The following is a 144,179-nucleotide window of genomic DNA, read 5'->3' as shown; positions in this document are numbered from 1 at the left end:
AATATTGTGTTTACATTAGAAGTTTATTCCACTGTAACTCTGTTACTACATACATCGTCTCAATGCAAATGCTTTGATACAGATTCGGGATGGTGGTCAAATTACATTAGAAACAAGCCTATATTCCATTTTAGACTTTATGTACAGAGTTCAAATTACGACGTGTTGAATTACTTGACATGACTAGAAAAGAAAGTATCTTTACAGTATATTTTGTTGTTATTGAGAGTTATTCTAATAGGATAAACCTGCTGTTTACATACAATGGTCCAGCCTACTGTTTAATCTGTGATCTCTTTTACAAGTGTTTTGTTTTTCTTGTTTGGTAAATAAATAAAGCTTCTTGAATTGAATAAGATTTATGTTGTCGCTCTCTGTTGCTCACTTCTGCACGGCCTCTCATATTGCCTTTTGATGCCAAACCCGGAGTTCAGCAAAGCACGCAAGCTAGCTAAATCTGAGTGAATAAATGTATTAAAGTCTCTGTCACATGGCAGAACAAACAATGCTGACCTTTTGGACTGCGGAAAGGTTGTCTGAATTATCGATCTATGAATCAAGCAGTAGTAGTACAATTGTTTGTCACAAAATTCTACTTTGCCTATTTAATTAAATGTTCATAGATCACTATCAGGAAATGCAATATGTTGTAGTATTGGGCCACTACAGTGGGCAGCTCATCTATAGACCATTATGTAATCAAATACATCTCCAAATACTATCAAAATACAAACAATTCTAAAAACAGGTCATTTCCATTATAGGACCTATATAATTACGTTTCTGCATACATGGAGGAGTCTAACTCTTGGCTTTGGCACTGGTCAGATGCATCTTGGGACTGTTGACGGCCATGTTAATTAAGCCCCAACAGACGGTTGGTGCGGCCAAGCAAAGAAAAACCCTGTGGTGATCCCTCACGCCTCAGCGCACGGCAAAATCACAGGGCGTCACCGCAAGCCGCCATGCAAAATCTGTCACCACACTGTCTGCAGTGCCAGCCTTATCTGGGGGGTAGTGATAGTGCCAATTTGTTTTCAGTCAGTGGCACTTATTTTTCTTGACAGACACACAGCTTTTCATATCTGCCGCATAGAGTATCGGCTGTGGACCGATTCAGTGCTGAACAAATTCAGTCACCGTGGAATTTGGAAGGCTTTGGTACCCTGGGCTAGCTGGAGCAACTCTGCCAGCTGAACCTCACTGTTCCATATGAGTCCAAACTGTACTGTAGGACTTAGGCCTTTAGGTCTTCAGATAGGTGACATTCTTTTATCAATATGTAATATATGTATTTCTCTCAAAATAAAAATCCTTTGCCATTAGAGTGGAGGTTTTAAGGTTTTCAGCATTATTGATTTTCGTGCACAGAAACATAATGAGTTCCTTGAGGCAATATTACATACCTGTTTTAATATTATTAAACCTTATGATATTTAATGCTTACTTTTTGATTATGTTCGATTCATAGACATGCAAACTAATAAGAAACATTAAAAAGATTAGTTAGGTGAGTTAGTATTCGTATAATATTGTTTGGGCACCACTGGAATTCACTCACTTCACTATTTTGAAAGAAACTGCATAGTCCTTCCATACTCTGACTACAATTTTAGAAACTACTGATCCCAAGGCATATTATAAGTTCTGTAGGACGTTCCTGTAGTGCACCCTCTGTATTTATTCACCTTGTCCTTGCTTCCTCTCTCTTCTGGTGGGTGAAGAACACTCTAGTGAGCCCCACAATGCAATTACACTAAAAGGTCCTTCATAGTGAGGGAACAGTCTGCAATCACTTTGAAACAGTGTTGCACACCTACCACTTGTAATGTGAGGGTAATGAGCCCACAGTTAATGAAACACTCATGTAATTACTTAATGGAGGAGGATCGTGGGGAGGCGCAATCTGATGTTTCCCCAAACCTTTCCGGTGCGGTAAGAATATCCAGCAGTTTAGTCAGGAACGAAAGCGCCCCTTATGCATAATGAATGTGTAAAAGGCATCCAGCTTAGAATCAGAAGATTCAATCAAGACAGGGGGACGGATTTCAGGTTCAAAGTTAGTTTGTGGTTTCCTATGATGAGCGTGTTTTTGGTTTTCAAGTTAATTCAAGTTCAACCTTTTATAAGTACACTATGTAGGACAGGACACAGACCATGCCTATGTCCTCTCCTAATTTGAACGATAATGATAACAAACAAACAAAAAAATTATAACAAACCCTACAATTCAATTCAGAGTTTGTAGGTGAATATTGTTGTAGATATGCAGAGTATTTAAGTGGTAAGGTTTGGCTGAAGAGAATATATAAAATGGTGGCAGTGTTGTCTAACAATGAAAGTGAGGCCACGCGACAGATATATAGTGTTTGCCGGAGCTCTTTGATTGACAAGTCCACTTTGCCCCCTCCCACCCCCTACTTCCCATATCACCACAACCTGCCTTCTGTTCTACCAATCCAGCGGTTCCCATGGAAACCAGACCCAAAATAGGACCTAGTGGTAACACCGTCTCCCACTTGCAACCTCTACTATTTATCAGGCATACGGACCGGGGAAGGGAGAAAAGAAAAGACCATGACCAAAAAATAGGACGAGAGTAAATCCATGGGAAAACTGTTAGCATACCTGTAAACATATTTACGTACGCTGATTTTCTCCATTTCAGATATGTTGAGTTTTTGTTTGCTCTGAATAATTTTCCAGTAGCAAGTAGGGCAACGTGGGGTAACTATCCCCCCTAAGAACAATGTCCAATTGCAGACACAAATAAATCATTGCTCCATTGTAGGGGAGGGGGGCAGTTGCCCCCAACACACTCACCTTAACTTTTACTGCTTTATTAAAAACTGATTACAATTTTATCTCTAAACAAGTGGATTATTTGTCTTTAGGCTCACCTAATGGTATATATTCACTACCGGTGAAAAGTTTTTTAGAACACCTACTCATTCAAGGGTTTTTCTTTATTTTTACTATTTTCTACATTGTAGAATAATAGTGAAGACATCAAAACTATAAAATAACACATTTGGAATCATGTAGTAACCAAAAAAGTGTTAAACAAATCAAAATATATTTTATATTTGAGATTCTTCAAATAACCACCCTTTGCCTTGATGACAGCTTTGCACACTCTTGGCATTCTCTCAACCAGCGTCATGAGGAAGTCACCTGGAATGCATTTCAATTAACAGGTGTGCCTTCTTAAAAGGTAATTTGTGGAATTTCTTTCCTTATTAATACGTTTGAGCCAATCAGTTGTGTTGTGACAAGTTAGGAGTGGTATACAGATGACAGCTCTATTTGGTAAAAGACCAAGTCCATATTATGGCAAGAACAGCTCAAATAAGCAAAGAGATCCGACAGTCGATCGTTACTTTAAGACATGAAGGTCAGTCAATACGGAAAATTTCAAGAACTTTGAAAGTTTCTTCAAGTGCAGTCGCAAAAACCAACAAGCGCTATGATGAACTGGCTCTCAGGAGGACCACCACAGGAATGGAAGACCCAGAGTTACCTCTGCTGCAGAGGATAAGTTCATTAGAGTTGCCAGCTTCTGAAATTGCAGCCCAAATAAATGCTTCAACAAAGTTCAAGAAACAGACACATTTCAACATCAACTGTTCAGAGGAGACTGTGTGAATCAGGACTTCATGGTCAAATTGCTGCAAAGAAACCACTGCTAAAGGACACCAATAAGAAGAGACTTGCTTGGGCCAAGAAACACGAGCAATGGACATTAGACCGGTGGAAATGTGTCCTTTGTCTGGAGTCCAAATTGGAGATTTCTGGTTCCAACCATGTTTTTGTGAGACGCGGTGTGGGTGAACGGATGATCTCCGCATGTGTGGTTCCCACTGTAGGAGGAGGTGTGGGGGTTCTTTGCTGGTGACACTGTCTGTGATTTATTTAGAATTCAAGGCACACTTAACCAGCATGGCTACCATAGCATTCTGCAGCGATACGCCATCCCATCTGGTTTGGGCTTAGTGGGACTATCATTTATTTCCCAACAGTACAATGACCCAACACACCTCCAGGCTGTGTAAGGGCTATTTGACCAATAAGGAGAGTGATGGAGTGCTGCATCAGATGACCTGGCCTCCACAATCCCCCAACCACAACCTAATTGAGATGGTTTGGGATTAGTCAGACCGCAGAGTGAAGGAAAAGCAGCCAACAAGTGCTTAGCATATGTGGGAACTCCTTCAAGACTGTTGGAAAAGCATTCCAGGTGAAGCTGGTTGAGAGAATGCCAAGAGAAAAATATATTTTGATTTATTTAACACTTTTCTGGTTACTACATGATTCCATATGTGTTATTTCATAGTTTTGATGTCTTCGCTATTATTCTACAATGTAGAAAATAGTAAAAAATAAGTAGGTGTTCTAAAACTTTTGACCGATGGTGTATATATAAAGTTTATAGATCTAACTTAATTAGTTTATATTTATAACTGTTTCTAAAATGCGAAATATTAGATCAATTTACCTCAGAGTCGTTTTGTTAGAGTGACTTCAAATGTTTAGATGATACAGACAAAATGTTTAGTTGAGCAAGAGTAGTGTTGAATTTTTTGTTGTTGGGGGGCAGTTATGTGGGATTATGACATTGTTTCAGTATCTTACTTTCAACAACCTGACTGGTTGAAACACATACTTGGTTGCACTGACATGAGGGATATGAAAGCATCTAACTGACAGACAACACATGAAGCTCTTTCAAAAATGTTTTTAATTTGTGTCATACAACCTTTTGCTGGTAAACAAGTCAATCATTGCGATATCTTTGTTTCATTAAAGTCAGCCCATTCAAAATCCTACTCTGTGCAATAGCTTAGGGAGTCTGAAAACATTATAATTTCCAATTCATTAAGCCATTGAGATAACGACAGCCAGGCTAATTCAAACAAACCTTCCCTGGACATTTCAACCTTAAAAGCCTTCCCCCAAGTGACCTGTCCTCGAGCCAAACTGGCCTCAAGGCTAATTCTGGCAGCAATCGCTTTAGCACAACATACAAGACTATGAGCTCTAGAATTTCTTCTGCCATTTTTCTCTCCCGTCATTTTTTCTCACATCACAGTTTTTCCAAATTACTGAACCGCCTGCCAGTGTGAACCCTGAATCTAGGTATTGAAAGCCTTTATTTGTCTCAATGATAATCTCTCAGCTACATGGGTCCAACAGGCCATGTAGGTAATGTAGGTAACATAGGATCTGTCTCAAATCTGCTCAGCCACTGAGAACCAGTCAACATGTATGTCGCAATAGTAACACGATAGGTTTCAAGCACTTTTTTTGTCTGGATTCCCCTTGTCATTGTGAAACATTAGACGAGAATGTTTCCTGGACATTGTTCAAAAATGTTTCTGTATAATAAGCATTGTTATTGAATACATTCAAACAATAAATTGTTTGAATGAAAATGTTCTCATTGTCATTGAATTGTGCATAATAAAACCACATGGCCAATGGAGATTCCACCACCTATGTTTATCAAAAACATTATACAAGTCAAGTGCAGTGCAAGGTTGGCAATCTGCTTTTTTATTTTCTTTATTCTGCATGTGTTTGAATCCCAGCTTCATAGTTTGACTTGGTTTGATAGCTGATCAAAAGACTCATCCATCTTGTGTCTACGTAGCTTTGCTCTGAGTCTGGTCATATGACTGGGAAAGGCACCAAAGCCCATGTCATTTGGTTGGTGATACCACACAGACTTGAGTCAAACTTTCTCCGACTCTCTTTTCAAGTCTGTTTTGCCTGTTTGAGGAGAAGTGAACCTGTCATAACCTCATCCCTCATTTCTGAATCAGTGAGATTATCTGTCTGTTGCTGGGCCTTTGACAACACAGGAAGATTTGGGGGTGAAATATAATGCATTTCTTCAATGCCCCAAAAAAGCCTGTACTATACTTGAGTACACTAGTGAACCTGCAACTAAAAAGTTGGGTAATGTCATTGTTTATGGTGCAAAAATATCACTTGTATATGGGAGGGATGGCTTTACAAACCGAGCACCTCATATACTGTTGTGCTCCTTTCCATAATTGGACCGATGTTGATGACATGTTTACTTCCACTCAGCCTGGTCTCATAGATAGATGTACCATAATGTAAATGAGTATGACATGATGCGTTTGGTATGGTTACATAAGACAGACGGACACTTAAGGGGGGGGGGGGGGGGGGGGTGAAAGTAAGGTTGTTGGTGGGTGGGTGGGCATATAATGCGAATGTCTAGCAACCTAAAGGTGACGAGTTCAGATTTCATCATGGACATCTTTAGCATTTTAGCCAATGAGCAACTTTTCAACTATTTACTACTTTTTTATCTACTTTGCAACTACTTAGCATGTTATCTAACCCTTCCCCTAACCCTAACCTTAACCCTTTGAGCTAACCCTAACCCTAAACCTTAACCCTTTAACCTAACTCCTGAACTTAACCCTAACCCCTAGCCTAGCTAACATTAGCCACCTAGCTAGAATTAAGCAATAAGGCACGAGGGGGTGTGGTATATGGCCAATATACCACGGCTATGGGCTGTTCTTATGCACGATGCAACGCGGAGTGCCTGGATACAGCCCTTAGCTGTGGTATATTGGCTATATACCACAAACCCCCGAGGTGCCTTATTGCTATAATAAACTGGTTACCAACGTAATTAGAGCAGTAAAAATACATGTTTTGTCATACCCGTGGTATACGGTCTGATATACCACGGCTTTCAGCCAATCAGAATTCAGGGCTCGAACCACCCATTTTATCATTCGTAGCATAGAATATGAAATGGTTGATAGAAATCCACAAATTAATACATACCATATGATTGTTCGGTTGTTCCACTAAGCAATCTGATCTATAGCCATCATACATACATCAACATCACAGAAATGACAGGGACTCAGGTGTCCAGCCTTCATAATTTTCTCCTTAAACCATCCCATTTCATTTTATAATGCATTGCTGGAAAACTGCTACACACCCACTCCTGGTAAAGAAAAAGTTTCATTCTATTTTTCAATAGCAGAAATGCAACAACTTGCACCTACTTTGTATTCTCATTTTCTTCTACTTAAGAAACTCAAGATTTCCCTTGGTGAGTTTTGCTCTTGACCTTGGAGTTGGATTCATATGAGAATGTGTCCTTATCGGACCGCAGTTCCCGTCTCGACTGTCCTGGCATTCCAGGTCTCCAGGGACACACAAAGGGCTAATTACTTTCTTCCCATCGCCAAAAAACACTACCCTGATGGATCAATGAACTGCTCAACGTATTGCAAGACAATGCCTGCAGTAAGAATTATTTAAAGGAAAACTCCACCCAAAAAATATATTTTGGTATTTGTTTCATTAGTCCATTGTTGATTTTCTGGCCCATCATATGATGCAAAACACAGCATCACGTGATGCAAAGATTTGGGGGTGTAGTTTTCCTTTAAGGGAGATTTGTAAAAAATATATAAATATATTTTGACAGTACCAGTCAAAAGTTTGAACACACCTATTCATTCAATATTTATTCTTTATTTTTTCTATTTTCTACATTGTCGAATAATAGTGAAGACATCAAAACTATGAAATAACACGTATGGAATCATGTAGTAACCAAAAAAGTGTTAAACAAATCAAAATATATTTTATATTTGAGATTCTTTGAAGTAGCCACCCTTTGCTCGATGACAGCTTCACACACTCTTGGCATTCTCTCAACCAGCTTCACCTGGAATGCTTTTCCAACAGTCTTGAAGGAGCTCCCACATATGCTGAGCACTTATTGGCTGCTTTTCCTTCACTCTGCGGTCCAACTCTACCCAAACCATCTCAATTGGGTTGAGGTCGGGTGATTGTGGAGGCCAGGTCATCTGATGCAGCACTCCATCACTCTCTTTCTTGGTCAAATATAGCTTACACAGCCTGGAGGTGTGTTGGGTAATTGTCCTGATGAAAAACAAATGATAGTCCCACTAAGCACAAACCAGATGGGATAGCGTATCGCTGCAGAATGCTGTGGTAGCCATGCTGATTAAGTGTTCCGTGAATTCTAAATAAATCACAGACAGTGTGACCAGCAAAGCACCCCCACACCATCACACCTCCTCCATGTTCATGGTGGGAACCACACATGCGGGTATCATCCGTAACTCTAATGAACTTATCCTCTGCAGCAGAGGTAACTTAGGGTCTTCTTTTCCTTTGGTGGTCCTCATGAGAGCCAGTTTCATCATAGCTCTTGATGGTTTGTGACTGCACTTGAAGAAACTTTCAAAGGTCTTGAAATTTTCCGGATTGACTGACCTTCATGTCTTATAGTAATGATGGACTGTCGTTTCTCTTTGCTTATTTCAGCTGTTCTTGCCATAATATGGACTTGGTCTTTTACCAAATAGGGCTATCTTATTTATAGTCCCCTACCTTGCATAACACAACTGATTGGCTCAAATGCATTAAGAAGGAAAGAAATTCCACAAATTAACTTTTAACAAGGCACACCTGTTAATTGAAATCCATTCCAGGTGACTACCTCATGAAGCTGGTTGAGAGAATGCCAAGAGTTGATGACAGTGCAAACTGTCATCAAGGCAACGGGTGGCTACTTTGAAGAATCTCAAATATGAAATATATATTTAACACTTTTTTGGTAACTACATGATTCCATATGTGTTATTTCATAGTTTTGATGTCTTCACTATTATTCTACAATGTAGAAAATAGTAAAAATAAAGAAAAACTCTGGAATCTGTGTCCAAACTTTTGACTGGTACTGTATATTTATATTTAGTATATTTCTGTTCTATTTCTGTTATTTCTATTCAGATTATCTTCTGCTGCTTATTCTAATCTATAATTATCATTGCCAATAGTTAGAAAGGAGGATACCAGTGATTAGGGCCGGGATGATACCAGTATCACTATACTTGTTAGTATCATGGCAAGGAATCAAAACATGAAGCGGATTTAAATTCTATAGGAAAACAGCCCTAATGTTGGAAACAAGCATCATTATGTTGTCATCCAGAGTCACATGTATTTATTTTCCAAGCTTAGCACACAGTATTTTACATACAGAAGGTTTTTAAAGGACCAAAGAGTTTGGTCTGCTCCCTGTTTTCATTTTTGCCATGAAAGAAATATTGCGATATTGGTATCGTCATGGCCCTACCAGTAATACAGAAATGCCAACTGTCATGCTTAGTCACAGATTTTTTTTTAAAGTAGCCAAGTCATTGGAGGAAGAGTCCAGAGAGGAGTTCATAAGATGGGTTGAGGGGTTGAAGGTGGCGTGGATGAAATCTAAGAATGCTGCTCATCTGTCTTCATCACCTGCTGTCACCGTGGGGCCGAGAAATGCTCTCTCACTCCTTACAGTCTGGCTGACAGTTCGATTTGGTCCCTCTCTCTCCCAATGCCACAAACCATTGGGGAGCTTGCCTCAAGGTACTCTCGGCTCAAGAGGCCCCAGACTGGATCAATAACCGTCATCACTTTACTGAGGCAGTGGACTGAAAAGAGGAACCAAGGGGAAGAGGACTCCTGATCACATTACTACCCCCCCCCCCCCCCTCCCTCCTCCTCCTCCCCTGAGAGGGTAAGGTATTGTTACTGTGGTTGAGTGTCAGCAAAAATACTGATTTCGCCTCAGTCTCTACTATCCAACTCCTCAGGGGAATAAATGGTGTGAAAGCATTCATGACAGTTGAACAAAAGGGCAGCATTTATCCTGTAAAGGCTGGGAAGGGATAGAGAAAAACAAATCTACTCCCACTATCTTGGATAGGCTATATTGTTGGATTAGAGCATATTACAGAGGTGCTCACATGTTACCGACTGATGCTAAGCACCATTCTCTTTCTTGGTCTTAGCCTTGTAGCCAACATATAGAATAAATTATATACTGTATGTATGAGGGTTGGGGTCAATTCCATTTCAATTCAGTCATAGGGCTCTATTTCCAGCTGGTGCTAACATGCTGACCACACCAGTCGTGTCACGTGAGCGTTGCAAAATAAATGTACACATACATGTTATTCAATCATTGCACCCACACTGCTCGCGGCGCCAACGAGCGTCTGTGTTGCCAAGCGCTAAAATAGAAGTCAGTTCTATTTGTGATGCTGAACCCGGTGCCAGTCCTGCCTTTCCCATCTCCTCATTGGTTTATAGAAGCAGATACCCACGTGCCATCTCCCCATTGTTTAAACCCACGTGGTTGATTGAAAGATGAACTGAGGTCGGTAGGGTCGGTTGTGGTAATACTATGAAAGTTAGATGCCAATCACCATATAAAGTCCAAAGAAGAAAAAGCCTGGAAGGAGGAGAGATGACTAGAAACGATTCGGTTGACCGTTTTATGTGTGGATTAATTGTCGGAGTAGAGGACCTTGTCCATTTCAGGTAAAATAACATTTATATCCCAGGACAAATTAGCTAGCAACAGCAAGTTGCTAAATAGGACAAATTAGCTAGCAACTGCAAGATAGTTAGCTAAATTGCCATAAATCTTTAATGGTTTTCAACCTGTCCCAAATTAATGTAATTGGTTCAGAGTTTGTTTCGATATTTCAACCTGCGGTGTCCTGATCACGTTTGGTGTGGGGGGACAAAATCAATTTGCGCACGTTGGCGCGCGTCCGGTCTGGGCGCTGCTCTTGTCAAACTACGCAGCCTATCCATCAGTGCAGCCTATCCAGCAGTGATGCACAGTGCCAATTTGTGCCGATGAACCTCGTGTTTAGAAACATTTTAAAAAACTAATGTTTTTTTTCCCATTTCGTTTCATTAGATTAAAAACCATGCATAATTTCATCTCCCCTTAAAAGGAAGGCTCTTTTTTATCCTGCCCAATGCATTTGCCAAACAGCCAAGTCGATCAATAAAGGGTTTTGCTCGTGAGACTGCCTTGGAATAGGTCTAAATATTCATCACCAAAACTTTATTAAAAGGACACGTTTGGACATTCTTTTAGCCAGCTCCTGTTATTGTTTTTGGATGTGCGTATAGCCCCCATCCATGCACGTGACCATTATGCTCATGGAACGAGTGATGCGATGATGTTGGTGACCCAGTGGCAATTGCTTGTTTTCTGTTTAATTTGATAAAAAACCAAGCCCTCCGTAGCCTACAATAACGAAGGCTGGTTCAACAGCAATGAGTATGTGTGTCTTCTTTTTTTATTAGCCATTAGCTAAGTCAATAAAGGGTTTTTCAATTATCTACTCGTAAGAGTGCCTTATATATTTTGGAGGTTTTTGCCCGCATTATTCAAATGAATCACAATTCCCATACCTGCATAGGCTCCTTCATTTAGCTTGTTCAAGTATTCATCCCAATTTCTAAAGAGCGCCTCTCGTCCGATTAGCCAAAGACGCGCTCCTCCAAACGTATTTAAATTATTCCGTCCTATCATGCCACATCGACGGTAGATTTATATTTCTTATTGAAAACGTGCCTCGCACATACAATGAGCCTGAGTTATTTGTATTTCTGTAGAAGTGTAAATGTTGGCTATGTGATGAGTAAAGACATTAGGCCTAGGCTACATAGCCAGTTAGAACAACGTGAACTGGAAACATGCCAAACATACTGTATTTCGCAAAACTGGATGTATTTTGCTGTTACTATTATTTGATGCAGTATGCTATTTAAACATCATCAATGGTCTAGCACAATAATATTTAATGCCCTCCAGCCGAATTGGAGTTGATAACAATGCAAAGACTCAACAGCATACATAACTTGAGACAACCGCATGCTGTATATACTATGACAGTGATGCGTCATTTTCCAGGAAGTAGCCTTGTCATTTTTTTTTTTTTTGTCGGCTTTTTGAATGGTCTTCAATGGGAAAAAACATAACACAATGGTCTTCAGCGCAAAATCTTAAAAGGCATCTGACAGAAGAAAAGTAATCTACAAACACAAAGGATGTATGGGAAGTTGGGAATCTTGCCCAAATGTTAGAGGGATGCCACAGACTAATCTAGTCAAAGCTTCGTCACTGCTGTTCACTGGTTCCACTTCCACAGACATAAAGGGCTGGACTATGTAAAATACAGTTCCCTGTGCGATCAGCATACTTCGCTCTACAGTCCTCTTAGTGCTTCTACACCTGCATTGCTTGCTGTTTGGGGTTTAAGACTGGGTTTCTGTACAGCACTTTGAGATATCAGCTGATGTAAGAAGGGCTTTATAAATATATTTGATTTGGATTTGATTTGATTTAGTTCCTACCGGTCATAAACCAGGATTACAAAATGAAAGAGAAAAATCTCATTTCCACTATGGTTCAGGATATAAATGCAGCGAAGGCAGTCCACATGTGGTGATGGAAGGAGCTACAGTCCTGGCTACTCTGCAAAATATACAACATACAGTGGCAAGAAAAAGTATGTGAACCCTTTGGAAATACCTGAATCTCTGCATAAATTGGTCATAAAATTTAATCTGATCTACATCTAGGTCACAACAATAGACAAACACTGTCTGCTTAAACTAATAACACAAACAATGATACGTTTGGATGTCTTTATTGAACACACCATGTAAACATTCACAGTGCAGGGTGGGAAAAGTATGTCAACCCTTGATTTAATAACTGGTTGACCATCCTTTGGCAGCAATATTCTCCACCAAACGTTTTCTGTAGTTACGGATCAGACCTGCACAACGGTCAGGAGGAATTTTGGACCATTTCTCTTTACAAAACTGTTTCAGTTCAGTTATATTATTGGGTTGTCTGGTGTGAACCGCTCTCTTGAGGTCATGCCACAGCATCTCAATCGGGTTGAGGTCAGGACTCTGACTGGGCCACTCTAGAAGGCGTATTTTCTTCTGTTGAAGCCATTCTGTTGATTTACTTCTGTGTTTTGGTTCATTGTCCTGTTGCATCACCCAACTTCTGTTGAGCTTCAATTTAGCGGCCAGATAGCCTAACATTGTCATGCAAAATGTCTTGATAAACTTGGGAATTCATTTTTACGCCGATGATAGCAAGCTGTCCAGACCCTGAGGCAGCAAAACAGCCTCAAACCATGATGCTCCCTCCACCATACTTTACAGTTGGGATGATGTTTTGATGTTGGTGTGCTGTGCCTTTTTTTCTCCACACATAGTGTTGTGTGTTCCTTCCAAACAACTCAACTGTAGTTTCATCTGTCCACAGAATATTTTGCCAGTAGCGCTGTGGAACATCAAGGTGCACTTTTGCGAACTCCAGACGTGCATGTTTTTTTGGACAGCAGTGGCTTCTTCCGCGGTGTCCTCCCATGAACACCATTCTTGTTTAGTGTTTTACGTATCGAAGACTCGTCAACAGAGATGTTAGCATATTCCAGAGATTTCTGTAAGTCTTTAGCTGACACTGTAGGATTCTTCTTAACCTCATTGAGCATTCTGCGCTGTGCTCTTGCAGTCATCTTTGCAAGGCGGCCACTCCTAGGTAGAGTAGCAAGAGTGCTGAACTTTCTCCATTTATAGACAATTTGTCTTTCTGTGGACTGATGCACATCAAGGCTTTTAGAGATACTTTTGTAACCCTTTCCAGCTTTATGCAACTCAACAATTCTTAATCTTAGGTCTACTGAGATCTCTTTTGTTTGAGGCATGGTTCACATCAGGCAATGCTTCTTGTGAATAGCAAACTCAAATTTTGTAAGTGGTTTTTATAAGGCAAGGCAACTCTAAACATCTCCAATCTCGTCTCATTGATTAGACTCCAGGTTATCTGACTCCTGACTCCAATTAGCTTTTGGGGAAGTCATTGGCCTTGGGGTTCACATACTTTTTCCAACATGCACTGTGAATGTTTAAATGACGTATTCAATATAGACAAGAAAAATACAATAATTTGAGTGTTGTTAGTTTAAGCACACTATGTCTGTCTATTATTGTGACTTAGATGAAGATCAGATCAAGTTTGATGACCAATTTATGCATACATCCAGGTAATTCCAAAGGGCTCACATACTTTGTCTTGCCACTGTATATGTAATTGTAATTATTATCATAAGCTGTACTTTTTAAAGGAGTTTTGCATAGTATACAGTATCAGTCAAAAGTTTGGACACACCTACTTATTCTAGGGCTTTTCTTTATTTTTACTATTTTCTGCATTGTAGAATAATAGTGAAGACATCAAAACTATGAAATAACACATATGGAATCATGTAGTAACCAAAAAAGTGTTAAACAAATCAAAATATGTTTTATATTTCAGATTCTTCAAAGTAGCCACCCTTTGCCTTGATGACAGCTTTGCACAGTCTTGGTATTCTCTCAACCAGCTTCATGAGGTAGTCACTTGGAATGCATTTCAATTAACAGGTGTGCCTTGTTAAAAGTTAATTTGTGGAATTTCTTTCCTTCTTAATGCATTTGAGCCAAATGAGTTGTGTTGTGACAAGCTAGGGGTGGTATACAGAAGATAGCCCTATTTGGTAAAAGACGAAGTCCATATTATGGCAATACATGAAGGAAATTTCACGAACTTTGAAGGTTTCTTCAAATGCAGTCCCAAAAACCATCAAGCGCTATGATGAAACTGGCTATCATGAGGACAGCCACAGGAAAGGAAGACCCAGAGTTACCTCTGCTGCGTAGGATAAGTTCATTAGAGTCACCAGCCTCAGAAATTGCAGCCCAAATAAATGCTTCGCAGAGTTCAAGTAAAAGATGCATCTCAACATCAACTGTTCAGAGGAGACTGCGTGAATCAGGCCTTCATGGTCGAATTGCTGCAAAGAAAACACTACTAAAGGACACCAATAATAATAAGAGATTTGCTTGGGCCAAGAAACACGAGCAATGGACATTAGACTGGTGGAAATCTGTCCTTTGGTCTGATGAGTCCAAATTTGAGATTTCTGGTTCCAACCGCCGTGTCTTTGTGAGACGCAGAATAGGTGAATGGATGATATCTGCATGTGTGGTTCCCACCGTGAAGCATGGAGGAGGAGGTGTGATGGTGCTTTGCTGGCGACACTGTCTGTGATTTATTTAGAATTCAAGGCACACTTAATCAGCAAGACTACCACAGCATTCTGCAGCGATACACCATCCCATCTGGTTTGTGCTTAGCGGGACTATCATTTGTTTTTAACCCAACACACATCCAGGCTGTGTAAGGGCTATTTTACCAAAAAGGAGAGTGATGGAGTGCTGCATCAGATGACCTAGCCTCCACAATCACCCAACCTCATCCCAATTGAGATGGCTTGGGATGAGTTGGACCACAGATTGAAGGAAAAGCAGACAACAAGTGCTCGGCATATGTGGGACCTCCTTCAAGACTTTTGGAAAAGCATTCCAGGTGAAGCTGATTGAAAGAATGCCAAGTGTACAAAGCTGTCATCAAGGCAAAGGGTGGCTACTTTGAAGAATCTCAAATCTAAAATATATTTTGCTTTGTTTAACACTTTTTTGGTTACTACATGATTCCATACGTGTTATTTCATAGTTTTGATGTCTTCACTATTATTCGCCAATGTAGAAAATAGTAAAAATAAAGAAAAACCTTTGTTGGTGTGTCCAAACCTTTGACTGGTACTGTATGTGTGCAAAGCAGATAGCCTTACAAGGTAAACATAAAGTCTCAACAGTTAAGTTTAGGCATTAATTCTGACTGGATAGGGTTAAAACAGCAAAAACTCTAACGGTTACATGTAGGCATCAATTCCGACTGGTTAAGGTAAGGGTTAAAGTTTTGGATAATATTAAAACAATACTAATTAAAACGAGTGCCTAACACTGGGATTGAACCTGTAATCCTCGGAGCCATAGTGAGCCTACTAGAATTTAAAAAGCGCTCACGTTGCCCTTAGTGAACGGTATTGAAGGCTTCTGCTGTCATCCTGGGGACCTGGACAAACGTCTAATACTGCAGTGAATCTGGTGTGAGCTGGCTGGAACAGCATACTGACAGAGGGTGTACCTGTATCGGTTGTAACTACTGATCATTCGCTATCAATTAGAAAAACAATGTGAGAAGAGTAACCTACTGTTCACCATGAGCTGGATTGCTGGTGTGTTTCAAAGGGTAAGTTTGTAACTATTCCACTAAGGTTAGAGTTGTCATTCACTGTCATATGTTTTTGTTTTTTATGTTTAGGTACAATGTGGACACTTCCTTGACAAATAATATTCTGGCACAGTAAAAGAATGGCAAAAAAATGCAAAGACTGTGGATGAGAAGTGTTAGCATTCACCTTTGGCACTCCCGTGGTACATGTGGGGGAGACATGCAGCAGTGGAGGCTACTGAGGGGAGGACAGCTCATAATAATGGCTGGAACAGAGCAAATGGAATGGCAACAAACACATGTTAAGCATGTGTTAGATTTATTTGATACCACTACACCGCTCCAGCCATTACCACGAGCCGTCCTCCCAATTAAGGTTCCACCAACCTCCTGTGACATACAGGTACATGGACTTGACCCCCCCCCCCCTTTTTGCCCTCAGAACAGCCTCAATTCATTGTGGCATGGACTCCACAAGGTGTCGAAATCATTCCACAGGAATGCTGGTCCAAGTTGACTCCAATGCTTCCAACAGTTGGCTGGACTTCCTTTGGGTGGTGGACTATTCTTGATACACACAGGAAACTGTTGAGTGTGAAAAACCCAGCACCATTGCAGTTCTTGACACACTTCTTGGCACCTACTTCTATACCCCATTAAATCTTTTGACTTGCCCATTCACCCTCTGAATGGCACACATACACATTCCATGTCTCAATTGTCTCAAGGCTTAAAAATCCTTCTTTAACCTGTCTCCTCCCCTTTATCTACAATGATTGAAGTGGATATATCAAGTGACATGAATAAGGGATCATAGCTTTCTGCTGGATTCACCTGGTCAGTAGGTGAGAGTAGGTGTTCTTAATGTTTTGTATACTCAATATATATGAGATTTAGAACGTACTACTATTACTGTCATGCTGTTAAATTTAAAGTTGTATGTTGACATTTGTGTCTTGAAAGGTGGTTTGAAGTTTACACAACTGTCCTAGCCTGGTGAGAGGATAGCATGTTTTGGGGGCATGATCTTTGTGCCTCTTTAGCTTTCTCACCAATCATTATTCATGATAAATTCATGATTATTTGTAATCATGGTAGCATCCACATGAATGTAAAAGTGTTCAGAAACATATTATATTCTTAATTACAACAAAAGTTACTCCAAAATGACACAATACATTATTTACCATACATTTTTATTGAGCACAACACAATCCGAAACACACCCAAAGCAAACTGTAATGGCACCCAACAAATTAGTAGAGTCACAAGCTTGATATAGTCATTGCATGCTAGGAAAATGGGACCAAACACTAAACTTTTTACTAAATTGAATACACTATAAGTAAATTTGTCCAAATACTTATAACACCTTCAAATGGGGGGACTAGATACAGTACATAAAGTGCATTAATTTCTAAACGGATATGTATGAAAATACCCTAAAATAAAAGGCGACATTCTCTATTGTCACCTCATTTAAAAGACCCCTCACATTTGATCTCAAATTCAAAATACTGGCGTATAAAGCCAAATTAAAAGTTTTAGCTTAACTATCCAAATAAATACGTATTCATGGACATTTATGTAGAGGTTGATACATTTTTTGAGGGGGCAAATCAAGTCTGACATTTTATTTGGAGTTGTTGAGAAAACATGTGGTAGCTTCTACAGACAGATTAGCCTAGTATTCTCTTTTCAGAAATAGGCTCTTGCTTTCCAAACTGTACGTTTTTACCGCAATTGCATTTTCAACCCTAGAAATAGAATCCATAGATCGTCCGTGCCCATTCAAGTCAGGAGTTGCAGCCATCTTGAGTGTACCATACGTTTACCAGTCAAATTGCCAGTGTTAGAGGTTCCAACACCCTTCTATGGATTCTATTTCTTTGGCCGCAATGCATAAAACTGCTCAAATCGCGGCTTTCTCGACTATGCAAGACAGGAGTAATTATATAATTTTGTCAAATGTATTTACATTTATCAGAGGGTGCTGCAGCACCTTCAGGACCCCTACTTCCTGCGAATATGGTTGTACCTCTAAAACCATTCATTGTTTTCACTGTAAATATAGAAAACACAGAACAAAACAAAACATTAGTGTGTACTTTTCCATTTGATAAGGGGAAAACAACCTTATTTCACTGTAGGATGGGATCAATTGCAAGGTAGTACAATTGGGTAGTTTGTGTAAACAAAATGTTTAAACAAAACATAACTTACTTCTTCTCCGCTCACCCTCAGAGCTGTGTCTTCTTCTTCTTCTTTGATGGATTTTCCTCTTCGGAGACAGAGGAAGATGATGAGGACGAGTCCCTGCTGCAGTCCCCTGGTTGATTCCCCCTCGCTGCTGGAGTCTCCGCCTGATTCGAGCATGTAGCCTACTGCTGGTCGGACCTTACACACAGACTAACTATTTAAAGCAGCAAATGAAATAAGTAATGTAGCGTTTGAAATCATGATACTCATAACAATACAGTCCACCTTTTAATCTTAGGACAGACTAATTCTCAACCGTAATTTAAATGTAAAAGTTCATTAAAAGATTATGCACCTCTTGGGGAAGCCAGCTGGCTTTGGAGGAAGACCTTGTCTTCCTTCAAGCTGGTTATGGTGTACAGCAGCACTTTGTTCTTGTCTTTTTCTGCCTGGAGCTCAGCTCTCAGCTTTGGATCAGCTGTGATACACATACACATTTTAAGTCAGGACTCCCGCCCATCAGACTGCTTCTCTCTCTCAAATCAAATGGAAGTGAGGCTATTATAGGCTCCCCATGCATTGCATAATCACAACTTGTCCGCTGGGATGTTTTAATGACCATCCCCCACTTTAAAAAGGGTTTTGAATGAAAACGGCAAAATCCCAGTTATTTTTCATGTTTTGCCTACATTTTGACACACTAGCATCAATATAAACAGATTATATTTGTAAAATGTGCAATCAAAATAGTAAAAAAATATATAAGATCCTTTCAAACGATGCTCATGTTTTAATTGCTCACTGCCGACAGACAACTTCTTCCAGGTCGGATCACAACTTCCAAGTTATTTCCCTCCATCAAATTGACCATGCTGAATACAGCAGTAACTATAAAGTACCATTGGCTAATAGGCAATGTAATTACTAATATTCTTTATATTCACTGCAGTAACTCACAAAAAAAAGAACATTCAAATAAATAAATCATACTCTTGTTAAAACATTGTTTTGTCACCTAGCTAAATTCTCCGGCCATCATAGTATCATCTTAAAATCATTAATGAAATGAGTTCCCATCAGAGCCATCATTTATTGATAGAGTTGGGACATTGTGGCTTCTGCATTATGATACATTTACATGACACCACAACATTCTATTGCAGCCTAAATATATGGCTCTGGTTCTCATGATCTGGCTTACCCCCTTCTATTACTCATTAAACTGAAAATAAAGTTATTTGATTTTGAACATATAGGCTTCAATTAATTCTACAGCAATTTACCTAAGACTTACCACTCGTGCTATCAACAGGCTTGTCATCTTTTTGCCGTTTTCCGCTGCCTCTGGTGTTCATCGTGTCTGAAAAAAGAAAAAATGACATTACATTATTACTGTTATTAATAGAGACATTATTTTGAACTAGATGTAATTCAGTCTGGTAGCTGTTACTTACCTTGCTTGTTGGTAAGTTGGTAATTTCTTGTTAATTTGTTAGTCAAAGATGATCTATACACCTCTCAGGTAATGTCTAATTTGCCTCATTTTGCCTCGATTCTATAATTTCAAGTTTTGACTTTGTTCAATCATAAGCATGCATGCTTTTGCAGAATATTTAATGCAATCCTCTCATTGGGCATCTCCCTCCCTCTCCCCCTCTCTCTCTCCCTCCCTCACCGTCTCCCTCTGTCACGGTCTCTGTGCTGTGTGGAACTTCTAGGTCGCTGCTGCTTCTTGGCTGGGGGAACGAAGAGGTTCTGGAGTCGGCTGTACTGGCCCTCCGTAGGAACCCCTGGGTCCCTACTTGGCTCTCTTCAACAGGGGCATCTTCACTGGACAGGGAGATTAGCTTGGGGCATTTGTTTGGCATGTTAAGCTTCACAACATCATAAAAACACAAACTATCATCATGGAATGACAAATATATAATTGAAAAAGACATCCACCATACTCTCTTAGAAAAAAGGGCTCCAAAAGTGTTCTTTGGCCTTCCACATATGATAACCTTTTTTGGTTCCAGATAGAACCCTTTTGGGTTCCATGTAGAACCCTCGGTGGAAAGGGTTTTACATAGAACCAAAAGAGTTCTACCTGGAACCAAAAAGGGTTTTTCAAAGGGTTCTCCTATGGGGACAGCCAAAGCAACCTTCTAGGTTCTAGATAGCACCTTTTTTTCTAAGTGTGTATGAATAAGAAGGGAGGGGTGAGATGACTTCTACTCTGGCTATGTTCCCATTCTCTTTCTTTTTCCTGAAGTGTGCACTCGTTCACTCCCCCTTATGCATTTAAAAGTTTGGATTGGTGCAAGCATGACTGGAAGGAGTTTCCCACCATATTCCTCACACCAGTCCATTCCTTTTAAATACATGAGTGGGAGTACACACTTTAGGAGAAGGGATGAAAATTGAAATACAGCCAGAGTGTAAAGCGTAACACCCTGACTACACCGCTCGTGTCACGTACACAGGCATTGCAAAATAAATTTAGAAATCTATATTATTCAATTATTGCACCCACACTGCTTGCGCTCGTCAACGAAGTCAGTTCTATTTGTGACGCAGATCGCGCTGCAAGTCCTCCCTCTCCCATCTCCTCATTGGTTTATAGAAGCAGATACTCACGGGCCATCTCCTCATTGGTTATACCCACGTGGGTGATTGAAAGACGAACTGTGTTGTTAGCAACAGCAAGCTAGCAACAGCAAGCTAGCTAAATAGGACAAATTAGCTAGCAAGTGCAAGCTAGCTAGCTAAATTGCCATAAATGTTTAATGCTTTTCGACCTGTCGCCAAATTAATGTAATTGCTTCAGAGTTTGTTTTGATATTTTAATCTGCGTGTCGTGATCGCGTTTGGTGTGGGGGGACAAAATAAATGTATGCACGATGGCGCACACACGCAGCCGGTTTGGGTTCCGTGTAAAGCAAAAGGTTTCGTAGAGTAACACTCATGCATTTATGTGGATTCTTTTTAAAGACTGTATTGCAGATGAATAGCTGAAGGCGGTCTGAGGAGAAGCCTGGTCTGTGCACTAACACTGTATCCTGGGAGAAGAGAGAGGGTTTCAAGTCACACTAATGTACAGTAGTGCATACACTTATGTAGAATATACACTAATATTCACACTAACATGCTGGCCACACCGCTTGCGTCGCACGCACGAGCGTTGCAAAATCAATTTTAACCAAGGCACATTTCACTCTGCGGTCCAACTCATCCCAAACCATCTCAATTGGGTTGATGTCAGGTGATTGTGGAGGCCAGGTAATTTGATACAGCACTCCATCACTCTCCTTGGTCAAATAGCCCTTACACAGCCTGGAGGTGTGTTTTGGGTCATGATCCTGTTGAAAAACAAATGATAGTCCCACTAAGCGCAAACCAGATGGGATGGCGTATCGCTGCAGAATGCTGTGGTAGCCATGCTGGTTAAATGTGCCTTGAATTCTAAATAAATCACAGACAGTGTCACCAGCAAAGCACCCCCACACCATCACACCTCCTCCTCCATGCTTCACGGTAGGAACCACACATGCAGAGATAATCTGTTCACCTACTCTGCGTCTCACAAAGACACAGCGATTTGAACCAAAAATCTCAAATTTGGACTCATCAGACCAAAGGACAGATTTCCACCGGTCTAATGTCCATTGCTCGTGTTTCTTGGCCCAAGCAAGTCTCTTCTTATTGGTGTCCTTTAGTAGTGTTTTCTTTGCAGCAATTCGACCATGAAGGCATTTATTTGTCCTGCAATTTCTGAGGCTGGTAACTTTAATGAACTTATCCTCTGCAGCAGAGGTAACTTTGGGTCTTCCTTTCCTGTGGCGGTTCTCATGAGAGCCAGTTTCATCATAGCGCTTGATGGTTTTTGCAGATTGACTGACCTTCATGTCTTAAAGTAATGATGGACTGTCGTTTCTCCTTGCTTATTTGAGATGTTCTTGCCATAATATGGACTTAGTCTTTTACCAAAAAGGGCTATCTTCTGTATACCACCCCTACCTTGTCACAACACAACTGATTTGGCTCAAACACATTAAGGAGGAAAGAACATTAACTTTTAACAAGGCACACCTGCTAATTGGAATGCATTCCAGGTGACTACCTCATGAAGCTGGTTGAGAGAATGCCAAGAGGCAAAGGGTGGCTACTTTGAAGAATCTCAAATAGAAAATATTTTTGGATTTGTTGCACACTTTTGTGGTTACTACATGATTTCATATGTGTTATTATATAGTTGTGATGTCTTCACTTTTATTCTACAATGTAGAAAATAGTAAAAAATAAAGAAAAACCCTGGAATGAGCAGGTGACCGATGGCTTTGTCCATTCATATACAGTCATTGGAATAAGATTATATGGACAGGGGGATCTGACTCTAAATCTGCACTGTTCTGCACGTAATACATACGGCCCCTGGACTGGGGGCCGTATGTATTACGGCCCCCAGTTATATTATATTATTATAACAGACAAGTGGTGATGAAGTATCTCAGGGAAGATAAGAGAAATGCAGTAGGGTTAGTGTATAGCGCATGTACCAATGGTAGGGGACCAAGTTCAAGTCAACTCCACTACAGTTTTGACATACAAAATGATACGTGATGAAAATATGTTAACACAATCATCAAAGTAACTGTCAGGTGAAAATCAAAATTTTAAAAGTGCATATTCTGTAAACTCATACCCAAATAATGTTGTTGACACATACTATACTCATATTTGAGGCCAAAGCATAAGTTAGAGGAAAAAAACACCTTTAACTTGTATCTCAAACAGACCGTTTCAGAAATGCTTGCTATTCCTTCATAGAACATCAGATCATGTTGGCTCATTGGCTGAGCTGGCAAATGACAGGTATATGATCACACCATTCTGCTGTTGTGTTACGCCCACACCATTCCAAAACAGAAAAGCTGCTTTTTAACATAATAAACCATTTTAGAAGGAAAACTATTGCACTTAATTGTAATTTATAGGTCATTTTTCATAGAAATCTGAAAACACTGTATTGTTACTTAAAAAATGTATGGCACTTCTCAGCGACATTTCCATCCCATAAAATATTATCTATAGGTCCTGGTCAAAAGTTGTGCAATATATAGGGAATAGGTGCCATTTGGGATGCAACCACTCTCCCTCACCAGGCAGTCTCTCTTGATGGTCTCCCTCGCCCGGCAGTCTCTCTTGATGGTCTCCCTCACCAGGCAGTCTCTCTTGATGGTCTCCCTCGCCCGGCAGTCTCTCTTGATGGTCTCCCTCGCCCGGCAGCCTCTCTTGATGGTCTCCCTCGCCCGGCAGCCTCTCTTGATGGTCTCGCTCGCCAGGCAGCCTCTCTTGATGGTCTCCCTCGCCCGGCAGTCTCTCTTGATGGTCTCACTTGCCCGGCAGTCTCTCTTCTTGGTCTCCCTCACCAGGCAGCCTCTCTTCTTGGTCTCCCTCGCCCGGCAGTCTCTCTTGATGGTCTCCCTCGCCCGGCAGCCTCTCTTGATGGTCTCCCTCACCAGGCAGCCTCTCTTCTTGGTCCTCCTCGGCAGGCACTTTCTCTTGATGGACTTGCTCGCCACTTGATGGACTTGCTCGCCAGGCAGCCTCTCTTCTTGGCCTCCCTCACTAGGCAGTCTCTCTTGATGGTCTTGCTCAGGGCATTGTAGTTGTCTGACTCCAGCAGCAGTCCATCAGGCAGGTCCTGGATGAAGTCCAGGTCTTTGAAGGTGGGCACGGCCTTGTCCCGCTCCTTAGCTGAGGCCCGTCTCTTATAGGTAGAGCCCTTCAGGTCGTACTTGAAGTGCATGCACGCAGAGGCACGTTGTTCATGACAGTGATGTAGATGTTCTTGCCCCCCGCCTGGACGCAGTACAGGCCATAGAACTTAGACAAGGTTCTCTTGTTCTGGTGTAGGTTCTAGAGAGGAGGAGAGGTGAAACGAGAGAAGGTGTAAGTATATCAATCAAATCCACTTTAGAACTTGTCTATTAGTGTAGAACAAAACATAGAGAATAAACCAGGAAGACATTGAGGCCAAAGCTTGAATTGAGTAACGAGATTAACTTGGTAACTCAAAACACAAAACATAGGATCAAAAACATGCACACACTAGCCCACAAACTCTCTCTCTCGTACCATGAAGTAGCCAGGCAGTAGTTATTGTAAGAACTCAGCCTCTTTGTGATGCACAGTCTTAATGAGGAACTGATCATCGCTGGAGACAGAACTGAGATCCACTGGGTTCAGAGTTGGACAGCTCAATCAGTTCCTCATCACACAGAGAGTACTGAAACCAAAACAGTGATTAATTACACAGTATTTAAATAGACCATTCCACCACCTGCATTCACATTCCCATCAATGATTTCTCCGTTGATATAATTTATACTCCACTGTTTTACTGTATTTGGAAAAAGCCACAGGATGATTTTTCAATACCGTCAATACTATTTCTTTGATGTTTTTCAATACATTTTGAATATTGTAGCTACTTTAAGCTAATACCTGCAGTCAACTTGAGCAATACGTTAGGAGATAAAGCAGATTGTTTTCTTGTAACGATTGTCATTGGGAGAAGGAGAAGAGGACCAAGGTGCAGCGTGATAAGTGTCCATATTAACTTTTAATAAATACTAACACTTGAACAAAAACAACAAAGTGACAAACGAAGAGTTCTGCAAGGTGCAACCAACACTAAACAGAAAATAACTACCCACAAACACAGGTGGGAACAGGCTACCTAAGTATGGTTCTCAATCAGAGACAACGATTGACAGCTGCCTCTGATTGGGAACCATACCAGGCCAAACACATAGAAATACAAAACATAGAATGCCCACCCCAACTCACGCCCTCTTCATTTCAACTGTCACATTATTTGACATTATGAAGCTTACAGTAGTTCCCCAGAACAGCTGAGCCAGTCAGGTGTTTGTTTGTAAATGGCACAATGGGAGAAAGCGAGCTGGTGAGTCCATGGCGTTCTATATCTATCAGCGAGTCTCTGTTGTGCAGTGCACATGAGGTGATGAAATTTCGCAATTCACTACTAAATGTTTGCCATCAGATATCTTATAAAGGCTTTCTGCCAGAAGTCAAAAAGCTCTGGATGAGTAATCTGTACAGCTGCCATTTTTTCCCTGTGCCTCCTACTAGCGTTTTTTTTTCTTTCCCATCTGCTCCATGTATACATTCCAGAAAAGAATCCATCAAAATGTTGTTCCTTTGCACAATTTCTCTCGTTCACTTCCGCTTGTAAATGTGCACACTCAGTGAAAATGACATTCGGTAGCTACTAGTTATGCTTGTATAACTTCATGAGCAGGATTGGCCTGTCATTGCTATTAGTTTATGTTCATTTTCGCTCATTAGCATTTAACTAACAGCGTCCATGTGATTTTGTTATTAGTTTGTGCTAATTTTGTTAGCATTCTGGTAATAGAGGCCCAATGGGCTTTTCTTGTATTTTTAGAGCCCCCTTATGCGGGTAGTACCGTAAATCCCGGAATGAGAGAAAGACAGTATGACATGAACATCTGGATACCGGCCAAGCCCACATTCTACACTTGTTCAGAATGCAATATTGACATAAAAACATAATAGAAACCCATACAAGTTTGCTTCTGAGAATATCTCCCACTCCCTCTATACCTCCCTCTCCATCAATGAACCAACCAACCACACACGCACGCACGCACGCACGCACGCACACACACGCACCTGGGGAAAGAGATGCTCTCCACATCTTCAAAGTCCTTGAATAGTACATCTCTCTTTTGCCTCTGGCACAGGCTGCCTAATGTGTGGATGATGCCCAACTGGATGGCACCTTTCAGGGCAGATGAGGTGGTCTGGAGGAGGGCAGAGCAGAGAAATAGAGCGAGATGGAGGAGGTGAATACAGAGTAAAGATAAATAAAGAGAAAGTATTCAGCAAGTGCAAAATATAGTAATACCCAATCTAAAAGATGAATAACAATGGATCAAAGGGTACAGAGAATGTGCAAACAGGCAGTTAAAATAAATTAAATTAAACAAGGAGAATTTATATGTACATATGTGAGGGATAAAATGTTGAGTGCAAGAAGATGTACAGTGCATATTTCATTACAAAATCACATTTGGCCAACATTTGGCCTCCCACAATGAATACAAAATTGTTTGTCGAATTTGGCCCACTGTTGGTCCACACAGGACTGGCCGAGGACTGGCCGAGGCAAAGCCAGCAGTGCCAAACAATTCCTGCAAGTGGCCCGGAATCGTCTGCTATCTGGACAGGTTGAGCATATGTATATATTAAATGGATACTTCAGGAATTATCTACTTCCCCAGTCAGATAAACTTGGGGATACCATCTTTATGTCTCTGTGTCCAATATGAAGGAAGTTAGAGGTAGTTTTGCGAGCCAATGCTAACTAGTGTTAGCGAAATGACAAAGTCTATGGGTATCTACTAGAATACCAGCAGAATACCATAGACTTCTACTAGAATACCATAGACTTCCAGTCATCGGGCTGACGTTAGTTAGCATTGGCTCATTAAATTAAATGTAACTTCCTTCATACTGGACATAGAGACATAAAAATGGTATCCACAAGTTCATCTAACTCTGGAGAAGTAGATAAAAGGCCTCATTGTCAAAATCCTGAAGTATCCCTTTAAACTCAGAGGAGGAGTGCTCTGAGTATGAAGGGCATGTCTGGGGTGCACACCCTATCAAATCGTAGCAAAATGCAACAGAAAACAAATGTTTTAATTCAACAAATTCAGGTAGGTCTCTCCCTGTTCCGTCCCACTTGGTTCCTAGTGAACCAAGATCAAATCACATAAACATTCCTGTCAGAATGCTCTTGTTTGTACAACAAGTCTCTCTTAGGTTTAGGTCACACATGCTAAGGAAAACCCAAAGACACTTGGGAGTTGAAATAGAACACATTTTTGATTTGCAGGACGGGGAATTGCATTGAATGAAATTATTATTTTGAATGATCTATACCCTCTAATAATGTGATTGGATATCTGTGAAAGGCTATCTGCAGGTGCTGACTATTCGTGAAGCACTAGTTTCCCTGCGTGAAGTGAAGGGTAGGCTACTCAATCACCAATTTTGAAGTCTGTGTAAAAAGAGGGAACAGGTTAAAGCCATCAAATTATACAAATTCTCCCTATAAGATCAGGTGAGATTTGGTTAATAATGTGATTGGTTACCTGCATGTTTAACACTGCCAGGTCTCTCACCAGAATCCTCCCAGTACGGATGAGGTAGTTGACTGGTTTAGGCTTGGAGAAGAGGGAATATATTTACAGACATTTTCATCATGTTGTTTTATAGAAAACTAGTGACTTGATGTTAATGTTTAATATCCTCTAAAGACTAAAGAGTATCAGAATGGATAGACTCATGGAGATAGGAACACACGAGGGTCCAGACCAAGGGATTAAAGCCAGACAGGTCCACTGCCCAACCTCCTCATCCACATACTAAGGAACAAGACACGATCAAATTAAGAGTCAGTTTGAATGATAGATTGTTATTGAACCAATCCTGCTAATGAAGCAGTATTATTATAGCATTGGTGCCAGTCTGTTTCAGCTCTCTGCCATCTCCTTATAGGATTGCCATGCCAATATCATATTGCCACGATTAAATTGGCAAGAGCAGAACAGACTGGTACCCAGACTATTAATAGGCCCTTTCTTACCTGAACAATGTGATGTCTTCCTGGTCCAGGGTGGGCTCATGATCTTTATGAATAAAACTATTTCAAGGATTATTTTCTTTAAGTAAACAGGTTGGTTTCAAAGCGCAAGTTTGTTTTTTGTTATTAATAGCATTTGGGCTACATTGAACAAAGTATCACATCTCCTCTGGGCTTGCTAGGAATCATATCTATTCTACGTCCCAAATGACACCCTATTCCCTATATAGTGCACAAAGCCTTGGTCAAAAGTAGTGTACTAAATAGGGAATAGGGTGTCATTTGGGATGAACTAAGTGTCCGTCCAGACTTAATATGTAATACTGCTGTCTGGACATTTTAAACTCTATAAACTTACTGTCCTCAACCTTGACACGGGCCACACTCCAAATCAAATCAAATCAAATGTATTTGTCACATACACATGGTTAGCAGATGTTAATGCGAGTGTAGCGAAATTCTTGTGCTTCTAGTTCCGACCATGCAGTAATATCTAATAAGTAATATAACCTAACAATTTCACAACAACTACCTTATACACACAAGTGTAAAGGAATGAATACGAATATGTACATAAAAATATATGAATGAGTGATGCCCAAACGGCATAGGCAAGATGCAGTAGATGGTATAGAGTACAGTATATACATATGAGATGAGTAATGTAGGGTATGAAAACATTATATAAAGTGGCATTGTTTAAAGTGGCTAGTGATACATTACATTACATCAAGATGGCAAGATGCAGTAGATGGTATAGAGTACAGTATATACATATGAGATGAGTAATGTAGCATTATAAGTAGCACTATATAAAGTGGCGAGTGATAAATTGATTACATACATTTTTCCATTATTAAAGTGGCTAGATTTGAGTCAGTATGTTGGCAGCAGCCACTCAATGTTAGTGGTGGCTGTTTAACAGTCTGATGGCCTTGAGATAGAAGCTGTTTTTCAGTCTCTCGGTCCCTGCTTTGATGCACCTGTACTGGCCTCATCTTCTGGATGATAGCGGAGTGAACAGGCAGTGGCTCGGGTGGTTGTTGTCCTTGATGATCTTTTTGGCCTTCCTGTGACATCGGGTGGTGTAGGTGTCCTGGAGGGCAGGTAGTTTGCACCCGGTGATGCGTTGTGCAGACCTCACTACCCTCTGGAGAGCCTTACGGTTATGGGCGGAGCAGCTGCCGTACCAGGCGGTGATACAGCCCGACAGGATGCACTCGATTGTGCATCTGTAGAAGTTTGTGAGTGTTTTTGGTGACAAGCCGAATTTCTTCAGCCTCCTGAGGTTGAAGAGGCGCTGCTGCGCCTTCTTCACCACGCTGTCTGTGTGGGTGGACCATTTTAATTTGTCCGTGATGTGTACGCCGAGGAACTTAAAACTTTCCACCCTCTCCACTACTGTCCCATCAATGTAGATAGGGGGCTGCTCCCTCTGCTGTTTCCTGAAGTCCACAATCATCTCCTTTGTTTTGTTGACATTGAGTGTGAGGTTATTTTCCTGACACCACACTCTGATGGCCCTCACCTCCTCCCTGTAGGCCGTCTCGTCGTTGTTGGTAATCAAGCCTACCACTGTAATGTCGTCTGCAAACTTGATGATTGAGTTGGAGGCGTGCATGGCCACGCAGTTGTGGGTGAACAGGAGAGGGCTGAGAACGCACCTTTGTGGGGACCCAGTGTTGAGGATCAGCAGGGTGGAGATGTTGTTACCTACACTCACCACCTGGGGGCGGCCCGTCAGGAAGTCCAGGACCCAGTTGCAGTCATAGTCATTTAGCTCAGTTACCTTAGCTTTCTTGGGAACAGGAACAATGTTCCCTCTTGAAGCATGAACAAAATACTGCATAGTTTCCTAGGAACGCGAAGCGAGGCGGCCATCTCTGTCGGCGCCGGAAGATCAATCCCCAAGGTGGCCTGTGGATCCTCGCCAACGCCGTGATATTTCCAATACAAGTAGACAGCTGAACCATTCGCAAGCATCAGACAAGCTGCACACAGAAGCGTCCGCTTGCAGATCAATCTCAGCGGGCTCGCTGTCAAAAAACTACTGAACATACCCCTACTCATTATCGCCCCTAATACTGCAGTAATTTTGACACTTATTTCTTAGAACTACAGGATTTTATAGGGAACCAACGTTATGCCTAATTATTCCATACGTTGTGGTTTGCTGTCACAATGGGATGAAAATATTTACCAAACTGATTCAAAAACACTAAACAGGGAGAGCACGTGATGCCGCGGAGCTGAGCAGACGTTGACAAACCGAGCTCTTCAAAGTTATTCTATTATTACCTAAATAACAACGTTGAAACAATATTCTAACATCGGCTGATACATTTTCAAGTACTTACCTTCCCAAAGAGCCATGGACCTCCGACCGAGAGGCAAGAAGGACGACCAAAACGTGGTTGATTCCCAAGATAACGATAACGCTACAGCTAGCAAGATTAGCATTAGCCCTCATAACTCAAACGACAGTTCCAGACTGTTGCTCTCGGCCTCTTGCGAGCCTGCCGACATGCTGGCTACTCTCCTCCGGGAAATTCAGGATGGTAACAAAGGCCTTTCTATGAAAATCGATAAGAAAACGGCTGAACTCCATTTTTCCATTGACGACCTGAAATCCTCCATGAATGATCTCCTTTTGAGAACGACTGAGGCAGAGTTGCGCATTAGCACAGTTGAAGACACCATCGCTCGACATGACCAGGTCTTGATACAACTGCAAAAGGACAATGCCTACCTAAAAAACAAGGTAGATCAGATGGAGAACCAGAGCAGACGTAGTAATATCCGTGTGGTGGGATTGAAAGAGGACAGCGAGGGCCGTGACCCGGTCCGTTTCTTCACTCAATGGATCCCGGATGTCCTAGGCACAATCAACTTCACCAAGCCACTGGAAATCGAACGCGCCCACAGAACATCAGCGCCGAAACCCCGGCCAGATGAGCCCCCACGGGCCGTCCTGATCAGGTTCCTCCGTTTCCAAGACAGAGAGAAGGTACTGCAACTCGCAAGAGCCAAAGGGGACATAACCATTGATGGCAAGAGGGTCAGCCTTTTCCCGGATATGAGCGCGGATCTCGCAAGACGTCGCAAGCAGTTCAGACCTGCCGCCAAAGCACTGAAGGAGAAGAACATCATCGGCTACCTCATCCACCCTGCGCGGATGAAAGTTCAGTACAAAGGCCGAAGCCATCTCTTCAACACACCGGGAGAAGTGTACACTTTTCTCAAAGAACTGAGCAACGTCTGAGCCAGGACGGTCTCTTTGGGGGATAAGATGCAGTTTGTTTGTTTTCTCTTATCCGGACTGAACCGCTGATATCCTCCGGTCGCTATAATTGATTTGTACATTTTCAACTAACCGTACCTTTCCGGGGTGAGTTCTATTACATTTACAGGAGAGTATATTTTGGTTTAGTCCATATCGCTGGGCGAAGCAATAAGTGGGTTTAGGCCCACTGCTTTCCCCCTCATTTATGTTATTCTTTCGAAAAGAGACTCAAGCAGCCCTTACCGTGGGCAGTAAATTTTCAGCCATAAATGTCTATTCACAACGTTTGTTTTCAATTTAGAGAGCTCGCAGGTTTTAGTTTACGCCAAGGTTTAGCTAGTAAGAGCAAGATGGAAAGCGAGCAGCAACGTATCTCTACAAGTGTATTCATGTTTGATTGTTGGGATTGTGGTTTTAGTCTAACAATCGGGGTGGGTGGGTTTCTTTATTTTTTTCCCCTTTTTTCTATGTTTATTGTTTCCTCCCTAAAGAGACACATAGGTCACTTCTGTGTTAAAACCAAAGTTGAAACATTTCCTAACTATCTACATATGATAGATTTCCATTCAGTTACATACTTGAAACCCAACTATGCTTAATCCACTAAAATATGTCACATTCAACGTAAAAGGTCTTAACAGCCCGATTAAAAGGAAGAGAGTCTATACATACCTTAAGAAATTAAAGGCTGACATTGTGTTTTTACAAGAAACACATCTCACAGCCAGTGAACACAAGAAATTGAAGAGGGAATGGGTAGGACAAGTTGTTGCGTCCTCTTTTAACTCCAAAGCAAGAGGAACTGCAATTTTGATAAGTAGACACATCCCCTTCTGCGTCAACAACACCATCTCTGATCCCTCTGGCAGGTTTGTTTTGGTGCAGGGGCATATGTTTTCAGAGTCTTGGACCCTATTGAATATCTATGCTCCTAACTTCGATGACCATATGTTTATTCAGAATGTCTTCCTTCAGGTTGCTCAAGCACCACCAGGATGGTTACTGGTTGGAGGAGATTTTAATTTTTGTTTAGATACAGTTCTTGATAGGTCCTCTGATAAACCCTCACTTCTTACCAAAGCCAGCAAGCTCACCATGTCATTCATGAAAGATCTCAATTTACTAGACATCTGGAGACAGTTGCACCCACAGGATAGGGACTACTCTTTTTATTCACACCCACACAAGACACACACACGCATAGATAACTTTTTAATATCGACACAACTGTTTCATAGAGTGTTAGATGTCGATTATCTCCCCAGATTGCTTAGTGACCATTCTCCCCTGGTATTATCAATCTCCATTCCTACCAAGGTAAATGGAGCGTATAGATGGAGACTAAATTCTACACTCCTAAAGCAACCTGAATTTTGTGCATTCATCAAAGAGCAGATCAATATTTTCACTTTGACAAACAAACCCTCCGCTCCTGACAGTTTCATTCTTTGGGACACATTGAAGGCCTATCTGAGGGGACAGATCATTTCCTATACTAAAGGGCTGAAGAGAAAACACGGTGCGGAACTGAGTGCCCTTGAATCTGAAATCTCAGAGCTAGAGAAAACCTACCAAAGAGGCCCGACTAAAGATCTATACAGGCTTTTGGTAAATAAAAAACTGAAATATAATATTCTGAACACATATCAAGCTGAGAGGGCCATCACTAAATCAAAACAGCGTTATTACGAGCTTGGAGAGAAAGCTCACAAAGTATTGGCATGGCAACTGAAAGCAGAGGAAAGTAAGAGGACAATTAATGCTATAGAAACTCTTACTAATGAGATATCTTTCGACCCTACTGAAATTAATAATACTTTTAAGAAATACTATGAAGACCTCTACACTTCCCAATCAAGCGATGATCTATCAGAGATCGACTCCTTTCTCGCCTCTCTCAACCTCCCATGCCTGTCAGGGGAAGACAGCGAGCGCCTGAGTGAACACTTCTCAGTTCCTGAATTGTTGGAGGCCATTAAATCCTTACCTTCTAATAAATCTCCTGGGGAGGATGGCTTCCCTCCAGAGTTCTATAAAGAATTTAGGGAGCTGTTGGTCCCCTACCTTATGGAGGTACTTAAAAAAGCCAGGGAAGACAACTACTTTCCAGAGTCTTTCTCTCAAGCAGTAATTACTGTAATCCACAAGAAAGGGAAAAATCCACTAAAGTGTGCCTCATATAGACCAATCTCTCTCCTTAACACAGATTGTAAACTGGTCACCAAGATGCTATCTAAGAGACTGGAGTCATGTCTTCCCCTGTTGGTCAACCCAGATCAGACTGGCTTCATAATTAATAGATTGTCCTCCAATAATCTCAGAAGGTTCTTTGATATAATTCACCTTGCTAACAAAAACAAAATACCTAGTGTCGCAGTCTCCCTCGATGCTGAAAAGGCCTTTGATAGGGTTGAATGGCCATACCTCTTCCGCGTCTTGGAAAAGTTTGGTTTAGGCACCGTGTTTGTAAATTTGATAAAATCACTCTACAAATCTCCTAAAGCTAGGATTGCTACCAACGGGATTACTTCCTCCTCTTTCCCTCTCTATAGGGGGAACAGACAAGGTTGCCCAATTAGCCCCCACCTCTTTGCCCTCGCCATCGAACCGTTGGCTGAGGCTATTAGAACGTGCCCTGACATACATGGCTTTGAGGTGGGCCCCCATACCCATAAATTATCACTCTTTGCGGACGACCTTATCTTATTTCTAACAAACCCAGAACACTCCCTCTCTCACTTGCAGATCCTACTACAGTGTTATAGTTCTTTCTCTGGATATAAGGTCAATTTAGATAAAAGCGAAATCTTACCGTTGTCTGTCTTTGACCATCATACCATCAAGCACAAGTTTCCTTTTAGATGGTCGCCTATGGGCTTCACATATTTGGGCATAATGGTGGATGGTAACCTGAACAACCTCTATAAACTCAATCTGGCCAGTTTGTTACAAAAGGTGGAGGGTGACCTTTGTAAATGGATGGACTTACCTCTCACTCTACTGGGTAGAGTCAATGTAATTAAAATGAATGTCCTGCCCAGATGTCTATATCTGTTTCAATCTCTCCCTATCCCTGTCCCCGCAGCATTCTTTTCCTCTCTCGACAAGATGACCAGACGGTTTATCTGGCACGGCAAAACCCCTAGGGTTGGCCTGGATAAACTGACCCTGGATTACAGTCAAGGAGGCTTAAACCTCCCCAATTTTAGAATGTACTACTGGGCAGCACAGTCTAGGTTTCTGGCTCAGAGGTTTGATAAGGCTCCCTCTCCCTCATGGTTGAACATTGAAAAGCTTGAGGTAAACGATGACACTGGGGCAGAATTGTTTTACAAATGGGACAGAAAATCTATAAAAACCATCACAGACAACCCTTTAATCATACATTCAGTCCTGACATGGTGCAAACTGCAAGAGCTGTTCGGACGAGGGGGATTCCTTTCCCCTAAAACCCCTTTATGGAACAATAGATTGATTCCTATGTTTTTCCAGAATAGTAACTTTAGACCATGGTCCGATAAGGGGATCACTCTTCTGGAACATTGTTACGAGGAGGGAGTTCTTATGTCTTTTGATCAGCTGAAACAGAAATACCACTTGCCTAACAGGGACTTCTTTAGCTACCTACAACTACGAAACGTTATTAGGGTGTCTCTCAAGGGACAATGGAACCTACCTAAGATGTCACCTATTGAACAACTCTGCCACGCAGACCAACCACTGTTCAAGACCATTTCCCGTGTTTACGATGCTCTTATGTCAGGACTAACACTGCCTGGGCTAGATAAACCCCGACTTAGATGGGAAAAAGATCTGGGTATTGATCTTGAGGAGGGTCTATGGAGTGACCTATGCAGGAATGGTGTTACATCCACACTGAACTCCAGATACAGACTGATCCAGTTTAATTTCCTCCATCAGCTCTATATCACGCCATCTAGACTGCACAAGTTCAACCCTGATATCTCCTCCCTATGTTTTAGATGTGGCTCAGATGAAGGAACATTCCTCCATTCCACTTGGCAGTGTTCAAAACTACACGGTTTCTGGCAGGGGGTATGCGACACCATATCCTCAATTCATGGGGTTGCATTCCCTTTAGACCCGGAGGTCTGTCTACTGGGCAACTTTACTAACACCAATCTTAGGCAAAGCCATACTATAAAGCTAACAGAAATATTGCTAGCGATTGCCAAGAAATGTATTGCCTTGAAATGGAAATTGGATTCCCCCCTGCCAGTTGCAATGTGGCTATCAGAAGTTAATAGTTGTATCCCACTGGAGAAAATCACTTACCGCTTGAGGAATAAGTTAAACACATTCTACAGAATTTGGCAACCTTTTATTGACTATATGGAGAATCTCCCCCCACATCACATTGAATGAATCTCTATATTATCCTTATATAATGTTTCACACGTAATGTATAATATGTAGCCTACGGCAGGTGACCATATGATCCAAGGTCTCATTATAATCTTTTTTTATTGTATGTTTGTTTGTATATATAATTATAATTTGTTTGATTTTTACTTTCTTTGTTACGCTCATCTGTTACTGTCACTTTGTCCTATTGTTGTCTAATATCTTTTCACGTTTGTCTTGAATGTTGTTAATTGGAAAATGCAAAAAAAATATATAAAAAAAAAAAAAAAAACACTAAACAGTGACGTCAATTAAATTGAATTTCGGGCGTGATAGTTTATACAATTGTGAACTATGAAGCATGGTTGAGAGAATGGTAGCCTAACAGCAGAGACCTAACTATTTGTGGAACAATCTTTAAAATTCTTAAATGTGACCTTTTGGTGCCTCTAGACCTAGGGCAATTCAGAAAGCTGATGGAGGACCTTAACCGATTGTTAAAAAAAAAAAAATGATGACTGTGTTTTCTTTCTTCTTGCATTTTGTGTGTGCATTTCTGTAATTCAGGGCTCATCTGTAAAAGAGACATTGTGCTCAGTATGACTCCCTGATAAATATAAAGGTTAAATCTGGCTCAAATCAACAAAGATATTTTACTTTACCCAGAGGCCAAATCTGAAGGGACTGGTACAGAATGCATACAGATTACATCACATACATAATTATATACGAACTGACTAAATCGATTTATCAATAAATTCAGGAACCCGCTCATTTGAGGGTGCTTGATGTCTTCTGTATCATACTATCACGTTTCAAGTAAGACCCAGATGCAGACAGTGTCAAAGTAACAAAAGTAATCCAGATAGGGTGCAAACAGGAGACAAAGGGCTGTAAGACATGGGTTTAATTCTCGAAACATGAAAAGTGGGATGTATACGGAGGGTACGAGGCAACAGAAGACGAACAGCAGAGGGGCTAATGACCTTGGAGATGGGGAAAGGGACGATAAACCGGGGGAAGAGTTTGCGGGATTCCACCCGGAGGAGCAGATCCCAGGTGGACAGCCATACCTTCTGCCCGAGACGATACCGGGGAGTCGTGGTCCTGTGGCGATCCACTTGTCGTCGATACCTGGAGGTGGTATTGAGAAGGGCTGACCGGGCTCTCTTCCAGGTACGACGACAGCAGCGGACAAACATCTGGGCCAAAGGTATGCCGACGTCTTCCTCCTGCTCAGGGAAGAGCGGGGGCTGATACCCCAGGGAACACTCAAAGGGCAATAGACCCGTGGCAGAGCAAGGAAGGGTGTTGCGGGCGTATTCGACCCATACTAGGTACTGGCTCCAGGGGGTGGGGTTGGCGGAGACCAGGCAGCACAGAGTCGTCTCCAGGTCTTGGTTGGCTTGCTCCGACTGGCCGTTGGACTGGGGGTGGAACCCGGAGGACAGGATGGCCGACGACCCAATGAGTGTGCAGAACGCCTTCCAGAACTGTGACGACAACTGAGGACCCCGGTTGGAGACCATGTCCACTGGCAGTCCATGGATCCGGAAGACGTGCTACACCATGAGCTGGGCCGTCTCTTTGGCTGAGGGTAGCTTGGGGAGAGAAATGAAGGCGGCTTTGGAAAATCGATCCACTACAGTCAGGATGGCGGTGTTGCAATCAGGCAAGGGGAGACCCGTGACAAAGTAGAGACCAGAACCGGTGAGGGACAGGCAGAGGTTGAAGGAGACCAGCTGGAGCTTGCCGGGGAGTCTTGTTCTGTGCACAGATCGTGCATGCGGCGACGAACGCGGAGATGTCAGGAACCATGGTAGGCCACAAAAAGCGTTGTCGCACAAAGGCCAGGGTCCGCCGGGAGCCCGGGTGGCAGGCAAGACTGGAGGAGTGGGCCCACTCCAGGACCGAGAAGCGGACCGCGTCAGGAACGAACATCCGGTTATCTGGGCCCCCCGGGGTTTGGCTGAGATCGCTGCGCCTCACGAACATGCTTCCCTATACCTCAGGTGAGATATTCCAGGTTCTTGTGGTCGGTCCACACAACGAACGGATTGTTCGCCCCCTTCCAGCCAGTGCCTCCACTCCAACGCCATCTTCACCGTGAGAAGCTCACGATTCCCCACGTCTTAGTTCCTCTCCGTGGCATTGGGGCGGTGGGAGAAGAAGGCGCAGGGATGTAACTTGAGGTCCAGGGCAGAACGCTGGGACAGGATAACCCTCACTCTGACACAAACTGGTGGAACGGGTCAGGATGAACCAAGATGGGAGCTGTGGTGAAGCAGTATTTGAGATCCCGGAACGCCCGGTCAGCAGCTGGGGACTACGTGAACAGAACCTTGGGAGAGGTGAGTGCAGACAGGGAGGAAGCCAGGGTGCTGTAACCCCGGTTAAAGCGCCAATAAAAGTTGCCAAATACCCGGAAACATTGCAGCTACACCCTGGACGTAGGCTGGGACTAATCCACCACCGCTCTCACCTTTCCGGGATCCATCTGTACACTCCCTGCAGCGATGATGTAACCCAGAATGGGGATGGCGGAATTATGGAATTTGCACTTCTCCGCTTTTACAAAAAGCTGGTTCTCCAGGAGGCTTTGGAGAACCTGTCAGATGTGGAGAACGTGTTCTTGGGCGGAACGAGAGAAGACGAGGATGTCATCAAGGTAGACGGAGACAAACCGGTTCAACATGTCGCAGAGAACATCATTAACCAGAGCCTGGAATACAGCGGGGGCATTGGTAAGACCAAATGGCATGACCAGATACTTTTAGTGACCGCTGGCCGTGTTGAATGCAGTCTTCCACACGTCCCCTTCCTGTATCCGCACCAGGTGGTAGGCGTTCCGTAGGTCCAGCTTAGAGAACACGGTGGCCCCCTGGAATGGCTCGAAGGCCGAGGAGATGAGGGGTACCGGTTCTTCACTGATGTCGTTGAGACCCCGGTAGTCGATGCACAGGCGCAGGGTTTTGACAAAGAACCCTGCGCCGGCGGGGAGATCAGTTATGATCTCATGCAACATATTTTGTGACTGGCATCAGATGATGAGTTCAAGGATATTATTTGAGAGAACAGTTCCCTTCACTTTGCCTCGTAGGCAAGCACCAAATAGTTTTTCACAGTGGTCTATGGGAAAAATAAGGTGAAGACATCTCAGATAATTTGTACACTCGTGATTTTTTTGGCAGTTTTGTACGCAGTACACTATCTAGAACCCAAAAGGGTTCTTTGGCTGTCCCCATACGAGAACCCTTTGAAGATACCTTTTTGGTTGCATGTAGAACTCTTTTGGTTCCAAGTGAACCCTTTTGGGATCCATGTAGGACCTTTTCCACAAAGGGTCCTACATGGAATCCAAAAAGGTTCTCCTTGGAACAAAAAAGGGTTCCCTCATATGCGGAGAGCCGAAAAACCATTTTGGAACCCTTTTTTCTAAGAGTGTAGGCTATCCATCTCTCATACACTCTTACTTATGGACTACAAGAAAATAGATGTGAGAACACAACACACTGTGATCCAAGATTATTTACAGACATGTTCATTCACATAGTCATACATTACTTTATACCTAGATTGACCTGTGGCTAGAAAAAGTTTTGATTATCTGGAGGTCACAAGAAAAAGTAGAACTTCTGGGAACCACCATAGTACAGCTGAACAGCACAACTACATTGGTATACCACTGCATAATGTCTATGTAGATGAAGATTACTCTATTGTCCATTGTCACAGAGAAATACAGTGAGACCAAAAGTATTGGGACAAATTCACTTATTTGTGTATTATGATAGTCAAAAGTTTAGAATTTGGTCCCATATTCCTAGCAAGATATGACTACAACAAGCTTGTGACTCTACACACTTGTTGGATGCATTTGCTGTTTGTTTTGGTTGTGTTTCAGATTATTTTGTGCCAAATAAAAATGAATGGTAAATAACATATTGTGTCATTTTAAGAACAGATAATAATAAGAATAGAAGACGTTTCTGGTCGTCGAACATCTCATTCCAAAATCATGGGAATTCAAGGTGCTATTAGGAGCAACATGAAGTCACATTAAATCCCTCACGTAGTCTCTTTGGGAGCGATCCAAACATGTTCGAATCAATTTCAACTTAATGTGCGGATAATAGGAGAATGAGCGATGCACAAGAGGAACACAATTATTTACTCCTCTTCATTATCCAATGATGCCATTTCTGTGCTGTAGCCCCTTAGGGAGAACATTTACATGAAGCCCAAGAGCCACGGAGGGAAATAAGTCCAACTCCTTCACGCGGGAATCATTTCATTTAGAAGATTTTGAAGTGAGGGTGAGATAGGGGGAAAAAAACATGTGGACTTCTATATAGTTATGAAGGAGCTCTGCAACAACGTTCAATGGAGGTCCTGGAGAAAGCATCCATTGGTAGGGTCATGGGTTACGGCATTATTCACCATCTAGCTGTGTGTATGCACACATTATGCAGATAGTTTTCTCAACCTTTTAAAGGTAAACTCTACTTTTGGTATTTGTTTCATTAGTTCATTGTTTATATAGTGCCAAAATGTTTTGCATGTTTAGAAGTTTAAGATATCCAACTTTCCAAATACAGCCGGTATGATGCATTTTGCATCATATGATTCAAAACGCATCACACCGACAGTATTTCTGTATTTTGAAATGTATATATCTTGACAACATTTTTGGGACTATATCAACAATGGACTAATGAAACAAATACCAAAATATCATTTTTGGGTGGAATTTTCCTTTAACACAGATGTGAACAGGGGTTACAGCAGCAGGCAGGAATGACCTACTACAATTGAAGCATCTATTACACAGGTTATTGTAGAGCAACCCACATGGTGTTACAAAAAAAAGCAGTTCTCATAAAAGAGTTAGCATTTATTTGATGCTTAAAAATAGTCCATACACTTCTCTTGAAATAGAAAAACAATTATACAAAACCATCCTACATTAATAATTACACAACTCCATTATTGTGGCAAGATCATCTTCCTTATCTTCTCAAAATTGTCAAGAGGAAAGTCACTAATAGTGTTCTGTTTATTTCAAAATGGGGTCTGCTGTGATGTCTGTTATCACAAAAACACTGCTATACTGTATCCCAATAGAGAGATCTAGTAAGAATTCTGGATCAGGTATATTCTATTATAATATGCTTTGGTGAGATGCTTTAAGATAAAAGTCAGATGATTAAACATTTTGAGGCTTCACAAGAGGTAACTTCACTGCAGTGCCATGAGCAGCAGTGTAACATTGCAAATCCAAAACAGCCGTTAAAGTGTAGTGCCACCTGCTGGTCAACATATGGAACAATGCATAAAACAGAGGAAATTGTACTGAGCCACGAGTTCTCCATCTCTGAGAAGACTGAGGTTATCCAACACACACACGGTAAAGCACGTGGCAGATACCGGTTCTAACATTTTAATGACAGTTTTCATCGTTTTTTAATCGAAGCAATCAAAGTACACACAGTCATTCATGGCTCGGTCAAGTAGCCGCAACTGTGAGAGCAGTAGCGAAACGACAGGTAAAGCTACAACAGTCAAATCATGGTAAATATGATTATTTCATCAAATTGGTGCATACTAAACATGTTCAACTATACAATCTGGCAAAGAGATGCTAAACGAAAGATGTGCTTATATATTTTATATATAGGCAGTTTACATCCCATAGCATTCAGATACACTTAAAAAAATACAATTTTATATGTACATAAGAAAAAGGCTTGCGGGGAGCTTATAAAATATAACTATTAGTCATGAAGAATATTGACTTCTGAACAAAGGAAGAGACAAGTCTTTGTTTACAATGGGTGAGTGGAGAGCGCCATAGGCCAGAGGAACGGTATTCCAGCAAAACAGCAGGCCTCTTCCTCCAATAACTTCAAAAGGGGCAGTAAAGGTATTGGGGCTGGTAAGTAAAGGGGTTATCTGAAGGGATTTCAATTCTGAAACCAAAAATTGGGTGGTGTATTTCATCCACCCAGTTAGCCATGGTGAGAAATCAATTATACAAGATGCACGCTCCTCTCAAAAACTGACCAAGGATCAGAGTACATAAACATTTTAATGCTAAAAATGTGTGTACACACACACTTCCAAAAGTATGTGGACACCTGCTCGTCAAACAGCTCATTCCAAAATCATGGGCATTAATATGGAGTTGGTCCCCCTTTGCTACAAAGTTGGAAACACAGAATCATCTATAATGTCACTACTGTATGCTGTAGCGTTAAGATTTCCCTTCACTGGAAGGGGCCTAGCCCGTCCGAGACTATTATTCCTCCTCCACCAAATTTGACACTATGCAGTCGGGCAGGTAGCGTCCTCCTGGCATCCGCCAAACCCAGACTGCCAAATCGTGAAGCGTGATTCATCACTCCAGAGAACGCATTTCCACTGCTCCAGAGTCCAAAGGCGGCGAGCTTTACACCACTCCAGCCAACGCTTGGCGATCTTAGGCTTGCTTGTGCGTGGCTGCACAGCCATGGAAACCCATTTCATGAAGCTCCCAACGAACAGTTCTTGTGCTGACGTTGCTTCCAGAGGTAGTTTGGAACTGGGTAGTGAGTGCTGCAAGAGAGGATAGGCGATTTTTACGCGCTACAGCACTCGGCAGTCCCGTTCTATGAGCTTGTGTGGCCTACCACTTCACGGCTGAGCCGTTGTTGCTCCTAGACATTTTCACTTCACAATAACAGGACTTACAGTTGACCGGGGCAGCTCTAGCAGGGCAGAAATGATGAACTGACTTGTTAAGTTGGCATCCTATGACATTGAAACATTGATAGCCACTGAGCTCTTCAGTAAGGCCATTCTACTGCCAATGTTTGTCTATGGAGACCGCATGTCTGTGTGCTCAATGTTATATCCTGTCAGCAACGGGTGTGGCTGAAGTAGCCAAATCCACTAATTTGAAGTGGTGTGCACATACGTTTGTACATAGTGTATCAACATCGTTAATTTTATGAGTTTGTTGTTTCAATAAACAAAATAAACTTTAGTGGGTCTAATGAAAAACATACACCTGGGAAAAAGTATCTGATACACTATGGACATATCAGAACTCGAGATCCACAAGCATAACCTTAATTTCCATGGAAATCCCCCCCATGTCATCAATGCAAAATGTAGGCACAATTTAAAAATCAGGGTTGGCATCTCAAGTTTACATTTGGCCCTTACTGAATAGCGTGCAGAGATTACGTTCCATTCACCCGAGTGATAAATGTTAACCCAGACTATGTCCAAGGTATGTCCATCACATTCTCATTCAGTTTGGGAGAATACTAAAAAGTGTCACGGAACAGTGACTGTGATAGAAACAAGTGTCGGGACATGAGAAGCAGTAATTGTCAGAAGGACACAGTCACCTAATCTGACACCCTTATTCCTGTCCGTCTCTGGGGAGTGGGGCTACTAGTGATTAAAGCCACAGGGGCATTAAAACGATGGGAAGTTCATCTTTGTATCAACATCAGCAGGAGGAGAGTTGTGGCTTGTGCAACAGTAAACCTACAATCACTACGGCACTATGGAAGTGGCCCCGACGACAACTAGAGGACAAAGCTTAACGTGGTGCCATGAAAGTCAAAACACTGCCATTCACAACTTTGAAACAATTCATTATTACACTGTGAATGATGAGCCCAATACATGCTGAGAATGACTGTTGCCAACTACATGCATTGTCATTTCTCATGTAAGAGGATTATTTTGAAATAGGAAATGGGCATGCTTAAGTACCAATCCCATTGCCCATGGTGGGTGGTTGGATGGAAGACTGAGGCAGAGGGAGACTTTTGAGACCTGAAGAAGTTGAACAAAACAGTGTTCTCTCCACAGACCTGTCCTCTGGTTCTATGGATGGACGTGTCTAATAAACTTTGGATTTGCATCTTGGTCACCTTAGGACATGCTGTTGGAACCATGAAAAATCTATTTCCCCACACACACACACACCATTGACATGTGTCAGACACCATAGATATCTGAGACAGAGTGCCCGAGACCCCGTTTTTCCCAGGGAGCATAGACATTCTTCAGCTAGGCAAGCTTACTGAGTCACAGGCTGAGCAGGTCCCGTTCCTGCTCCTCAATCAATATATTCAGCTCCTCGCGTCGCTATTTGTAAAAAATATAAACACAAATTGAGGAAAATAAAAACGGCAGAAAAAGTAAATATAGTACAAAAACAAAACATAGCAGGAAAATAATTAACAAAAGAGCTATGAAAACACCAACAGGCTGGCCTGTCGCGCGAGTCCACGTGTCCATTTCTCCTTCAGTCAGTGACATCAGTCTGACATTATGAGATGACCTCGGTGTGGGAGGGCGCCGAGTCCACCAGCGTCACCAGCTCCTCCGTCTTGATGATGATGTCTCCCTCCTGGAGCATCAACTCTTCCTGCACCTCGTCCTCATCACCCCCAACCACCTCCTCCTGCTCCGAGGTGCCGTTGGTATGGCTGTGTGACATTGCCTCTAGCTTCATGCGGTACTGCTCTGCTTCCTGCTCCTTGCACATCAGCTGCTGCCGGTACTCCTGGGCCTTCCGGTTGGCCTCCTGCAGCTGCCTCTGTAACTGCTCCTGGATAGAGGGATGGATAGATAGAGATAAGGAGACCGAAATGTCAGACTGCAGGTCACACACACTTGCACCCCACTTGTGCCAACTCCACAGTATCAAAGTACCAAAATAATCTAAGGGTTTCATATAATCTATGCAAAAACATTTTTCACAGCAGATTCTAGAATCTCTAGAGCAATATTAAATAAAACTGGTTAAATCAGTTAAAATGGCAGAAGCATATCAGTTCAATGTATTGCACAAGAGGGGGAAAAAATGATCTAAGTAAGATGTGGTCCGCCCCTGACCGTGTCTCCAGACTCCATGTGGTTGGCCGAGGCCTCCAGTTTCCTCTTGCGGGAGGGCGGGGGCTGGGGTTCCTCATCAACCACCTCCTCTATCACCTGATTGGCTGGCATCGCCAACACTGCAAATCAACAGACAACAGTTCAGAGCCTGGAGGATCATACATCTCAAAAGTGACTATAGGTCATTAAAAATAGTGCATTCGGAAAGTATTCGGACCCCTAGACCCTTTCCACATTTTGTTACATTACAGCCTTATTCTAAAATGTATGCAATCATTTCCCCCCTCAATCTACACACAATACTGGACTCCAATCAAGTTGTAGAAACATCTCAACGATGATCAATGGAAACAAGATGCACCCGAGCGCAATTTCGAGTCTCATAGCAAAGGGTCTGCATACTTATGTAAATAAGGTACGTTTTTTATTAATTTATTTTTGTCATTATGGGGTATTGTGTGTAGATTGAATAAATAAAACATTTTCCTCATCAATTTTAGAATCAGGCTGTAACGTAACAAAATGTGGAACAGGGAAGGGGTCTGAATACTTTCCAATTGCACTGTACATTAATGATGAAGTAGAACAAAGTTCTACCAAGCAACTTGCACAAAACAATCTGCCAGAAAGCTAAAAACTGTTGTCTACAAATACAAGATCCACATTGTCACAACAATAAGGTTTCTTGTAGGTTAAGTGGACATTCCACCATAACTTACTGACTACTTTAATGTTGCGCTCATAACCAAGTGAGAAGGGGGTAATTACCAGTTGAGAGATCATAAATACCAGTTGAACTCGTTGAGAAACACAGATTGGCTAATGGCCAACAAGCTGTGTCAACCATATTAATAGACTGCTATTTATAAATAATGTTTTGTTGTATTTAACAGCCGAAAATGCTGTTATCGAGGTAATTTCCTTAGTAGGTGACCTCAGAGGTCAGCATATGGGAGAAGTCGGAGCTCAGGGATGATGGATGAGTTTCCCACTAGTAATAGTAGTACCAGTTGGAGGTGCGATGGCGGATTTTCCCAAGTCATATGTGGTAAATACCACCTTCCCACTTGGTTATGAACACAGCATTAGAACACCAAGTGCAGGTTTCCTAGACCCAGAGAAAGCCTACCCTTAGACTAAAAAGAGCTTTCAATTGAGATTCTCCACTGAGTGTGCTTTTAGTCCAGGAGTAGGATCTGGGAAACTGTTCCCAAATGGATAGGGGCTATGGGAAGTGGCTACAGGCTGAAATGGAACAGGGTCACTATTAAGTGACCAAAAGGGAGACGTTCTCTTACTCTGTTGTCCGTGCTGCATGGTGACAAAGAATGGCTGACCAAGCCCTCCAGTCTGCAGGTTGCCGTGTTGGTCCGTCACTATGGTGATAACCCTTTGACCTTGCTCGTTCACCATGTGCTGGATGCTGCCGGGGTCCAAAGAATTGGCTGCTATGGCTTCCTCAGATTCACCTGCTGTCAGACAAGGGGTCAAAGAGGGAGAGAGGAGGGAAAAGTTCAAGTTAACTGTCGACTGCAGCTCTTGTATTAGGAAATAGTTCATAAGCACATATACACTGTAGTTTGTGGCAGTTAACTCAATATTCTCATTTAAATAAGTATTACATACAGTAACATGCTAAAGCTCAAAGGAATTCAAGCTGTGAGGAAGTATTTACATCTGAACGCTGAGAATTAATGTTTATTTTCTGCATGACCTTTTACTCTCACATATCGCATATTGTGGTGGTAGGTACCCGTTCGTGTGGGTCCATACAGCATCAGCAGACTTTATCAGCTTATAAGATCAGAGTGATAAAGGCCAGGCACTAGATTAGAGAAAACAAAGGAGTTTGGGGCATATTGCGCTGAGGCAGGGGGACCCTTGAACTCTTATGCAGTTATTAACTGGAGACACCAGTTTCCATAACATAAAAGCAGTAAGATGGACACATTTCAGCCACAAACCCTTTTGAAATGACTGGTCTTCTGGCAATAGTATGAACCCTAGCCCAGTCTGTGTGTATAAACCCAGTAGCTACCAGAGTTTGCCTTGGCAGCGTTGTTGAGGAGGTCGGCCAGGTTGACCACGCCCCCCTGGAGCCTACCAGAGTTGGCCTTGGCAGCGTTGTTGAGGAGGTCCGCCAGGTTGACCACGCCCCCCTGGAGCCCTGGGATGCCCTGGATGATAAACTGAGGCTGGGCCGAGCTCCCCGTCATGCCAGCCTCTGCGTTCATGTTCACCTGGTTCTGCATTCCTTCCTATAGACAAACATTGTCAACAACACTATCAGAGCATATATACAACACTGCCACAGACAGGGGAGACCGTCAGGATAGAAATCATGAGAGTTCCTACAAACAAAGGAGAGGCAGTTGTGCATTGAAATAAGAAGTAATGCAAAAACGTCTGTATCTGGATAATTATGTAAATGCATTGTAATCCTAAAGGAGCATACTGTCAAAGAAGTTCAAAATAATGTATTTTTGGGAGAAAATCCTTTAGGCACTTTTTTTTTGGAGTCCATAATAATATTGCATGGAGACCTTTCAATTAGACTCCACATGCAACTTAAGGTCTCACCTGTAGTAGGAGCATAAGGTCTGCATTCTGGATGTCTCCTGCGATGTCGAATGGAGTCTTATCGAATTTACTGAGAGCGTGAACATCTGCGCCATGTTTGACGAGCGTCTCTGCTACCCTTTGGTGGCCGTTCTGGGCGGCCCAGTGGAGAGCAGTCATCTTCAGCATGTCTTTGGCATTAATGTCTGCTCCACTCTGTAGAGTGACCCAGGAGAAATAAGGAGAGGGTAAGGCACCTGGCAGATTTGGATGTTTTTCTGCTTTCTTCACACATGTAGCCACGTTTTCTAGTGCACTTAGATGTAAGACATTTTGGTCAGAGAAAGACTAGGTCTGCATCTGAAATTGGCATCTGGTCAAAAGCAGTGCACTATATTAGTAATAGGGTGCCAGGTCAGACCCAACCTAGATATCAGGCCTAAACACAGAATAAACAGCTGAAACCTTAGAGACGTGTGTACCCTGACTAATAGATCCACGATGACGTTGTGGCCCTCTGAAGCGGCCATATGCAGAGGGGTCCTGTCGACTTTGGTTCGGGCGTCCCTGCTGACACCTGCTCTGAGCAGCACCTCGGCGGTGGAATAGTGTCCGTGTTGGGCGGCCAGGTGCAACGGAGATGTGCCCAGCTGCTCAGAGTGCCAAAGAGTAAGAGGGACAGAGTCAAAACACCATACAGGTGAATTGGACTGGCACGTTTTTTTACTTATGAACTTGCATATCTTGTTTTGCATTTAGATCACACAAACCAGCCAAAACCCTGGGGTGGGTAAAAGTAGTTAAACTGAAGCAGGTAATAAAAATAGCCCGGATAGAGAAGTTAAGAGAGGAATCATTACCCAGTCTGTGGTGAAGGGAGCCCCGTTGGCCATGAGTGTCCTGACTTCATCGTCCTGGCCTTTCCGTGCCGCCTCAAGGAGCCGCTTCCCCAAATCCACCAGCGACATCTGAGACAACACAATTACAAAGGTTGCAGTATTTGTCCCCATGTGATTGTACACGTATGCAACTGTTGCAGTATCTTTTCCCCGATCTGGATTTTAACCTTTATTTGATGCTTTTTCATCAAACTGTACCCTTTTCTTTTTATGTCAGAAGGTCCAGCACCATCCTCAGACAACTGATTTCAATTTTGGTCCAATTCTCATTTGTGGAAAAGGCTTAAAATAAAGTTTAAATCCAGGTCATGTGACATGATTAACCAAAACACAGGGCCCTACTTGATAAAGTATGTACTTTTATGCCTGCTTTTGAAACTCAATAATGGGTTAGGGTTCTCTAGCTTAATCAAATGAGAAGACTCTGCCCTAGCAGATATTTACAAATGAACATAGCTAGATGTGTTTCAAATCATACTTCAGATCTTACATACATAAAGTTAAGTTATTAGTTATGTTAGATACATTTTGTTTAACAACAGCAGTCATCATGGAAGTATTCTAGTAGTAATGGAACTTACAACTTTGACTCCTCACATACTGCTGTTATTTTTTATACTGCTGCCTATTCACTTTACCCCTACCTATAGGCAGACACACACAAAAGTATGTGGACACCCCTTCAAATTAGTGGATACTGCTATTTCAGCCACACCCATTGCTGACAGGTAGGGCTGGAGGATAAATACAGTGTAACGATAGAAAAACGTCTATAATTTATTTCATTGTGTCGCAAATCCCTCTTTACGGCAATATTTTTTATCAATTGGATGACGCTTTGCGTGGAAATTTGCAACACAAACAAACATGGAGAGTGAACGTGACACATAGCACAGAGACCGTGCCTAAGAGGGGCTACTTCAGTAGCATGGATATGGTTTGGATATGAAAAGTCTGACACGGACCAGAAAACCGTCCTCTGCAAAATATGCCGCAGGCCGGTCCCGACAACAGGCACAAACACCACTAACTTCTTTTACCACCTATGCAAGAATCATGTGAAAGTACAGAGAGTCTACGGATGAGACCCCAAAAAAGTAGTGGAGTGTTCAAAACAAACCCCCGACTCAGACGTTGCAAGAGGCTTTTGCTCGCGGCACACCATATGGCAAAGAATCACAAAGATGGAAGGACAAAACAGCTTCCGTTACAACTTACATCTGCAAAGACATGGTCCCAATTTACACAGTCGAGAAACGGGGGGTTGAGTTGGTACCAACACTCGACCCAAACTGATATGTGACTTGTTTTAATGCCAAAATAACATGCAAAACAGGCAAACCCCAAAAAATAAATGTATGTTAGGCCTATATTTATTGTTTGCAACTATAGTTGAAGTGTTTTCTATTTACCTTTTTAGATTTGATGCATACATTTTATATTTTGTTACCTGCTTAATAAAAAATGTGTACAAAGGTTCTAAATAAAAGGAGAAATAATCAAATATGAGTAAGTACCTTTTTGTTGAGTATAATTCAAAATGTAATAAGAAATAGGCCTTTACATGTAATTTTATATAAACAATTAATTTAATTTACAGAAAATGTGCTATAATCGTGATATGTATCGTAATCGGGATATGAAATGACCTATATGGGGATATGAGATTTTGGCCATATCGCCCAGCCCTACTGACAGGTGTATAAATTCAAGCACACCGCCATGCAATTTCCATAGACAACATTGGCAGTAGAATGGCCTTACTGAAGAGCTCAGTGACTTCAATGTGGCACCGTCATAGGATGCCACCTTTCCAACAAGTCAGTGTGTCAAATTCCTGCCCTGCTAGAGCTACCCTGGTCAACTGTAAGTGCTGTTATTGTGAAGTGGAAACGTCTAGGAGCAACAACAGCTCAGCTGCAAAGTGGTAGGCCACACAAGCTTACAGAGTGTTGTAGTGCGTAGAAATAGTCTGTCCTCAGTTACAACACTCAAAACCAAGTTCGAAACTATCTCTGGAAGCAACATCAGCACAAGAACTGTTCGTCTGGAGCTTCATGAAATGGGGTTCCGTGGCCGAGCACAAGCCTAAGATCACCATGCACAATGCCAAACATCGGCTGGAGTGGTGTAAAGCTCGCCGCCATTGGACTCTGAACGTGTTCTCTGGATTGATTAATCACGCTTCACCATATGGCAGTCCGAAGTACAAATTTGGGTTTGGCGGATGCCAGGTGAACGCTACCTGCCCCAATGTTTGTTTGTGTTGCAAAACTGTAAAGTTTGGTGGAGGAGGAATAATGATCTGGGCTGTTTTTCATGGTTCGGGCTAGGCCCCTCTTAACGCTATAGCATTCTAGACGATTCTGTGCATCCAACTTTGTGGTAACAGTTTGGGGAAGGCCCCTTCCTGTTTCAGCATGACAATGCCCCAGTGCACAAAGGGAGGTCCATACAGAAATGGTTTGACGAGATCGGTGTGGAAGAACTTGACTGACCTGCACAGAGCCCTGACCTCAACCCCATTGAACACCTTTGGGATGAATTGGAACAATGCGAGCCAGGCCTAATCACCCAACATCAGTGTCTGACCTCACTAATGCTTGTGGCTGAATGGAAGCAAGTTCCTGCAGCAATGTTCCAACATCTAGTGGAAAGCCTTCCCAGAAGAGTGGAGGCTGGTATAGCAGCAAAGGGTGTACAAAGTCCATATTAATGCCCATGATTTTGGAATGAGATGTTCGACGAGCAGGTGTCCATATACTTTTGGTCATGTAGTGTAAATTTATCAACTGGGCGGTGTGAGCCCTGAATGGATTACAGGCAACAGTCGCACTGAGCTAAAGGGTAGAGCTGCCGCTTTCAAGGTGCGGGACTCTAACCCGGAAGCTTATAAGGAATCCTGCTATGCCCTCCGATGAACCATCAAACAGGCAAAGCGTCAATACAGGGCTAAGATTGAATCGTATTACACCGGCTCCGACACTCGACTTATGTGGCGGGGCTTGCAAACTATTACAGACTACAAAGGGAAGCACAGCCGCGAGCTGCCCAGTGACACGAGCCTACCAGACGAGCTAAATCACTCCTATGCTCGCTTCGAGGCAAGCAACACTGAGGCATGCATGAGAGCATCAGCTGTTCTGGACGACTATGTGATCACGCTCTCCATGGCCGACGTGAGTAAGACCTTTAAACAGGTCAACATTCACAAGGCTGCGGGGCCAGACGGATTACCAGGACGTGTGCTCCGGGCATGTGCTGACCAACTGGAAGGTGCCTTGACTGACAATTTCAACATGTCCCCGATTGAGTCTGTATTACCAACATGTTTCAAGCAGACCATCATAGTCCCTGTGCCCAAGAACACGAAGGCAACCTGCCTAAATGACTACAGACCCGTAGCACTCACGTCCATAGCCATGAAGATCTTTGAAAGGCTGGTAATGGCTCACAACACCATTATCCCAGAAACCCTAGACCCACTCCAATTTACATACCGCCCAAACAGATCCACAGATGATGCAATCTCTATTGCACTTCACAATGCCCTTTCCCACCTGGACAAAAGGAACACCTACGTGAGAATGCTATTAATTGACTACAGCTCAGCGTTCAACACCATAGTACCCTCAAAGCTCATCACTAAGCTAAGGATCCTGGGACTAAACACCTCCCTCTGCAACTGGATCCTGGACTTCCTGACGAGCCGCCCCCAGGTGGTGAGGGTAGGTAGCAACACATCTGCCACGCTGATCCTCAACACTGGAGCCCCTCAGGGGTGCATGCTCAGTCCCCTCCTGTACTCCCTGTTCACCCACAACTGCATGGTCAGGCACGACTCCAACACCATTATTAAGTTTCAGACGACACAACAGCCTGATCACCGACAATGACGAAACAGCCTATAGGGAGAAGGTCAGAGACCTGGCCGGGTGGTGCCAGAATAACAACCTATTCCTCAACGTAACCAAGACTAAGGAGATGATTGTGGACTACAGGAAAAGGAGGACCGAGCACGGCCCCATTCTCATCGACGGTGCTGTAGTGGAGCAGGTTGAGAGCTTCAAGTTCCTTGGTGTCAACATTACCAACAAACTAGAATGGTCCAAACACACCAAGACAGTCGTGAAGAGGGCACGACAAAGCCAATTCCACCTTAGGAAACTAAAAAGATTTGGCATGGGTCCTCATATCCTCAAAAGGTTCTACAGCTGCAACATCGAGAGCATCCTGACTGGTTGCATCATTGCCTGGTACGGCAATTGCTCGGCCTCCAACCGCAAGGCACTACAGAGGGTAGTGCATACGGCCTAGTACATCACTGGGGATAAGCTGCCTGCCATCCATGACCTCTACACCAGGCGGTGTCAGAGGAATGCCCTAAAAATTGTCAAAGACCCCAGTCATAGACTTCTGTTTACTACCACATGGCAAGCGGTACCGGAGTGCCAAGTCTGGGGCAAAAAGGCTTCTCAACAGTTTTTACCCCCAAGCCATAAGACTCCTGAAATGCTAATCAAATGGCTACCCGGAGTATTTGCATTGTGTTCCCCCCCAACCCCTCTTTTACGCTGCTGCTACTCTCTGTTTATCATATATGCATAGTCACTTTAACTATACATTCATGTACATACTACCTCAATTGGCCCGACCAACCAGTGCCGCCGCACATTGGCTAACCGTGCCATCTGCATTGTGTCCTGCCACCCACCACCCCCTCTTTTACGCTACTGCTACTCTCCGTTTATCTTATATGCATAGTCACTTTAACCATATCTACATGTACATACTACCTCAAATCAGCCCGACTAATCGGTGCCTGTATATAGCCTCGCTACTGTTTTTGTCACTCTTTTTTTACTGTTGTTTTTATTTCTTTACTTACCTATTGTTCACCTAATACCTTTTTTGCACTGTTGGTTAGAGCCTGTAAGTAAGCATTTCACTGTAAGCTCTACACCTGTTGTATTCGGCACAAGTGACAAATAAACTTTGATTTGAATGCTGATTGTCTGAAAGCTGTGGTATTTTACTGTTCCAATTAAGTTTGTAAACCGTTTATAATAGCAATAAGGTCCCTTGGGGGTTTGTGGTAAATTGTCAATATACCGCGGCTAAGGGCTGTATCCAGGCACTCAGCGTTGCCTGGCTCGGGTATAAGAAAAGCCATATACCACACCCCCTTGTGCATTATTCCTTAAATCTACCTCAATTACCTCGTACCCCTGACCATGTGCATTTCTCTCTCTGCATTGTTGGGAAGGCCCCATAAGCATTTCACTGTTCGCTTACACCTGTTGTTTACGAAGCATGTGACAAATACAAAATTTGATTTGATTTACAATTTAGCGTTTAATGTAAGAAATCAATAGTGAAAGACGCCCTTTCGTTCTGTGGAGTGCTTGTGTGAAACGACTCCGGAGACAACACAGGTTTGTTTATATTACTGCTGCATAGACTCGTGCAATACATGCGAATAAGTCTAGCCATTCCCGATACATGCTTATCAGACGTTCCATTTGAGCATAACACAATGAATGTTGTAAAGTACTGAAGTCAGTTATGCTACATATAACATACATCACTCAAAACCCTTTATCAGTCATTGCTGACATAAATGAAGGTAGTTATCCGTAACGTCCAACGTGTAATAGGCTAACTCTACAGTTGAAAAACGTTATGATCTGTGGCATGCATGGTCCAACAATGACCCAACACAAAGTAATATGTTCGTAAAATATGAATAGCAGATGTGCACTTTTTTGTTGTCGTTACATAGTAGTTTGCTGATTGGTTATCGGTGACAAATTATTGTTACAATCGTGAGAGCCCACTGACATGAGGCTCTCTTCATTGCAAAAGCGTGATGATGATGCCATCATTGATGGAGAAGACGAGTAGCCATCTTATGCGCCTCGGTGGTGAAAACGAACAAGAGGCGGCCATGTGTCACATTATGCGTTAAATCTTTCACCCACATTATTTAACAACCACCAACAAAGACATTTAAATACATGACAGGAAACACTGATATTAAGTTGTTGTTTTTCCGGGGGAAGTCAGTAGAGAAATTCCTATTTTACACGAAGAGAAAAAACTACTTCCACATCCGGTTAACGGCATTCTTTCTCGTATGCCTCAAATGGTTTCGCGCAATCTCAAATTTGAACGTTCGATTTATTTATAATTGCTTGTTTGTCAAAGACGTGAGACGCAATCACCTTTATGTACGAGTATTTCTACCATCTATGAGCCTGATGGCGCCAGGTTTGTTATCTAACCAACCATGTTGCTAGCTAGCTAAAGTTAGCAAGTAATAACTACATCTACATTAGCTACAGTAACGTTAGTTACCAACGTTAATGACACTTTAAAAAGTATGAACATGCACTTTTAAGAAATGGGAAAGTTCTACAAACTTTGTGCGCGTGATGGATGGATTTTCTCACAATGTGCCAACTTCGAAACTACCACGTTACTGAGGTACTCGGTCTCGTTGCCAGCCAGACTTAAGATGTGCTCCACATAGTTAGCTAATGCCTGGCTAACTTTAATAACAGCAAACGTTAGCTAGCTAGCTGCAGGCGGAATCCCGAATGGAAGCAAGTTAACGTTGTGTAGTTCTTACCTTGATAAGGCTTCAAATGAATGCTCTTAGGCTGCGGACATAAGTTCCTATACCAAATTATTTTCTCCTCGCCTTAGTGAATGAAAATAAATATTATTTTTATATTTGAACGGATACAAAGATGGCGGCTACTCGACACCGGAGGTGGAAACCAAGCCTTTTGAACCCTCTTGTGGGCGGGCGCATGACTTGGAAAAAGTAGCAAGCCCAGATGTGAGATCAGCCTTTCCTCCTTCAATGCCCACATGAAGCTGGTTGAGAGAATGCCAAGCGTGTGCAAAGCTGTCATCAAGGCAAAGGGTGGCTACTTTGAAGAATCTCAAATAACAAATATATGTTGATTTGTTTAACACTTTTTTGGTTACTACATGATTCCATGTGTTATTTCATAGTTTTGATGTCTTTACTATTATTCTACAAAGTAGAAAATAGTACAAATAAAGAAAAACCCTTGAATGAGTAGATTTATCCAAACCTTTGACTGGTACTGTATATATTCAGTGGCGATTTTATCATGTAAATATTGGTGGGGCAAAAAACATATATATTGAGGATGCAACAGCAGTCCCAACACCTTACCGCTTCTATCCCTGACTATCAGAGGAGCCTTATTTGCAGCAAAACAATTAATTCAGCCTCATTTACTGCCTTTAAAAAAAACATAGCTGATATGGCAGACTTGTTAAAACCAATGTGGTTTCTACTGACAATTGAGATGTACTAACTATGGAATAAGGGGACGACAAGCGGATAAGAGGCAATCCATAATTTTGATTAAGACATTGATGAGCGAGCTAGGACGGATGTAGTCAATATAACTATTTGTTTAGCACTTTTGAAATGTACAGCAACAGAATTCAGAACATGGGCCGTTCTTACAGTGTTCTTCCTGTACACCAAGTCAGAATCGTAGGATAATTAAAGGGGGCATATAAGCAGACAATGAAAGCCCTTACAATATTCAATGATTACATTTCTCTAAAACAGGTTATTTTATTTAACTAGGCAAGTCAGTTAAGAACAAATTCTTATTTTCAATGACGGCCTAGGAACAGTGGGTTAACTGCCTTGTTCAGGGGCAGAATGACAGATTTTTACCTTGTCAGCTCAGGGATTCAATCTTGCAGGCTTTCGGTTACTAGTCCAAAGCTCTAACCACTAGGCTACCTGCCACCCCCCATTATAGGCTACATGTGCACCACCAAGTCAGAACAGTAGGTGAAATTAAGAGGGGAACGTAGACCAAATTATTGGGGGGAGGTACATGGGCTACTAACAGCTTACTACACAACATACACATAGAATTGCTTTCTTAGCTACAGTATACATATCTCCCTGGCATATTACATAATTTATGCAGCAGCATACAGGACATTTTTGGACTCACCTTGTTGTCCTCATTTGACAGAGAGGTGGCGCAACAGTCTTGTGGGCATATTTTGTCATCAAACTTTTATCAAAGTCTGGCATTCTCTGGATGTATGCATTCAAGACATCTGGGAACTCTGGGGGAAAAACAAGGTCGAATCATGATGACGTTAGTGATCTTCAGGTCGTAGTTCTAAAAAGGCCAGAGTTCCCCACTTACAATTCCGAGTTGGATGACCGTTAAAAATGTATTTACCCAGTCGGAGCTTGTTTCTTCCTGAGTTCCCAGTTGTCTTGAACTCACTGAAGTCAGATTTCCCAGTTCTGAGTTAACAGTTGTTTTGAGCGCGGCAGAAATCCTGTTGGATTGACAGCGTGGCCAATGTTGAAAGTTTATAATTTTAAACTTGGAAAAGAGACCCTTAAACCCGAGAATTGGGACCACACTCCCACTCCACTGAATAGCAGGCAAGTGATTGCTTTGCCATGCTAGCAGATATCCACTAATTCCTTACAAACCACTCATTGTTGAATTTGTGATTTCCAAGTTATTGTGTAATGTTTATGTGCAATGGCAGATGAGCACCGATACGTTTTATCTCTAATTTCTCTTCATATGACAAAGATTAAAACGAATTTGCCAGTAGATTGTTGACTTGATTCATGAGGAGGACTGCTATCTAAGATTTTGAAAGTATGATGTTGACATCCGTCCAATCAAAGCTACTGTAGATATAAAGGGATTTGACGTCAAGTTATCTGTGGCCAATGACCTTGAGCCTTCTTGGATGGGCACTTCTAATGTAACTCTATGGCAGCACCCAAGGGGCGTGATTTTTTTGTTGCTCTAACCTTAGATTTGGCAGTGACATAGTGTCCCCATGAGTGACAGAACACTTAGTTAATCACAATGCAAATGGAGAACATTACCAACCCCTCCATATTTTCCGCTGGCTGCCCCACCACCACAGAAAACACTAAGCTAGGCTAAAACACCTGCATTTTGGAGCTGCCTTACACAAGAAAGCAAAAAAGAGACCATGTTTGTTTGGAGGCTTTATTGACTCAAAGATTATAATTTTTTACATTGTTTGTCCACTGACATGTGACGTCGAAAATAACATCTAAACAGGCACCCCCCCCCCCCAAAATATTTTTTTTGCTAAAAATGTGGGGCTCAAAACAGGTGGGGCTCTGCCCCTTGGCTGAACCACAGCATTTCTAAAGTCAGAGGCACAACATTGCGAGACCTCTGAGAGCACTTGCGAAATAGGCCGGGTTTGGGGTTAATGAAGTCATCAAGAGAAGTGAAAATGTCTTCCTTTTTAGTTGTTCATTTTCTCGAAATCAAAAGGCACAACCTAGATTCAAGCAAATCTCTTAAGTAGTTCTAGAGAAGCAGTTTAAGCCTATCTTCAATCTGTACTGTCTTTGGTTACACTTCTTTCTGTTTGGGAGTGTCTCCACGCTTCACTATACCATTTTTCCCCCTCCAGACAATTTATGATGTAGCACACTGTGTTCAGCCAAAGACACATGTCGCGTTCAGAACAACTAGGAACTTGGAAAAATACTAGGTCAAATCATGACGTCAGTAATCTTCAGGCCGGAATGTCGGGGCTCTAGAAAGAGTTCCGAGTTGTATGACTGTTCAAATCGATTTTTCCCAGTCGGAGCTCATTTTTTCTCTAGATGTTTTGAAAGCTCAGAACTCGGACATGTCCGAGCTCCCTGAACAAGGCAACACTTGTAGGCATGACGTCACAGCGACAATGGCTAGCTCATATGGCTTGAAACACAACGTTGGGTCTAATGCCGCGTTCAAAACAACTGGGAACTCGGAACTGGAAAACTCTGAAATCTGACTTTCGACTTCAGTGCATTCAAAACAACTTGCAACTCGGGATAAAAATGACCTCCGACTGGTAAAAATCAATTTGAATAGTCATCCAACGTGGAATTCCAACTCGGGAACTCTGACCTCTTTCCAGAGCTCTGACTTTACGACCTGAAGATCACTGATGTCATGATTTGAACTCGTATATTTCTGAGTTCCCAGTTGTTTTGAATTTGGCACAATGGTCGTTTTGCGCCGAACTGAGAATGTGCAGGCCGTCAACTCAAACGTTTCAGAAAATATATTTAAACGTGTCAGTTTGTCACTTTCACGAGGTTGGAGTAATAACATGTTCAACTACTTAAGACATTGGCTTGAATCTAGGTTGTGCCTTTAGATTTCGAGAAATTGAACAACTAATGAATCATGTTTTACTATAATTTTTTAAATATCTCATTGACTTCTCAAACCTTGGCCTGGTCTGTTTGACAAGCATTCCCGGAAGTCAAGCGCCTCTGGGTTTAGAAACTGGTGTACTGACACTTGCCTAGGTAGGCCTGTCAAGCTCCACCAAAAGGGTTAACCTTTATTGGAGCGGTGGTTAGCAGGTCTTGCCTACCTACGTGCTAGGAGACTCGGGTTCGAGACCTGCAAGGAATGTTGCCATTCGCAATAATTGCTACAGTAAAAACGCTGTATTCATTAATTGTAGAAAGGCAGTAAACCATTGCAATTAACTAAATGCTGGTATTACTATATCTACGGTTATAGAGTAACTACTGTGGATTTGAACTATGTAAAATCAATGAATAAAAACGGTTTCAACATTTTACCTATGTCTGTCAGTGTAAGTGAACAGGCTACAATGAATACTAATGTACACTGCACCTAAAGTTGAAGTCAGAAGTTTACATACACTTAGGTTGGAATCATTAAAACTCGTTTTTCAACCACTCCACAAATTTCTTGTTAACAAACTATAGTTTTGGCAAGTCGGTTAGGACATCTACTTTGTGCATGACACAACACATTTTTCCAACAATTGTTTACTGATAAATTATTTCACTTATAATTCACTGTATCACAATTCCAGTGGGTCAGAAGTTTACATACAGTCAGTTGACTGTGCCGTTAAACAGCTTGGAGAATTCCAGAAAACGATGTCATGGCTTTAGAAACTTCTGACAGGCTAATTGACATAATTTGAGTCAATTGGAGGTGTACCTGTGGATGTATTTCAAGGCCTACCTTCAAACTCAGTGCTTCTTTGCTTGACATCATAGGAAAATCAAAAGAAATCCGCCAAGATCTCAGAAAAAAAATTGTAGACCTCCACAAGTATGGTTCCTCCTGACTCAGTTACACCAGCTCTGTCAGGAGGAATGGGCCAAAATTCACCCAAATTATTGTGGGAAGCTTGTGGAAGGCTACCCGAAACATTTGACCCAAGTTAAACAATTTGAAGGCAATGCTACCAAATACTAAGTGTTCTGACCCACTGGGAATGTGATGAAAGAAATAAAAGCTGAAATCATTCTCTCTACTATTATTCTGACATTTCACATTCTTAAAATAGTGGTTATCCTAACTGGCCTAAGACAAGGAATTTTTACTAGGATTAAATATCAGCAATTGTGAAAAACTGAGTTTAAATATATTTGGTTAAGGTGTATGTAAACTTCCAACGTCAACTGTAGGTATTTTAATGAATGTGTAATGGTCCCATGTACTGTCATAGGCAGAGCTTTTAATTCACATAGTCTACTATTGTATGAAACCTGTAGCGTTGTTGTATACCAAATGCCCCAAAGGAAGTGGTTTCGTATTATTCCAATGAGAATCCTGAAAAAGCTAGTAGTTATCCAGTAAACCATATATTTTACTGGGTGTCTGAAGGACAAAACAGGAGTCCATAACCTACTCTGGCAGTTGGAGGTGTTCAAGAAGCCTCTAAAAGATTGACCTATTTAACAAGACCTTCTGTTCACAAACGGTCAATTTTAGGCATTATAAGGTGCATGGTCGTTTTTACACTGAAGCCGGTTTGATGAGACAACCTCGCCTATGACATGTTTTTGTAAGTGTAATGTGAAATGAAACCTTAACTTCTCAATTTATTTCAAAAGGTGTAAATATTGTTTAATACTTATGTACGTACAGTGCATTCGGAAAGTATTCAGACCCCTTGACTTCATCCAAATTTTGTTACGTTACAGCCTTATTCTAAAATGGATTAAATCGTTTTTTCCCCTTCAATCTACACACAATACTCCATAATGACAAAGCAAAAACATGTTTGTAGAATTTTTTTCAAATGTATAATTTTTGTTGTTGTTGAAATATCACAATTACATAAGTACTTTGTTGAAGCACCTTTGGCAGAGATTACAGCCTCAAATCTTCTTGGGTATGACGATACAAGCTTGGCACACCTGTATTTGTGGAGTTTATCCTATTCTTCTCTGCATATCCTCTCAACCTCTGTCAGGTTGGATGGGGAGCGTCGCTGTACAGCTATTTTCAGGTCTCTCCAGAGATGTTCGATCAGGTTCAAGTCCGGGCCACTCAAGGACATTCAGAGACTTGTCCCGAAACCACTCCTGCGTTGTTTTAGCTGTGTGCTTAGGGTTGATGTCCTGTTGGAAAGTGAACCTTCTCCCCAGTCTGAGGTCCTGGGCGTTCTGGAGCAGATTTTCATCAAGGATCTCTCTGTACTTTGCTTCGTTCATCTTTCCCTCGATCCTGACTAGTCTACCAGTCCTTGCCGCTGAAAAACATCCCCACAGCATGATGCTGACCCCATGCTTCACCGTGGGGATGGTGCCAGGTTTGCTCGAAAGGTGACACTTGGCATTCAGGCCGAAGAGTTCAATCTTGGTTTCATCAGACCAAAGAATCTTGTTTCTCATGGTCTGAGAGTCTTTAGGTGCCTTTTGGCAAACTTCAAGAGGGCTGTCATGTGCCTTTTACTGAGGGGTGGCTTATGTCTGGCCATTCTACCATAAAGGCCTAATTGGTGGAGTGCTGCAGAGATGGTTGTCCTTTGGAAGGTTCTCCCATCTCCACAGAGGAACTCTATCACAGTCACTATCGGGTTCTTTGTCACCTCCCTGACCAAGGCCCGTTTCCCCCGATTGCTCAGTTTGGCCAGCTCTAGGAAGAGTTTTGGTGATTCCATACTTCTTCCATTTAAGAATGGAGGCCACTGTGTTCTTGGGGACCTTCAATGCAGCAGACATTTTTTTGTACCCTTCCCCAGCTCTGTGCCTCGACACAATCCTGTCTCGGCGCTCTATGGACAATTCCTTCGACCTCATGGCTTGGTTTTGCTCTGACATGCACTGTCAAGTGTGGGACCTCATTTAGACAGGTGTGTGCCTTTCCAAATCATGTCCAATCAATTGAATTTACCACAGGTGGACTCCAATCAAGTTGTAGAAACATCTGAAGCATGATCAATGGAAACAGGATGCACCGGATTTCAATTGAGTCTCATAGCAAAGTGTCTGAATACTTATGTAAATAAGCCTGTTTTCACTTTGTCATTATGGGGTAGTGTGTGTAGAGGATTACAATTTTTTTTTTTAATACATTTTAGAATAAGGCTGTAACATAACAAAATGTGGAAAAAGTCAAGGGGTCTGAATACTTTCCAAATGCACTGTATCTCCTCAAAACATGCTGCATGTTCTAGTCCTTTAGTTTGAGATGATTTCTCACAGTAAACAAAGTGGATTGTTATGCACAGGATATCTTAATCTCCATTTATTTCAGAAAAGTCAGACCAAGTACGATGAGTCACATTTGGGAATTTACTGCTCATTGCACAAGTTAGCTTTATGATTAAAAGTATCCTAAATTAGAAAGTGTACTACCGTACTTTCAAGACCATGTGCAACATCAGTCTGACACAATTAAAAACATTCCTTTCCCTTCTTTCATTAAACATTTCAATCCATTCTTTCCTTGACATTCAGACAGTACAGTGGTCTATGCAGAAAGTAAAGAAAACAGTTGACCAGCTCTGCATTGGAATCCCTAACATTTATCCTCAGTCATTGCACTCTGTTGAGGCCTACTTAGGGCAGTCTAAAAGCAGCATACTTAATTAATTGGGTGGGTTTGAGCCAGTCAGTTCAGTGTCTGAAACAAATCAAGGCAATCAATACAAAGTGCAAAAGACAGTCATGCTTGTGGCTCCCTAAGAGCTTTTAAAATATCTGTTCTGTGTGGAGGTGCTTTACTTTCTACTACTTATAAATAACTACTTATAAATACAATATGCGGACACTCTCCAAGGCTCGGGTTGGCACTACCCTTCAAGCCTGTTTTAAGTGAGGCTAAAAATGAGACAGCACTTTGCATTTGTTAAAAAATGTGATGTAGCATACTCAAGTTCTCTCACAAATTATGAATGTGTAAGTCCTTAATGTGAGACAGGAGCCTTGCAGTCAGTGTGCAATTTAACTATTTATAATAATTTAAAGGCTCACCTTATTGCCATTTATACTTAGTTATGTTTGTTGAAATTAGTGATCAAGTCATGTAGCCCGCATGTGGAGAAAACCTAAGCAGAACTCCCTAGAATGTCATTCACAGTGCCAGTCACCTGCCACTTAAAACATTTACCCCTCATCCTTTCAGTATTATTTGGAGGTTATCCTCTACGGGATCGGTGTCCCCTCCACAGGACGGTTGAGCTAAGTAGGCTAATGTGATTAGCATGAGGTTGTAAGTAACAAAAAAAATACCAGGACATAGACATATCTTATATGGGCAGAAAGCTTAAAGACTGTCCATTTTACAGTAGCTATTACAGTGAAAATACCATGCTATTGTTTGAGCAGAGTGCACAATTATAAACTTGATTAGGCACCAATTAGGCACATTTTGGCAGTCTTGATACAACATTTTGAACAGATATGCGATGGTTCATTGGATCAGTCTAAAACTTTGCACATACACCGCTGCCATCTAGTGGCCAAAATCTAAATTGTGCGTGCACTGGAATAATGCATTATGGCCTTTCCCTTGCATTTCAAAGATAATACAAAGGGGAAAAAAATTGTACCATCTTTTACCAGATCTAATGTGCTATATTCTCCTACATTAATTTCACATTTCCACAAACTTTAAAGTGTTTCCTTTCAAATGGCATCAAGAATATGCATATCCTTGCTTCAGGTCAGGCAGTTAGATTTGGGTATGTCATTTTAGGCGAAAATTGAAAAAAAAAAAGGGTCGGATCCTAAACAAAAATGCACAGTACAGACTAATACAGATTCAGTACTTCTTCTTGTGACCAGAAACTTAAAATCCATGGTTATCCAGATGGGGTCAGTGTGAGGAGAGGGATGGGGATGGGGTCAGTGGGAGGCTAAGATGGGGATGGTTCTCACAGAAGCAGTTTGAAGTCGAGGAGGTCGATGCTGGGGATAGGCTCTCTCCAGTAGTTGAAGGTGGTGTACTCTGACAATTCAGCCTCCTGTGCCTCTTGCTGCTTCCTTGGCTTGGATAAGGCAGCATTCTGTTTCTTGGTGGCCTTCTTGCTCTTCTTGGTTGGCTTGCTGTTGGTCACACCCAGGTCTTCCAGCTCGGACAGGTCCGGGGCTGAGATGGGCTGTCTCCAGTAGAGGAAGGAGTCATACTCACTGTTTGATTTCACCAGCATTTTTACCTGAATGTAAAAGGAATGAGGGCAAATTAAAATGCGATTTGGGATCCTAGTTTAAAATAGATTAGACATACATACTGCTCATGTGGTCACTATTTGATTCAAGTACTAAGTCTCTATAATTTCAAATGGCTACCTGATATTTTTTTCTTTATTCCAAAGGGCCCCTGTACTGTAGATGTCCTGGTTAGGAGAACGTTTTGTCTTGACTGGCTTTCTCCCATAGCAGAGTTCAGGTTAAGAGAAGTCTATGCCATTACATAAGAACAAATGGGCACAGGATCAAGTCGTTTTTTCTTGAGATACAGATTTAGGTCAATCCTTGTTGCTCATTTAAACCTGTTGGCAAACTGAAGCAAACCAGGTTGCATAAGCTTTCTGGTGATAGTGTTCTGTGTTTTAAAACCTAACGTTCAAGTTGTAGGCCTAGATTGCAATAATGTTGAGTCGCACATTTGTGAACATGACCTGATTTGGCATTCCTCGTAATCTGATCTAATCTTGAAATGTTTGTGTGATATACAGTATCAGTCAAAAGTTTGGACACACCTATTCATGCAAGGGTTTTTCTTTATTTTTTATACATTGTAGAATAATAGTGAAGACATCAAAACTATGAAATAACACATATGGAATCATGTAGTAACCAAAAAAAAGTGTTAACCAAATCAAAATATATTTTGAGATCCTTCAAAGTAACCACCCTTTGCCTTGATGACAGCTTTGCAAACTCTTGGTATTCTCTCAACCAGCTTCACCTGGAATGCGTTTACAACAGTCTTGAAGGAGATCCCACATATGCTGAGCACTTGTTGGCTGCTTTTCCTTCACTCTGCGTTCCAACTCAAACGCAAACCAGATGGGATGGTGTATTGCTGCAGAATGCTGTGGTAGCCATGCTGGTTAAGTGTGCCTTGAATTTTAAATAAAAATCACAGACAGTGTCACCAGCAAAGCACCCCTTCACCATCACACCTCCTCATTCATGCTTCACGGTGGGAACCACACATGCGGATATCATCTGGTCACCTACTCTGCGTCTCACAAAGACATGGCGGTTGAAACCAAAAATCTCACATTTCGACTATTCAGACCAAAGGACAAATTTCCACCAGTCTAATGTCCATTGCTCATGTTTCTTGCCCCAAGCAAGTCTCTTCTTCTTATTGGTGCCCTTTAGTAGTGGTTTCTTTGCAGCAATTCGACCATGAAGGCCTAATTCGGTCCTACCCCGGTCAACAGCACTGCACCCCCCACAGCAACTCGCCCAAGCCTTCCCCATTTCTCCTTCTCCCAAATCCAGTCAGCTGATGTTCTGAAAGAGCTGCAAAATCTGGACCCCTACAAATCAGCCGGGCTAGACAATCTGGACCCTTTCTTTCAAAAATTATCTGTCAAAATTGTTGCAACCCCTATTACTAGCCTGTTCAACCTCTCGTGTCGTCTGAGATTCCCAAAGATTGGAAAGCAGCTGCGGTCATCCCCCTCTTCAAAGGGGGGGACACTCTTGACCCAAACTGCTACAGACCTATATCTATCCTACCCTGCCTTTCTAAAGGTCTTCGAAAGCCAAGTCAACAAACAGATTACCGAGCATTTAGAATCTCACCATACCTTCTCCGCTATGCAATCTGGTTTCAAAGCTGGTTATGTGTGCACCTCAGCAACCCTCAAGGTCCTAAACGATATCCTAACCGCCATCGATAAGAAACAATACTGTGCAGCCGTATTCATTGACCTGGCCAAGGCTTTCGTCTCTGTCAATCACCACATCCTCATCGGCAGACTTGATAGCCTTGGTTTCTCAAATGATTGCCTCGCCTGGTTCACCAACTACTTCTCTGATAGAGTTCAGTGTGTCAAATCGGAGGGCCTGTTGTCCGGGCATCTGGCAGTCTCTATGGGGGTGCCACAGGGTTCAATTCTTGGACCGACTCTCTGTATACATCAATGATGTCGCTCTTGCTGCTGGTGAGTCTCTGATCCACCTCTACGCAGACGACACCATTCTGTATACTTCTGGCCCTTCTTTGGACACGGTGTTAACAACCCTCCAGACGAGCTTCAATGCCATACAACTCTCCTTCCGTGGCCTCCAATTTCTCTTAAATACAAGTAAAACTAAATGCATGCTCTTCAACCGATCGCTGCCTGCACCTGCCCAACATCACTACTCTGGACGGTTCTGACTTAGAATATGTGGACAACTACAAATACCTAGGTGTCTGGTTAGACTGTAAACTCTCCTTCCAGACTCACATAAAACATCTCCAATCCAAAGTTAAATCTAGAATTGGCTTCCTATTTCGCAACAAAGCATCCTTCACTCATGCTGCCAAACATACCCTTGTAAAACTGACCATCCTACCGATCCTCGACTTCGGCGATGTCATTTACAAAATAGCCTCCAATACCTTACTCAATAAATTGGATGCAGTCTATCACAGTGCCATCCGTTTTGTCACCAAAGCCCCATATACTATCCACCACTGCGACCTGTACACTCTCGTTGGCTGGCCCTCGCTTCATACTCGTCGCCAAACCCACTGGCTCCAGGTCATCTACAAGACCCTGCTAGATAAAGTCCCCCCTTATCTCAGCTCGCTGGTCACCATAGCAGCACCCACCTGTAGCACGCGCTCCAGCAGGTATTTCTCTCTGGTCACCCCCAAAACCAATTCTTCCTTTGGCCGCCTCTCCTTCCAGTTCTCTGCTGCCAATGACTGGAATGAACTACAAAAATCTCTGAAACTGGAAACACTTATCTCCCTCACTAGCTTTAAGCACCAGCTGTCAGAGCAGCTCACAGATTACTGCACCTGTACATAGCCCATCTATAATTTAGGCCAAACAACTACTTCCCCCCTTACAGTATTTATTTATTTATTTTGCTTCTTTGCACCCCATTATTTCTACTTTGCACATTCTTCCACTGCAAATCTACCATTCCTGTGTTTTACTTGCTATTGTATTTACTTCGCCACCATGGCCTTTTTTTGCCTTTACCTCCCTTATCTCACCTCATTTGCTCACATTGTATATTGACTTATTTTTGACCGTATGTTTGTTATTTATTCCATGTGTAACTCTGTGTTGTTGTATGTGTTGAACTGCTTTGCTTTATCTTGGCCAGGTCACAATTGTAAATGAGAACTTGTTCTCAACTTGCCTACCTGGTTAAATAAAGGTGATTTTTTTGTATTTTTTATAAAAATTCATGCCCTCATCTCCTCTGAACAGTTGATGTTGAGAAGTGTCTGTTACTTGAACTCTGTCAAGCATTTATTTGGCCTGCAATTTCTGAGGCTGGTAACTCTAATGAACTTATCCTCTGCAGCAGAAGTAACTCTGAGTCTTCCATTCCTGTGGCGGTCCTCATGAGAACCAGTTTTGTCAGTGCTTGGTGGTTTTTGCGACTGCACTTGAAGAAACATTCAAAGTTCTTGAAATGATCCAGATTGACTGACCTTCATGTCTTTACGTAATGATGGACTGTCGTTTCTCTTTGCTTATTTTAGCTGTTGTTGCCGTAATATGGACTTGGTCTTTTACCAAATAGGGCTATCTTCTGTATACCACCCCTACCTTGTCTGATTGGCACAAACGCATTAAGGAAAGAAATTCCACAAAGTAACTTTTAACAAGGCACACCTGTTAATTGAAATGCATTCCAGGTGACTTCCTCATGAAGCTGGTTGAGAGAATGCCAAGAGTGTGCAAAGCTGTCATCAAGACAAAGGGTGGCTACTTTGAAGAATCTGAAATATATTTTGATTTGTTACTAAAATGATTCCATATGTGTTATTTCATAGTTTTGATTTGTTCACTATTATTCTACAATGTAGAAAATAGTAAAAAAAACTTTAAAAAAACTGGAATGCTTAGGTGTGTCCAAACTTTTGACTGGTACTGTATGCATAATACTTTTTGAACATTACTAAGTTAATTGTGACCCCATAAATATAGGTTCCCCAAGAGTAAGAGTGCAAACAAGGGCACATTTATGCTATTTTAAAACATCTTATTTTTAGGCTTTGGGGCACCATCAACATCATATTTCAGGGCTACCTGTTTACAACTGCAAAACAGATCTGAAAGAAAATGTGAATGGTGTGAATGTTAATTTCCTAAACCAAATGATAACATAATAAAGTCTAACGTTGTTATACAATAACAAGGCTACACACTTCTGTGGTTAAACACACATTTAAACACTCAAAATGATACAGCAATTTAATGTAAAATGCACATAGTGAAAATGGACAACTGAGACAAGATCCTGTTGTTAAAATGCCATTACTGTAGCATGAAATCAATTGGTAAAATGCAAGTACTGTAGCATGAAATCAACATTTAGGGCAGAAATGACCTCACCCTGTCAGTAGGTTATGCTATTTTAAATCGGTTAAGGATGACAGTCTATTGGTGGATAACGGTCCCTGTATCAAGATACTCTATAAAAAAAAAAATAATCCTATTGAACAAATCGTTCTTATTCATTAGGACATAAAATTATGTAGGACGGTCAAATACTGACTAAGAGCGTCACCCGTCCTCAATACGACACCCATATATCATATCAAGAGATACAGTAGTACGATACAGATAAAATTCACCATATTAAGTAGACATAAAAGCCTCAATGGAGTGGTTGACGCCTATGGGGCTTGAGAAATTACAAGCGATTTTGACATGAGTTATTCTTTAATCATGTAAATATAGATTCACACATGACATCTCCGTTTTGGACGGCATGTCATCTGTGCGAACGATGGAGACTATTCCAGAAACTGGGTCATGCAGTCCTAAAAATATCTGAGATAATGTGCCAAGCATTAAATAAAACACGGTAGAGCGTTATCCATCTATCTAACTATCTACCATTGACACTCAATTCGGAGCTTACCCGTTTTTAATTGTGTGCATTTATGATTCTTATTTAACAGGCTATCCGGCCTTGCCAGCCTAATAGGCAAAATTAGGTTATAGGCTATTGTATTTAGTTTATTTCTTATGCCTACTGAGAAAGATAAATAGTTAATTCTAACATTACTATTACAGGCTATATATATATATATATATATATATATATTATTATTATAATTTTTCTTTTTTTAAATCAACATTCAGTATTTTTAGTTTAGTCTACATGTAATTTTGTATCCACTATCCAGCACAGGTGCACTAAATGCAACACCATATCACTAATGTAGGTCACCGACAAGCCGGCAAAATTGTGAAAATGCAATTAAAAAACAAATCAATTTACATTTCAACAAGGCAATGAAAAGAAAATATTATCTTACGTCTTGAGAAATCTTGGCTGACAAGGCTCCTCTTTGTTTGTCGCTGGGTACGCTCCACTGGGGTATAATAAAACCCGTACGTGCGAGTGCTGTGGCGACGCTGTAAAATATTCGTGCACAATCTTGCTTTTTCAGAACCAGCCACGCCCACACTCTGTGACGACATCCTGCGCGTGCATTGGGTTTTTGTGACGTAAAATCAAATAGGCCTACTGTTTTATTAACTAATTATTGTGCATAAAACATTTTTGCAATTGTTGTACATAAAAAAATGATATGGGTTGCTATTAAATTATGGCAAAATACAGTCATTTTTGCGAAAATCGACCAATAATGATCAAGGCTATACCGATAATGTAATAATAATAATGTGATGTAATATAATGATAGGCTAATAAAGTTGGACAATTTACTGATAAACGTTGGTCTATGTCATCATCTGATATTATGAAAAGCATAAATAGGCACATCTTGGGTCCATGTTCAGTCCAATACATACGGCGTAGGTTTATTGAAAATCGGAATGGATTGAATAGTAAGAATAGGCCTATACCTGCAATTGCCCTGTAGGTTGCAGTGTTGACCTTATGATGACACGAAGTAATTCATCTAATTTCAAAACGCAAAGTGCGTTTATGTCCATAAGGGGTGCTGTTTGACTTTACCGGCAAAAATAAGCTTTTGAACAAGTATTTTAAAACATCTGAATTTCCTGATTGAACAACTTGGAACCACACCTCAAAAACGGAGAGAAACAGCATACGTGCGGTCGGTGCTATACGTTGGTGTTTGAAAAGGCATCAAACGGATACTTTTGCTGCTGGCTATCCAAATTGTTTGGGCACATTTAAGAACGGAGGTAAGATGGCTCCAAACGTATGCCGCTATTTATAGTTTCCTCTTCATGTTGGCTAGCCTTCTAACTAATTCTGACAATGAAAGTGGGTACGTGGTCATTGTTACATTGTTTCTCTAACTGATTAGGGTTGTAGTTGGCCAAACCCAGAGACAATTTTGTTAATGTTGCCTAGAATCTAGATCTGCCTGTACTTTGACATTTTCAACATTGATTGAATTGATTCATTGTTTTAAAATACCTGATTCTATCAAACTCAAGTCGTTACTATTTGAAGGTTAAATGATGCTTTCCATGGGGAAGGAAGTGTTGGTGAAGTTCATCAGAAACTTCCTCCACTTCCTCTGCCTAACCCAAGATGTACACTTAAAGAGCCTACCGTTTCTCGATAACGTCAAAGGACATAATGTTATTTTCAGAGGCAGACTGGGTCTGGTAGGCAAAACAGCCAAATACTCAATCTCTAAACGTGATTCGATTCTCAATTGTGATACGGTTCTAGAAACATAAAGCCTTTACTTTTTATATCACTTCAAAATAATTTAACAAATTCAAAATATACACTTTCTGTACCCTGTTTAAACTGCCTTTATCACAGTTGCAACTGACAGTATTATTCAGTGACAACACGTTTCTGGCTGCCTTCTTCCATTACGCACACAGGTGTTAGGAGCATGCTAGATAGCTAATTAGCATAGGTGGTCTTCTTTAAAACGCACGGTAACATGGAGATTTAGCTGTGTGGGAACACTAACCCCCAAAAATTTAGACACTACCGGTCAAAAGTTAGAACACCTACTCATTCAAGGGTTTTTATTTTATTTTTACTATTTTCTACATTGTAGAGATTCTTCAAATAGCCACCCTTTGCCTTGATGACAGCTTTGCACACTCTTAGCATTCTCTCAACCAGCTTCATGAGGTAGTCACCTGGTATGTATTTCAATGAACAGGTGTGGCGGCATAAGTTAATTTGTGGAATTTCTTTCCTTCTTAATGTATTAGAGCCAATCAGTTGTGTTGTGACAAGGTAGGGTTGGTATACAGATGATAGCCCTCTATTTGGTAAAAGACCAAGTCCATATTATGGCAAGAACCGCTGAAATAAGCAAAGAGAAATGACAGTCCATCACTACTTTAAGACATGAAGGTCAGTCAATCTGGAAAATTTCAAGAACTTTGTAAGTTTCTTCAAATGCAGTTGTAAAAACCATCAAGCGCTATGATAAAACTGGCTCTCATGAGGACCGCCACAGGACCGGAAGACCCAGAGTTACCTCCGCTGCAGAGGATAAGTTCATTAGAGTTACCAGCCTCAGAAATTGCAGGCCAAATAAATGCTTGACAGAGTTCAAGTAACAGACACATCTCAACATCAACTGTTCATAGGAGACTGTGTGAATCAGGCCTTCATGGTCAAATTGTTGCAAAGAAACCACTACTAAAGGACACCAATAAGAAGAAGAGACTTGCTTGGGCCAAGAAACATGAGCAATGGACAATAGACCGGTGGAAATTTGTCCTTTGGTCTGGAGTCCAAATTGGAGACTTTTGGTTCTGACCTCCGTGTCTTTGTGAGATGTGGTGTGGGTGAACAGATGATCTCTGCATATGTATTTTCCACTGTAAAGTATGGCGAGGAGGTGTTAGTGTCACCAGTAAAGCACCCCCACACCATCTGATTTATTTTGAATTCAAGGCACACTTAACCAACATGGCTACCACAGCATTCTGCAGCGCTACGCCATCCCATCTGGTTTGCGCTTAGTGGGACTATCATTTGTTTTTCAACAAGACAATGACCCAAAACACACCCCCAGGCTGTGTATGGGCTATTTGACCAAGAAGGAGAGCGATGGAGTGCTGCATCAATGACCTGGCCTCCACAATCCCGCAACCTCAAACAAATTAAGATGGTTTGGAGTGAGTTGGACCATGGAGTGAAGGAAAAGCAGCCAACAAGTGCTTAGCATATGTTGGCACTCCTTCAAGACTGTTGGAAAAGCATTCCAGGTGAAGCTGGTTGAGAGAATGCGAAGAGTCTGCAAAGCTGTCATCAAGGCAAATGGTGGCTATTTGAAGAATCTCAAATATAAAATATATTTTGATTTAACACTTTTTGCTTACTACATGACTCCATATGTTATTTAATAGTTTTGATGTCTTCACTATTATTCTACAATGTAGAAAATAAAGAAAAAAACCTTGATGGAGTAGGTGTTCTAAAACTTTTGACCAGTAGTGTATTTTATTATTTGTCGATGATATGAAAGATCCTTTTATGCTTCCAAAACCGTACCACAAATGATGCGTGTTAATGTTCAGACCGAGTGTCAGGGCTCTTAACAAAACTCCCCCATACAGAAGACTCCTTCGTCCAATGACTCTTATGTGTAATGGAACAGAGTAATGATCAAGGGCTAGAGTAATTCAAGCCCACTCTCAGCTTTCATTCAATGTTCTGTTTGTGTATTGTTCACTTACATTAATGTTTTAAACTAGACACTGAGTATTCATTCCTTGAAAAGAAGAGTGCTTGACAAATTGCATAGCCTGTGCATGACTAGACAAAACTTTTTTGGGCAGTCCCAAATTAGCGGTTTAAGACTTAAGGAAGTCAGGCTGGCGACAGTGGCTCAGTCAGTTGAATGCATGGGGTAAAGTAAGCCATTGTGGTCTATTTTCAGGAGGGCATAGTTTTGGGATGAGACTGGAAATGGTCTCATACTCCTTCAGACTATTGCTTCTCCATTATGGGAAAGCCCGTTGGTCAGTGCTGGATTTGGCTCCCCTTCAGTACTCTCTGCTCCAACCTCAATGTTGAGTTCTTCAGCTTGATAATATTGTAGCGAACGGCAGGAAAGCGAACCGGGGTCGCTGCCGTGAAAGACAAATACCCTGCGCATCGCGCCAATAGGGTTAATCCACTTGGTGGGAATTGTAACGTGGCCCATATAGCGAGGATTGCTAGACTGTGGATGATCGTAAAAATCTCTTAATCCATGCATAATCCAGTTTTGTTTACTATTTCTCACATCTCTAGTTTACCTCACTTTACATCACCTCAAATTCCAACAACTGGTTTTGGAGGTTGTCTCTACTGCCGGTCTTTGGTATAATAGAAAACTATAAGTATGTGTAACATATGGTAGCAGTAAAGTATAAAGAGTATATAAACTTTATGCAAGGCCATGAGAATTCTGTCTGTCTTTGGTTTGTTAGGGTTTTCAGTTCATGTCTGAGGTGATCCGAACAGCCAACATGCACAGCTGAGCCTGGCACATGGGGAGTGTACTTTAGCCCTGCTAGTGTGGAACTCTGTGGTGTAACCTATGACCTGTCACACACTGGGTTGATAATTTCAACAAAGATGGCAGGAAATGTCAAACTAGCTGTATTGAGTCATGGAGGTCGAGGATCCCACTGGGACATTAACTGCATTCTTTCCTGTAAATTTTACTTTGTCCTTGTTGCAGATAGGAACGCTTAAAGTTTGAAGTTGCTCCTTTCTTTAGAAGGACACCCTAATGTACACTGTCACATTAGCGACATAAGTAGTGGGGGTGAAGAGAGAACATTTAGCATTTTTCTGTATTATTATAATTGATTTGAAGCTCAATGTTAAATTCAAATCTCCCTACCATCATATCTAAGCCAGTTGAGCAGTAGCAATTTTTTAAATATATATCTACATTTCATGGTGTTTCAGTCTGATTCGCGCCTGTTTGAATGTACTAATCCATTGTGGAGGCTGTGGGGATGGCACAGTCCATCACTCTAAGACGTGCTACTGAAATTGTATATGGTTATATTACACACAATGGTGCAACACTAATAAAAAATATAATTTTATAACAAATGCGCTTTCTCCCAAGTTGAATAGCGGTCGCTGTCCGCAGTTATGAAACATCAGTGCGCTGTTTAATTGGCACCTTTTCCTAGACCATGTTGCTATGTGCATAATAGCGAAGTTACTTAGCATATTGATGTTGAGAACAATGCAGTGGAGGCAGGAGAGGAGAAAACAGCTGTTGCCTTAATTGTTTAAGAAAAGCGAGCAAGAGGAAACCCCAGCTTAATTAGGTCTATAATCAACATTCTAACTGTTAAATGTGCCTGGCTATCTATCTCTACAGAAATAAGACAGCTCCAGCTTGTGTTGCCTTTTTGAGTGTTCAATTAATGTCAGATAAATAATTTCACAAATTCGTCTGTTTTTGATATTTGCTCTGCTGTAATAGACTTTACACTTTTATTTCTCTAGTTAGAACAGCCTCTGGTATTACTTATAATTAATTTACATTTACATTTAAGTCATTTAGCAGACGCTCTTATCCAGAGCGACTTACAAATTGGTGCATTCACCTTATGATATCCAGTGGAACAACCACTTTACAATAGTGCATCTAACTCTTTTAAGGGGGGGGGGTTTAGAAGGATTACTTTATCCTATCCTAGGTATTCCTTAAAGAGGTGGGGTTTCAGGTGTCTCCGGAAGGTGGTGATTGACTCCGCTGACCTGGCGTCGTGAGGGAGTTTGTTCCACCATTGGGGTGCCAGAGCAGCAAACAGTTTTGACTGGGCTGAGCGGGAACTGTACTTCCTCAGAGGTAGGGAGGCGAGCAGGCCAGAGGTGGATGAACGCAGTGCCCTTGTTTGGGTGTAGGGCCTGATCAGAGCCTGAAGGTACGGAGGTGCCGTTCCCCTCACAGCTCCGTAGGCAAGCACCATGGTCTTGTAGCGGATGCGAGCTTCAACTGGAAGCCAGTGGAGAGAGCGGAGGAGCGGGGTGACGTGAGAGAACTTGGGAAAGTTGAACACCAGACGGGCTGCGGCGTTCTGGATGAGTTGTAGGGGTTTAATGGCACAGGCAAGGAGCCCAGCCAACAGCGAGTTGCAGTAATCCAGACGGGAGATGACAAGTGCCTGGATTAGGACCTGCGCCGCTTCCTGCGTGAGGCAGGGTCGTACTCTGCGAATGTTGTAGAGCATGAACCTACAGGAACGGGTCACCGCCTTGATGTTAGTTGAGAACGACAGGGTGTTGTCCAGGATCACGCCAAGGTTCTTAGCACTCTGGGAGGAATTTAGTGTTTACACTGTTCCAAATTGTCAAAATAATTATATTTATTATAATAACCCTCCTTTTTCTTCATCTCTTTTGTATTGTTATTATTATGGTCATTATAATAAGTCATGTCATTATCATTAGTAGGTTTAGTATAGCAGCCTTGTAAAACTACCATCGAGCTGTAGGCCTAAGAGCCATCTTTTGTAGTCTTAATACCGTAACTTACTTAGGCCTATATTTCAATACTTTTATATAGGCTTACTGTAGCGATCCATCATTCATTCGTTCATGTCATCATACAGCATACGAATCATTCGTGATTTGATATGCAATCAAGCATTTTAGTTTTAAAATAAAATAACAGACCCTTGAATAATTATCGTGAACAATATATAAACTGTTCCATGTCGGCAATTGCGTTCACGAATGCATGTAAGTGTTTTTAGTCTTTGCTGTAGTAAAGGCTTTCCCCCCCCAAAACTTTTTAAATACACTTTCTGGTGCGCTTCTAATAAATTTTGTTTACATTGTTCCAAACGATCAGAAAAATGATATTGTGCCAAACAGGTGCTCTTTAGATTACAAATAATATACACGCAGCGCTTGCTCCCTCTTTTTCTTGATCTCCAATATTTTCCACAACCTACTACAGTAACTATGTTGGTCTGTTGTACTTCAAACAATTTGTAGGCAGGTTTCTTAGGATTCAAACAGCCGAATTAATACTCTTCAGCAGGATAATTTACTTTAGTGTCCTGATATTAAAATAATGTATATCTATCATTAGGCAGTAGGCATAGATCTACATATTGTAGTCCTAAATGTGTTTTATTGTAGTGTCACCATCTTTACTGCAAAAATAAGTACAAATACAAACAACTTTAAGATGCATATTTATTTGACAGAGGCAATGAACTGTCCATTGATCAGCACAGCAATTGATAAAACAGGACCATGTTTGCAAAACAAGTGGTTTTGAGCCTAAGTCAATATTACACAGATAAGCTAATGGTTACAGAAATCAGGAATGCAGATAGAGGCGAATAAAACTATGAGTGACTATGTCCAACACACCACCACTTGTTATGTTGCACACCTTTTGACCGTAAATGTATGGGATTATGAAATATTTTTCTCAGTGACATGTATTGCTTAAAGCGGAACCCCTTGACAGCATCCGCTGAAATGGCAGAGCGCGAAATTCAAACATTTTTTTTGAAATATTTAACTTTCATACATTCACAAGTGCAATACACCAAATTAAAGCTTAACTTCTTGTTCATCTAGCCATTGTGTCCGATTTCAAAAAGGCTTTACAGCGAAAGGACACCATATGATTGTTAGGTCAGTGCCTAGTCCCAAAAAAACATACAGCCATTTTCCAGCCAAAGAGAGGAGTCACAAAAAGCAGAAATGGAGATAAAATTAGTCAAACAGCTCTTATTCGCTCCCCCTTCATAGTAGAAGCCTGAAACAAGGTTCTAAAGACTGTTGACATCTAGTGGAAGTCTTCGGAAGTGCAATATAACCCCATTTACACTGTATATTGGATAGGCAAAGACTTGAAAACCTACAAACCTCAGATTTCCCACTTCCTGGTTGGATTTTTCTCAGGTTTTCGCCTGCCATATGAGTTCTGTTATACTCACAGACATCATTCAAACAGTTTTAGAAACTTCAGGGTGTTTTCTATCCAAATCTACTAATAATATGCATATATTAGCTTCTGGGCCTGAGTAGCAGGCAGTTTACTCTGGGCATGCTTTTCATCCAAACGTGAAAATACTGCCCCCTATCCCAAACAAGTAAAATAAATTACCGTTTAAATGGAAAATAACAGGCACGTTGCACATGCATTACTACAAGACAAAACGGCTCACTCAATCAAGCCAGATGGTCTTGTAAGTATAGAAGCAAAGCTTGCTTTCATATAATCAAATAAATAAATAAAACTTAAAAGTAGAGGAAGAATCCAATACTTTATCTTGTATGCAGTACAAATCACATTATTGTGGGAGCACCTCTTAACAGTATGAAGTAGGCTGTTTGAGAAGGTTTGAATCCTAAGCAACTTTCCTACACATTGTTTGAAGTACAATATACCAGCATATCTACTGTCGTAAGTAAAAGCTGTTTGCTGGACAACCTTGGTAGAGCATGGGTGAAGTAGACAATGTAGTGCTCATGTGACTTACCTTTTTTGGCTTCAGACAATACCTACTTATTACTTAATTTTTTGTTTTTAATTATACTGTAAGTGAAACTTTCATGTGTACATTGACCATACTTAACCTTTCATGAGGGGAGTGTCTTACTTTGGAGACCTATTTCAGTAGGCCTACCGGTAACTCATTCTGGGTGGACAGAACACTATGTGAACTGGTATGCACTAATGGTTCTCTCCCCATTCATTTGAAATTGAAACATATTTGCACACTACACAACAGGTGATGTGGACAATGGACACATCAACACTAGACCTCTTTCAGACCTGAAAACATCTAACTTGATTTTGAAGAGACCTATCAGCACCTACTATATCAATTTAGGCCTACCTGCTTTTAATTTAGTGCCAGGCAGGCATCACTACACAGATGCATTTAGATATTTTTTAAAGCAACTGTCCCAAAGACCTCAGCGTTCCAAAGCAAATATAAACACCTGAACCATCTGTCTAATCGTGGATGGCAGTGCACTGGATGGCAGTGCACTGGATTCCATGAAAGAGCCATGTTGTTCAAAAGCCGTTGCTTGAAAACTGACGTAGGACAATTTTTAAAGGTGCCGTTAACCAGTTGAAAAGTTTTAACCAGACCCCATGAAAAGGCCTCACTGTAATTCCTCCGTCAAAGACCACTCCCCTCCTTTTCCACTTCTCTTGACAGTGAGCCACTGACTCACATCCAAGATTTGACCCAGTTGGTAGGTACGTAGCTGGCAGGGGCTATTTCATTTGCAAACGTTTATTTTATAGGGGTGTAGCTATTGAGCATGTCATCTGTTTGTGACCATTAAAGGGGCAATCTGGAGTTGCTACACACACTACCGTTCAAAAGTTTGGAGTCACTTAGAAATGTCCTTGTTTTTGAAAGAAAAGCACTTTTGTCCATTTTTAAAATAACATCAAATTGATCAGAAATACAGTGTAGACACTGTTAATGTTGTGAATGATTATTGTAGCTGGAAACGGAAGATTTTTTTATGGAATATCTACATAGGCGTACGGAGGCCCAGTATCAGCAACCGTCACTCTTGTGTTACAATAGCACATTGGGTTAGCTAATCCAAGTTTATGATTTTAAAAGGCTAATTGATCATTAGAAAACCCTTTTGCAATTGTTAGCACAGCTGAAAACTGCTGTGATGATTAAAGAAGCAATAAAACTGGCCTTTAGACTAGTTGAGTATCTGGAGCATCAGCATTTGGAGGTCCAATTACAGGCTCAAAATGGCCAGAAACAAAACTTTCTTCTGAAACTCGTCAGTCTATTCTTGTTCTGAGAAATGAAGGCTATTCCATGCGAGAAACTGAAGACCTCGTACAACGCTGTGTACTACTCCCTTCACAGAGCAGCGCAAACTGTCTCTAACCAGAATAGAAAGAGTGGTAGGCCCCGGTGCACAACTGAGCAAGAGGACAAGTAAATTAGTATCTAGTTTGAGAAACAGAGGCCTCTTGAGTCCTCAACTGGCAGCTTTGTTAAATAGTACCCGCAAACCACCAGTCTCAACGTCAACGGTGAAGAGGTGACTCCGGGATGCTGTCCTTCTAGTTCCTCTGTCCAGTGTCTGTGTTGTTTTGCCCATCTTCATCTTTTCTTTATATTGGCCAGTCTGAGATATGGCTTTTTCTTTGCAACTCTGCCTAGAAGGCCAGCATCCCAGAGTCGCCTCTTCACTGGGCTGCCATAATCGATATCCACGTCTTCGGCGCCCGGGGAACAGTGGGTTACCTGCCTTGCTCATGGGCAGAACGACAGATTTTTACCTGTGGATATCATGGATGCTCTGTCTATGAAATTTGAGTGTTTACATTACTCCAGCCCCATCCCTCAGCTTTTTACTGAAAAAGTGTCAGGTAGTACGCTTTGTTTCAACTGCAGATTGCCACTTTAAAACAGAGAACCTGCTAACAAGGGTGTAATACTGAGCATTTTAGTCCCAATGTTGTTGTTGCTAATAAGCCTGGTTCACATTGGCAAACAAATTACAAACAAATTAGTGCATGTACTACAAAGCTAAACAGCTAGCTAGTTGTCTGCTGTGGTTAGCCAAAAAGGACTCGTTTTGAAAGTTAGATGATCTTATCCTTTTTGAGGTTTTAAAGTTGTTCTTACACAATGATTTTGAACATTCAAAGCAACTGGTAACCGTCCATGACAGGCATTGGTGTCACCTTAGCTTGCTACATAACTTCTGAATGATAGGAAGCACGAGTACCACCACCAATCAGCCTACACCACTGCGCACACACCTGTTGTTACTACACTGAACACATATAAACGCAACATGTAAAGTGTTGGTCCCATGTTTCATGAGCTGAAAGAAAAGATCCCAGCAATTATTTCTCTTAAGTTGTGCACAAATTTGTTTACATCCCTGTTAGTGAGCATTTCTCATTTTCCAAGATAATCCATCCACCTGACATGTGTGGCATATCAAGTAACTGATTGATTAAATGGCATGATCATTACACAGGTGCACTTTGTGCTGGGGACATTAAAACAACACTCTAAAATGTGCAGTTTTGTCACACAACACAATGCCACAGATGTCTTGAGGGAAGGTGCAATTGGCATGCTGACTGCAGGAATGTTCACCAGAGCTGTTACCAGAGAATGTAATGTTAGTCTCTAAACTGCCTCAATGTCATTTTCAAGAATTTGGCAGTATGTCCATCTGCCCTCACAACCGCAGACCATATGTAACCACGCCAGCCCAGGACCTCCACATCCGGCTTCTTCACCTGCGGGATGGTCTGAGACCAGCCACCTGGACAGCTGAAGAAATACTCCTAAATTTCAGTCTGTAATAAAGTCCTTTTGTGGGGAAAAACAAATTCTGATTGGCTGGGCCTGCCTCCCAAGTGCCACCCTATGCTTTCTCAGGCCCACCCATGGCTGTGCCTCTGCCCAGTCATGTGACATTCATAGATTAGGGCCTAATGAATCTATTTCAATTGACTGATTTCCTCATATGAACTGTAACTCAGTAAAATCATGGAAATTGTTGCATGTTGCCTTTTTTAAATATTTTTGTTCAGTATATGACAACTAGGATAGCCAAGTCGGCAAATGACTGCTGTTTGAACACACACATCCGATTTGGTCACTTGTAACTTGCTGTTTTTATTTAACTGTTTGGACAGTCAGTATTCCAAAACCGATTTGAGCATTGAGGCCTGCAGTTTGAACAAGGCTTTAGATATCGTTGAACGAGTTGAGGTTCGAGGGTCACTACCAGTGTATGAAACCCTACAGTACCGTTGCCAGCTCACATTTAGAGCTGGATCTATTACTTGGTTATCGCATTGTTGGGTTACTCTCTACTAGCCTTGGTGTGAGCTGGTCTTTAGTCAGGGTTCAACATCTTTTTCATCAGTATCTCTTGTCTGTTGTATCGTTTCTCAATGAACTAAATCCCAGCAAGTTATAACAGGATCTCTTTTGAATACAGACTGAGGGTAGCCGTTGATGTTTTTATATACATCTGCTGTTCATTCTGACTATTTGGAAGAGGGGGCTGTAATGAAATGTGTTTAGCCACATTTATCTTACAGGGGGAGTATGTTGGCAGGTCTGAGGAATTTTTAGCCACGTCAGTGTTAGCAGGAAGTAGCATCACTGTCAGCCGACCCATGGGGAAATGAAATGAACAAACCCATACTGAGAATAGCGGTTATGCTAACTGCCTTAGAAAGGTCAAGTTGTTGACTTGTCTGAAAACGTATTTTCTTGAAGGCGATAATTGAATCGATTTCCCCTTTCACGAGAGAAACTGGGTTAGGTGAGAACTTTGAAAATGGGATTCATGATGCATCACATGCTACTGTAGCTATATTGTGGTGTTTGTCATGTCACGCTTAGTGTCATTTAATAAGGTTAAGTCTCACAGTGCTTTTGTCATCCTTCTTATTTTGGCTTTTCTGCCTGTTCAGCACAGATAACAGGGAAGCCTCGGCTGCACTGAGGATCATGTTAATGTAGACTGACACGGAGTCCAGTGAGTGAGGGCAGGAGGATTCCATCATGTGTTTTGTACAGAGTTGACTTTGAAATCCACTAAGGTAATACACTCTCAGACAACCTCAGTTTTCACTGTACTTTGTGAGTTCTCACTCTGTCAATACAAAGACACACTTGCGTTCGTAGAAGGTCGGCCGCTGGATGGTTTTGGCACAAAGAAGCATTGTCTCAAGGGATCCTGGCAGGGTTAAGAACTTTTTTAAACTGTCAACCATTTGTACATTTTGTATGGTCTGAAAAACCACCTTGGCCATTTTTAATGATAAGACGACAAGACGTTGGGTAGAGGGAAATAATCCCTTCTGGGGACCCAGAAGGATTCTTCCCAGTTCCCACATGGTTGCCAGTGGTAGTTGAACAAATAAACGGCTGCGGACTTAGAAGACATGTACAATTTGGCACCATCTTATCAAGGTCTCTCCAGCACTTTAACAGATGAGTCTCCAGAAGTACAGTACTGTAATTCAACAGAACTGGACTGGCACTCTTCTGAAGAGGTTAGGCTGCTCTTCGGGGGAAACCTCAAATTAGAACGAGATGGCCCCAGATCTCTGGAGAGCCGGTTTATTTATACAAGATGATGAGCATGCCGTCAGAGACCAGATGAGCCCAAAGCGGGAGTTTCCGTTAATCCTTACCTCACGGGACAAGTATTTCAACTGCACTGAGTTTGTCACCCCCTCTTCTGTGCTGTGAATCATGGGAGGCTTGGTCATGAGGTTACTCTCCTTTAAATAGTGTGCCACAGGAGATATTCTGAGCCCCAGTTCTGTCCTACAGACAGTTCACAGTTCAAGCCCTCCTTCCGAGTACGGTGTTCTCACAATGCTGTGTGTGTGTGTCCTCACTATAATCACTTTAAGTGCACCTGCTCCGGGGGAAAACGGTAAGCGGTCAACGCAGAGAGAGGCAAAGTCTGGGTCGAACTTGTCTGAACCCCACAGAGCAAGGATGGCTCAACTAGTGTCTACTCTACAGACGCCTGTGTCCTGTTTGACTGGTGCCTGCCTGAAGGGCCTTGGTGATATAATGATGGGCCAGTGTTTTTGGCACTGCCTGCCTTGGCATCCATCCACGCCCCTTATATCATCATAAGTGTGTGTGCAGACTTCCACCTCATCCCAAGGGGCCATGGGGGTTGAGAACTTCTCCACATCCACTGACACCCATCTTCTACAACCATGATGCTTTTACTGTACACCAGGATACTAGCTTTCTGACTGCCCTGATGACTGTTAACCAAATAGACTTTTTAGTAAGTGAACTATACAGTGAGCGGCCAGTTGACTCGAAGTGGTGTCAGGCTAGTAGCTTACCTGTTAAAACCACGGTGGTGCCCATATGCCAGCTATGTGCTTGTGCTATCAAGCAACCCTCACTGTGTGTGGTGCTTTAGTTTTAATCTTACTCTGCCCCACCCAAATGTTTTCCAGAACAATGTGCTAATTTTAATGTCTGAAGGGGGTTATTTCTACAGTATTTTTGTATCGGGTTTGAGAGAGTATAGGCGTGTGTGTGTGTGTGTGTGTGTGAGAGCAGGACACTCCACCACACACATTCCTTAACAGTTTCCTCCCTGTCTCACACAGCCTCTGGGCATGATAAAACAGAGCTGGAAGAGAGCCATGTCATTATGAAAAGTGTAATCAAACGATCGGCAGCGGGCCCAAAGGAAACTCAAGTCCAAACCCAGTGGTGGAAAACAACCTGTAGAAGCAGAATCGTCAGAGCAGGCGGTAACCAAGTCACCACTACTCTCAAAAAAAGCTGCCGCTCTAATTTGGCTTAACGGATCATCAGTGACAATCTTAAACACAGCAATAAACGACAACACTAAGTAGTATAAACCAACTTTGAAGTGTAATGGTCTTGGCAGAACTTTCTTTCACACTGCAGAGGGAATATAAATGGCTTCAGAGATGGCCCTCCGGTGTGTTGTTTTGGCTTTTTCATGGGACGAGACAGGAACAACCTAGAGGCGAATGGCGGATGCTTAGGTTCTTACAAGGGCAATTGGTCCTTACTGTTTGCAGATGTCTTCCACCCATGGAATGTCTTTCCCATGTCTAATGTGCTTGTCACTTGTTTGTGAAGCTATATGTTAGACATGTTATGCCTGTTTGTGTTCCCTTCGGTTAGAACCTGGAACAGAAGTTGCCCCCCCTGTGTTCTGTGGTCAGACTACACACTTGAATCTTTATCCTGTCGTCCAGGTCTGTGATTCAATGTGTCATCAGCACAATTCATCCCTTTGAACGTACTCACAAAGAATTGCATTATTTTAAAATGGTGCAAGCAAAACACTGTTCAAGACAAGATGCTGGTTTGGGCAGAATCAAGTAAAATGTATACCGGTACGGCGCTACCTTAGTAGATTTTCAGTGGTATGTTGCATCAAAATAAAATGAACTAGTAGGACTATATTCACATTACATTGGCTATTATTTTAATAAACTTCCGTCTCAACAGATTAAACCCAACGGACTTTAATCTGACTGGATACCCGGAGAAGGATTAAGACACCGGGAGGCTTGAGAGAATCAGGACCTGATATTTGCAGGTGCTGGGTTTAGGGCTTGACCAACTTTGGCTATCTGATGCAAGGGATCTGGATGCACCAGGACTATCCCAAGATTGAGGGTCACAGGGGCTACCTGTCTTCACCAGCCTGCAAGGCGGCGACAGAGAGCAGGGCGCTGAACCGGCGGAGCCCAGGAATGAGCGAGTTCTGGCACAAGATGGGCTGCTGCGTGGTGGCCAAACCCCCACCGGTGAGTCTGGGCCAGCTGCCTCTTATTTACTCATGTAGAGTTATATAAAACGTTCTCTATGTCAGGTTTCACAAAATTCCCCATCTAATAGTTGTATTAGACTAGAATAGAGACTAGTAATAGACTATGGACTATACTCCACAAGCATGCTCTATATTAGACTCTGACCACTTCTATTCAACCCTCTCATGCCACAATATGTTTCAGAGGTTGTGGAGGTCCCTGGCAAGTCTTGCAAGTATAGTACCCAAAGGCAAGGTTTGGGCATCCCAGGCAGCCAAGCAAGCTTACTCTGACCACACTAGAACTTGAAAATAAATATTTTTGGAGTCCTAAATGCATGCTTAGAACAGCCTAAAGTGAACCACTGCCCGAAAGACCTCTTTACCCATTTGGTTTTACGCCAAGATGTTATGGGGGACCCTTTTTTTAAATGCATCAAAGTCCAATAAATCTGTTGGCAAAGGCTGATGTATTTATGGTGTTTTTCAGACTCCATCTGCAATCACTTACCGGCTGATGTCTTTAAACGGGCGACGTTTTATAGCTTGCAGTTCAGTGGCATCCACATGAGCGATATCTTGAAAGAGTGCCATCTTTGATTTATTGCACACTCACTATACTTAGGGTGAATTACAGCCATTAAAATTCACTGACCATCTGACCCATAGCACATGTTCAACAAAGAGACGTTGCCTGTGCTATACAGTGCATTTGGAAAGTATTCAGACCCCTTGACTTTTTCCATATTTTCTTACATTACAGCCTTATTCTAAAATTGATTAAATAGTTCCCCCCTCAATCTATACACAATACCCAATAATGAAAAAGCAAATGTATATTAAAAAAAAGATTAAGTTTACATTTAAGTATTCAGATTCTTTACTCAGTACTTTGTTGAAGCAACTTTGGCAGCGACTACAGCCTCGGGTTTTCTCGAACACCTGTATTTGGGGAGTTTCTCTCCCTTTCACCTGTATTTGGGGAGTCGCTGCACAGCTATTTTCAGGTCTCTCCGGAGATGTTCAAGTCCGGGCTCTGGCTGGGCCACTCAAGGACAATCAGAGACTTGTCCCGAAGCCACTCCTGTGTTGTCTTAGCTGTATGCTTAGGGTTGTTGTACTGTTGGAAGGTGAACCTTCGCCCCAGTCTGAGGTCCAGAGCGCTCTTCATCAAGGAACCCTCTTTCCCTTGATCTTGACTAGTCTCCCAGTCCCCCCGCTGAAAAACATCCCCACATCATGATTCTGCCACCACCATGCTTCACCGTAGAGATGGTGCCAGGTTTCCTCCAGACGTGACGCTCCGCATTCAGGCCAAAAAGTTCAATCTTGGTTTCATCAGACCAGGAATTCTTGTTTCTCATGGTCAGAGTCCTTTAGGTGCGTTTTGCAAACTCCAAGCGGCTGTCATGTGCCTTTTACTGAGGAGTAGCTTCTGTCTGGCCACTCTAGGTTCTTGGTCACCTCCCTGATCAAGGCCCTTCTCCCCCGATTGCTCAGTTTGGCCGGGTGGCCAGCTCTAAGAGGATTCTTGGTGGTTCCAAACTTCTTCCATTTAAGAATGATGGAGGCTGCTATATTCTTGGGGACCTTCAATGCTGCAGACATGTTTTGGTACCCTTCCCCAGATCTGTGCCTCGACACAATCCTGTCTCAGAGCTCTACGGACAATTCCTTTGACCTCATGGCTTGGTTTTTGCTCTGACATCAACTGTCAACTATGGGACCTTTTTTATAGACAGGTGTGTGCCTTTCCAAATCATGTCCAATCAGTTGAATTTACCACAGGTGGACTCTGATCAAGGATGATCAATGAAAACAGGATGCACCTGAGCTCAATTTCGAGTCTCATAGTAAAGAGTTTGAATACTTATGTAAATAAGGTATTTCTGTTTTTTTGTTTTTGCCAACATTTCGAAAACCTGTTTCGCATCGTCATTATGGGGAATTGTGTGTAGGTTGATGAGGATTTGTTTTTTTAAATGTAATCCATTTTAGAACAAGACTAATGTAACAAAATGTGGAACAAGTCAAGGGGTCTGAATACTTTCCGAATGCACTGTATCTATTGACCATGCGTAGTTCTGTGGCCATCAGTAATGTAGGCATCATATGGGGACGCCCTGTATAGATAAGCATGTCCTTACTATCTTACATTCTTGTCTGATGTGGAGACTCTAACAATTGTATTGATCTGTCCAGGGAAGTATAATGCCTGGACCTATAGTAGCTTGATGTTGTTTCAAAGCAAAACATTTGATGGCATACTAGCGAGCATTATAGGGGTGAATAGAGGTCCCATTGATGGTAGAACTTCCCTTTTGCTCTCCAGAAGCGACCGCTGACCCTTGAACTCCTCAGGGCGGTACCCTTCCTGACCCCTCACTCTTTCCTGGCCCAGGTTTATGCAGGGAGAGTTGCGTAATGGCGGGTTGTGTCCGTCCGTTCCCACTCACCAACAATGAAAGCCGGCGGCTCAGGAGAGAGGATGCGGTCTGGGCCTCTGTCCCATGGGAGGGCATTTTCCCTCTCTCCTTCCTCTTTTATTTTTAGGGCCTGTGTTTGTTCTATTGTGGGGGGAGGACAATACAGAGACATCGCTTTCAATAAACACAGGCAAGGATTTAAATGTAACTGTCTCGAAAGGGTAGGGGCTTGTGTGGCGTGTCAATTTTGGAAGAAGACTGTATTGAGACCCTTTTTTACTGATGTTCTCATGAGATGTTGGGGTATGCCTAACTTCCTATATTTAAGTCATGTAATTGCTACCCACTTTTCTAGGCATAGCCTATGCCAAAGGGTTACTGACACCAAATGGTTGCTATACACAACATATACTGAAGGCATCCCCTAAAATAACTTGCTAAGTGACTTTCTCTTTTGCAGCACACAGCTGACCAATTAGCTAGACTTTCCATCAATCAGCCACGGGATGGCATTCCTCCCAATTAAGCGACATTATTGTCCAGGGATTATTTCTGCGTTTGGTATGACTCATGGCCTGCATGGCTGCAACTTCAGTGGATGCCAACCAGCTGGGTATTTGCTTAGGTTAGGTATGCCTTTTTAATGTTGCCGTATTGATACTCAGAAGTCGATATACACAGATGTTCCTACTTGATTAACAATGTCAAAAGTGTAAAGATGTACCTTATGCGGCCTTGATTTGGTCACATATGTTCATTGATTTCAATTCCTGGCATCTTACATTTCTGGGTGTTCACTGACTCAATTTGGTAGCAAAATATGCTTGCTAAAATGGTCATAAGGCTGTCTTTATGAGTCTGTGGGAATTACCTGATTTTCCTCAGCAATGACGATGTAGCAACAAGAATGGGTGGGTAAAATGCCTGATTCATTGGCTATGTATGCATGCGCCAACAGATCCTCAGAATTCAAGATGACGTCAAGAAGAAAAGTCACCGACGTGCCACGCACACAGTGGTCTACCTTGTTTTACATCGCTAGCTCATAGAATACTGGGTTTAACCTTTGGTCAGCAGCATGTTTCTTTTGATGTAAACATCTGTCAAAGTTGCTTATGTAACACTTAAAATAGCCAAAGGTTGCTGGTCAATGGATATGGCATCTGCCAGTCTGCATCAGGAGACGATAAACTAATAATATAGTGGAAAATGTAAAAAGCCTTTATTTTTTATGAAGATTTATTTAATATATTATTCTTGTTATACATAATCACATTTTTTTTGTAATAAAAAAAAAAAAGCTTTTTAATATTCCCACTAGTCTGAGGCTTTTTCGACATGGTTTACTATCCAGCATAAACTTCTGTTTGTTCTATAGTATTTCATCCCATGATCAAAAACCACCTCATGGTATACATATATAACCAAATAAGCGTTCCTCTACTGCAGGGGTGTCAAAGTCAAATGGACGGAGGGCCAAATAAAAAATTTAGCTACAAGCCGAGGGCCGGACTGTTCGAATGTTCATTGAACATTTTTTAAATGACGCATATAGTCTAGTGAACCTAATTGAACCTACTGAAAACCTAACAAATATATTCCAATATGATCAGATAAATAAAGCAATATTTTCTTATGGCTCTGTCAGTAATCTTTAATTTTCAACAGACACAAAAGACAAATTTCCTTTATATAAAAATCCCCATAACATGAACATTAAATGAAAGAAACCGGTATTCAAGGCACCATCAGTAGCCTATATTTTCTATTTTAGCAAAAGTGGGCTAAATTTACTTCAAAGAAAAAAACAATAATAGCAATTTTCTATCATCCACTCAACTGAAATATTTTTAAAATATAATTGGATTGAAATACAATAAAATAAAGTGCAAAAATCTATTAATCAAAAACAACACTTTGTTTAAGGAGAAGTAACATGCAGTGAAAACAAATATTAAACTTTAACTTTTAAACTTGAACTGAGTAAAAACTCTAAATATGTGATTGCACAGTAATGTTCACTTGTTTGAGGTTGAGGGTGATACTTGGTGGTGTCCCATCTTTTCCACAAGTTCATCAATGTTCGGGGTAAGGCTCTGAGCTGAGGAAATCCTCAGAATTGAGTGGAGGTGTTCAGCAGTAAGTCGACTTCTGTGTGATGTTTTGTTCAGGTTCATCAAAGAAAACAGTTGTTCACACAGGTATGTGCTGCCAAACATAGACAACGTTTGAGCAGCCTGGATGCGCAGCTGGGGCATTGTGTCGGGGAGGAAACGGGCGAACTCCGCAGCACCCACTGCCGCATATTTTGCCCTCAGTGCATCATTGCATTGGAGGTCAATCAACTCCATTTGGAGGTTTGGTGGTGAGCTTTCCACGTCAACAGCAAATGGGTTACCGAGCAGTTCCAACCTGCTTTTTTGTGCTTCAAAGTCAGCAAATCGGCGTCGAAAGTCAGCGGCAAGCATACCTATTTTATCAGCCAACTGTGCGCTCGGGAACGCACTGGTAGAGAGCTTCTCTTTCATGGTCTGGCAGCTGGGAAAGTGGCTCAAATTTTCTTTCCGCATCTGCGTCTCCCACAGAGTCAGTTTGGTTTTAAATGCCTTCACTGTACTGTACATATCAGAGATGACATGATCCCGACCCTGCAGCTGCAAGTTCATTGCATTCAGATGACTCGTAATGTCACACAGAAAAGCCATTTCACACAGAAACATTTCGTCTCGGAGTTGTGTTGTGTCTTTCCCTTTGCTGTCCAAGAACAGACAAATCTCCTCACGAAGCTCGAAACATCTTTGAAGCACCTTTCCCTGGCTTAGCCATCGCACCTCTGTGTGATAAGGCAAATCACCATGCTCCGTTTCTAACTCCGTCAGAAATGCCTTGAACTGGCGGTGATTCAAACCTTTGGCTCTGATAAAGTTAACTGTGCGCGTGATGATGCTCATTACATGCTCCATTTTCAAGGCTTTACCGCACAACGCTTCCTGGTGTATGATACAATGATAAGCTGTCAGCTCACCTGTCGCGTTTTCCTCTTGCATCTTTTCCCGTATCTTCGCCACCAGTCCGCTCCTGTGTCCACACATCGCAGGTGCTCCGTCGGTTGTCAAACCCACGAGTTTTTCCCAAGGCAGCTCCATCTCATTTACACAGCAGCCTACTGCTCGGTGCGTCACCGTTGCATTGTGGGAAATGTAGTATTGGTGCGTGTAAAAGATCTGCGGGCTGCCGGCTTGCTGCGGTCTGCGGGCCGGTTCTAATAATAAATCAAGATCATCCCAGGGGCCGTAAAAAACCTTCTCGCGGGCCGGATGTGGCCCGCGGGCCTTGACTCTGACATATATGCTCTACTGTGTCTCTAATAGTACAAGCTGCTTATTTGGAGACAGAAAAATGGTAGATCATTGTTCGGTTAAGTGCATGTTTGTTGTAATTTCAGAGCATCTTCTGAATGAAAATTACATTTTGGTTGCACAGCCACTGTCCTATGCAGGTGTCTAGCCATATTTTAGTTACTATAGGTCACTGGTCACTGACCTCCTGCATTTGTTTCAGAAGAAGAGGAGGAGGAAGATTGACCGCAGCATGATCGGAGAGCCCACAAACTTTATGCACCTCACACACATTGGCTCTGGGGAGATGGCAGAAGGTTTGCCGCCGGTATGTATAAGGTTTTGGCTACTTTAATGAAAATCATCCTTTTACACATTTCGTAATCATTGTTTAGAAGAATGATGCGTCAATCAGTGATCATGACCGATCAATCTCTTAACAATTGCCGTTGGGCTGCCCATAGTGAATACTTCTGTTATTTGTTCTTTGCTTTACACTTAAATTACATGTCAAATTAGTTTAATTTGCACCACACCTGAACTGTTATTTCAACACTTGGATCAAGTCTTGTCTGCAGCAAAATTGTATCATCGAGGATATTGCGTAAAACATATCATTGCAGCATGGTACAATCCAGGTAACCGGTATCGTCCAGAGGTTTTCTTTGGACAAAAATGAATACAAAAACACTAATGAAGCTTTGATACATGAACTGCTACACTAGTCCCACCCCCATTCGTTGGCTAATAGACATTCAAATCAAATTGTATTTGTCACATACACATGGTTAGCAGATGTTAATGCGAGTGTAGCGAAATGCTTGTGCTTCTAGTTCCGACAATGCAGTAATAACCAACGAGTAATCTAACCTAACAATTCCACAACTACTACCTTATACACACAAGTGTAAAGGGATAAAGAATATGTACATAAAGATATATGAATGAGTGATGGTACAGAACGGCATAGGCAAGATGCAGTAGATGGTATCGAGTACAGTATATACATATGAGATGAGTAATGTAGGGTATGTAAAAATAAAAGTGGCATAATTTAAAGTGGCTTTACATAAAGATGGCAAGATGCAGTAGATGATATAGAGTACAGTATATACATTATATTAAGTGGCTAGTGATATATTTTTGATCAATTTCCATTATTAAAGTGAGCTGGAGTTGAGTTAGTATGTTGGCAGCAGCTACTCAATGTTAGTGGTGGCTGTTTAACAGTCTGAGGGCCTTGAGGTAGAAGCTGTTTTTCAGTCTCTCGGTCCCTGCTTTGATGCACCTGTACTGACCTCGCCTTCTGGAGGATAGCGGGGTGAACAGGCAGTGGCTCGTGTGGTTGTTGTTATTGATCCAGTGTCACATGCTATGTTGACACACAATGTTTACACATTTTACATGGTAGTCCTAAGCAACAATCATGCCACTGGCAGTAGTTCGGGTGGTTGTTGTCCTTGATGATCTTTATGGCCTTCCTGTAACATCGGGTTGTGTAGGTGTCCTGGAGGGCAGGTAGTTTGCCCCCAGTGATGCGTTGTGCAGACCTCACTACCCTCTGGAGAGCCTTACGGTTGTGGGCGGAGCAGTTGCTGTACCAGGCGGTGGTACAGCCCGACAGGATGCTCTCGATTGTGCATCTGTAGAGGTTTGTGAGTGCTTTTGGTGACAAGCCAAATTTCTTCAGCCTCCTGAGGTTGAATAAGGATTGATTGAATATGTCCGTAAACACACCATCCAGCTGGTCTGCGCATGCTCAGTAAACTGGCCCATCGCCAGCCAGCCACCTGCAGCCCACTTTTGAACAAGGCTCAGCCTGTGCAAGAGGCGGAAGTGTTCCTACCACCATGCCATGATGTTCCCTAGGTTCTATTGCTCAGTCCCTCCTCACTCCCTGGGAGGGATTCCAGAGGGCACACAGAGAAGGGATAGTGACAGGGGACACAGCTGGAAGGCCTTGGCTGCTAAATGAAAGGCCCACTCTGTGTCCCGTGACACTGGTAAATGATTCCCCCAATCGTCTAGCACACGAACCCGAAACGAGCTACTTCCTGTGCCTGGATGAAATGGAACTCTGACATCCCGCTGAAAATCAAGTCAACTCACTAGTGACCAAGTCTTGTTTGCTTAGCATTGACGACCTTTAAACGCATAAATGAGCTTTTAATGCCGAATGAGAGACGTGTATATGTTTTGTGTTTGCACTAAGCCGGCGGCTCCATTGCAAACAATGACAAAACCCAGATAATGATAGAAGGCCCTTTTTAATTGGAGTCAATGCACTGGAACAGTGCAAACAGGCGTGGTAGACAAACACTGCTGCCTTTTGTTTAGCTGGGCTAAAGTCCGTTTGGGTATATACCTTTTTCCCCCTGCTGCCTATATCTTATTGTGCAGAATGATTCCATAACGCCATTACGAAACATCTGTGTAATCTTGACACTGCCTCACCTTCTGTGCCGTCAGTGTTCCCACTACAGGTTTGTTTTAAGTTCTAATGTTTTAGTTTGTATTCACACATGCACACCTCTAGTTTATCCATCAACTATTTACTTCCGCTAGGAATTGTGGGGCTACAGTGTGTTCCCATTCGGGATATGAAATATCAACATATCACATCGTTGTGAGTGAGCAAAGGGCACTTACTTAGCAACCAGTGTTGTCACGGTATCATGCAGGTGCTGTCAACCAACTCTTTAATAGCACTTTTGTGACACGACTGACTACATGTCATATAATACCAGAAAGCAGGTCAGATTGTCAATATCCCCGATTCTTGCTGGCTGATACTCCACTGTAGTTTACATAATTCTACCAGGGAGTGATGTTTGTGACTTTTTGTCCCCTCTGCAGTCAGGGTCAGTCCAGGAACAGATGAGGTCCAAAGGACCCAGCACCAATGGCAGAAGCAGCCTCTTATAGCCAGTAAGTACAATCTGTATACTCCAGTACACACACTTGTGCACACACACTCACTCTGGATAATACTTAGGGGTTAAATAAATATGATGAAATTCTGGGGAAAGTTTGGAAAGTCCAGCTGAAAGTGTTTTGTTTATTTTAGATGGGGGGGAATTGTTTGTCAAGCAATGTGAATGGATGGCTTTCACTATCTTTTGTACTTCCCCAAAAGTTGATAATGAACTTATCCTAAGTTGTAGGAAAACGTTTTTTAAACACTTAAGTACATACTCTGTGGATTTAAGATTTTTTTTTTTTTTGGTATCTGATATTATTCAACAAGGTTAGACTTTTTATTCATAAACTGCTGCTGTCCAATGACATGAGGTTTTGTTGCGGTTTCAGACATATGGACCAATCCAGAGACTCGATGTGAGTTCCTCATTTCCCCCTTCCTCGGACCCAGCCTCAAGCCAACCTGCATGGACCAACTCTGCATATTGCACTTAGGCCCACAATGACCACCGCAAATGGCAGAATAAAAAAACAAAGATCTAAAACAATGACTTTATTTCCCAGAATCCTTTTCAGCCCCCATCACCAGTTTCAAATGGGACATGACTCCTGCCATGAAGAGGGGAAAGTACCCTGGATTCTCACTCAGCACTGGGGACTGGACGGGATTATTTGTGGGCTTTTAGGTTGCTTTGATAAAACATAGGAGGTATCAGCTACAGGCGGATACGGATTTTCCCATTTTTGTCTCGGTCTCAAGCAAGGGAACATTCCGAACATTTCATAATTCTCGAACAAGACCGTCTCACAAGTGTGATACTGATCTTGCAATAACGCAAACAAACAGGTCTTCTTTATTCTTGACTCGGAAGTGGTGCGTTTGCCCTTTTAAAGTGTTGTGCCTTTAAAGATTATAATGCCTTATAAGTAGTGCATGGTGGAAATTGAGCCCATCTGTTTCCTGACAAGCACGCATTTTTCATATGTATTGCTAAAGTGCAGTGGCCAAATTTTATATTTTTGGTTTTGGAAGTGAAGTTTCTCAATTGACAAGCAGGATGTGGCATCTACCTTGGCTCCACCCACTACTTGTCTGTAGTAGTTTGAGATCCAATCCTAGCAGCACTGTAGACATCCAGGGGTGGGAGTGGTCACTTGTAGGCCTACAGTGCTAATGTTTTGGCACTTTGCATGTTTCACGTGAACAGTTCTTAGACATCATCTCACACATTCCACCATTAGTCACTGTCTTTCTTACAAACACGCCAAGTTTCTCAGACAACCCCTCGTGTACATACTTCTACCTTAAGTGTTATTGCCAAAGTTATGCCTTTATATATTAGGTGCTTTTTTACTACCATGCATGATTTAAAACCAGCCAATCTGAACACTGGATAGCACTGGCAGGTAGCCTAGCCGTTAGGGAGTTGTGGCACTAACCGAAAGGTTGCTGGTTTGAATACCCGAGCCGACAAGGGGGGAAAATCTATCGATATTCCCTTGAGCAAGGCACTTAACCCAAATTTGTTCCAGGGATGCTGTACTACTATGGCTGACCCTGTAAAAACAACACATTTCTCTGCACCTATCCGGTATGTGACATAAATAAATGTTATGTTTTTCATTACCTTCTGTAGTGTCCCATAGACTCGCTCTCTTGGTGTTTAAAGAAAATGTGTGTGGTGTGCACAATTCCACACTGAATGCTTTTAGAATTGACCCATCCCGAATTCTACTTTTTATTAGGGGGGGGGGGGGGGGTAGTAGTCTTGTTGAGCAGTCCACTTCTAAGCATTTGCAAGCTGAACGTAAGATGCAGTAACTAATCTCGATCTCAATTGGCGTTATCTAAAAACTCTCAGCCAGTTGGACTGTCAGTTCAGCAGGGTTATGTCAACCACCTCAAATTGATCAAAAACCATGGCAACTTGGCTTTGGGTCTCCTGTTGCACAGTGTTAGTCTTTTAGAATTGGCCCCTGTCATTCTAAGCTGAGACATGCTCATTAGCTTTTTAGCTATTCTGAAAGGTGACCTTATGGGCTTTCTGTTTCAATGACAATCTACAATTCAGGTTAGAGGAAATGGCAGAGCCTATAATACTGCAGAGAGAAAGTGATGGCTGATTTTTGTTATACGATAAATAGAAAAATAACAGGTCACAAGTTGTCTTGCCTCATGACCGCTAAATGGACCAACTGTTGTCATTCTATTTAGATGCCTACTACAGTTCAAACGCTTGCAGTATGAGTGAGTTTGCATAGAAATTAGTGTAAGTATTTGTTTTTAATGTTTTACGACTGCCCTCATTTTTATCAGCTTTGGAGCCAGATTTTTAAGTTCTTTGTTCACGTTTTGTTTCATATGCTTAAGATTTCTAATCTCAGACAGTAGAGATTCCAGGATGCAATGTACACACTTTTCAGTCTCTCTGTTAATGTTGCAGTGTTTTCCTGGGTCTCCCTCTTTGCTCCGTTTTTAATTGGTCATGTGTTACACAGTCCTCCTATGAGGACGTTGGTGTACAGATGTGTGAAAGGAGAGTAAGTGTTTCGCAAACCTTTGAGTGTTTTTTTTCTCTGCTTCTGGCCTTTTTTCCCTCCTGAAAATACAGTCAATATTTTATGTATGTGTTTCTGGTGTTTTGTTTACTTGAAAGAGCCATTTACTTTTGACGGTGCACATCCTCAAGTGCATATGAAAAAGTAATTTTGTGTCTGTCACTTAAGGAATCCTGCACAGACAAATTATACCCAGTTGAACAGTTTAGGGATAACTGTAGATATTTTCTGAGTTTACATTTTCAAGTTTGAATTAGTCTTCAGACTCAGATTGACAGCAAAAATCTCTAAAGAAATCACTGTTGATAACAATTTCTATTACATTTCCTGTGAGGAACTAGACTCAAATTTAAGTTCCCCTGTTTCAGTCTGAGGGAATTTCACTGTGCAGAGTTGCAGGAAGACACTTTTACTGTTACGAGAGGTTTCACCCAGCCTGTGCACATTTCATCCTCCATCTTGTGTTTTATTACAAGCAGCTGTTTCTGATACCACAGTAATCTCAACAACCTATAATAATGCTTTTAGTCTGTGAGCAGCCCAGAGTCTAACCATGGGGCAGAGCCCAGGATAACACATTCATTACCTACTTCACTAGGGAGGGAGGGGGAGGGGGGGGGGGGGGGGGTGCCGCCCATGGAACAACTGAAGATGTGGTAGATGTAGTAGTTTGGTGTAAACAACATGTGGGAAAAGTCTGAAGCTATTGTCTTTGCAATGACTAGCGTAAACTTGACACGGCAAGGATGACTGCATAAACAAACTACTGGCTGGCCATAGTTAGCTATTTGTAATTTATCACAACAGACTAGAAATATATTTCACTTGAAAGTAAATTCGTTTGGGAACCATAAAGTATCACTTACTATTTCCAGTTTGTCCAATAAAGATGGACAAAATAGATTTAAAAATCATCGTTAAAGGTTTTTGAATATTGAGCATTCTAAACTTCCAACTGAACCATCTGAGACTAAATGTAGACCGAATATACGTCACTACGTGGTCCTTTGTGCAGCATTATCCCTTTTACTATGGGCCCAATACATTGGAATCTCTTTTGCACCCAAGAAATTGAAAATTCTATGTACCCTACAATAGTGTTTTTTGTTTTGCCCAGTGATTTCTCTCCTGTCCTCACCATGTGCTTTTCAGCTTCTCTCGCCCATCACTTCAAGGGGTTTGTAGAGGATATTTAAACCAACAACACTCCCTCTTTCACAATGGACTCTGTTGCCTATGTTCCTATATAAAACATTGGGTAGTCTCAGGCCTTGGCTGCATGCATACCATTGTACACAAACACACACACACACACACACTCCGGGCCTGTCCTTGGCAGAGCTCAGCAAAAGCCCATCGCCTGAATGAAGGAAATCTATGGCCCATTGTGCTTCTTGATTACACTAAGGGCAGCCGGCAGATAGGATCGGGCCTGGAACAAGATAACAGCGCCTTTTTCAATGTTTTTCAGCATGAGAAGTTGGAGCTGTTGGTTAATATGTAACATGGGGCTGTTTTATATCAGGCCTCCAAATAATGACTTCTGTAATGAATCTTACACAATGACTGATGGTAGTCATCAGACTACTGAGCCACTGCGCCACTTACTTACTGTACTGCAGGTCCTGTTTTAGAGCCCAAGTAATGGAACATGCTGTATTGATGGATGAAGTTATCATAAAATTATAATGCAAAATGTATGTACATTCGTTTGACTCATGCAGAGACATTTATCATACAGAAAGAAGTGTGTGTGTTTGCAAATGTGTGTTTTGATATAATACTACATATGGTCATTGAAAACGCAAGCCAAGGAGATACTATCTGAAACGAACCATCTATGCCGTATACAACCAAGAACAGTATTCCATGTTTTTCTAATCAAGGGCTTGAAAACCAATATTGATGCATGCTAAGTAAAGAAAGTGGCAACATCAGTAAATTCTCTCGACTCAAAACACTTTTAAAGGCTGAATCAATCAAACTTTGGACTTGTTTTTCCTAGATGGGGATCTGTCAAGCCTGACATCCCTAAAAAAACGGCAATTCTCTGTCACTTTTCGTACTCAAAACTCTGTAAACATCAGCCTCGTCCCAATCTCACACTACTTCATACACTGTCCTCTGTTCCTGTTTGAGTTTCCCCACAGCTACCTCACTTCCTTTTCACTGTCAGGTTCCATTTCCTGTGCGTCCGGTGAATTCGCACAGCCAGCCTCACCTTCTGCGCTTTGGGCCAAATCCCCCTTTCCCTCCCTCTTTCTCCCTCCCCCTGTGCTCCTTTTATTAAGTTCTGTGTGGAAGGAGAGGAAGCGGGTGGAGGCCAAACACCCTCCCTCTGTACCCAACAGCGCTCCTAAAAACAACCCATTCACTCATGTACTGGAAAACAAGTCCCCATGTATAAGGAGTTCTATTGAGAGAATGATGTTGAACACGAGACAATCGGGTTTATTCATAAACGTGTCTATCACATGGACTAGTTTCCTATTTATAGGAAAACACAGCAGACTTTGGCCAAATACAATATAGTAAACTTAGTATTTAAAGTGTTACAGTATAATCTATAGAAGTGCTGTAGTTGTACTTCCAATAGATTTGATGAGGTATTTACAAACATCATATATATATATATTTTTTTAACTAGGCAAGTCAGTTAAGAACAAATTCTTATTTACAATGACGGCCTAACCCTGACGACGTCCCTATGGGACTCCCGCTCACGGCCGGTTGTGATACAGCCTGGAATTGAACCGGGGTCTGTAGTGACGCCTCTAGCACTGATGCAGTGCCTTAGACGGCTGCGAAACTCGGGAGCCAAATTGTTTTCTCTTGGTAGATAAACATTTGAGAAAGTTATGCTATTAGGACAAAAATGAAAATAGAAAAGGATGAAATGAAAATCACATTTGAAAAGAAACATCCCAGCCAATGCTTCCATCATAACTAATTGTCAATGATGAGTCATATGACAGCTTGCTTATCTATCCATCCCTGATACACCAGCTTTGTAGACGATTTGTCTGATACACGCTTTCTCAGTTAATTTTGTATTATTGCAGATTAATAAGGAATCAATAAAGACAATTTAAACACACATCCTTATCAATGTTGACTTGGAGCATACATTTTTTATTTATTTTTATAATCCAATAACGTCATGAGTGGATCACAATTGACAAACTATTCACTGGTGTAAAGTGAGATGAAAGATCAATGTCGCCAGTGGAATTAAAGCCAGTGAAGTCATAGGTTTTACATTGTAGCTGAGCCAGAGCTTTGGCAGGAGGTCATTGTCAATCTGCCCAGTAACAGTAATGAGAGCCATACTGTATCTGATGCCAGTGTAGTTAAACTACAGTATAAAATCCTTCCAATATTACGCAATAGTTGGGAGTGAATCTGTGATTCAGAACTGTGTTTAAAAAGGGTCTCTCCTTTATACATTGATGACAGTAAGAAAGGGGACCACAAGGAGTGATATCAATCTATAAAATGTATTTTGTGACAGAAAAAGATGTGAGAAGGAGGCCCAACTTTACAGTGTCCTAAAACTGATGTATTTACATGGTCAGTGGTGATTTTAGCACATCAATTTTGGTGGGGCAAAAAAAAGAAAGTGGGATGAATGCCAGCTAAGCCACTTCACAACACTAAACAATACATTAATTGCACTATAACAGTGATAAACGGTGCCCACAAACTGTTAGGGCCTACATGAAGCTGTCCCAACAGCAGAGTCCCAACACCTTACCACTGCTACGCCTGGCTATCAGAGGAGCCTTGTCTGGCAGAAAAACAGTTCATTCAGCCTAATTTACTGCCTTAGCTGATATGGCTGACTTACTTAAACAAATGTAATTTTTACTGACAATTGAGATGTACAAACTATGGCGTAAGGCGACGACAAGCAGATAATAGGCAATCTGTAATTTTGATCAAGACATTAATGACCAAGCTAGGATGGACGTAGTCAATATAACTATTTGTTCAGCACTTTTGAAATGTAGCGCAACATAATTCAGAACATGTGCCATTCTTAGTGTTCTCCCTGTACACCAAGTCAGAACTGTAGGATAAACAAAGGGGGCATATAAGCAGAATGAAAGCTCTTACAATAATCGATGATTACATTTCTCAAAAACACTTTATAGGCTATATATGCACCACCAAATCAGAACAGTTGGCGAAATAAAAAGGTGAAAATAGACAATTATTAGGGTGAGGCACATGGGCTAATAACAGCTTACTACACAACACACATTTATGTATACTGTAGCTAAGAAAGTAATACTATCTCCCTGGCATATTACATAAATTATGCAGCAGCATACAAGACATTTTTGGACTCACCTTGCTGTGCTGTGCTCACTTAAACAGGAAGGTGGTGTGGCGGTCCTTCGTCTGCAAATTTTGTCATCAAACTTTGTCATTAAAGTCTGGCATTCTCTGGATTTATGGTGCTTTCAAGACAACTGGGAACTCCAACAACAAAAATTTGAATCATGATGACGTCAGTGATTTTCAGGTCGTAGCTCTAGAAAGAGGCCTGAGTTCCGAATTTACAATTCCGAGTTGGATGAAAGTTCAAAACGTATTTTCCCAGTCATAGCTCGTTTTTCCCGAGTTCCCAGTTGTCTTTAACTCACTGAAGTCAGATTTTGCAGTTCTGAGTTAACAATTGGTGTGAGTGCGGCACAATGCTTCAGTGACAGCATGGCCAATTTTGAATGTTTATCATTTTAAACTAGGAAAAGAGACCCTTAATCTTAGACAACATAACCACTCCACTGAATAGCAGGCTAGTGATTGCTTTGCAATGCTTGCAGTTAGCCACTGATTCCTTCCAAACCACTCATTGTTGAATTTACGATTTCCAACTCGTTGTGTAATGTTTATGTCCAATGGCCGATGAGCACCGGTACATTTTATCTATAATTTCGCTTCATTATTTCTCTTCATATGAGAAGGATTTAAAATTATTTACCAGTAGATTGTCAACTTGATTCATGATGATGACTGCTAGCTAAGATTTTGAAAGTATGATAACAGTCCAATCAAAGCTACTGTAGATATAACGTGATTTGACATCATTTTATCTGTGGCCAATGACCTTGAACCTTCTTGGATGGGCACTTCTAATGTAACTATATGGCAGCACCCAAAAGGCTTACATTTTCTATCTCTACCTTTAGACTTGGCGGTGACGTAGTGTCCCCATGAATGACAGAACACTGAGCCAATCACGGCGCAACGCTCCGTATTTTCTGCTGGCTTGCCCCACCACCACAGAAAGCAGTGAGCTAAGCTGAAACACCTGTATTTTGGAGCTGCCTTACTCAAGAAAACAAAAAGAGGCCATGTTTGTATTATTTTCTTTACATTGTTTGCAAACTGATATGTGTCAAGTATTAACGCCATAATAACATGCAAAACAGAAAAGCCCCCAAAATGTTGGGCTCAAAGCAGGTGGAGCCCTGCCCCACTTGCCCTGAATGACGGGTCGCCACTGTACATGGTAGATAGTAATGTAATAATTAGTGTATATACACATTGTTACATTGTACTTACAACTGAGTGTACAAAACATTAAGAACACCATCCTAATATTGAGTTACACCCTCACTTTACCCTCAGAACAGCCTCAATTCGTCGGGGCATGGACTCTACAAGGTGTCGAACGTCCCTACCGGGATGCTGGCCCTTGTTGACTCCAATGCTTCCCACAGTCAAGTTGGCAGGATGTCCTTTGGGTGGTGGAGCATTCTTGATACACACGGGACACAGTTGAGCATGAAAACCCCAGCAGCATTGCAGGTCTTGACATGAACTGGTGCACCTGGCACTTTAATATTTTGTCTTGCCCAAATCCTTCTTTAACCTGTTTCTTCCCCTTCATCTACACTAATTCAAGTGTATTTAACAAGTGACATCAATAATGGATCATAGCTTTCACCTGGTCAGTGGACAGTATGTCATGGAAAGAGCAGGTGTTCATAAAGTTTTTGTACACTCAGTGCATCTACTTGTGGTCCTTCAGTAGATACTCTGCCAAGTGATGTAGGACTAAAGTTATCTCATTGGTAAACAGCTATCATATTGGGCAGCCAGGTTCATCCTCAGTATCAAAGTCATGGGTTGCCAGATTTGAGCCTTTTTCGGTCCACGTTTTTGGCTTCATGTACCTAACCTTACACTGTGTTCCAGATCCCCATTATGAGCGTGTCACCTGTCCATGTTCTCGTCAAACCTATGTGAATGGAAAGAGATTAGAAAAACAATAAATACATACACAAAGGCCATACATTTTCATAAACCGTCAAAATATAAGGTCAAAATTTTCTCGCTGTGAAGCAGATATTTTTTTAAGCAAATACTTTTATTTGCTCAATAGTAGTTAGAGTGATTAGGAATAACTCGATATTGGTCACACAATACATATATGAGGTGTTGGGCTTTTCTATTTATGGGTTCATTAACATGGCTCTTTGTGAATGTGTGAGAGTGTCTGATGAGGTCACTCACTGTCTGACGCAGTCGGGGATCTGCACACGCTCAATAGGGATGTGCTGGGACAGCTCCCGAAATCTGTCGATAAACTGAAGCTTGCGACTGAATTTGGAGCTGTGAGGATGAAGGGACCAGAAGACATTTGTTTTATGTGAGGACACAGAGCCAACATGTCATAAATAAAGATACAGTAGTGAACAGCATGATTTAGATCAAATACACTGCTCAAAAAAATAAAGGGAACACTTAAACAACACAATGTAACTCCAAGTCAATCACACTTCTGTGAAATCAAACTGTCCACTTAGGAAGCAACACTGATTGACAATAAATTTCACATGCTGTTGTGCAAATGGAATAGACAACAGGTGGAAATTATAGGCAATTAGCAAGACACCCCCAATAAAGGAGTGGTTCTGCAGGTGGTGACCACAGACCACTTCTCAGTTCCTATGCTTCCTGGCTGATGTTTTGGTCACTTTTGAATGCTGGCGGTGCTTTCACTCTAGTGGTAGCATGAGACGGAGTCTACAACCCACACAAGTGGCTCAGGAAGTGTAGCTCATCCAGGATGGCACATCAATGCGAGCTGTGGCAAGAAGGTTTGCTGTGTCTGTCAGCGTAGTGTCCAGAGCATGGAGGCGCTACCTGGAGACAGGCCAGTACATCAGGAGAGGTGGAGGAGGCTGTAGGAGGGCAACAACCCAGCAGCAGGACCGCTACCTCCGCCTTTGTGCAAGGAGGAGCAGGAGGAGCACTGCCAGAGCCCTGCAAAATGACCTCCAGCAGGCCACAAATGTGCATGTGTCTGCTCAGACTCCATGAGGGTGGTATGAGGGCCCGACGTCCACAGGTGGGGGTTGTGCTTACAGCCCAACACCGTGCAGGACGTTTGGCATTTCTTTGGGGGGCCGCACAGCCCTCCATGTGCTCGCCAGAGGTAGGCTGACTGCCATTAGGTACCGAGATGAGATCCTCAGACCCCTTGTGAGACCATATGCTGGTGCGGTTGGCCCTGGGTTCCTCCTAATGCAAGACAATGCTAGACCTCATGTGGCTGGAGTGTGTCAGCAGTTCCTGCAAGAGGAAGGCATTGATGCTATGGACTGGCCCGCCCGTTCCCCAGACCTGAATCCAATTGAGCACATCTGGGACATCATGTCTCGCTCCATCCACCAACGCCACGTTGCACCACAGACTGTCCAGGAGTTGGCGAATGCTTTAGTCCAGGTCTGGGAGGAGATCCCTCAGGAGACCATCCGCTACCTCATCAGGAGCATGCCCAGGCGTTGTAGGGAGGTCATACAGGCACGTGGAGGCCACACACACTACTGAGCCTCATTTTGACTTGTTTTAAGGACATTACATCAAAGTTGGATCAGCCTGTAGTGTGGTTTTCCACTTTAATTTTGAGTGTGACTCCAAATCCAGACCTCCATGGGTTGATAAATTGGATTTCCATTGATAATTCTTGTGTGATTTTGTTGTCAGCACATTCAACTATGTAAAGAAAAAAGTATTTAATAAGAATATTTCATTCATTCAGATCTAGGATGTGTTATTTTAGTGTTCCCTTTATTTTTTTGAGCAGTGTATATACACAAGAGTTGTACTCTTACAGCTACCAGATCAGGGCGGCTGCTCTAACAGTGCCCATTGTTCTATCGTTGTCCCTTTTTGCTTCATGGAGTAACAGGGAACATTGACTCAACAACAACAGCAACCCTGACAGACTGGACTTGGTGTCTCAGGGGATGGTGGTCCTCACCTGACGAAGGGCTTGATGATGGTGATCAGGGCCTTGATGTACCAGGTCGGGTGGACAATGTATAGAGCTTTCAGATTCTTCCTCAACCTACGAGAAAAACAGAATCAAGTGTAAGAGTAAAGGTAACAGTTGTTCTCTCAATCTGTCAGTATATCTACTGCAGATGTCCACCACCTCTCTCACACACACCTTTCACATCACCATGATTGACGGTTTAAACCCTTCCGTAAGACCTGTATCTTTACCAGAGGTTCTTTGGGGCCCAGTCTGTGTGACTCCCCAGACAGGCGCAAACTGCTGAGTAAGGGGTCTACCTCTCACACTAACAGGGGCCAAGCCAAACAACAGGAAGTGAGAGGGGAAGTTGGATAGACATGGTCAGGTGTCAAAAGGCAGACCGCTAGCTCTATTGGTAGAGAAAACATCACAAAGGAACATGTCTGTAGACTCTAAGGGCCGCTTTGCCAGACACGGGTGAAACCTACTCCTGGACCGAAAAGCATGTTCTATGCAGAACTATTGAAAGTGCTTTTTCATCCACAAACACTTCATCTTGTCTGGGAAACCAGCTCTTAAACACTGTGAACTTGGCATCCATGTAAAACATCATGATGTTAGTACTTCAGTGTCCCCTGTTTTCTCAGGGGCCGCTGTAAGTGGCGGTCATGTCAGCAGAGGTACCGTCGCCGAAAACAAAGACGGTTCTGCCGAGTTCCTCTGTGGCGTTAATCGAGCAAATATAGAGAGGCTCCACACCACTCTCTCACTTGAATATCTTTGTTATTTTCAGATTCTCATTTTGCTCTTTTGTAGCGTTGTCAACTATACAGAACCAAAATATAAACGCAACATGTAAAGTGTTGGTTCCATGTTTCATGAGCTGAAACACAAAATCTCAGAGAAGTTCCAAACGCACAAAAAGCTTACTTCTCTAAAATGTTTTGCACAAATTTGTTTACATCCCTGTTAGTGAGCATTTATAACCTTTGCCAAGATAATTCATCCATCTGACAGGTGTGGCATATCAAGAAGCTGATTAGACAGCATGATCATTACACAGGTGCACCTTGTGCTGGGGACAATAAAAGGCCACTATAAAATGTGAAGTTTTGTTACACAACACAATGCCACAGATTTGGATGGAGCGTGCAATTGGCATGCTGACTGCAGGACTGTCCACCAGAGCTGTTGCCAGAGAATTGAATGTTAATTTCTTTCCCATAAGCTGCCTCCAATGTTGTTTTAGAGAATTTGGCAGTATGTCCAACTGGCCTCACAACCGTAAACCATGTTTAACCACGCCAGCCCAGGACCTCTACATCCGGCTTCTTCACCTGCGGGATCATCTGAGGTGGGGTGCTGAGGAGTATTTCTGTCTGTAATAAAGTCTTTGGTGGGGAAAAACTCATTGATTGGCTGTGCCTGGCTCCCCACTGGGTGGGCCTGGCTGCCAAGTGGATGGGCCTATGCCCTCCAAGGCCCACCTACTGTATGGCTGCACCCCTGCCCTGTCATGTGAAATCCATAGATTAGGGCCTAATGAATTTATTTAAATTGACTGATTTCCCTGCATGAACTGTAACTTAGTAAAATCTTTGAAATTGTTGCATGTTGCGTTTATATTTTTTGTTCAGTATATCGTTGTGTTTTCTATCCCAGTTCGCTCCTCTCCGTGTAGGCTTTAGACGCTCCCCAACCCTTGACTGCAACCCTTCTAATTTAGGGTACCCTCCATGCACAACCCATGTGGAATTCCTGGACTCCGCCAGCGTTTGGAACTGCCAATCTTTGGTCAAGAACACAGTTAATCTCAGCCTATGCTGCCCTTCAGTCCCTTGACTTTTTGGCCCTGACGGAGACATGTATCAGCCCAGACAACACTGCTACTCCAGCTGATCTCTATTCATCTGACTATGTGTTCTCTCATAGTCCGTGAGCATCTGGTCGTCGCAGTGGTGGCACATGGCTACTCATTTCTCCTAAGTGGAGATTTTCACTCACCTCTCCATCTCCTCATTTGAATTCCATGTGGTCACTGTCACTTGTCCTCTCGAGCTTAACTTCTTATGGCTGGGGGCAGTATTGAGTAGCTTGGATGAATAAGGTGCCCAGAGTAAACTGCCTGCTACTCAGTCCCAGAAGCTAAGATATGCATATTATTAGTAGATTTGGATAGAAAACACTCTGAATTTTCTAAAACTGTTTGAATGATGTCTGTGAGTATAACAGAACTCATATGGCGGGCAAAAACCTGAGAAAAAGTGGGAAATCTGAGGTTTGTAGGTTTGCCTATCCAATATACAGTGTCTATGGGGTCATATTGCACTTCCTACGGCTTCCACTAGATGTCAACAGTCTGTAGAACCTTGTTTGATGCTTCTACTGTGAAGTATGAGGGAATAAGAGCTGATTGAGTCATGGGTCTGCCAGAGTGCCACGAGCTCACTCAGGCGCGTCCCCGTGAGAGTTAGCTGCGTTCCATCGCATTTCTACAGACAAAGGAATTCTCCGGTTGAAACATTATTGAAGATTTATGTTAAAAACATCCTAAAAATTGATTCTATACATCGTTTGACATGTTTCTACAAACTGTAATGGAATTTTTTACTTTTCGTCTGGCCTGCACGTCATCAATTTGGATTTTGGAACTAAACGCGAGAACAAAAAGGAGGTATTTGTACATAAATTATGGACGTTATCGAACAAAACAAACATTTATTGTGGAACTGGGATTCCTGGGAGTGCATTCTGATGAAGATCATCAAAGGTAAGTGAATATTTATAATGCTATTTCTGACTTCTGATGACTCCACAACATGGCGGATATCTGTATGGCTTGTTTTGGTCTCTGAGCGCTGTACTCAGATTATAGCATGGTGTGCTTTTTCCGTAAAGTTTTTTTGAAATCTGACACAGCGGTTGCATTAGGGAGAAGTTTATCTAAAGTTCCATGTATAATACTTATATCTTTTATCAATGTGTATTATGAGTATTTCTGTAAATTGATGTGGCTCTCTGCAAAATCACCGGATGTTTTGGAGGCAAAACATTACTGAACATAACGCGCCAATGTAAACTGAGATTTTTGGATATAAATATGAACTTTATTCGAACAAAACATAAATGTATTGTGTAACATGAAGTCCTATGAGTGTCATCTGATGAAGATCATCAAAGGTTAGTGATTAATGTTATCTCTATTTCTGCTTTTTGTGACTCCTCTCTTTGGCTGGAAAAATGGCTGTGTTTTTCTGTGACTAGGTACTGACCTAACATAATCAGATGGTGTGCTTTCGTCGTAAAGCCTTTTTGAAATCGGACACTGTGGTGGGATTAACAACAAGTTTATCTTTAAAATGGTGTAAAATACTTGTATATTTTAGGAATTTTAATTATGAGATTTCTGTTGTTTGAATTTGGCGCCCTGCACTTTCACTGGCTGTTGTCAAGTCGATCCCGTTAACGGGATCTCAGCCGATCTCAGCCGTAAGAAGTTAACATTGTTGTCATCTATCATTCACCAGGTACCCTTAGAGTTCCTCAATGAGCTTGACACCTTGATAAGCTCATTTCCTGACCGTGGCTCACTGCTCTTCATATTGGGCGACTTCAACCTCCCGACGTCTGCCTTCGATTCATCTACAAAAATCTCTGAAACCGGAAACACTTATCTCCCTCACTAGCTTTAAGCATCAGCTGTCACATCAGCTCACAGATTACTGCACCTGTACATAGCCCATCTATAATTTTGCCAAAACAACTACCTCTTCCCCTACTGTATTTATTTATTTATTTTGCTCATTTGCACCCCATTATTTCTATCTCTACTTTGCACATTCTTCCACTGCAAATCTACCATTCCAGTGTTTTACTTGCTATATTGTATTTACTTCACCACCATGGCCTTTTTTTTGCCTTTACCTCCCTTATCTCACCTAATTTGCTCACATTGTATATAGACTTATTTTTCTACTGTATTATTGACTGTATGTTTGTTTTACTCCATGTGTAACTCTGTGTTGTTGTATGTGTCGAACTGCTTTGCTTTATCTTGGCCAGGTCGCAATTGTAAATGAGAACTTGTTCTCAACTTGCCTGTCCTGGTTAAATAAAGGTGAAATAAATAAATTCTTTCCAACTCTTTCTTTCCCCTCCTTGCCACTTTTGACCCTTTCCCAGTCCCCTCCCACTCACAAGGCAGGAAATACACTTGACCTCATCTTTACTAGAGGCTGTTTGCTTATTAATCTCACGGCAACCTCTGATCTCTGATCAGGTCTCTGATCATAACTTTGTTTCCTTTTCGGTCTCCCTCTCCTCCAATCCTAGCCACTTAGCCCCTACTTAGGTGGTCATGAGCCGTCACAATCGAGTGACTCATTGCGAGCTTACAGAACATTGCTACAGGCAGCTGAGAGCAAACGACACTTCCGGAGGACCTATCATCCCTTCATTCCCTCCTCTCCCTCTGTATCCACTGCTTAAGCCACTTTTTATCACTACATTTCAAGATCTGCCTTTAACCCTAGGAAACTCTTTTCCACCTTCTCCTCCCTCCTTAATCGTCCACCCCCTCCTTCCTCCCTCTCTGCGGACAACTTTATCAACCACTTTGAAAAGAAGGATGATGACATCAGCTCATTCACTCAGCCTATCCACTGGTCCTACCCACACAGAACTACCGAAAACCTTGACCTCTTTCTCCCTTCTCTCTCCAGATTAAATCCTGCGGCTAGTGAGGTCCGGCCGCCCAACAACCTGCCCGCTCGACCCCATCCCCTCCTCCCTTCTCCAGACCATCCCGGGAGACCTTCTCCCACTCCTCACTTCCCTAATCAACTCACTGGCTGCGTCTCCTCTGAGGCTCTACCCTCCACAAGAAACCAATGCTCGGCCCCTCTGACATCAAAAACTACAGACAGGTATCTCTTCTTTCTTTTCTTTCCAAAACACTTGAGTGTGCTGTCTCTTACCAACTCTCTCGCTATCTCTCTCAGAACGTCAGGCTTCAAGATTGGTCACTCAACTGAGACTGCTCTTCTTTGTGTCACAGAGGCTCTCCGCACTAGCAAAGCTGACTCTCTCCTCTGTTCTCATCCTCCTATATCTATTCGCTACCATCGACACAGTGAACCATCAGATCCTCCTCTCCTTCCTCTCAGGGCTGGGCGTTTCAGGGTCTGTAGGATTGCATTCTACCTGGCAGGCTGCTCCTATCAGGTGAGGTGGAGAGGATCTGTGTCTGAACCACGTACTCTCACTACTGGTGTCCCCCAGGGTTCTTTTCTAGGCCCTCTCCTCTTCTCTCTACTGTATACACCAAGTCACTCGGCTCCGTCATATCCTCACATGGTCTCTCCTATCATTGCTATATGGATTCTGATACCCAGGTGGTGACACACATCTCTGCGTGTCTGGCAGATATCTCAGCTTCGATGTCGGCCCACCACTTCAAGCTCAACCTAGACAACACGGAGCTGCTCTTTCACCGGGGGAAAGCCTGACCGCTCCAAGCCCTCTCCAACACGGTTGACAATTCCACGGTGTCCCCCTCCCAGAGTGCAAAGAACCTTGACGTGACCCTGGACAACATCCTGTCGTTCTTTGCAAACATCAAAGCAGTGACTTGCGCCTGCAGGTTAATGCTCTACAACATCCGTAGAGTACGACCCTACCTCACACAGAAAGTGGCGCAAGTCCTAATCCAGGCACTTGTCATCTCTCGTCTGGACTACTGCAACTCACTGTTGGCTGGGCTCCCCGCTTGTGCATTAAACCCCTGCAACTTATCCAGAACGCTGCAGCCCGCCTATTGTTCAACCTTACCAAATTCTCCTATGTCACCCCGCTCCTCCACACACTCCACTGGCTTCCAGTTGTAGCTCGCATCCACTACAAGGCAATGATACTTGCCTACAGAGCAGCAAGAGGAACTGGCCTTCCCTACCTTCAGGCTATGCTCAAACCCTGCACCGCAACCTGAGTACTCCGCTACCCCTGGTCTCTTGGGTCCAAAACCATATCACAAATACAGTTGAAGTCGGAAGTTAGCCAAATACATTTAAACTCAGTTTTTCACAATTTAATGACATTTAATCCTAGTAAACATTCCCTGTCTGAGGTCAGTTAGGATCACCACTTTATTTTAAGAATGTGAAATGTCAGAATAATACTAGAGAGAATTATTTATTTCAGCTTTTATTTCTTTCATCACATTCCCATTGGGTCAGAAGTTTACATACACTCAATTAGTATTTGGTGGCATTGCCTTTAAATTGTTTAACTTGGGTCAAACGTTTTGGGTAGCCTTCCACAAGCTTCCCACAATAATTTGGGTTAATTTTGGCCCATTCCTCCTGACAGAGCTGGTGTAACTGAGTCAGGTTTGCAGGTCAACTTGCTCGCACATACTTTTTCAGTTCTGCCCACACATTTTCTATAGGCTTGAGGTCAGGGCTTTGGATGGCCACTCCAAAACCTTGACTTTGTTGTCCTTAAGCCATTTTGCCACAACTTTGGAAGTATGCTTGGGGTCATTGTCCATTTGGAAGACCCATTTGCGACCAAGCTTTAACTTCCTGACTGATGTCTTGAGATGTTGCTTCAATATATCCACATAATTTTCCTTCCTCATGATGTCAACTATTTGGTGAAGTGCACCAGTCCCTCCTGCAGCAAAGCACCCCCACAACATGATGCTGCCACCCCCGTGCTTCACGATTGGGATGGTGTTCTTCGGCTTGCAAGCCTCTCCCTTTTTCCTCCAAACATAACGATGATTATTATGGCCAAACAGTTCTATTTTCGTTTCATCAGACCAGAGGACATTGCTCCAAAAAGTACGATCTTTGTTCCCATGTGCAGTTGCAAACCGTAGTCTGGCTTTTTTTATGGCGGTTTTGGAGCAGTGGTTTCTACCTTACTGAGCGGCCTTTCAGGTTATGTCGATATAGGACTCGTTTTTACTGTGGATATAAATACTTTTGTACCTGTTTCCTCCAGCATCTTCACAAGGTCCTTTGCTGTTGTTCTGGGATTGATTTGCACTTTCACACCAAAGTACATTCATCTCAAGGAGACAGAACGCGTCTCCTTCCTGAGCGGTATGACAGCTGCGTGGTCCCATGGTGTTTATACTTGCGTACTATTGTTTGTACAGATGAACGTGGTACCTTCAAGCGTTTGGAAATTACTCCCAAGGATGAACCAGACTTGTGGAGGTCTACAATTTTTTTCCTGAGGTCTTGGCTGATTTCTTTTGATTTTCCCATGATGTCAAGCAAAGAGGCACTGAGTTTGAAGGTAGACCTTGAAATACATCCAGAGGTACACCTCCAATTGACTCAAATTATGTCAATTAGCCTATCAGAAGCTTCTAAAGCCATGACATAATTTTCTGGAATTCTCCAAGCTGTTTAACGGCACAGTCAACTGAGTGTATGTAAACTTCTGACCCACTGGAATTGTGATACAGTGAATTATAAGTGAAATAATCTATCAGTAAACAATTGTTGGAAAAATGTGTTGTGTCATGCACAAAGTAGATGTCCTAACCGACTTGCCAGTACTATAGTTTGTTAACAAGAAATTTGTGGAGTGGTTGAAAAACGAGTTTTAATGACTCCAACCTAAGTGTATGTAAACTTCCGACTTCAACTGTATATGAGTGTCTGAACTATAGGCAACCTCTAGAAATCTTGACACATATTTGATATGTGACTAAGTATAGTCAGATAATATAAAGGGACATGAATAGTCAAGTTTAGACCTTCATTTCAACAAGATACTAGGTTAGTGTGATGGTCTTAGCAGCTTTTTTCCTCCAGTAGTTCACTTGCTACCTTTACTGGGTCCAGACATTTAGTCACATTATTAGGATTAAGGAGACCCAGGTCGAGGTTTAGAACATCAAAGCTTTCTAGAAATTATGTTAGTGGCCATACTGTACACAAGCCTTTGGACACTGTTGTAACCATCCTGAAAAAAATAACACTCATTACAAGGTTGTGTTCATTAGGGCATACAATGTCAAACGTTTTAAAAGTCAATGTAGTCCGTACCTGTTTCAGTCCATTTTCTTCCATTTGGTGCCTAATGAACACGACCCTGAAATCTACTTCCTCCTAGCCTGAGAACTGTAGGTCGGCTGTGAGGGAAGTCAGGAGGAAACTCATAACTACACTTTGGCTTTGACGCCATCCTCTGGCTGAAGAAGGAGGAGTGACAAAGCAGGCTCTCGTGAACTTGTTGGATGCTAAGGCCCAATGTGGACACACTTATGGCCAGCTACTTGCTGTGGGTTGCTTCCTATACTGTACATACAGTATGGTTGCTACACTGCACATTCAAACTCTCATACACAATTTGTTTAAGTATACAGTACATGGCATTACCTGGGAATATTTACTGAGGGTTTAACTGCAGGTTTACGCTTTAAGTAATTTTTATTTTTTTTAAGTAGTTTAAAAAAATTAAAAGTACTGATAGGGGTATAAAAGTAGCCTACTGGTATTACTTTGTGATAATATGGTTAAATAGTCATTACATAATAATTACCTAATGAGGTGCAGACTTGAGTTAGATCACGATGAGTCAGAAATTCGATGACTTGAGACTCGACATGGTAGCTGATATTCTGTTTTACTAAAGGAGAGCGCAGCAGACAGGATGGTGGTTCAGGCTACTAACCTGGATGACACAACCCACGTGACTCACAGCACACGGAGAGCTTTGAACACACTGGTCTGATTGGTTCTCTCAAATGTAGTTTTTTTCCTCGGGGTTGAGACCCCTTGTTGTTTGGATTTGAAAATCAAAACATGTAATGAAAGGGGCGGTGCTCTGGGGCTGTATGTGGCTGTGCCTGTGGGTGTTAAAGTGACAGACACAGAGTAGAGCCAACCAGTAAAAGCACAGCCCCCATCATTGACACATTGTGACGACAACATCAAAGAGCCATTTCAGACTCTGGAGGACTTTGAGTGTTAGGTGTTAGCCAGACTAATCAACTACTAGGCTTACTTGCCTTTGAGTAGGGACACAACTATATCATTCATACAACAAATTGCCCAGTTGAATAAAATATGATGTCATATAATGATATAATTTATTTGAATGGGCCATAGAATACTACAAATTAATAGGTTTTGGGTGGAGTGTTTTGCCCTGATTTGCATACAGCCAGATCATATCAGAGCAAGTTGGACTTTAAGGACTACACCCTGGATCATTCACATTCGATACAATAATTCTGCTTCTACACAAACTCCTAACACAAACAACACGTTCCCACTAGCCGAGTCCTACATTTATTTCACCAGATGCCAAGTTGGGGAAATTACAAGGTTGGGCAATAAAGAATATACATATACAATTTGGGCAGTGCTGCTACAGCAAGACTTTCGAATCAGCAACGAGCTTTATGTAATGATCGCATGCGTCCATTTTAGTGGAATTGCGTAAACATTTGTTTCAGAAGTTTCATTCTAAATTATCGTTCTACCTGCTTTACTCTCGCTGTGGGGAAGGGAAGAGGAACATATAGCTTCCGCTTTGACGGAACTGCATTGTTTTGAATGTCAAAATTCTGGGCTACTTGTGAAAATCGATTGATTCTAGAGAATAGCGCAAAAATTCAGTGTGTCTCCACAGTAAGACATCGTGGGAATCTCGATTTGAAAACACATTGCCTATATTTAGATTAATTTCTGAACTTTTACATCTACATTATGCTTGATGACTTCATTGCGGATTCACAGTGAAAACGTTCTAGGAATCAAGCTTCTGAGAGGGGCAGAGGATGCGTTCTGTCGTCCCACTTCGTTGCCAGACACAGAGTGCCATTTTAGGGGAGGAAGGGGTCTGATGTAACACTTTGCCATTTTCTTAATTTCTCAGACTGAAGAAGACTTATTTTATATATATATATATTAAATGTACACTTATCAACTAATTAGGCATGCCGAATAAACAGAAGTAGTCTTAACAGATACTGTCAAGGCCTTAATCCACAGGTTGTATTTTAATTATAACTACCGTTAGGAGCTGGTGAATCTGGGAAAAGCATGATAGTAAATCAGATGCAATATTTACATGTGGAACTCAGTGCAGAGGAGAAGATGCATTCCATACAAAACAACAGTAAAAAGGCTTCAGGATGTGAGATGTTTTCAAGGTTTAATGTATCTAATGTTAGAGGTCAGAGGTACAAAAGCAGAAAGTGGATGCAATGTTTTGCTGATGTGTGGGATGTTATTTTTTGTGGTGGACAGCAGCAGCTATGACATGGTGATGCAGGAGCACAGTCAGACCAACCGACTGCAGGAGGCACTAAACCTCTTCAAGATCATCTGGAACAACAGGTGGCTGAGGACTGTTCCTGTCTGGGTCTTACTGAACAAACAGAACCTGCTAGCAGAGAGGGTTTTGGCGGGAAAATCTAAAATTGCACACTTGAATATGCAACACACTTGGCACTACTGTCATCCAGTTTTCACCTGTACAGTTGACACGGAAAACATCCTGCTCTTCTTCGAAGTCTTGAGATAGCCAGCTTAGTTGATTTTCCACTCTGATACATATTCTTCACCGACTGAGACAAATTTCAACGATTTTGATTACTTGAGACTTAATTACTTGGCATAAAATAACTTGAGACTTGACTTACGCTGCATTCTATGCCAACTACATTGCATTTGCCAGATCTCACAATGCCTGGATAGCTGTTAAACATATCCACTAACCACATCCTGAGCATTCTGACTGCACAGTTGATGACTGCAATGTATACGGCTTGGAACGTGGCCTACAACTTGGAGACTTGACTGACATGAGAGACTGATGAGTTGAATGATTTTTGTACTGTTTTGTTACTCACTGTGGAATATAATTTTCTGAAATAGGATCACAAACTAAGCCTATTTGAGTAAACAGAACTAACCTTCTGTCAATGGTGGTGTAACACTCTCTGAGCCAGCCAATGCCGGGGAGCTTGTTGCGCTGGGCCATGGCACACAGGTACACAATGACGTAGTTCTCCGCCACCATCAGGTCCAACGTTCCCACAATGTACCTGCAATGTTTAGTGGTGCTGGCGTTAGTTATGTTGACCTGAAGAGGGGCCAATTCAGATAGTGTTTTACTATTAGCTCTCACACCTGAATAGGTTGTCCATGACATGCTGGTAGTTCTCCATGGTGTTTTCAGGGAGATAGCAGGAAGAGAACACAATGATGTCATTAGACCCATCTCCATAGTAACCTGGATGGAAAACAACATTTGGATGAGGGAAAAATAAAGATGCAAAAAAGAAAGTGAAGATGCTCTTTGTGTCATCCAAGTTAATCTCACAACAAACGCTCACATTAGCCGAATTCCGTTGGCCTGAAAAAAACTCCGATAGGCAAGTGCAACAGGTTAAGTGAGTGCTGGGATTCTGGACTCACCCCCATGGGACAAGACTCGAAGGTAAGGCTCCAGTACACTCATGTTGACCAGACTCTCCTGAGGAGGGTCTCCCATGCAGAACCTGCGCCACCTAGTGCCCTGGCTGTCCACCTGGTCTTGGTCAAGAGAGCCCACTCCCATCTGCTCTGGTACTGACCCAAAGGCCTTATGGCAACGTGATGCCACTCCCAGATGAAGCAGGTCATCTGTGAATGGGAATAAGGTTTCAATGGTAAATTTCCCATAATGTCTGGTAGGTAACACAATGCATAGACAGAGAGTGGTTGTGTACTATCTATAATATATTATATCTATGGGGTCAAGATCACCTAATACAAAGCATATATAAAGATAATAGCTGTATTATGTATTGTCCAACATTTGTGTCTATCTAATGTGAAAAATGTCAAATATAATCAAAGTGAAAGTGGTTCAATAAGTTAATGGGTTGATCTTGGACCTGTGAGAGTGAAGAAACAGACCAAAGATAAAGGCTGTTAGTCTGTCCTGTCCACTGCACCCTGTCCTCACCCTCCAAATCCATGTCGTGCACTGGAAAGTGGAGGGACTCGCTGTCCGAGGGCGTTTCCATGGCATCCAAGTCGATGTCCAGTCCCAGGTCGTCGTCATCGGGGGAGGGAATGAGGGCAGCTGTGGCATAGTCGTCGGACACCGCCGAGTCACTGCGATCCAGTGTCAGACTTAGTGCAGGGGCCATCAGGCGCTTCTTCCTGGGTCGGGGCTCCATCAGAGCCAGGCTGCTGGGCGGGGCTATCATGACATTTAATTATTAGGATTTGTATTTATATGTAGCTTTATAACAGTGACTGTTCTGTTACAACATTGCCATTTTGAATTGAAGTGTTACCTGGTCTGTCATCAGCAGCTAATGTGGGGTTCCCCAAGACTTCATTTGTGCCATGAGCATTCCTGGGAGGTGACCTACAATGTTAAGAAAGGTCAACAATTATATTTCTATGGAATTGTAATTAGATATAGATGTTTCATTGTAAAAAAAGCAGATGTTTGGATATTTAGTATGTTGATAATATAACTAATGTATTGAATTTAGTCCAACCAAAACAATTCAGTCTGATGACCATAACCGCTGACCTGGGAATGTAAATGTCCTTCTCCTCTTCTTGCGCCTCCTCTCTTTGCTCCATGTTGTTGCTGTGTAGGTTCACAGTGCCAAGTTTCCTGATAGTAGCTGTGGACACAGTTGATGTCAGAGTATCAGCAAACCAAGTCCAAACAGCTATTACAACTGAGGATAAACTTTTGCTGTACCTTCATATTTTAATTTGAGAAGAATAAAGAGTGTGAAAAGAAATGACGATATAAAAAAAATGTAACACCAACAAGTTCATGTCTGATCAGTTCTGCCAAATTATTGGATACTGAGGGATTTTTTCCTATGCTGGCCTCTAGTGGAAAACCTAGAGACGTACACTGTTCAGTTTTAAGGATCGCAATAAATGTACTATAGTACTGTATCTAAGGCAAGGCTATCAACACCCACTGTCTTTCACCGCTTTGTACTTTATTTTTCAAAGCTTGTATTATAATGGAAATGTAAAATTCCTTTTGTAAGACCCTTACACCAGTAAGAACACATTTAAATTGCCCCAATATCACCACGTTTGTCTTGCTTAGATTCATGCGATGAACTGGTAAAGACAACTTGAGACAGGAATGCATGTGCGTAGATACAATACGAAGCAACAAATGTGTAACATTACCTTGTTGATGGTATTTGGTTCACGGGCCGACAAACTTTTCAATGTCTTTGTAAAAGTACACTAACTTTTCAGTGAAAGAGGTAAACGTTATGGCTTTGCTGAACTCATAATTGCGTGGACACAGATGCCACACCTGAGAGTCAGTTAAGGTGTGGTGTATTTATTGCCAGTGGAGCCCATCCCTGTAACCAAGGCAACATGGATTGACTGCACAAACTCGAGAGGGAAAACGTGTGCATGCTTGCTCGGGTAATCAGGCTATTGTGCTGTGTGACATCTAGAATCAAACAAAAACGTCAGCACTGAAACAAATGATTACAACATGAACAGAAAAATAATGAGTGAAGCTTTGTCTCAATGTTATTTATACTATAAAACACACAAACATCATAACCCCTATTCTGAAACTAAAAGGTATGTGCTTCTGTAGATTTGAAAGGTCCATAGAAGATTGACATAATAGATTTTGTACCCAGGGATGTTTTGGGCACGAAACATCCTTGAGTTGTCAACTAATTTGAATTCAACGTGAAATCAACCAAAACATTCACCATGACATTGGATTTTAGTTGGGTGTAACCTTTACAAAAAAAGATTGCAGTTTTGAAACTGCAGTAAACGTGCAATAACTGCAGTCTGGTATTTTGGATGCAATAATTGCAGAATAACTGCAGTGTACTGCATTTGAACTGAAGTTATACTGCACTCTAACTGCAGTTACACTTCAAAATTACTGCAGTAAAAAAAACGGTGTTATTTTGGATGAAGTATTTGCTGCATACTGCAGTTATACTGCACTCTGACTGCAATCTTTTTCATAATGGAAAAACATTTTCCACATTGATTCAACGTCATCACATGAACATATTGGGGTTGATGACGTGGAAACAACATTGATTCAATCAGTTCTTGCCCACATGGGTCCCATTATGCCTGGCGAAAACCAAACACTGCATTCCATAGTAAGAACCTTATACCAACGGTCAAGCATGGTGATGGTGGTGTGATGGCTTGGGGATGCTTTGCTTCCTCAGGACCTGGACAACTTGCCTTAATTGAACGAACCATAAATTATGCTCTGTATCAGATAATTCTACAGGAGAATCCGTCTGTCAGGTCATCCATCTGTGAGCTGAAGCTGAAGCGCAGCTGGGTCATGCAGCAAGAAAATGATCCAAAACACACAATCAAGTCTACATGAAAATCGCTAAAAAGCAACACATTTGAAGTTTTGTAATGGCCTAGACAAAGTACAGACTTAATCACAATTGAGATGTTGTGGCAGGACTTGAAACGAGCAGTTCATGCTTGAAAACCCACAAATGTCTCTTGAGTTAAATCAGCTCTGCATGGAAGAGTGGGCGAAAATTCCTCCAGTGATGTGAGGAATTGCAGTTAAAGATGGCACAACCAGTTATTAAGTGTAAGGGTGAAATGACTTTTTCACACAGCGGTGTGAAATAAGTATGAAATTGTTGCGTTATTTGTTCACTCAGGTTAACTTTATATAATATTAGGTTGTGGTTGAAGATCTGATAACATTAAGTATACAAAATATGTAAAAGTGGACAAAATTAGAAATGGGGCAAATACTTTTTCACAGCCCTGTATATTCACACAATAGCATGTTGGGACATGACCAAGAATTGCCGGGCGTGGACGCACACAGCATATGGTGGGAAAAACACCCTAAACAATGTGACACAGCTGACTGGAGGGGTGCGAGTTAGTGATAGGACACTAAAGATTCCAATAGTGCCTTGCAGAAACGTTAGCTTTAGGTTATGATTTTGAATCAGCTCAATAATCCAGAATGCTTTTTTGTAAGAAACATGAATGAAACTGGACTACAACACAAACTCTTAAAATACATCTTTAATAGAACAGCATATTTTTTACTCTTATAATATTTTCTTACACGTGGTTTTCACATTCAGTTTTTTTCTCACTTAAATAAAGGGACCACACAGCAAACACGTCATATCGCATACTTGAATACAAGGGAAGTTGAACCCTGATTGTACTGCATCAAATTCACAAAACTACCCATGCTGAAAGGAACTGCATGTGGAGGGGTTGGGGGGGGCATCTTTTGATTTAAACCATGAGAAACTGAAAAAGGGAACCAATTTGGTTAAAAAAAACATTGTGAATTACTTGTCTTTGTTCAACCTGTTTAGAAGCTAAACAAGTCCAGCTAGCTAATATTTCAAACCTTAAACGCATGGAGAAATTAGAACACCACAGAGCACATACAAAAACATGTAATCATGACAAATGGTATAGGAAAGGCATTGAAATGAAAAGGCAAACTAGTGTTTAGTGTTCATATTAAACTGCACAGTCACTGAGCCATTGCATTGTAAATACATTTCCTATGAAACACTTCCACAAAAGGTATGTGGAGATATAAAAAAGAAGACAAACATAATTAGATTTGCTTTTTTGTGACCCCTCTTGGGAACAACGGATTTGGGATACAAGATACAGTACATTGATGTTGACATTGTCAAAAACAAATTTGCTCATGCATGTTTAGCTGGCAAAACATTTTAAAAAATCTAAGCTTGCTGAACATCTACAAGCTAATGATTGCCTAATCCTTAATACCTGAGGCTCAATATAGAAATCTTTCAGAGTATGTTTATTAGCAAACTCATTATCAATACCATGCTAGCTTAGATGCCATATATTGTTTAACTATGAACTAGGTGACTGAACATACCTTCTCACTGTGATGTAGGGAGGATATCAATGAAACTGCATGGTTGATTTATATAATCAAGTATCTTCAACTATACTATCTTCATTTAATATCTTCATTAAATGGTTCAGCACAGTGCTAGTCAACACTTAAAGATGTTTTCTTTTGTCAAAGATATAATTTCAAATTATAACAAAATACAATTTTAGTCCCTACCGTCCTCCCTGCATTTGATCCAAGATCCTAAAGGACTAGATAGGTGAGAGTAATATGGTGAAAGCTTCACATACCCTATCAGAGGAAGCCATCATCTTATTACTTCCACGTATCGAAACCTTGTGATCTGGGAACACTGAAAGGGTAGGATCCAAAGGAAGAGACTAGAGACTGAAATGGAATAGTGTCACTGTCTTGTGCTCAGTTTCACTTGGCCAACTGAATTTGAAGATTTTCCCACCAACTACATAACATTAGAGCTGCAGTGTACTGTATGTAGAGAACAGACGTCTACCCAAACAGACATATAATGACTCCACATTCACAACGATTAAAACATGACAAGGCACCAGCCTTAACATCATTACCATGCATAGCAGCCAATGTGTTTGTGTCTATGCATTCATCTGTATGTGGGTTTGCCTGGGTGTGTTTGCACGTCTCTGTGGTACAGTAAGTTGAAAACTACTCCCCAGGCCCAACTACAGCCAGCTAATGAAGCAGACATCTGAACTAATGTTAACTCAAATGAACCGCCACAAGGCTCTCTGGGTACGCGACAGATTACAGATCAGAGCAATTCATCACTAACTCGGTCCCAGATCTGTTGGTGCTGTATAGTCAACTCTGATGATAGGGGTTGGAAAGAACGCAAACAGATCTCGGATCAGGCTAATTCCTCACTGGTAACATAATCAATGGTGATTCTAGATGATAAGTACATTTGGACAGCTGAAGTAGCTTTGTGATATACATCTCAGTGAGAGATGCCCCAGGGCAGTGATTGGGGACACTGCCCTGTGTAGGGTGCCGTCTTTCGGATGGGACGTTAAACGGGTGTCCTGACTCTCTGAGGTCATTAAAGATCCCATGGCACTTATCGTAAGAGTAGGGGTGTTAACCCCGGTGTCCTGGCTAAATTCCCAATCTGGCCCTCAAACCATCATGGTCACCTAATAATCCCCAGTTTATAATTGGCTCATTCATCCCCCTCCTCTCCCCTGTAACTATTCCCCAGGTCGTTGCTGCAAATGAGAACGTGTTCTCAGTCAACTTACCTGGTAAAATAACGGTAAAATAAAAAAAAAAATAAAAAAAGGTGACTGAGTATATTTAGATCTCTGAACGGGGGCAGGAGGTTCGAATGCATGAATGAGCAGCTGAGTTGCATCCATCATCTGGTATCTATCTATCCACCTCTCTCTCTCTGTGGGGAGGATGTGAATTCTTCCCCCTTTTCAGATGGATTCCGACGATGAGAACTTTGTGACTGGTGATAATGTCATCAAGACGTCCCACTAACCATGAAAAGTCCACACACACGAACAAACACGTGTGCTCGCACACACGGCAGGAGATATCACGCGTTCAATCATCAGCCCAGTAACGCACATATGAAGCTGTACATAGATTGGTTGCACTAAAAACCAGCAGACTCAGCAGTCTTCCAGGACCAGGACTACTGAAACACATGCTGTCATAATGGATGAAGTCCTTCTCCACTGCAAGATTCGACCTCATCATAAAGGTTCACTCAAATGCCTGTGACATTGAAATAGGCCCTTCAAAGATGAATTACGTTAGTCCATTATGTATTCTCCACATTTCCAATCCACTCCCCCTACACTTGGAGATGGCGCTAACTAACCAATGAGGCAGTCCCATGTACTCAGATGCGATACAGAGAAAACACATACTTCATTCAACCTCCATCTGGAGTCCTTGATACAGTAGTACTAGTCATCCCTTTTTTTCATCCGGTTGCCAGTCTTTTAGAAGAATATCCTATTCTTCATAATGCTCTATGGTGTTGTTAGTCCTGACTTGAGTAAAGCATCCATAAAGAGCTTGGTGATCAGTCTGACGGCCACAGTAGTCCAGGGTTATGTTAATTCGGGCACACCGTAGCAAAACGTGTTGCAACGGAAAACAAAAAACAAGCATTTCTTAGTTCAGATGGTACCTCCCTGTTTTGGGACGTTTTGTTCCTCCTGAACAGGGCCCTGTTTCCAGTCAATGTCAACGGAGCTGCCGATAGCAAACCTAGGATTGCTATATAACCAGTGAGTTACTGTACATAGTCCCTTTGGATTGTCATTATAATTTGCTATGAGATGTCCCTTACGAAACATACAATTGATTAATATGCTTCTGAATTTGAACTTTGAACACTCCTTCTTATAGTCTGTTGGTTGGATTGAGGTGCACGAGGACAGTCAGCCAGGGGTACTAGGATTAAAAGGCATCAACAGAAGGTTATTGTTCACCTGGCCAGTTGCCATCTTTATTTTCCCCTGCTTCCCCTCCCATGCGGCTGAACTTCTCCAAAATGGCTTCCGCGCTGATCCGTGGAAGGCCGGCGTCCAGCGGACAGCCCTCCACCAGGCTGTTCATGGGAGTGGCCGGCACCTGGAAGTCCTCCTCCATCCCAGAGTCCTCGGTGCCCAGCAGGCGGCGGCGGTGGTGCCGGGAGGCTGAGAAGCAGCGGGGGCGGTTGTCGTCGTCAAAACTAGGCGACCCCGTGGGGTCAACGTGGTCGCCCAGCTCCTCAAAGTCCTCCGCCTCCCCACAATGCACTTGCTTCTTGTCCCACTCCTTCAGGAAGTTCTTGAGGATAGGCAGCACTTTATTGCGGGAGGCCAGTGCGTTGCCTTGGAGATAAGACTTGATGTTGTTGAAGGGGCTGCTCATGGGAGAGAAGCTCAGAGAGGGGTTGCGCGCCTTTTCTAATGCTTGGCTCACCTACAGCAGAATGAGAAACACACAGTGTATTGCTATTTCATAGTTGCCTTTTTAACATTGACTAATATTCTCAAATTGTCATGCCTGCATTTGCCCAAAAGGCAACTTTGATAGATCTCACTTACAGACATGCTTAATATCAAAGAATAATACATAACAATACCATTTATTTTCACACCAAGGAATAGTTTCTGAGGGCCAATATTAAACTAACTAAGATAGGTTGGTTGGCACAAAAGTAGACCATTTTTGGGGGATATTTTTAAACAGTGGGGCGGAAAGATTCACATCGATATTCAAATGGCCCCTTTACAATAAACTGAACTCATATAAAATACTTTCCATAGTCATGAACACAAATGTTCCGCATATTTAGGAAAGCACAAAATGGGTAAATTCAGCCAAGTCTATTAGAGGGCTACGTGGAACTACTACTTATGATATAACTACCCCTATCAAATCTATTATATTACTACCCCTATAAATATTAAATCATTACACATCATATGGGCATAGGAGTCAATATATTGTAAGAGTGGGCATGACAGTGCAGTTCATACCTCCTCCCTATAGAGGGTGCTGGAACTGTAGACCGCCAGCTGCCGATGGGGCTCACTGCGTTCGTTAAAAGAGATTGTCATGGCGACCACCGCACCGAAACGATGTTTGTGACAGAACTCACAAAGCTCCTGTTGTAGGCTCCTCCGCTGTAGGAACACCTGTCGAACAAACGGGATGACGTACAACAGCAAACAAAAAAACGTTATTATATAGAGTACAGAACTTGGTTCAAACACTATTAAAATCTTTCAAATACTTTGAGCGTTTGCTTGGTTCCGTTCCAAATACCAAGTTCAATCAAGTACAGATACAGTATAAATTATTTCAAATAGTATTTCAACCCAGGTCTGATAGAGAGGAATTCTGGCATGAAAACAAAACTGTGCCATGCATGTGTGTACAGTCAACGCATGATACATGTGATGGCTTGGGGCTGAAGCCAGTAAAATAGAAAGCATTTGTAATAATAATATATTTGGCCTCCCGAATGGCACAGCGGTCTAAGGTACTGCATCGCAGTGCTAGAGGCGTTACTACAGAGTCCCATAGGACGGTGCACAATTGGCCCAGCGTCGTCCGGCTTAGGGGAGGGTTAGGCCGGTGGGGCTTTACTTGGCTCATCGCGCTCTAGAGACTCCTTGTGGCGGGCCAGGTGCCTGCGGGCTGACCCCGGTCGCCAGTTGAATGGCGTTTCCTCCAACACATTGGTGCGGCTGGCTACCGGGTTAAGCTGGCGGGTGTTAAGGAGTGCGGTTAGGTGGGTCATGTTTCGGAGGACGCATGACTCCACCTTCGTCTCTCCTGAGCTCTTTGAGGAGTTGCAGCGATGAAACAAGCTAGAAAAAGGGGGTACATTTTTCTAAATTCTGGGATCTTCTGAAATGCAGCAGCGATGGCCACTCAGATATCAGGGAGTGTTCTTAACTAACAGACATGACTCCTGTCACTATTGTTTAGCCTGGTCTGAAGCACCACAGTAGCTACTGATCTATTTCTATTACGCTAATCACTCTACAATTTACGCTCAGAGACGTTAGTTTAATATAGGTGTCACTTTCACTCCTAGATGGCTTGTCACTGCATATACACTACATGGCCAAAAGTATGTGGACACCTGCTCGTCAAACATCTCATTCCAAAATCATGGACATTAATATGGAGTTGGTCCCCCCTTTGCTGCAATAACAGCTTCCACTCTTATGGGAAGGCTTTCCACTAGATGTTGGAACATTGCTGCAGGGACTGGCTTCTATTCAGCTACGAGAGCATTAGTGAGGTCAGGCATAGATGTTGGGAAATTAGGCCTGGCTCGCAGTCGGTGTTCCAATTCATCCCAAAGGTGTTCGATGGAGTTGAGGTTAGGGCTCTGTGCAAGCCAGTCAAGTTCTTCCACACTGATCGTGACAAACCATTTCTGTACGGACCTCGCTTTGTGCACAGGGGCATTGTCATGCGGAAACAGGAAATGGCCTTCCCCAAACTGTTGCCACAAAGTTTGAAGCACAGAATCGTCTAGAATGTCATTGTTTGCTGTAGCGTTAAGATTTCCCTTCACTGGAACTAAGAGGCCTAACCCGAACCATGAAAAACAGCCCCAGACCATTATTCCTCCTCCGCCAAACTTTACAGTTGGCACTATGCATTGGGGCAGGTAGCGTTCTCCTGGCATCCGCCAAACCAAGATTTGTCTGTTGGACTACCAGATGGTGAAGCGTTATTCATCACTCCAGAAAACGTGTTTCCACTGCTCCAGAGTCCAACGCTTGGCATTGCGCATGGTGATCTTAGGCTTGTGTGCGGTTGCTCGGCCATGGAAACCCACTTCATGAAAGCTCCCGACGAAAACAGTACTTGTGCTGCTTCCAGAGGCAGTTTGGAACTTGATAGCGAGTGTTGCAACTGAGGACAGACGCTGCAGCACTCTGCGGTCCCGTTCTGTGAGCTTGTGTGGCCTACCACTTCTCGGCTGAGCCGATGTTGCTCCTAGACGTTTCCACTTCACAATAACAGCACTTACAGTTGACTGGGGCAGCTCTAGCAGGGCAGACATTTGACAAACTGACTTGTGGGAAAGGTGGTATCCTATGACGGTGCCACGTTGAAAGGCCATTCCTACTGCCAATGTTTGTCTATGGAGATTGCATGGCGGTGTGCTCGATTTTAAACACCTCTCAGCAATGGGTGTGGCTGAAATAGCCGAATCCGCTAATTTGAAGGGATGTCCACATACTTTTGTCTATATAGCGTAGTTGCACCTCCCTGAGGCAGAGGCTCCATTGCCAAAATGAATTAGAAAATTGATATTCTCCCAAGATTATAGACATATTGGTAACATTGTAGCATGAATGACTTAAGATTATAATAGTGGAATACAATTCTCTCAAAGGAGTAGGAAATATGACTTGGTGAATCATCTGCAAACCCAAATTTGTTAAAGAGTTGGTTGGTCATTCAAAGGCAAATTAGGCAATTGTAATGCATTGTTGTTAATGGGGAAGAGTAAATGTTCACATACACCCAGTGTGATCCTGAGAGGGTGCTGTTATTAAAGGTAGACTCAGCCATATTCCTTTACCACAAGGAGCAGGGCAACTTCCGACACAAAGACCGCGTGAAGCAGGAGGCTGCACTCGTCAGCATTTGTTGTCAGGCAGCTGTCACAATGCATTAGAGAGATGCAAACTCCTGTGCAGATGTTTAACAGTGTATGTGTTGGTTCTGACGAGTGCAGCCCCTTTCCTTTACACTCTCTTGCTGTACTGCTCTTGTGATTACTTAATATCGTTGAGTCTCAGTTTAAAGCATGGTGGCTTAAGCATGGTGGTGGCAGAGTGGATTAAGTGAAGTAACAGCATGTCTAGACAGTACGTACATCTAGTGTCATATACACAGCGCTGACTGCCAGTCTCAGGTCGCCCCCAGAGACAGCCTTCATGTCCTTTAGCAGGATCTGCTCTGTAGAAAGACCTGTAACACAAACCAATGGGTCAAGCAGTATTACAATGGCATTACAATGGAATTGGGTATAGACACTACTGTATGACAAACACTACAGCATATCATAAGTTACAATGTAGATCATATATACAGAGCCCTGTGTTTTGGTTAATCATGGCACAGGACCTGGATTTTAACCTATATTTTAAGCCTTTTCCAGAAATGAGAATTAGACCATAAATTATAGCAATTGTTAGAGGACATGAAGGCGGGACCATCTGAAATAAAAAGAAAACAGGGCAGTTTGATGAAAAAGCTTTAAAATGGGCCATAAGTAGTTGCTACATAAATGTTTTTACTTACAAATTAATTATAATTACCCATTTGATTCTTGAAGAATATAACTTAGAAATGCCTCGAGTTTAGTTCAACTGTCGTACCTCATCATAACCCAAACTATAAGCTTGTTTTACTCCAATGTTTGTAAACAAAGTAAATGTAAACACTGTATAGCCTCAAAACATGATTAAACTAGAATTGTGATGTCATGTATGGTCAGTCCTTGCATCCATAATATGCTTGAAAATATGGAGAGTGGTACTCAGTAATGTGTTGTATTGGATTTGCCCCAAACATTACACTTTGTATTCAGGGCAAAAAGTTGAATTGCTTTGCCACATTTTTGCAGTTTTACTTTAGCGTCTTGTTGCAAACAGGATGCATGTTTTGGAATATTTTTTATTCTGTACAGGACTTCCTCTTTTCACTCTGTCATTTATGTTAGTATTGTGGAGTAACTACAATGTTGTTGATCCATCCTCAGTTTTCTCCTATCACAGCCAATAAACTCTGTAACTGTTTTAAAGTTACCATTGGCCTCATCGTAAAATCCCTGAGCGGTTTCCTTCCTCTCCAGCAACTGAGTTAGTAAAGACACCTGTATCTTTGTATTGACCGGGTGCACTGATACACCCACCATCCAAAGTGTAATTGATAACTTCATTATGCCCAAACGGATATTCAATGACAGCTTTTTTAAACAAAGATTTTACCCATCTACCAGTAGGTGCCCTTTGCCAGGCATTGGAAAGCCTTCCTGGTCTTTGTGGTTGAATCTGTGTTTGAAATTCACTGCTCGACTGAGGGAGCTTATAGATAATTACATGTGTAGGGTACAGAGATGAGGTAATCATTTAAAGTTCATGTTAAACACTGTTATTGCCCACAGAGTGTGACAAACAAATCTCAATTTAATACATTTTAAATTCAGGCTGTAACACAACAGAATGTGGAACAAGTCAATGAGTGTGAAAAGTTTCTGAAGGCGATGTATTATGTGACTTGTTTAGCAAATGTTTACTCCTGAACTTATATAGGCTTTCCATAACAAAGGGGTTGAATACTTATTGACTCAAAAGACATTTCAGCTTTTCATTTTTAACTAATTCGTAAAAAATTTAAAAAACATCATTCCACTTTGACATTATGGGATATTGTGTGTAGGCCAGTGACCAAAAATCTAAATTTCATCCATTTTAAAATCAGGCTGTAACACAACAACAGTTTGAAAAAGTCAAGGGCACTGTATAACATAACACAAACCTGGAATTTGGTCAACACAAGGCAGAACGACCGTCCCCTCGGATTGAAGCTACGGAAGTTCAAGGCCGACCGCGTTACTGCAGGCATTATTAGCAGAAAACAGGATTGCAATCTTTGTGTAAATACATTTTTTTAAAGAAGACAATAGTGGTACCATGGTACCCCGGTCGGCCTTCAACTTGAGTTAGTCAATGAGAGGGGGCAGCACTGAGCTAGCCTGCAACATCACTTCCTGGAGTAGCTCAAACTGTGCATGTTATGTCTCTATGAGATGCCATCTTAACAGACTTTATTTGGCTTCAATGTGCTATTGAGTTTTACATAGGAATGAATGGTGTCACGTGATCAATGTCTTTTTCCAGTCAATGGGTCAACAGAGCAGAGGTTCCTACCTAAGGGGTTTGACATATTATTTTGTTTACTTCTAGATGGTCACTCCACAACATTCTTTTGAGGTTGTGTGAAATCTCAAACTTACTCAACAACATTCTCTTTAAATAATGGTACCACTTTATTTGAACGATATGTCATAACAGTGTCATAATACTGACATAATAATGTCATATCATCTTATGTCAAGTGACAAGGCAGATTCATTTTGTGCACCTCTCAACACTTCTCCCATGGCATGTTTTTCCCACCTTTTTACCTGAGATGTCAAACTTGGCGCTTTGTAGGGACTGGAAGAGGGCGCCCCTGGGCGGCAGGTCAGGGAAACGCGACTCCAGCAGGCAGGACAGTTGGCTGTCCTTGGGTGTGACCTTGCCCGCCTCAGGGGCCATGTTGACACAATCCAGCACGATGGCCCCTGTGTGGGCACACTGCCAAGTATAGGTGAACTGAGCCAATGGTTACTGCTGGCATTGACAAACAAGTGCAACTACAAGAGAATTGTCGAATTCAGTGATAATTCATCCTGCCATATTCCCTGCTGCCTAGTTCTGAGGTATACATTGATTAAAGACCCAGAGACATTGTGGCCCTTGAGGACTGGAGTTTGACACATGTTATAGAGAATGCTGGATGTAAGAGAATTATTGATGTAGCAACCTTACCGTATAATAATTGAGCCACCTGTCTGTCTAACACTTCAGGTGCCTTGTGGTGAATGTGCTCTGTCACCAAGGTAGCACAGGAACCCACGGTTTCCACGGTGACAGAACAGGACATGGAGGGTGTCCTCTCGAGGTGGTGGTGGTCAATGACTTCCACAACTGCCTCCTCCAAGTCGATGTCGGCACTACAGGGAAAAGTCAGGGTTGAGTGAATATTGTGAAATACGTTGTGTCATACATCCTAAACTATGTGTTTCCTCAATCTTGGTCCAGGAAACTGGCCCTGCACATATCAGGCACTTTCTCATAACTTTGACCTGTGTTGTCAATACTACTTGATACTGTAGGTATCAGTGGAAGAAAATCTGAGTGAGAGAAAAGCAAAGAGATGGCAACGTAGAGAATGAGAGAAAGAGAATGCGAGTTTAGAACAGAAAATAAATAGAAAGAGTAATGTTGCAACCGATGACCTAGGAAGCACGTTGTGGTCCACCAGGGTGAGCATCAACCTCTTGGCTCTATGGAGCCCTGCCAGGTCCACCTCGTCACGGAACACCAGAGCCTCCGGCGGAACACCGCTCTCCTTCAATAGGAACACGTTGTCGGACCGCAGGTGGAACTCAGCCCTCGGGATGTTCAGCACCGGCACCACAGTCTTACCTGAGCTGCCAGACGTCTGGAAACAAAGGGGGATGGAAGAAGAGGAGGAGAAAAAGAGGGAAGGATAGGAGAGGGAGACCAGATCAAAACAGATATCTGACACCAACGCACCTTCCTGATGAGGCTAGCTGGGATTCCTCTGCAATGTTTTTGTCCATCTTCTCAGGCCTTGGGGGATCTTGAGTATCTGAGGTTGTGTGAATATTTCATGAGTAGCGGGGGGGTATAGGCTAGCGAGCAGCTTTAACCAGGGGTTAGGGAGGACGGATGGATCAATGCAGTAATGAAAGATAAGAAGAGACTGGTGCCCGGTGGCCAGGGCACAGACACTGTTTTTATGCTTGAGTGACTCTGAGGGTTGTCTGCTCCTATTTTGGAAAATGCTGGGCATTTTGATTACGCTTGGTTTGATTACGCTTTGATTACGCAGCTATGGCCATGAATAGCTGCGTAATCAAAGCAGACTTACAAATGAGTCACTCAGTGCAAACTCCGCGCCTGCGGTGCTTCAGAACTTTGGCCCAGCTCTTTCAACTCTGTTCACAAGTCAAAGAGAAGATACTTATTCATTACCGCATAGCAGGACGTATTCGTCCACCAATTTGCTTTCAAACAACTGCACTATAGAGTTGTCATTTTGCTTGTATGGGACTTAAAAGGAAAATTCAAGTCAAAAACTATCTTTTGGTATTTGTTTCATTAGTCCACTGTTGATACAGTCCCAAAATGTTTTGCATACCTGCAATCAAGTTTTGAAGATATAGAACTTTAAAGAATATATTGTTCATAATTAGATAAGCTCTTTATGGAAGCCTCTGGGGAGCCTAAAATGTTGTCAAGGGCCCGTGGGCCCCACTTTCGGCGGCCCTGAAGTAAAGTGTCAATATTTATTACAGTATAAAAACCTAAACATATGAGGAGGGGAATGAATACTTCAGGTATGCTAACTTATTTCCGACCTGGGTTGAGGGATTCCCTAATGAGAGGCGGTACAGGCTAGAAGCTAGCTGACTCACTTTGGACAGAAAGTAGGCAAAGGCAAGGGACGACACCATGGAGTCGAGGTCACAGGCCTCGTTGCCAAGGATGACGTGGATCCCAGAGCTTCCCTCCGCACTGCCCTAAGGAGGTTATAAAAATAAAGGAAGGAGGTAGAAAAAGAAGGGGGCAAGAGGGTGGTAAAATTCTGTCAGCTTTATACTTTGCAGATTTGTAAACAGTTTTTTTAACACAGCCAAGGCTACACTAGTCAAAATGTAAAAAACATTAGTATCATCTAAACCAAGGGTTTCCAACCTTTTATAGCACCTTCCAACCTTTGTACTTTTCCAAATTAGTTTTTCTTGGTTTTACACTCTCAAAATTACAATTGTTCATAGAGAAACAATGGAATTTGATGTTCTGAACCCCTGTCAATGCTTAAATCACAGCAGAAGACCATTTTTGAGGGCATTTTGCTAAAAAGTCCTGTGCTTGTCTAACAATTTTTTTGCTGCTGCATATGTCATGACAGAGTTTGCTAAACAAAAGCCAACCCGATTGATAGAAATAATCCTGCCAGGTAAGCCTACTTTTCAGTTAATATTTCATTAAGAAGGTGTTGGAGAAAGTCTTTCTGTCTACGCAGAAGACAGTTATCATGATTGCTAACTAGCTACACGAAGTGAATGGTAGAGACAAACTCGTGCACCACACAGACATACAGGGGCAATATAGCTTGACATTAATTGGCAGATATAGTGTTATGTTTGTCTTTTTAAGCCAATTGTGGCTAACTAGGGGTGGGATAATGTAAATGTAGATTTGATTGGATAGTAGGCGGGAACTTGAGATGTCTGATACTTGTGAGATTTGTTTATGACAGTTTGCGGTGGAACACGTGAAAAATACATGCACTTTCAGAATTGTTTCGTGAGCTACTTATAGGTGGGCTGCAAGCTTCTGGTAGCTCGCGATCAACCTGTTGGAGACCCAAACAGTCGGCAGAATTTTTGATACCTACCTGCAGTCAGTTATTGATTAGCCAAAATTTAGCCTACTGAAACAAATCCTATTTTGACTGAAATGGTTGCCTTATGTCAGTCAGGCTCACAGTAGTTAGTTAGCATCTAGCCTATGCTAACATTTTTGGACTGCTGTTTATAATCTAATTAAGCTTATCAACGAACATCAACTACCTTAAGTTTAATAACAGTGAGTGAATGTGCAGCTGAAACTGTGATATAGCCTTATTGGACTCAGCGGGATGTTTTCATTTGGATCATTTAGCTGTCGGTTGGTAGACCCACTGTGATAATGAGTGTGATTAGTCTCGCTTTATCTGTGACATGATGGAAGAAACAGTGTTATTACTGACAACGGGGGGGAGACGGCCTTGCTGTGATGTGATGATTCAAAAGCAGTGAAAGCACTAATTACCAGTGTGTGTGGCAGCATTCAGTATAAACACAAAAAAGCCAAACCAGCCATCTGGATTCAGCAAAGTTCTTCTGACCCCCTATGCTCTGACCCCCTATGCTCTGCATTGTGAACACTTGAATGAGCTAGTTCAGTTAGTTTCTCAACCTGTATTTACCTGTAAATTAGGAGAGAAGGCCCAAACACAAACTATTTAGCAGGTATTTATATGCTAAGAACTACTTTGTCCCATCAGGCCACCATAGATTTAACAATGATTCTATAAGGTTAGTCCACGATTGTACTTTGTGAACCAGCGTAACAAGGATAGGATCTCTCCTGTTGATCTCAACATATTGGGAGTTGATGTGCATCCTATTGACTTCAATGGTAAATCAAGAAATATAGCCAGGTCTGCCTCCTAGACTGGTTTTTCAGAGAGACTGGTGGAGAGAGCCATTCCGCCCCATGTTAAGGGCCCCAAGGGTGAGTGTACGGGCAGCCAGTGTGAGTGTACTACGACATGGCGTCATGGCCGCCCAGCCTCCCCTTCCCTCGCATCTCCCTCTTCCCAGCGTGCCTGTCACCTCCTATAAGCCGTAGTAGTGGTCAGACCCGGGCAGGCAAGCAGGAACCAAAAGGAGGCTATATTTAACCACAGAGTGTGTGTGCAGCAGAGCTCTCCAACTGTGACTCCACGACTGTTCCATGGCAAATAGAACGATTCAGGACCACCTCTATAACAGCTATAGTAATCCAGTACTGCAGTACCCATTCAAGGACGAGGCTAGAAATATAAACAAGGGTTAGATAAGAGATGAACAACTTGGTTGGTGGGAAAATGTAGGCCTGTGACACAAATATGGAAGTGCAGAGGGGGAATGTTATGATAGTAAAATGATCATGATAGGATGCTCTGATTCACGCAGCTCTGAACTTTATGCATGTCCTTGTGCACCTGTTTTGTTTGCCATCAATTGTAGATAATGGTGTTAATGGGAAATGCTAACTGTTTTGCAACGGGCTTCATATGCAACTCACTCTATTACTCAGGAATGTCAATTACTGTTTTATAACAGGGCACTGCTGTTTTCTAACAGTAATCCTCATATCCCACGCTAATGTGAATTCTACCACTTTAACAGAACAATCCATTTAGGCCTGCATTTGAGTGCAGCGTTCAGACCAAGGATCACTGAGACACTTTGTCAGCTTCATTGAGTTGATATTGCTGAGTCAACAGTGTTCCATTATTACTCAAGCACAAATCAAATGCAGTAACGCACACTGGCTACTCTCACTTGTCTCCCTTTCAGAGTGACCTATCATAGCTCTCATTCCATCTGGTTGATGTAAAACCACACTACACTGAGGCATTCTCTCTCCAATCCACTTTCTAAGTGTTCTACAGGCCTCAAGGATTTGGAAAGGTAATGCTAACACCCTGCTAAACCGTGGAATTGGTGGATAAAGTCGCAAGGCGTGTGGAGAGAGGGAGGAGTGTCACGATCGTCGTAATAACATTCAGACCAAAGCGCAGCGTGAAATCGGTTCGACATTTTATTAGAAGTGAACCGCACAAAAAAACAATAAAGCGCAAACGACACGTGAAGCTATGGAGTGCTCACAGGCAACTACACATAAACAAGATCCCACAAAAACCAGTGGGGAAATGGCTGCCTAAATATGATCCCCAATCAGAGACAACGCTAAACAGCTGCCTCTGATTGGCAACCATACCAGGCCAACATAGAAATAAAACAACCTAGATTACCCACCCTAGTCACACCCCGACCTAACCAAAATAGAGAATAAAAAGGCTCTCTATGGTCAGGGCCTGACAAGGAAAGACAAGCCTTATTCTTCCTCATTCTATATTTCTTTCTCGTCCTCATCATCTGTATAACATTTCAGTTAAATAAATTCCACTTTGAGTCCCCTTTTGTTGGGAATAGTGTTATTTTATGTAGGTAATGGTGTAATTTTAGGCAACGCTTATGAACTTCGGTAGTTGGACATACCTTAGATAGGCAAAAATGTATTTTAATCTGTCTGTCGGCATATTTCAAGACATGACATATGAGGGTGAAGTGAGATACCCGACGGGTTGGACGATACTTTTCTCGTCAATCATATTTAAAAAACGTATACTTAAAAACTGGAAATTAACCAATCGTCCGTCGTTAACGGAAGGTCCAATGCTTTATTTTCAAAAAATGTGAAGCGTATAGGCTACGGAGAGAAACAAAATGGTGCAGTTTGAGGCCATGTGGCGGAAAGTGATGCGGGCGCTGGAGATGGGGGTGTGTGCTCCTGGGTCTGGGCAGGTGTGATGTAGTTGATGTTTGTATGATGTTGTCGTTTGTATGTATATGTTTTAATATTGTTTTTGTATTGTTTATAAAAGATCAAATCAAGTCTTAGGAAAAGAAATGGACCATTTCAACAATGTCAGAATTGACCAATACCAATTTATTCTGCCAGTAATTACAATATCATAACAACAGAATTATGGCACACATAGTCAAGGAAGGAAATGTCTGACCTCTACAGATCTCTCTGTCTTGATCTAGGCTACTGTCTCGATCTATTGAACATACCCGTAGTCTTGCCCCATCACTGAAAAGAAAGACTGCTGCAGCCAATAACCTTATATTGACTCTAAGTGTTTGATTATGGGAAAGGTGAGCATGTTGATGAACATGTGGATGAGCATGTTGTGGACTCCCCAACCCCAGTGTGTGGGCATGAGACAGGACAGGCATACAAAACGTTAGGCTAGTTCTCTTATTCTAGCTCCACAGTAGGCAGAGTAGTCAGGGATGACCCCAGACATAAACATTAACACATAGGGCAGGTGTCACGTGTGACTAGAGTGGGCATTCTAGTTTCTTTATTTCTATGTTTTCTATTTCTTTGTGTTTGGCCGGGTGTGGTTCTCAATCAGAGGCAGCTGTCTATCGTTGTCTCTGATTGGGAATCATACTTAGGCAGCCTTTTTCCCACCTGTGTTTGTGGGTAGTTGTTTTCTGTATAGTTTAGTTACCTTACAGAACTGTTTGTTTTTCTCTTTGTTATTTTTGTTCACGTGTTCTGATTAAATAAAATATCATGAACACGTACCACGCTGCGCTTTGGTCCAGTCATTTCCAGGAAGAGGATCGTGACAGCGGGTTTCCCAAACACCGATTAGTCTAGTCCTACAACTAAAAATCCATTTTAATTAGGAATCTCCAATGACATAGACTTTCAGCCCAGGACCAGGCTTAATCCATGTCCAGAAATGTGTATTTATTGATTTTTATTTTACCCTTATTTTACCAGGTAAGTTGACTGAGAACACATTCTCATTTACAGCAACAACCTGGATGAATGAGACCATTCCCTCATTTTACATTACATTTAAGTCATTTAGCAGACGCTCTTATCCAGAGCGACTTACAAATTGGTGCATTCACCTTATGATATCCAGTGGAACAACCACTTTACAATAGTGCATCTAACTCTTTTAAGGGGGGGGGTTAGAAGGATTACTTTATCCTATCCTAGGTATTCCTTAAAGAGGTGGGGTTTCAGGTGTCTCCGGAAGGTGGTGATTGACTCCGCTGACCTGGCGTCGTGAGGGAGTTTGTTCCACCATTGGGGTGCCAGAGCAGCGAACAGTTTTGACTGGGCTGAGCGGGAACTGTACTTCCTCAGAGGTAGGGAGGCGAGCAGGCCAGAGGTGGATGAACGCAGTGCCCTTGTTTGGGTGTAGGGCCTGATCAGAGCCTGAAGGTACGGAGGTGCCGTTCCCCTCACAGCTCCGTAGGCAAGCACCATGGTCTTGTAGCGGATGCGAGCTTCAACTGGAAGCCAGTGGAGAGAGCGGAGGAGCGGGGTGACGTGAGAGAACTTGGGAAAGTTGAACACCAGGCGGGCTGCGGCGTTCTGGATGAGTTGTAGGGGTTTAATGGCACAGGCAGGGAGCCCAGCCAACAGCGAGTTGCAGTAATCCAGACGGGAGATGACAAGTGCCTGGATTAGGACCTGCGCCGCTTCCTGCGTGAGGCAGGGTCGTACTCTGCGAATGTTGTAGAGCATGAACCTACAGGAACGGGTCACCGCCTTGATGTTAGTTGAGAACGACAGGGTGTTGTCCAGGATCACGCCAAGGTTCTTAGCACTCTGGGAGGAGGACACAATGGAGTTGTCAACCGTGATGGCGAGATCATGGAACGGGCAGTCCTTCCCCGGGAGGAAGAGCAGCTCCGTCTTGCCGAGGTTCAGCTTGAGGTGGTGATCCGTCATCCACACTGATATGTCTGCCAGACATGCAGAGATGCGATTCACCACCTGGTTATCAGAGGGGGGAAAGGAGAAGATTAATTGTGTGTCGTCTGCATAGCAATGATAGGAGAGACCATGTGAGGATATGACAGAGCCAAGTGACTTGGTGTATAGCGAGAATAGGAGAGGGCCTAGAACAGAGCCCTGGGGGACACCAGTGGTGAGAGCACGTGGTGCGGAGACAGATTCTCGCCACGCCACCTGGTAGGAGCGACCTGTCAGGTAGGACGCAATCCAAGCGTGGGCCGCGCCGGAGATGCCCAGCTCGGAGAGGGTGGAGAGGAGGATCTGATGGTTCACAGTATCAAAGGCAGCCGATAGGTCTAGAAGGATGAGAGCAGAGGAGAGAGAGTTAGCTTTAGCAGTGCGGAGCGCCTCCGTGACACAGAGAAGAGCAGTCTCAGTTGAATGACTAGTCTTGAAACCTGACTGATTTGGATCAAGAAGGTCATTCTGAGAGAGATAGCAGGAGAGCTGGCCAAGGACGGCACGTTCAAGAGTTTTGGAGAGAAAAGAAAGAAGGGATACTGGTCTGTAGTTGTTGACATCGGAGGGATCGAGTGTAGGTTTTTTCAGAAGGGGTGCAACTCTCGCTCTCTTGAAGACGGAAGGGACGTAGCCAGCGGTCAAGGATGAGTTGATGAGCGAGGTGAGGTAAGGGAGAAGGTCTCCGGAAATGGTCTGGAGAAGAGAGGAGGGGATAGGGTCAAGCGGGCAGGTTGTTGGGCGGCCGGCCGTCACAAGACGCGAGATTTCATCTGGAGAGAGAGGGGAGAAAGAGGTCAAAGCACAGGGTAGGGCAGTGTGAGCAGAACCAGCGGTGTCGTTTGACTTAGCAAACGAGGATCGGATGTCGTCGACCTTCTTTTCAAAATGGTTGACGAAGTCATCAGCAGAGAGGGAGGAGGGGGGAGGAGGGGGAGGAGGATTCAGGAGGGAGGAGAAGGTGGCAAAGAGCTTCCTAGGGTTAGAGGCAGATGCTTGGAATTTAGAGTGGTAGAAATTGGCTTTAGCAGCAGAGACAGAAGAGGAGAATGTAGAGAGGAGGGAGTGAAAGGATGCCAGGTCCGCAGGGAGGCGAGTTTTCCTCCATTTCCGCTCGGCTGCCCGGAGCCCTGTTCTGTGAGCTCGCAATGAGTCGTCGAGCCACGGAGCAGGAGGGGAGGACCGAGCCGGCCTGGAGGATAGGGGACATAGAGAGTCAAAGGATGCAGAAAGGGAGGAGAGGAGGGTTGAGGAGGCAGAATCAGGAGATAGGTTGGAGAAGGTTTGAGCAGAGGGAAGAGATGATAGGATGGAAGAGGAGAGAGTAGCGGGGGAGAGAGAGCGAAGGTTGGGACGGCGCGATACCATCCGAGTAGGGGCAGTGTGGGAAGTGTTGGATGAGAGCGAGAGGGAAAAGGATACAAGGTAGTGGTCGGAGACTTGGAGGGGAGTTGCAATGAGATTAGTGGAAGAACAGCATCTAGTAAAGATGAGGTCAAGCGTATTGCCTGCCTTGTGAGTAGGGGGGGAAGGTGAGAGGGTGAGGTCAAAAGAGGAGAGGAGTGGAAAGAAGGAGGCAGAGAGGAATGAGTCAAAGGTAGACGTGGGGAGGTTAAAGTCACCCAGAACTGTGAGAGGTGAGCCATCCTCAGGAAAGGAACTTATCAGGGCGTCAAGCTCATTGATGAACTCTCCAAGGGAACCTGGAGGGCGATAAATGATAAATGATAAGGATGAGGTATGAAGGTGTTAGGGTTCGTTCCTTTCGTCCTTGTCAATCATCATTGGCTCATTGGTGAAATTAGCATTATGACAATATATTTAATTAAATCATTCAAAAACCTTTATTAATCCAATTGCAGACAGAAGTTGACAATCAGGAACATAGCATGCATGCAAGTTCTGCATGAAACAAAAGGTCTCAAGTTGTTTTATTAAACCGAAGTCCAGCCTTAGTGATGTCACTGACTACGTCATTACCTTCTACTCCTGAGACCAAGCCCATGCATCCATAGCTATACAGACATAGAGTTTCAGTGTTATCTAAAAGCTAGGCAATAAATGTCCCCTCCCCAAAGTTGATTTATTGTGGAATGTCTGATTAGTATCTTGTCTCAAGAGGACCACAATGGAAATAAGTCCCAGACTTTAGTGTGTGTTATCCTCGATGATTTTATTCATGTGCATGTATGGCTTTTAAGTTTTATGTGTGTTTTTTTTTTTTTATGGTCGAATTAATAAACTAAACTAAACTCTTATCTCCCACACCCCCCTGCAGAGTTCTGTCTCAGTCACTGTCACGCCCTGACCATAGAGAGCTTTTTATCCTCTATGTTGGTTAGGTCGGGGTGTGACTAGGGTGGGTTATCTAGGTGAATATATATATCTATGTTGGCCTGGTATGGTTCCCAATCAGAGGCAGCTGTTTATCGTTGTCTCTGATTGGGGATCATATTTAGGCAGCCATTTCCCCATTGTGCTTTGTGGGATCTTGTTTTTGTGTAGTGCCTGTGAGCACTGCATTTTCTTCACGTATCGTTTGTTCGTTTATTGTTTTGTTTTGCTGTGACTTTCACATAGTAATAAAAAGATGTGGAACCCAGATCACGCTGCGCTTTGGTCCAGTTATTATGACGAGCGTGACAGTCACACATGTATAATAGGGGTCTTCTTTATAAGAGAGAGAAAGAGCAAACAACTGTGGAACAATTCTAAAACTCTATAATGAATATATATATTGTTAATCTGTAGTCAAGGACCCTATAAATGTAAAGAGGGAGGGGTCTTATAACCCCTCCCCTTCTATTAATAAAACATAAGCATTATCAATTATTCTAATACATCAAACATTTTGGTACAGCCCTTATCATGACCCCTAGGTGAACCCGACAAGGGAAAGACTGGGAATTTAGCCAGCACTACTCTTAAGATAAGTGCCATTGGATTTTTAGTGACCACCGAGAGTCAGGACACTCGTTTAACATCCCATCTGAAAGACAGCACCCTACACAGGGCAATGTCCCCAATCACTGCCCTGGGGTATTGGGATAATTATTTTAGACCAGAAGAAAGAGTGCCTCCTATTGGCTCTCCAACACCACTTCCAGCAGCATCTGGTCTCCCATCCAGGGACCGACCAGGACCAACATTGCTAAGCTTCAGAGGCAAGCCAGCAGTTGGATGCAGGGTGGTATGCTCCTGGCTCAAACCAGCCCTTAGTCTCCAGCCATGTGATGAAGCAATAATGTGAAGTGACAGTGGCTAAGCTAAGGCTACCCAGTGCCCACCAGAATACAGAGACCTTCTGTATGGCAGTATCCAGACATAACCTGACCTAAGTGGTTGATATTTACCAAACAGTAGCATCTGACTGGAGGGTAGAAACATTAAATCTAACAGACGACAAGAGCCAGGAAGTATGCCACGAAGCTTTGATTACGTCCATATAAAATTGGAAATCATACTTGGAGTATGCCAGGAGTGAAGAACTTTTAAGTGAATAGATCATAACCCATTGGCTTGTGAGTAATGGTGGGTTAAGGAATGCTTGCCCCTTGCTCGCTGCACTTCAAAAAGAAAATAGGCCACTACAAACTACAACTTGGCCTACTACAGTACATACTGTACTACAGTGTCATAAAGAGAGGGTTTTAAGAAGGGAATTCAATTCAGCCCATTTCATGTTTTAATTCGTGTTACGTCATGTCTCAAATGTGTTCTCTGAAATGATATCCCACCACAGCTGTTCTCTGACGGAAAGAAAAGAACTAAAGTAAAGAGCGTTAATGGTGACTACTAAAAAGAAATGACCGACCCCTTGAAATTAGACACCTACCCTTTAAACCTTTGCTGTGCCTGACAGCCAAAGACAGTGGAAGGAGGGGGGGGATGAGATGTCTGCCATCCCGGCATAGTGACAGAGGTGCCACCTAATGTCACTATTAATGTCACATGCACAACAGTCAAGCAGTTGGGCCACAGGAATTTGGATGTGAGAGCTTTAGCCCAGACTCCGCCCACCTAGACTACAGTGCATTCGGAAAGTATTCAGACCCCTGATTTTTTCCACATTTTGTTACGTTACAGCCTTATTCTAAAATGGATTAATACATTTTTAAAAATTCCTCAGCAATCTACACACAATAGCCCATAATGACGAAGTGAAAACAGGTTTTTAGACATTTTTGAAAATTTATTAAAAATAAAACACAGAAATACCTTATTTACATAAGTATTCAGACCCTTTGCTATGAGACTAGAAATTGAGTTCAGGTGCATCCTGTTTCTATTGGTCATCCTTGAGATGTTTCTACAACTTGATTAGAGTCCACCTGTGATAAATTAAATTGATTGGACATGATTTGGAAAGGCACACACTTGTCTAAATAAGGTTCCACAGTTGATGTCAGAGCAAAAACCAAGCCATGAGGTCGAAGGAATTGTCCGTAGAGCTCTGAGACAGGATTGTGTCAAGGCGCAGATCTGGGGAAGGATACCAAAAACATTCTGCAGCATTGAAGGTCCAAAAGACCACAGTGGCCTCCATAATTCTTAAATGGAAGAAGTTTTGGGGGTCTCCCGAGTGGAGCAGCATTCTAAGGCACTGCATCTCAGTGCTTGAGGCATCATTACAGACCCGCATTCGATCCCAGGCTGTGTCACAACTGGCCGTAACCGGGAGTCCCATAGGGCGGCGCACAATTGGCCCAGCGCCGTCCGGGTAAGGGGAGGGTTTGGCCGGTGGGCTTTACTTGGCACATGGTGATCTAGTGACTGTTTATGGCAGCCTGCATGTTGACCTCGTCGTTAGCTGAACGGTGTTTCCTCCGACACCTTGACTGGTGTCGGCTGGCATCCAGGTTAAGCAGGCGGGTGTTAAGGAGTGCGGTGGTGGGTCATGTTTCGGGGGACGCATGGCTCGACCTTCGCCTCTTCCGAGCCCGTTGGTGAGTAGCAGCGATGAGACAAGATCGTAATTGAAATTGGGAGAAAAAGAGGGTAAAATACACCAACAAAAAATTATAGAAGAGGTTTGGAACCACCAAGACTTCCTAGAGCTGGCTGCCTGGCCAAACTGAGCAATCAGGGGAGAAGGGCCTTGGTCAGGGAGGTGACCAAAAACCCGATAGTCACGCTGACAAAGCTCTAGAGTTCCTCTGTGGAGATGGGAAAACCTTCCAGAAGGACAACCATATCTGCAGCACGCCACCAATCAGGCCTTTATGGTAGAGTGGCCAGACGGAAGCCATTCATCAGTAAAAAACTCATGACAGCCCACTTGGAGTTTGCCAAAAGGCACCTAAAGACTCTCAGACCATGAGAAACAACATTATCTGGTCTGATGAAACCAAGATTGAATTCTTTGGTCTGAATGTCAAGCGTCAGGTCTGGAAGAAACCTGGCATCATCCCTACAGTGAAGCATGGTGCTGGAAGCATCATGCTGTGGGGATGTTTTTTAGCGGCAGGGCCTGGGAGACTAGTCAGGATCGAGGCAAAGATGAACGGATCAAAGTACAGAGAGATCCTTTATGAAAACATGCTCCAGAGCGCTCAGGACCTCAGACTGGGGTGAAGGTTCACCTTCCAACAGGACAACGACCCTAAGCACACAACCAAGACAACGCAGGAGTGGCTTTGGGACAAGTCTCAATGTCCTTGAGTGGCCCAGCCAGAGCCCGGACTTGAACCCGATCTAACATCTCTGGAGAGACCTGAAAACAGCTGTGCAGCAACGCTCCCCATTCAACCTGACAGAGCTTGAGCGGATCTGCAGAGAGGAATGGGAGAAACTCCTCAAATTCAGGTGTGCCAAGCTTGTAGCATCATACCCAAGAAGACTCAAGGCTGTAATCGCTGCCAAAGGTGCTTCAACAAAGTACTGAGAAAAGGGTCTGAACACTTATGTAAATATGATATTCCGTTATTTTTATTATAAATTTACACACATTTCTAAAAACCTGTTTTTGCTGTGTCATTGTGGGCTATTGTGTGTAAATTGATGAGGGGGAAAAACTATTTAATACATTTTAGAATAAGGCTGGAACGTGACAAAATGTGGGAAAAGTCAAGGGGTCTGAATACTTTCCGAATGCACTCTATATAGACAGGCGAACCAGCCACACATGGCAGCTTTCGTCTTGATTGTGCACACACTGAGAGAATACATGGTCAGTAAATGCCAGGGATGGGGCAGATAGGGAATTGCTTAAGAGATTATTTTCCATGTCTAGCTCTTTGCACTTGACTAAAAAGTCATACAAATGATTAACCCTCACGGCATCGGTTATCTGACTCTACTGTGACAACACTTTGCTAAATATATTGAAAACATACCAACGAGGCCTGGTGTGGGGTTTGCTGTGCAAGAACTGCATCATGCAATATTCGACAATGACTGTAATGGAAGTTACGGTGGGCAATATTCTACCTCCTATTGTTCTCTGACAACTCATCCACACACCACCCCCTCATTAGTCATGGCGCTCTGTGGTTTGTGTATGTTTTTACAACAGGAAGATATGCATACTTTGTATGAAGAAAAAACATTTGAATCTTGAACCAAACTGCAATTTGACTCTATGTTCAATCAATAAACTCTCAATTTTAGTTGACAGTTGGCTGTCAAGACTAAACTTTTCAATTTCACTCCGTGACAAGAGTAACTGACTCAAAGCCACAAGAGCTATAATACATTTCAAACGTTACTTGTTAGCGGGAGGTAGTTGCAGAAACGTTGGAATGGTTTAGTAATAGAATAGTACATTATGAGTAATATATTAGTAATACGCTAGCTAATTCAATAGGGGAAAAAACAAATATGGCATGACAGACTGCAGAGAGAGCACGCGATGGACAGGGCTAGTCTTGAGCAGAGCAACTGAGACATTTGTAAAATATGCTATGCATAGTAAACGTGTTCGTGTGTTTGCCTACCTTTATTGCAGCACTACATCTCTGTAGAAACCCCTCCATTTTCGCCAGCGTAAAGCACGCCCAGGATATTCTGTTAAACAGAATGTTTACAGACCTGGGTCCTGTGCAAAGACAAGTTGACAAATATTCCTACACCACGTTTTGAAAAACAGCAGCTCCTGAAGTGTAGCGGGTATAATGTAGAAAGTGGTAGTGGTGGGTCCTTCGCGAATGAACGGCTCTTTTTGAACGGCTCTTTCTGGTGAACGTCAGGAACCGAATTGCATCTGCGAAAGAGCAGTTCATTTAGCTCCCTGATTTGCATATTGTTACTGCTTTTTCAGTAACAATATGATTAACGATTATCTGCAGATAAGTTATAAAAACATTTTATGAAGATTGTAATTCCTCACTGCAGGAACAATAAATAGTGAGGTGAGATACGTTTTCAAGTCCACACACATTTTGCTGTACATTCCTTTTTTTGCAGGTCATCTAATAATATGGTCTGGTAAAAATGTATTTGAATTCACATGTCACGATCTGACACAATGGGAGGTAACTTTGTAGGCTTAAATTAGATATTTGCATGGTTTTCATGGTTTTATGTAATTGTTTTAAGCGCTACTGAACGAAGAGCCGTTTAGGCGCCAAATGAGCGGCTCTTTTAGCCTAACGGAGGCAATGAGCCGGCTCACTGAAAAGACTCGGAACGCGGGTAAATATTCCACTAAATTCGTGATGTCACAAACGGAGTTGTGACAAAAAGCAATCCACTGCAGAGCTGTGTGGTATATATATAGATATATTTATTTGATAAGTTAAAACATAATACAACCACACATGCATGTAAAATTATCGAGAATTACATAAAAAAAGTTTGAATTGTGGTCCTCTTAAAAAATGGCTCAAAACATTTACGAACAAATAACCTTGTAGGCCTAGGCTACGCAGTAGATCTAGCGTACTAGGCATACTTAGGTTACAGATATATTAACGAATAACATTTTTAACTTGTGTTGCGCACAAAAAGCAAACAAACAAAACATGTTAATGATGGAGATAGAAAGTCTCAGTCGGCTTCGGATGAAGTTGAGGCATTTGGGGCTGGAAAGGCAGTCTAGGTTCATCGTAGGTTCAGTAGAGAGGGCATTGATGGGACAGGCAAGGATAATCAATGACAATCTGACAACAACAAAAAAGGTTAACAACGCACCACACCTGCTTCTCGGAATGGTCAGTCGTTCCATTAGAGCCGCTCCTCTGGTACTGGTCCTCCATTGCCAGGAATGTAGCACTCACCTGAGTGATGCCACAGCTGCTGAAAAGCTCACGAAAAGATACAACATCTTGGAAGTGTTTAGGAGCATTCCCTGAACTTCGTCTGCTACCTCTGGACACAGCATGCAATCCTTGGTGTAATACTTCCAAACAGATTAAACAAAACGCCACATGTTTTGAATTCAAACAGCCAGCTAGCTAGCTAGATATCAAGTCAAAATATATACTTTAATCACGATCCTGCGTATCTGAGAGTCAAGGCAGGATATAGTGATTAAACCCTAGAGCAGCCCGAAATCAAAACAAAAATAAGCTTAAAAATAATTATAAAATATTTATTCAGAGCTCCTATGCCTATTTATGTGTCCCTTACTTTTTGCCTCATGACAACATCAACAGAAAATATTTCCAGAACTTTT

General features: G+C 42.3%; 5 protein-coding genes, 1 long non-coding RNA gene and 1 pseudogene across 14 annotated transcripts; 1 reads left to right on the top strand and 6 right to left on the bottom strand.

The window, feature by feature from the left end:
- Window positions 1-17,201: 17,201 nt before the first annotated feature.
- Window positions 17,202-19,914, bottom strand: LOC139558661 (uncharacterized). 2 transcript variants are annotated; one of them, XR_011671615.1, is made up of 5 exons: window positions 19,678-19,914; window positions 19,518-19,583; window positions 18,579-18,701; window positions 18,248-18,437; window positions 17,202-18,086 (listed from the first exon to the last, which is right to left on the bottom strand). It is a non-coding gene; the product is annotated as an uncharacterized lncRNA (long non-coding RNA). The 2 variants fall into 2 exon arrangements; XR_011671614.1 differs by having other exon boundaries at window positions 18,248-18,421; window positions 19,678-19,913.
- Window positions 19,915-23,643: 3,729 nt separating this feature from the next.
- Window positions 23,644-27,420, bottom strand: LOC139558905 (phosphatidylinositol 4-phosphate 5-kinase type-1 alpha-like; annotated as a pseudogene).
- A 13,006-nt stretch (window positions 27,421-40,426) lies between these two features.
- On the bottom strand, window positions 40,427-54,759 carry LOC139558659 (GA-binding protein subunit beta-1-like). 5 transcript variants are annotated; one of them, XM_071373928.1, is made up of 8 exons: window positions 54,332-54,759; window positions 47,871-47,978; window positions 47,493-47,660; window positions 47,032-47,226; window positions 46,490-46,709; window positions 45,750-45,923; window positions 44,452-44,570; window positions 40,427-44,164 (listed from the first exon to the last, which is right to left on the bottom strand). In XM_071373928.1, the coding sequence occupies exons 2-8, from the start codon at window positions 47,976-47,978 to the stop codon at window positions 43,883-43,885; spliced, it is 1,266 nt and encodes a 421-aa protein (XP_071230029.1). In that variant the 5' UTR covers window positions 54,332-54,759; the 3' UTR covers window positions 40,427-43,882. The 5 variants fall into 5 exon arrangements, with proteins under 5 accessions (XP_071230029.1, XP_071230027.1, XP_071230030.1 ...); XM_071373926.1 differs by having other exon boundaries at window positions 54,541-54,759; XM_071373929.1 differs by having other exon boundaries at window positions 45,750-45,920; window positions 54,541-54,759.
- Window positions 54,760-61,495: 6,736 nt separating this feature from the next.
- Window positions 61,496-68,855, bottom strand: LOC139558660 (protein AF1q-like). 2 transcript variants are annotated; one of them, XM_071373933.1, is made up of 3 exons: window positions 68,726-68,837; window positions 63,556-63,667; window positions 61,496-63,422 (listed from the first exon to the last, which is right to left on the bottom strand). In XM_071373933.1, the coding sequence occupies exon 3, from the start codon at window positions 63,414-63,416 to the stop codon at window positions 63,141-63,143; it is 276 nt and encodes a 91-aa protein (XP_071230034.1). In that variant the 5' UTR covers window positions 63,417-63,422; window positions 63,556-63,667; window positions 68,726-68,837; the 3' UTR covers window positions 61,496-63,140. The 2 variants fall into 2 exon arrangements, with proteins under 2 accessions (XP_071230034.1, XP_071230033.1); XM_071373932.1 differs by lacking the exon at window positions 63,556-63,667 and having other exon boundaries at window positions 68,726-68,855.
- Window positions 68,856-69,394: 539 nt separating this feature from the next.
- Window positions 69,395-94,978, top strand: LOC139558658 (CDC42 small effector protein 1-like). Of its 3 annotated transcripts, XM_071373925.1 has the most exons (6): window positions 69,457-69,584; window positions 83,037-83,110; window positions 83,367-83,668; window positions 89,661-89,762; window positions 92,291-92,362; window positions 92,744-94,978. In XM_071373925.1, exons 3-5 carry the CDS (start codon window positions 83,495-83,497, stop codon window positions 92,357-92,359), a joined length of 345 nt encoding a protein of 114 aa, XP_071230026.1. In that variant the 5' UTR covers window positions 69,457-69,584; window positions 83,037-83,110; window positions 83,367-83,494; the 3' UTR covers window positions 92,360-92,362; window positions 92,744-94,978. The 3 variants fall into 3 exon arrangements, with proteins under 3 accessions (XP_071230025.1, XP_071230024.1, XP_071230026.1); XM_071373924.1 differs by lacking the exon at window positions 83,037-83,110 and having other exon boundaries at window positions 69,395-69,584; XM_071373923.1 differs by lacking the exon at window positions 83,037-83,110 and having other exon boundaries at window positions 69,396-69,584; window positions 89,658-89,762.
- Window positions 94,979-100,275: 5,297 nt separating this feature from the next.
- LOC139558656 (BCL2/adenovirus E1B 19 kDa protein-interacting protein 2-like) lies at window positions 100,276-116,511 on the bottom strand. Its single transcript, XM_071373922.1, has 10 exons — window positions 116,378-116,511; window positions 115,749-115,845; window positions 115,504-115,577; window positions 115,167-115,406; window positions 114,635-114,841; window positions 114,347-114,449; window positions 114,130-114,261; window positions 103,191-103,277; window positions 101,438-101,536; window positions 100,276-101,162 (listed from the first exon to the last, which is right to left on the bottom strand). Exons 2-10 carry the CDS (start codon window positions 115,799-115,801, stop codon window positions 101,138-101,140), a joined length of 1,020 nt encoding a protein of 339 aa, XP_071230023.1. The 5' UTR covers window positions 115,802-115,845; window positions 116,378-116,511; the 3' UTR covers window positions 100,276-101,137.
- A 1,723-nt stretch (window positions 116,512-118,234) lies between these two features.
- On the bottom strand, window positions 118,235-142,740 carry LOC139558655 (exopolyphosphatase PRUNE1-like). Its single transcript, XM_071373921.1, has 8 exons — window positions 142,501-142,740; window positions 129,871-129,975; window positions 128,665-128,870; window positions 128,195-128,379; window positions 127,789-127,947; window positions 125,473-125,567; window positions 122,600-122,758; window positions 118,235-122,039 (listed from the first exon to the last, which is right to left on the bottom strand). Exons 1-8 carry the CDS (start codon window positions 142,537-142,539, stop codon window positions 121,554-121,556), a joined length of 1,434 nt encoding a protein of 477 aa, XP_071230022.1. The 5' UTR covers window positions 142,540-142,740; the 3' UTR covers window positions 118,235-121,553.
- Between the last annotated feature and the right edge of the window lie 1,439 nt (window positions 142,741-144,179).

This window comes from Salvelinus alpinus, chromosome 29, assembly GCF_045679555.1.
Source record: "Salvelinus alpinus chromosome 29, SLU_Salpinus.1, whole genome shotgun sequence".
Lineage (NCBI taxonomy): Eukaryota > Metazoa > Chordata > Actinopteri > Salmoniformes > Salmonidae > Salvelinus > Salvelinus alpinus.
Note: the sequence above shows the minus strand (reverse complement) of the source record. Positions and strands in the feature narration are given on the sequence as shown.

Excerpts from the sequence above, each read along its gene's own strand:
- LOC139558656 (XM_071373922.1), bottom strand. The coding sequence starts at position 115,801 with ATGGAGCAAAGAGAGGAGGCGCAAGAAGAGGAGAAGGACATTTACATT. Across the intron at positions 115,407-115,503 it reads AGCTGCTGATGACAGACCAG|CCCCGCCCAGCAGCCTGGCT; the intron begins GTAACACTTCAA and ends ATGTCATGATAG. Across the intron at positions 114,842-115,166 it reads GCACGACATGGATTTGGAGG|ATGACCTGCTTCATCTGGGA; the intron begins GTGAGGACAGGG and ends TCCCATTCACAG.
- LOC139558658 (XM_071373923.1), top strand. The coding sequence starts at position 83,495 with ATGCAAGGGATCTGGATGCACCAGGACTATCCCAAGATTGAGGGTCAC. Across the intron at positions 83,669-89,657 it reads TGGTGGCCAAACCCCCACCG|AAGAAGAGGAGGAGGAAGAT; the intron begins GTGAGTCTGGGC and ends CATTTGTTTCAG. Across the intron at positions 89,763-92,290 it reads TGGCAGAAGGTTTGCCGCCG|TCAGGGTCAGTCCAGGAACA; the intron begins GTATGTATAAGG and ends TCCCCTCTGCAG.
- LOC139558655 (XM_071373921.1), bottom strand. The coding sequence starts at position 142,539 with ATGGAGGGGTTTCTACAGAGATGTAGTGCTGCAATAAAG. Across the intron at positions 128,380-128,664 it reads GACCACAACGTGCTTCCTAG|TGCCGACATCGACTTGGAGG; the intron begins GTCATCGGTTGC and ends TTTTCCCTGTAG. Across the intron at positions 125,568-127,788 it reads CGCCAAGTTTGACATCTCAG|GTCTTTCTACAGAGCAGATC; the intron begins GTAAAAAGGTGG and ends TTTGTGTTACAG.
- LOC139558659 (XM_071373928.1), bottom strand. The coding sequence starts at position 47,978 with ATGTCGCTGGTGGATTTGGGGAAGCGGCTCCTTGAGGCGGCACGGAAA. Across the intron at positions 45,924-46,489 it reads CGCTGCCAAGGCAAACTCTG|CAGGTGAATCTGAGGAAGCC; the intron begins GTAGCTACTGGG and ends CTTGTCTGACAG. Across the intron at positions 44,165-44,451 it reads ACATGGAGTCTGGAGACACG|GAGCAGTTACAGAGGCAGCT; the intron begins GTCAGGGGCGGA and ends CCCTCTATCCAG.
- LOC139558660 (XM_071373932.1), bottom strand. The coding sequence starts at position 63,416 with ATGCTGGTGAAATCAAACAGTGAGTATGACTCCTTCCTCTACTGGAGA.